Here is a 143,690-nt window from a genome sequence, read left to right as displayed (position 1 = left end):
ATACTACTTTATTTTAATGATCCTATCTCCACTTGCCAAATTCCTACCATCCTTTCAAGGCCAACACAAATGCCACCTTCTCCCTGGAGGCCCTCAAGCTTCCCCAACCACCTGTGACAGCTCATTCCTGCTCTCTCTTGGGGCCTGAGGCCCCTCATTTGGAGCTTTAGTTCTCCACTGTTTGTAATTGGAGCCTGCTTTTTGGCTGCAGGGAGCCATTTCTGTAAACCCATTCTGGAAACAGTGTCATGGGGACCCAGAAGCAGAACAAAGGCTGTCCCTGGATCTGGGACAAGCCGTGGCCTGCTCCAAGGCGCTAGGCTCCTGGTTCGTCTGTCTTGAATCCCTGACTCTCGGGAGGCAGCCAATGAGCTATTTGTGCAAAACTCAGGCCCTGGAATGTATCCCAAGTTCTCTGGCACTAGGCGCCCTAATTGGAGGCATAATAAAAAGCTATCAAGAGTGGTGGGGAAAGCCTTCTAGCTCTTAACACCTCCCCTCCACACACACTGCTTAGTATCCTGCTTTTACAGCTTTTAGGTTCTATTATGATTGGTTTCCCATGTCACTAAATATTATTCAAAGACATAATTTTGATGGCTACATATTATTCCCATCGAACATAATTTATTTAATCATTCCCTTATTGTCTGAAATTTAGATTGTTTCCAGCTTTTACTACTATATTTAATGCTACCTGATAATGGCTCTAAAAGGAATAGTTGGAAATTGGTCCCCAATTTTGAGACTGCAACCAATTTAACAACAACAAACAAACAAACAAACAAAAATCAGCCTTTGTTTTCCACACAGTTTTCCCCACCTTTTAAAAAATTCTGCTTTGGAAATGCAATACTTGTTGACAGCATCTGAGTAATACTTACCTTTATTATTATTATTTGCATCTCTAGGGTGCTTTACAGATTACAGAGCACTTTTTCCTGTATTATCCCATTTAATCAGCAAAACAACAGTATGAAATATTATTATTCCCGTTTACATTTGGGGAAATCGAGGCTCAGAAAGGTTAAGTGACATATACGAGGTAACACAATTATTTAACATCAGAAATAGGACTTGGGCCCAAGTCTCAGGATTCCCCAAATCATATTCTCTACCATGCAAAAGGTACTAGCTTAGGGGCTGTGGGGGACAGGTGGGAGAAGAAGGGCAGGAATGCAATGAACTCTACGAGGCAGATGGTAAGTGCCATTAGTGAGATACAGATAAAGTCCTACCGAGGGGTCTCTCCCACCAGGGGGCATTGCAGAAGGCTTTGGGGCAGAAGCAATGAACAATAAGGCCTTCAAGGATGAGTAGGATCTAGATCTTCAGAATATGAATGGGGGCTTCCCCGAGGCTTAGGTGAGAGAGAGGAGAGGATGGCTGACTGAGGACAGGACTCGCATAGTGGGCAGGAAATGGGGCACCGGGAAGGAGCCAGGAAGGCCTTGGAGATCATCAGGAGGGGAAGCCAGAGAGGTGGAGCAGTTGGCCAAGGGTGGTACTAGGCAAGGAAAGGTCTGGGTTCAGGTTCTAACTCTGGTCTGTGGTCACCCAAGCGAGTGCTCATTTTCATGCAGTAAACGTAATCAATCTCATGGAACTATAAGGGGTCATTTTCTGGTGTAGAATTTGCTAATGGGAACGGGAACAACCACCAGTGACCGAAGGGAGAGTGGGCTGAAGGGGCCAGATCTTTGGTGCAGTGGCTTCGCAAGGTGACAAATGAGGCCCAGAGTAAGTGGAGACAGAGGAACAGAGGGGAGGGGTTGGAGAAAGAACTACTGCAAAGGTCACACTGTCAGGACCTGGCAACTGATCGGATATGGGAGGCAAAGGAGGGGAAGGGTTTCCTCAAGTTGAATTTTCAGCCCCCTTACAGAGAGAATGCGGGAGAAGTTGCTGAGGAGTCAGAGAGTGCAGGCAGACGTCCAAGAAGTTTTGTGACACTGCAGAGCAGCCTATGCATTATGCTTCTGTTTGTGAAATATATATGCAGAGCCATTAATTTTTCTGGAAAAATACACCAGAAAGTGGTATCAATAGTGACCTTCCTGGAGGGAAATAGGTGGTTAGCAGACAGGAGTCTGCTGTCTCTCCCTTTTACACTATTTGGATTATGAGCCATGGGCACCTAATACCTAGTAATAAAATAATTTGAAAAAATTTTTCAAATTGTGTAGTAAATGGAAGGAAAGAAATAGAACAACACCACAAAGGAAGTAAGAGTTTTGTTTTGTTTTCCTTAGGATGGTTTTTTACTAGAATGGGGAGATTTGAGTACCCAGGGAAAGGAAACTAAAAATGTGATGGGGAGAGGTTTTGTAGACCTGAAGAAGGAAAAGGGGAGAGCTCAAGGGCCGAAAATACAAGGTTAGTCTTGACAAGAGGCAAAGGCTTTCTGTGTAGTAGGAGGGTGGAAAGGGTGAGGAGGAAGAAAGGAAAATGGAGGGGGCACTGCTGGTGGATTCCCTTTCGGAAAGAAGGCATTGAGGTGATGAGATTTACATCTCTCAGACTGGCAAAGTGCTCGTGGGTCCAAGCAGAAAGACTTCTCAGACCTTACTGGTGAAAAACGTGAACTGTTAGGGCTTTGGGGGCTGTACACTCATGGCGCGGTTTATGGTGGCTAAAAACAGGAAACAAAGGAAAAGGCATAAACAGAATTATTGAATGAACGGAGATGCCTTCATTCCATGGATTAATATTCATCCATTATAGGAATCCCAGCTGGGGACTTGGGCTTTCCGCAAGATACTAGAAAAGCAGGGTGCAGAGGCACATTATTATATGCCATGTTGGAAAACAAAAGGAAGAACTGTGTGTGTGTGTGTGTGTGTGTGTGTGTGTGTGTGTGTGTGTGTGCGCGCGCGCGCGCGCGCCCCTGCGCGCGCTTTTACACCAGCATAAAGAAAATGACGGAGGTATATATTTTTGCTTGTTAAAATTGGGATGGTAGAAGATGAGGAAGAGGGGAAATTTTTTTTTAATCCTTAATATTCAGAGGCAACTGAACAAATGAAAAACAAAAACAAAAATTATCACCTAGGAACCCAGGCTCGGCGATAAAGATCTGCAGAGATCCATCCCGGGCACACGCCGAGTAGAACAAAGCCAGTGGGGCGCGCGCAGAATGGGCCCTTCCGCGGGTTATTTCCAATTCCTGGGGCGGAGGAACCGAGGCTAGACTAGAATGCGTGCGTCCCGGCCCGGCCTGCGGGCGCGGCGGCTCGCGGGGCTCTTTGTTAAACCGACGCGGCGAGAACGGGGAGGGCGGGCTGCGCCGCGCGGGCTCTCGAGAAGGCGCGGGGCGCCCGGGGCGGCGGCGGGAGCTCGGGCACGGCGGGCAGGCGGGGGTGCGCGGAGACTGGGAGCCGCCCCCCGCCTGTTCCTCGGCTGCCGCCGCCCCGCCCCCCTCCGCTGCCGCGGGTCGCGCCCCTTCTCTGCCCGGCGCTCCCAGCTTCACGCAGACCAAGACCCCCGCACGCTGGGCGCGGGGAGCGCGGGAGCCCGGCACACGCCGAGTGGCGGGTCGTCCTCCCCTCCCTGCTGCAGTCGCAGCCGCGCGGCCGCCCACTCCCCCTGCCTCTCTTCCGAGCAGCCATTTGCTCCACGCAGCCCTTTTCAGGAGCTCAGGGGACTGATAAAAATAAGCGTCAGAAGCTGTAGATTCGAATTAACCCTGTCCCTGATTTCTCTGAAATTGTGGAGAAACCACCTTCTCTAAGGAAGAAGAGTGAGACATTAAAAAGGAAGAAGCAATGCTGTATTATATGTAGACAGTCTAAAAAGAATCTATTTGTACGTGTTCGGGATGAACAAAACTAGTACTGAGGTCTTAGTTGACTGGGACCGCAAGTAAACGCAGCCGCGGGCTCAGGGCTCCGTGGCGGCGGTGGCCGGCTGCCGCATCGCCTCTCTGGGCATTCGCAGCGGTCACTCCGGAGGGCCGGTTCCCACGTTGAGGGGTGGACGGGCTTAGAGCTGCTGACACACCGGAGAAACTGTCCGTATGTGGGTAACAAAGCATCCTAAAAACCCTGCTGTATATGAGAAAGAATGATGAGAACTGGGCGTATTCAAGAAAGTGAGGTCCTGGGTGATTTTAATTCATGTTAAAACACACACACACACACACACACACACACACACACACACACACACACACACACACAAACTGGAGGTTTAGTTTTAAAGGAGCAAGCAGTGTGATATAATAGAAGACTCAGAGGGGCCACGGGGACTGTCTTGACCCAAGTGAAGGGTGACAGTGTATGAAAGTGGTTAAGACGGTGCTGTCAATAGAAACATAATACCAGTAATAGTTAAAATTTTCTAGTAGCCACATTAAAAAAAACAGTAAAAGAATTTTACCTAACCCACTAAATGCAAAGTATTATCTCAACATGTAAGTAATTTAAAATTTAATAGTAAGATATCATGCATTCCTTTTTTTCACATTAAGTGTTAGAAATGAGGCTAGCCACCTTTCAAGTGCTCAGTAGCCACGTGGCTACCATATTGGACAGTGCAGGCTTGGAAGCTGAGACATGGGGTCAAACAGGTCAGGTTCAAGACTCAGATTCCATCCCTTACAAGGTTATGTGACTGGGCAAATTACGTAACCTCTCTTACCTCTGTTTCTTCATGGATAAAACGGAAATAAGAATACCCACGTAATAGGGTTTCGTGACGGTTAATGGCATGTGACTTAGTACATGCTCAAGAAAGGCTGGTGATCATTAGCAGTTGAATTGATGAGATTTCAGCATTACTGCTAGTGAGACCTCATTTATTCCCATCAGGTGGTGTGCCTTCGAGACATTCCAGATCAGAATTAAAAGACGGTAGATAAACTGGGAAAACCTATTTGCAGCATATGGGACAAACAAAATGTCATTATCCTTAGTATATAGGAAGTGGTTGCAAATAAATAAGAAAATGAGGCATCTGGGAAATTTAAAAAAGGAGACAAACATCTGAAGTGATTTTTTAAAAAAAGGGTAAGACCCATTTAAAGTAAATTCAACTCTCAGAAATCAAAGACATAAAATAAGCACAAGAAAAAAAATGTTGAGTAACAAATCAGCAATAACCAGAATTTGGTGGCACCTAATATTGGGAATAGTGTGAGGAGATCACTTTCCTTTTCAAATCAATACTTCCTGAAGTTTTGGTTGTCAGATCTGACCTGACGTTTATCAGGATAAATGATATGGATAAACAAGCTTTTGCTTCAAGGGGAACTAGCCAGGCAGCCCTTTCTACCCACTTTTTTCCTCTTCCAGATGAAGATGAACAGCCAACAAAAACCTCCTGGCAACTTAATTTTTCCTTATCTCACATGCAGTTACTTTGTATTCACTTTGCTAATAGTCCTTTATCACAGATGGTACCATTTGACAGTGGCTTGAAATAGCCCTCAACGTTGTTGCAGATTTGGTCATGGCTAATCAAAATTCTTATTTAAGCCACAATACCCACCCCTGAAATATCCTTAGATTTTTGGCTAACTCTTTCAGAATGTTTGATCTGCCAGCAGAGCCAGCTGTGTAATTTGCAGGACCCGTGACGAAATGAAAATTCAGAGGCCCTATCTCATAAAAGTTTTTCCCTTTCTTCTGCAGTCTCTCTCTTGGCCCGTCATGGTGGCTTTTTATTTGCTGTTAATGTTGTTCTCCCTCGAGCCAGGGGATACCCGTGGACCACAGAGGCCCCTACACTTTGGCCTGATGCTATTTTCCAAAGTCACTGTATGAATAAGCCCTGAAGGAGAGCACTCTGACAGGCCCATCTGCAAAGACAGGAAATGTGTTTTATTTTTTTCCATTTTTTGTTTTTGTTTTTGTTGTTAGCTCCTGGCACACTCTGTTATAACATCAGAAAGTACAGGCTTAGGGAACAGACACCTCAGAGCCCTAATTCCAGCACTAACACACTAAAATACCAAAACCTTCCAACAAAAGGTTTCTAATACAAAGAAACAGGAAGTGATAACCCAGGCAAAGGGGAAAATTAAAGCATTAGAAACCATCAATGAGGAGGATCAGACTGGGGACATTTCAGACAAAAACTTTTCAAAAATGGTCCTTAATATGCTCAAAGAGCATGATATAATCAAATTGTCAAATGCCAAAGATGGGGGATTCTGAAAGCTGTAGAGAGAAGCAACATGTCACCCTACAAGGGAACCTCAGTAATGTTAAGTGCTGATTTTCATTGCAAACCAGGAAGATAGTGGGAAGACATTAAAATGCTGAATGCAAAACAAACAAACAGAAAAACACCAAAAAACACCCCACAAAAAAACAAAACAACAACAAAAAAGAAAAACAAACAAAAAACTGCCAACCAAGAATTCTGTATCCAGCAAAACCGTCTTTCAAAAATGAGGGAGGAGTTAAGACATTCCTACATAAACGAAAGCTGAGGGAGTTGGTCACCACTAGACCAGCCCTACAAGAGATGCTGAAAGGATTCTGCAGGTTGAAAGGAAAGGATGCTAGACAATTGACTGAAACTACATGAAGAAACAAAGATCGCTGGTAAAGATAAAGACCTGGGTAAATATAAATGCCAGTACTATTGTATTTTTTATTTGTAACTCCACATTTTACTTCCTACAGAATCTAAAAGGCAAATGCATAAAATGTAATGATAAATCAATGATTTTGGACTAGTAACGTAAAAACATGTAATTTGTAACAAGAACTTCATAAAGGTGGGGACAGGAGTGTAGGAACCTAGTTTATGGTATATGATTGAAGTTAAGATGGTATCAAAGCAAATGAGATTGTTACAGATTTAGGTTGTTAAATTTAAGCCCACTGCAATCACATAGAAAATAACAGAGAATATGCAGACTCAGAGGCAGAAAGTAGAGTACTGGTTACCAGGGGTGGGGAGCAGGGGTAATGAAGAATTAATGCAAAATGATTGAGGGTTTCTGTTTGGGGTGAAGGGAAAATCCTAAACTTGATAACTGCACTTAAGGTGATTACGTAAGTGAATATCTTTGTTTATAGGAAATGTACATGGAAGTATTATGTGTTCAGGGAGCATAATGTGTGCAACCTGCTCTCAAACGTTCAGAAAATAGATGATAGATAGATAGGTGGGTGGTTAGATGGATATCTAGGTAGGTAAAATGATATGGCAAAGGTAACAATGTTAAAATTGGTAGATCTGGCTATCTGAGGGATGGTGGGGGTATGTTAGAGTTCTTCTGTATGGGGTTTGTATTATTTTTGCAACTGTCCCATAAATTTGAACTCATTTCAAAATAAAAAGTAAAAAAAAAAAAAAAAATTTCCAGGGGTAATTTTGCAGTCAAAAGCCATTCTGGCCAAAGTGGCAGGTCTCTTCCTATTGTGGAGACAGAAGCTTTGGTCTGTGTGGACAGGATTTCAGTGAGTCTTGATAAAACATTCCAGTCATGTAACTAACTCCCCATGTCCTGCTTCCAATCCTGCCAGGCAATTTTCTGACTAAAATAAAGCTTCCCATGTAAATTTGATCATTGGGAGAAAAAGTGTAGGCTGGAGGATGTGACGGTGCCTGTAAATTCACCGGATGGGAAGTTCATTTTCTTCATGAAGTAAATACAAATCTCAGTCCACAAATTTTGGTGCTCAAGAAACATAACTAGATTTTTTTTTTAAACTAACTTCAATATCCCTGTTAAGCCCCCAAGGTGAGAGAAAAACACCTTGGTTAAGGTAATTCAAATATTATTCCTTCACATAGATCAATGTCTAATAGTTCAGTTAATGAGTCAGCCCCCAAAGTTCTGATCCACTCTTGGCATGTTAATAAATCAAGTCTTGAGCCAGACAAGGCCAAGGGCCCATCAGATTAAGCTCTGAGATGGGCTGACACCATGAGGAATCTCTCTGGGTGTCTGGCCAGCTTGACCTTGGTGACCCCATTCTGTCTTCCTCTGTGCACTTCTAGAAAGTTCCTAGACTCTTCAGAGGCCTAAATGGGGGAGAGGATGTGGTTAGTAGGGGGACCAAAGGTAGGGTCTCACTTTGTGCCCCTCCCTTCCTTCAAGTTCTGTTTCATTACATCATAAAAGTCCTCTCTCACCACTCCCAGGCCCCTGAATTGGAGGAATAACCCACAAGCCTTTGATAGGTCCAAAAAAAGGACACATGTATAAAGAAGTGTAGCAGATGCCCTCAGTTAAAGTTCAGGACCAACCTCCCCACTCCAGGTTCTACAAATGGATGTTCCCTGCTTCTACTGCTCCCTGGCAATAACAACATTAAAGAAATCAACACAGTTCCCTCACTTTAGCAAGACAAAGGATGAGAAATTATCCTTTCCTGATTCAGAAGAAAGGCCCCAGCTCCCAGAAGCTGGAAACTACATGAGCCAAAATTGGAAGGCTGGAGCAGGGGGAGAAGGCCTCCAGGGCTGGCCTCACTGGGGGTCCTCTCCAAAAACAGCCTCCCCAGCATCTTCTGCACTGACCTCTTCCCCGGGAGCGTTCTTGATGATGGGTGGTTTAGCATCCTTTGCCCTACCCATCGTTAAGCTGAACCATTCCATGGTGTCTGTTTTAAGCAGCTTAGGAAACTGAAACAATTCCATAAAATTTATTTTTCTTGCCTTCATTTTGGCAAAACTACTAATGATGTGCTGTAAGTGTAAAATACACATGGATATTTAAGATGCAACACACAAAAAAGGATGTAAAATATCTCATTAATAATTTTGTATTTATTACATATTGAAATGTTAATATTTTAGATATAGTGGATTAAATAAAAATACATTATTAAACTTAATTTTACCTCTTTCTTTTTTTCACCTTTTATTCTAGTAACATATTTACAGCTCAGGACTTCCCATTTTAACCAGTTTCAAATGTACAGTTCAGTGGTATTAATTACATTCACAGTATTGTGCTACAACATCAATTGCCCAAACTTTTTCATCACTTCAAACAGACGCTCTGCACCCATTAAGCAATAACTCCTCATTCCCCTCACCTCCCATCCCTGGTAACCTGTAATATACTTTCTGTCTCTATGAATTTGCTTTTTTGAGGAATTTCAGATAAGTGAGATTCACCTTCTTTCTTTTACTTTTTTTTAATGTGGTCACTACAAAAAAAATTAGAATTATATTTTTAGCTTGTATTATATTTCTGTCAGTCATCACTGATCTAAGGATTAAAAATTAAAAGGTAATTGTATTTGAAGTGTATAAAATTTGAATAACTTATTAAAATGTAAAGTAAATATAAAATATCAAAAAAGTAAAGTTATTTTTCATGGTTTCAAAAATTATTTTTCTGCAAAAAAATTTTCAAGTATATATTAACATTAAAAGGCAAAAGATAAATTATATTAATGAATATCAGAATTTAAATTAAAATTATTTAAATACATACAAAATTTTATTTAGTTTTTGGAAAATTTAATTTAAATATAGTGACATTTTTATAAAAGCAGAACTATCTGTATTTCTAGCATTCAATGTTCATCTAATTTACAAACATGTTACAGATATACAAATAAATTTAAAAACAATATGAATTTTTGAATATTGAAAAAGGCCATTTCCTCAGCTGTCATGTGCAATGTTGTCAATATATTCTAATTTATGACCACCTCTGGAACCATGAATTAGAACACAAAGAGAAGCAAGAAAATTGATATTCTGCACTACTGGAAACCATATTTCATTTGCAAAAACCTTCATTTTGCATTTCTGCTGTGGTTGGCTGAAAATACCCTGCCCCCAAAGATGTCCACATCCTATCTTTGGATCCTGTAAATATGTTACCATATATGGCAAAAACGACTTGCAAATGTGATTAAGTGAAGGATTTTGAGATGGGGAGATTATTCTGGATTATCCAGCCTGACGTAATCACAAGGGTCCTTATAAAAGGGAGGCAGGAGGGAGGGGGGAGAGAGAGAGAGAGAGACAGACGTTAGAAGATGCTGTACTACTGACTTTGAAGACAGAGGATGGGGCCATGAACCAAAGAATGCAAGTGCTTCCAGAAGCTAAAAAACTCAAGGAAACTTCCCAAGAGCTTCCAGAAGGTATGCAGAGCAGCTGACACCTTGAATTTAGGATTTCTGACCTCCAGAACTGTAAAAAGATAAATGTTCATTGTTACAGCAGCAATGGGCCTGAACATGGTTATCACAAGATTGGACACTTAGGATTAGAGCGGGGCTGGGTTGGCACGGAGCTCCAGGTCCTCAGTGACAAAGATGTCCATGTATTCTGTGAATAATTTATTATTTTATGTGTTTTTATATGTGATATGGGGACCCTCTAAAATAAAGGTCCCAGAATGGAGGCCTCTCTTGCTTAGGTCTAAGTCCTGAAAGTAACAATTGGGTAGGCAGGGCAAAACAAAACAGGAAAGAATGAATGAGTTGCTTTTTTTTTCCTTTACACTGATATAACTAATTTCAAATATAGAAGCAAAGACAATTGAGAGAAACCTCTTTATTATTATTAATATAAAATCACAGGATTGTCTTGTGGTAAGGCATATAAACTGATGGCCAAATTATACTCCATGGAATAATTCTATTGGTATTCTTTTAAAGCCAAGTCCAGACAAGGGAAGAATACTCACTATTCTTAAACATAGTTCTGGAAATTCTAGGCATTGCAGTAAGACAAGAAAAAGAAGAGCTGTAGTTATTTGAAAGAAGACAAAAGTATCAGTATTTTCAGACAATATGGTACTTTACATAAAATCACAAGAAAATTCAACAAAAACCACTAGCACTAATAGGCAAATTCATAATTATGTATAGCATAATTACAAAATAAATATAGACAAAATGATAGATTTTCTTTAAGCCAATAATACATAATTAGAAACTACACTGGGAAAAAACCCTCATAGTAACAGCCTTGAGGAACATGCAGAGCCAATGTGAAGAAAACCACCAAACTTTACCTCTAGATCTAAAAGAATAACTGGAGAAACTATTCTTATTTGCATAGAAGAGCTAAATACTCTAAAGGTGTCAATTTTCCCCTGTGGTAAGATGAAAAAAAAAAAAAAAGTTCTCTGAAAAGATATCCATGTCCTAATCCCTAGAACATGGAAACGTTATCTTGTTTGGAAACAGGAGCTTTGCAGATATGATGAATTTCTGGATTTTGAAATGAAGAGATTATGTTGGATTATCTGGGTGGGCCACAAATGCCATCCTTTACAGCCTCCAAATGCCCTAATCCCTAACAGAGAGGCAGAGTGAGATCTGACACACCCAGAAGAGGAGGTGGCCGTGTAACCCTGGCGATTGGAATGAAGCAGTCACAAGCTAAGGAATGCAAGCAGAATAAATATTGGTGTAAGTCACCAAATTTATGGTACTTTGTTACAGCTGCCATAGGAAACCTAGCACATCCCCAAAGGTATCTATAAATTATGCATGAGTCCATTTTTCCATGGTAATTCCCTTTTTCTGGAATTGGGCAAAATTATTCTAAAGTTCTGAAATTTTATAAACAATACGATTGGCCAACACAGTTTTGAAAAAAAGAATTGTAATGAGGAAGAGCTCACACCATTAGATATTTAAATGCATTTTAATGAAATTGTGAGTACTACACATGAATACATAAGCCAGTCAACAAAGAATAAAGTCTAAATGTTATCTATATATATATAAGAGGTTAGAATATGAATAACATGGCTTTTCAAATTGGTGAGGAAAGGATGGTTTATTCAAAAAAGGATGCTGGGCAAGTTTTTAACTAACCATTAAAAAAAAATAAAGTTAGGTTCCTTACCTCATACCATATATAAAAATTAATTTCAGATCAATTAAATATTTACATGTAAAAATGTCTATCCAGAGAGAATTGTTAAATAAATTACCATATATCCCATAAGGTGAAATACTATGTAGTAATTTAAAACAATGAGAAAAATATTTTATGACACGGAGAGATAACCACCATGCACTAATAAGGAAGAAGACAGGTTACAAAATAGCATGTACAATGCCATCCATTTAGAATTTTATGTTATAAGCGTATTTCCAGAATTACTGGAAAGATATAGACCAAAAGTTAGCAGTAATTATTTGGGGATGGTAAGAATATAGGCAATTTAGATTTTCTTCTTTTTTGCTTATTTGATACATTTTTTTATAATAAACATGTATTGGTTTTGAAAAACAGTAAAATTTGCCTACATTTATTTAAGAATGCTCTATTTCAATAGGAGAATCAAAGTATCTTCTTTTTCAAAAATAAATTCTAATACTCCCATTTGCAAGGTATATTAGTTTTCCAGGGCTGCTATGACAAATGCCACACAATGGGCTGGCTTAAAAAATGGGAATTTACTGTCTCCTGGTTTTGGAGGCTAGGAGTCCAACATCAAGGGCTTGACAGGCCCTGCTTTCTCCTGGTGTCTGTAGCGTTCTGGTGCTGACCTGCCGCAGTCCTTGGGGTTCCTTGGCTGGCATCCCTGCCTCATCCCATGACTTCTCCTTCTGGCTTCTGCTTCTGCTCAGTCATCTGGGTTTCTGCCTAGATTTCCTCTCCTTATAAGGATGTCAGCCATATGCTAAGGCCCACCCTGATTCAATTTGGCCTCATCTAAATAGGATATTCAAAGATCTTATTCACAAACAAGTCCACACCTTAACTGATGAGAACATCCTCAAAGGTTCTATTTACAAATGGGTTCACCCCCACAGGCACGCAGACTAAGACTGAACTTGTCTTTTGTGGGGGACACGATTCAATCCCCAACCCAAGGATTATTATTTTCACTGAGTACTGACTATCTTTCAAGCTGTTTGTATATTATGTTATTTCAACTACACAACTATGTTATGGGACAGGTAATACAATATAAAATAATCTCTATTTTATAGATGAGACAATTATGGCTCAAAGTTATTCATCCAGTAAATATCAGAACTGGGAAGTGAAGGGCATAAAGTCCATGCCTTTATTTGTAATACCAAAAGCCTGAAAACAACCTAAATGTCCACCTACGGGGACTCGTTAAATCACAGTACATCCATATAATGATCCTCTACAGCCACAGAAATAAAAACCAGGGTGCTCTCTATATACCAATTTGGAAATGTTTCCAAGATACAGTGTTATGTGAAAACAAAAACAAAAACTAAAGTTTAGAATGTGTGTCTAGCAGGGCAGTATTTATGTTAAAATGGAGTAAAAAAAAGAGTATATATTTGTTTTAGCTTATATATGCATAAAATCAACTTTAGAAGGATAAACAAAAACCTCATAACAACGGTTATTTATTTGGGACGGTGGAACTGGGTAGATAGGGGACTGTAACAGGAGAGAGACAGTTTTATATTAGTATATACCTTTTTATATATTTTTAGTTTTTGAAACATGTAAGTGAATTAGCCATTTAAAAAAGGAAATACATGTAAACATCTTTTTAAAAGGTGAAAACAAACAAACGACAACAACGTCAAAGCACAACTCCTGTCCTTTCCACGGTACCATATGCCTTAGACACTCCTGGAGGGCAAGTCTGGGATGTGCGGGGCCAGAGCCTCCGGACCCCTCCCGCAGCTCTCTGGTTGGCGTCACCCACAGAAGGTGGAAGACTGCCTTGCCGGTAAGCAGCGCCAGGGCAAGAACACCCTCTTTCCTTATCCCTGGCTTAGAAAAGCAGAGAAACAAAACCAATAGGCAAATCCATTCATCAGCATTTCTAAAGTCAGTTGTTAACCAATCCTCTTCCTGCCCTTTACTCTCCTTCTTTTTTTCCTTTGTCCAGAAAAACCTGGAAGGCCCTGCAACTACTTTGCAAAACGCTTTGCTAGCTCTGGCTCCCTTGTTGTTTTCTTTTTCTCCTTTGGCCTGTGTCATCCTCTCAGGCAAGAATCAAAATCAGCCTTCCTGCCAGCTCGCCTGCTGGGTTCATCTCAGCTTCTTGAAAAAAAAAAAAGAAAAGAAAAAAAGTCTATATTTTCATAGAATCTATAAACCTCAAGTTAGAAGTCATTTTTTCCAACTCCTCACTTAAAACAGAATATCCCAGTTGTAAAATTTAGCAGAGTAAATCTATTTAAAAACACATCCCCTTGGTTTCACTTTGTCCATCCAATCAACTTGGAGTGACAGCGCGCATAAAAAATCTGCTCTTGCTAAGAATCCCATGGGGCAGATTTATTTGCTTGTAGATTCCAGTAGTGCAGCTCGCCCCAGTAAATTTCCATTCAGTGATTCAGTGACTGTTTATTGTCACCTAATAGGTATCCATCACTGTCTGAGGCTCTATGCTGAAGACAGAAACAAATATGAGAGCCAGCTTCTGCCCTCAAATCTCTAACAACCTTTTTACGATATCTTGAGCTCATAAATGTATCTGCACTAATTTGCTTAGCTTTTTAAATCCATTTGCAAGGTATCAATTATATTGCTGAGTGGCAGACATTTCCATGGTTAGCTGTGTGCCAAAAATATGATTTATGGAAATAGCTTTCTCCCCCACCTCTCCCTTTTTTAAGGTTTTGGGGAAATAGTTTTTGTATTGCAGATCACAGCCAAAATTCAAATTCTAGGTAACATAATCTATATAAGATTCACTAACCTTTCAGGCTGTTAGTTTAGTCATAACAGTGTCCTAGCTTTCAGCTTTCATTAGCTAGGATTCCTTGGCTAATGTGCAGGGAATTTGAGATGTGTGCCAGGTGTGTTCAATGAAAGGTTTTGCTCAAATCAAATGTGAGTCTAAAAGCAAGTCATTTTCAGAGATGCTGAACTTGGCAGGGATTCAGGTGTCTGGGACCATACCGTATACCTCCCCAGAGGACACTCTGCCAGAACACTTCCATTGAGCTTTGCTATATTTGTTGGGAACATAGAGCAGAAAGCCCCGTGGTGACAGCAAGCCCACTCCCTATTACACATGTACAGCATCACCAGGCATGAGACTAAGAGATTCATTATTTACTGGATTATTCTCAAAGGAAAACCCCAACCAGGCAGACCATAATGAGCCCCACAGGCTGTAAGAAGCAGCAAGAAGCTACTGCATAGTTGCAGCTTCCACACATCCACACAAAACACAAGATCAGAAAGAAGGAGCAATATATTACTCAGGTTTCCTGTCAGGACATCCTGGATTGAAACACAGTCTGTCACTGAAAAATATAAGATAACCGACAGATGGAAAACTGCCGGATCATGTCCCTGGGAATCTTAGAAATCTGTCGGCTTGGAAAATAGAACTGGAAAGCAGGTATGAAAATCTCCCAATCCCATGAATGACGAGTAGTTTTTCCTCCTGGTAAAGAGGAACATGGGAAGGTGGGGAACACAAGCTGATTCAAGGAATCTGGCCTGGGGAAGCCTCTGCACATAGAATCTGAGCATGCAAACAACCTTGGACCAAATATGTATGTCATAAGGATATGACTAACTCAGGGTGCAATCCCTACTGCATAAAATGGCAGGTCCAATTTTACTTGTAACTCTGAAGACTGCCTGTGAGTTCCCTAAAACCCATGGGCCCTTCAAATCTCCTCCTGTGTCCTTGGACATTGAACAGCATAAGCTCAATAGGGAACCACAGCTTGGAGGAGAATCCATTAAATGCAGGGCTTGGCCAGGGCCTGGGCTGCCTGGGCTTGTCATGGAAAGCTCAGGATCAAACAGAGTACTCATCCATTAATTAATTTATTCACTCATTCAGTGAACATTTATTACGCACCTCTAAGATGTCAAGCACTGTGCCAGGTGCCGGGAATGCAAAGATGAAGAAGACTCAGTTCCCTGTCTTTAAGAAGTTTACAGTAGAATGGAGGGAGTCCAGGGAACCAACTGTTACAACACGGCGTGGAAGGCTCTGTGATGGACATCTGCACAGCATGCTATTGCTATTATTGTTGTATATCCTGCCTTGTTTCAAATATGGTGGCACCTAGAAAGTTCGGAAACAGTAACCAGAGACTATGATGATTAAGTTGAACACCTCAGCAAAGGTACTTGGGCCACATGTGCAGAGGTATAGAGGAGAGAGAGAAGGTATGGCCCGGGCTGGGAACTGCACGTGTTTCAGCTGGATGGGGTATAAAGGGTGAGAGTGTGGATGGAGGATAAAGGGTGGGTGGGAGAGATGAGGATGGATGGAGAAATTAGCAGAAACCTAGCCCTTGTTGTCATGCTAGGACAGGAGCTGGGTTTTATGTTTGTTCTGTCCCCCATGGGACCCGGATGGTGAGGGATACATCTAGTTGCTGACAAACATCTGAAAACAATGAGAAGCCACTGGAGGGTTGTGAGTAGGGGAGTAACAAGACCAGACTTGCTTAATAGATAGGGCATGCTAGGGGAAGACTTGAAGAGGATGAGAGTGGATTCAGGAAGACCAGGTAGGCACCTTGCAGGGATCCAGGTGAGAGACAAAGATGGGCTGAATAGTGCTAGTGGCAGTGGAGGGAAGCGGGTGGATGTAGGATCAGCACCTTATAGAGGAAAGAGGGGACTACCATTTTCAGGTCAAAGATATAGATACTTTTATGATTTTGCATGGGCACTGCCAAACCAAATTCAAAAAGTATTGGCCAACCTGCAGATTCTTCAAAACTACACCTGTGTTCTCCTTTCTTATAGACTCTTTTTTCACAGGTTATAGAGGTGCTGTATCCCCATTGTCCATTACTGTGTGTCTGTAGGTGGTGCCACTTCTCAGGTCCCCAGAGAACTTCTCTTATGGGTGCTTGTTCCCTTTGTCTCTTCTGTGCAGAGGAAGCAAAAAGGGGAAACACTGTTCATAAAAGAATGGCACTTAGCTACCTTTAAAGTGGCCAACCTCCTTCCATACCTGGGTGATAGGTGAAGGGGCTCCATCCTTCTCTCTTTCCAGAATGTTTAAGCCTGAAGGACTGAAAGAGATTAATTCAAGTCCTTATTGTGCAGAAGAGGAAGCCAGAAGAGGTGGAGGGACTTGCCCAGGGACAGAACTGGAGAGCAACAGAACCAGCATGAATTCTCCAGCACCCTTTCTATGAAGAGGCACCTTTAATTTCCCCAGTCTTATAATGACCACACGGATAACATGCAAGTGGACAGATGATGCCAGGAATGTAGATTACTGTGCCAAGTTCAGCTACCAGCCCTACTCCTTTTTTTTTGAAATCTTCCCCCTTAACTTGCAGTATCTCCAGCCTCAAGCCTACATCTGAAGACAAGGAACCTCCTGAGGAAACACGTGGTCTCCACAGATTCCAGAGCCACCCGTCTCAAGGCCTGACTTCCTCCTCACCCCATCCCACACCCCCCATCCCTGAGGCAGGAAGTGGAGCTGCGAATATGCTTCTTTACCTCTTTCCTCCCTGCTTAGCTCTATCGCATTTCACCAAGTCTGCACTGTTATTTTCTTAGAACTATGTTTATACTTAGGGGTCTGAGGTAAAATCCTCTGTCATTGCACCTGGCTTTTTCTGGCTTTCAGGGGAAATGCTCTATTCAGAAATCATTGGTTATTTTCCCTCAAGCAAGGGAACACCAACAAATTTTACCTCCTGAGATACAACCTGGCCAGCTCCCTTGACTCACAGAAAATGATCAAAGACCGTGTGTCCCTTTTACTTTAACTTGCACATAATTTATTTAAAATGGGAAAGAGGTGCGGCGGACAACACAGCATTTCCTTTCCTCCTTATCCCTTGCTTGTCACAATCTGATACACTATATAGTTTGACCTCTGTCCATTCGTTCATTCATTCATTCACTCTATCCATGTTAGAATGTAACTTTTTTGAGGGCATAGAGTTTTGTTCGTTTTGCTCATTACTGTATCCCCAGGACTAACTCAGTGCCTGGCAAATAAGAGACACAAAAAAAGTAGAATAAACATACTGTTGAATGAATACTTGATTTTTCCTTCCTTTTCTCTGGAGCCTACCACTTCCCTCTTTTGCAACAATGTTTTTCCTTTGGCTTAACAGCTAAGAGATCAGATGACCGCACCAGCACTAGAAGTGCACTTTACTGAAGTGGCAGTGGGTGTTTCTTCTCTGCCTCCTACATTTCACTTACTGAAATCTCATCCATTTTGCAGGTCCTACCCATCTCCTCTCTAACATCATCACTTAACGTCTCCAAGTCCACAGTAATTTCACCCTCATCTGAATCAACACCACTTAACACCTGTATCACTCATCTAGAATGTAGCATTTTCTGTCTTGTGCTGCTTGTATAATTCTCCCGAATATGACTGCAGTAGGAGGGTCAACAATTAGACAAGGGGGTAATTACTTCCTGTCCCACTCTTTCCCCTTCACCCCTTACTCCATAAGCCCCCACGAGGCCGGACTTAACTTGCTGAATTTATCAAGGATTTGGAGCTGAACCTTATGTTTTCAAATTGGTCCACTGTGAGGGGACCCCTCTCTCAAATACCTATTAACCAAGTTCACATAGAGGCCAAGAGACAAATAAACCAAATGCCAATTTACAGGTTTACATAGAGGAATAGTGGACACTCCAGGTGAGCTAGAATGCTTGAATTGGCCCGACTGGCCTACCTTTTTTTTCCCCTGGGTGAATGCAGACTCAAAACAAAAGTAACCAACCTAAAGTCAGCCTTTAGGCAGGCTGCCTCTCCTTTAAGGCAGCCTGAGTCCCTCTTCTCTACTACAGGAGCAGTCTGACCAAGGAAATCATGGAGCTCAATTCCCCTCAGTCAAGATCTGCTCTCCTTTAGGCGATGCCAGGTAGGTCCTGCCAGGGCTTACTTCTATACTTCCAAGGATGGCCAAACTCTTGCTGTTCAGTTCTCCAAACTGGTTAATGGTACAATTGGTTAGATTTAGGCTAAATTACAGTTCCTCCTTTCTGAGATTGTACTTAGACCCCTATGATCAGAGTTTGGGTTGTCCTCAAACGTTTAGGCAACACTATTTACAGACCATCTCTAGGGGCATTTTCACAGATGGCTAATCATCTATTACATTGGTCTGAAGGCAAATTTATTTCCCATCACTTGGGTACATGGGCAGTTTTGACAAAACTGAAGACACTCCTCCAATTAAACTATAAGCACTAGAGGGCACATGCCTGTAGGTTTCAATAAAAATGTCTGCTGACTCAGGACAGGATGGTCTATTTTGGCAGCAAAGGATGGGGGTCAGGGGAGACTCATTCTCCATTTAAAGTGTCCCTGGGTCAACTAAGTTCATCCACTCTCTAAAGCTGAAACACAGAAACTATCTGACTTGTTCAAGACCAAGGACTACCTGCAAAGCCCTGGGTTTTGAAGCACTACTTGAAATCCCTGGGCCCTTTATCCTGGGGATTTCTCTATCCTAAACTCTAGCTAAGTCAAGATTAAAAAAAAAAAAGAAAGAAAAAAAAATGCAAACAGAGAGGGGACTTCTGCCTTTGTTGCCTTTCTCGTCTCTTGCAGTTCCACATACAACTCAGCAGTGGGTAAGGGCTGCCATTCTTGTGGCCTAATACAGAGAACACAGCCACCACTGAGAATCATTGAATCTGAATTACACAGGCACCACATTTCTGCCTTTTGCACTGCTGGCTGGCAAATGAGCAATGGTTTGTAGAAGCAGCAGGTGCAAGGAGAGTGGCTCCTGCCAGATGGTGCTAAAAAAGGCACTCTGATACAGAAGGACTCCCTCCATTAACCTATCCACGGCCAAGGCAAGGGGGTGTGGGCTCATTTGCCCCTCCTCTGCCTTTTGGGCCTTCTCCTGTCTCAAATGCTGCCCTGGATCTGTCACCTAATCTGGTTTTGTCTTGATTCGAATGGCAGGGATGGCCATGGGAGTGGGGATATGGAAGGGAAGGTCATGGGGTAATACGTCTTCACTCTGAGCATCTCATACCCTGGAGAAGGCCTAACCAGAAGGCCTCTTTCTTGTTAGAGAGCCCTGAAACAGAATCTTAGTATGGTCTTCAACATCACTGGTTCCACTACTTCCCTGCTGAGTCAGTTTCCTCATTCATAAAAAAAATGGTAATTCTACCAGGCTTACAGGGATATTGTGGGGATCAAATGAGAGAGAACCTGGATGAACAGCCTTATTACAGTCCCTAGGACATGCTAAATAAGCATTTCAGTATAGTTTCATTCCTCCCAGGAGTCTTGCACTTGGTCCAGTCCTCTAAACCAGTTTCATATAATCTGCTAGAGGCTGGCTTATTCCCAGGGTTGGGGCCATCCCAGGAAAGATGAGTGGGCCATAGCTATGCCATATGAGATGAAGGAGTCAGGAACGGGGCAGCAAGAGGAGAAAGTGAGCTGAAGGGTGCTCCCAAAGTAGTGCCTTGGTTCTTGCTCAGAGAAATTTCCCCAAAGTATTTCCCCAAAGTTGTGCCTTGGTTCTTGCTCAGAGAAATTTCCAGTAACCAGCCCTCCCCTAAATCCCTACCAGGCCCCAGATTCAACAGGTCATAGATGAGCCGTTCAGGATGCCACCTTTTATGTCAAAGCCACTTGGCAGGTTGAGGAGCTCATAGTAGAAAAGGGAAGCTCTATTAAAAACCAGTATAGGAAACCATACAAAAGCCTTTTTTACCCCCTTTCTTTTTTATTTTTTTTTTTACGGACTCCCCAGGGCTTAATACCCTTACAAAATGGCTCTGAAGACCAGGTGGGAAAAAGGGGAAAAGTAAATTAGATATTTTGACTGGAAGCCCTTACCATTGCTGAGGACTTTCTACTAACGAGTCTGTGACGTGTGTGGTATTAGCTGTATCTTACAAGGACGAAAACCAAAAGATCCTGAATTTCTTGCTCAAAGCAAAAAGCAAGCTGCAGGCCAGAGTTCAAACCCAGATCTCTTTCTAGAGCCCACGTTCTTTCTCTTGCACCACCTGCGCTAACAGCCTGAGTGAGGGTTATCTAATGCTAGGGAGGCGAGGGAGACGTGGGGGACATGGTGGGGAGACGACAACGTGAACCGCGAGCCAAGGCAAGGAGCGGGCTGGCTCTATGGGCGCAGCTGCTCCGTCCCTGCAGGACCGCGCCGGCGGGAACTGGGAGTGCGGCCCGGCCCCATCCCACGTGTCCCGAGCCCACTCCGCTGCCCCAGGAACCGCGGGCTGGAATCCAGGCCTAGGGCCGTCCGCAGGCCAAGGGTGCGGCCACTGCGGGAGCCAAGGAGTTTGTACTCAGCCCAGGGGCGGCAGAGAATATAAAGGCGCCCGGGACGGTCAGGGCCCGCCTAGGGGCGGCCCGGTAGGCTAAGGACCCTCGGGAGATCCGCGCCAGGCCGCCGCCGCCCCTCCCCGCCGAGCCTGCGCGCCCGCCTCGTCAGCAACTTTCTCGCAGCACCGCCCAGCTGGCGGGCCTCCGCTCTGCCCCACACTGGGTCACGAGGCCGGGACCGGAGCGTCCGGGGCGGGCGCGGCCTTGAGCCCTGAGGGAGCCTGCCCTCGGCCACACTCGCCCCTCCCCACCCCTCACGCTGCGCGGGACGCAGCGCGCGCCACGTCCCCGGCCCCAGCCCCGCCCCGGCCAGCCACGCGGGGAACCCTGGTGACGTCATCACCCTCCAGCCCTCGTATTCCCGCGCTCTCCAGAAAAAACGCGAAGATGGTGACGTGTCTGGCAGGCCAGTGCGGCTGCGCGGGAGGCGTCGGCAACTGAACGTCCTGCGGCGCCGCCTGGTGGAATAATACTCAGAAGCGGGTGCGGGCGTGTGGAGAGCGTGGTTGACGTCATCTTCCGGAGGCAGCTGCCTCGTGATCTGCAGCCGCCCCGTGGTTCTCCACCGCTGTTCTCTTTTTGTTTTCTCCTCTCTGCAGATACTGCAGAAGCTGGGTTTTTATGCCCCTTATTTTAGGCTATACACTTTGCCTTTTTGCTAACTTACCAAAGTAATGTTTATAATAGAAAAGTTGAAGGGAAATGATAGGAGGAAAATAAATACTAGCCGCACCCCCCAGTCATCTTTAATCTTTCATCATAGTCCAGACTTTATTCTTTTGCATTAAACAAAATTGTGATCTTGATGTATAAGTGTTATTAAATATAAAGATACCTAAGAATGGACGGAAGTCACCATTCGAGCCTCAAGGCTAAAGTAGAGAACGAGGTAGAAGAGGAAGAGAGAAGCTCTAACAATAGGAGGAAGGGTAATAGCTGATATTTAACGAGACTTTAACACACAGTATCTAATTTAATACTCGCTTCATCCAGATGAGGGAAATTTGTCCAAGGTCCTACCGTTAGTAAACCAGCGTAGTTGGGGTTTCGAACCCAGGGCTTAAGGTCTTAAATTTAAGATAGAGGCAATGGTGAGGAGAGCGAAAAAGTGGTGCTAGGGGACAAAGGAGAAAAATTGCAGGAAATTTATAGGAATACAGAACCGACTTTCTGCTTCTGTAACTTGGGCTGAACTATTTCCAAGGAACAATGCGAGTATCTTCATGAGCTGGCGCAACTTTGCGGGAGATGGGCACAAAGCAGCTCACACTAACAAATAGCCTTTAAACTCCAGGCGTACCTTAGCTATGTGCTGAGGCAACTAGTGACTGAGCGCCGCTTATCTCCAGCACTGTCCTCCCCATAGGTGGCAAGGAAAGAGAGTAGAGAGATCACAGTTATGGAGTGGCTACTCAGTACCAGGACAGGCATTAGACCTCACTGCTCAAAATTCAGTCTTCAGTCCAGCATCATCCCTGCAGTCCAGAACTTTCTGCATCACCTGGGAGCTGACTGGAAATGCAGAATCTTGAACCCTACCCTACAACTTCTGAAGCAGAATATACATTCTAACTATATTCGGGAGTGATTCCTATGCACATTCAAGTTTGAGAAGCACTATTGTAGAACACATCATCCTGCTCCCTTGGTGAACCACGTGGGATGGTGGAAAGATGTGAGGGGAGCTTGCAGAGCTGGATGGTGGGAGGACAGCAGACAGGGAACAAGGTCGGCAAGGAGGTTTAAAAGGAGAATCAAATTAGGAGTGTCAGAAACAGATGCAGAGGAAGAAAATCAGGAAATCAGAATCTGGGAGATGAAAAAAGAAGGAGAAAAGGGTTGAGGGAATAAGCAGATTCATCTTGGGAAAATTCACAAATAAACACAAATAAACTCAGGCTATTTATCCCCTTTTTTGTCCTGGGACTTACGCTTCAGAGGGCCCAGTTTATTTAAAGGGCTTGTGGGAAGGCAGCCTCTGCCCATTCCCTTGTCTTAAGCAGAGTGGAGTGCGATTTCTCCTTGATTTTTCTAGTGGAGGGCATTTCCTGGGATCTTTGTGACATGGGAGAACCAGGGATAGGAGCTGGCTGAGGTACCAACTGAGCAGTGCCTCTTGGATGACAGGAAGAGGTTGCCCAGCATAGGTGGCCAGGGCTGGGGTGTGAGGCATGTTTATGCGTATGCACGTGTGAGCTGTAGGGAAGGCCAGGGCACTGGCAGAATGGACATGACAGGCATTAGTGAAAGATGAGGAGAACCCCTATCATTGGGCATTGCTGGGCCCAGAAGGCCACAGGGCTGATGACATCTGGTACCTCCAGAGAGCAGGTGGTAGGCATGCAGACCTTTGCTCAGGTGTGTGGTTCTTGTTGTCAGATTTCCTGGAGGTCCCTAAGTAGCCTAGCACTTCTCTAAACTGAGCAAGCTCTTCAAATGACAGCAGTACTTGTAGGGGCAGGGACAGGGTAGTGTTCTGCTTGGAGGAGTAGCAAGTTGTTGTTCACTTGGAGCCATGGTGTTAGGGGCCTAGCCATCTTGCCTAAAGGGGATGGTTAAGAAAGCATTCTTCTCAGACCTGTTGATGCACTTAGCCTGAGGATGATCAGTCTCTGCAGAAGACCGAAGGCTGTGTGGACATGGAGGGTTTTGAGCTGTGTCCTCCAGGGTATAAATGGTGGCTCAGCAGGAGAGGCAGCAGCTGACCCATCCTTGGAGATGGGAGATTCTCTTCATTAACAGGGAGGGGGTGCAATGGATAGTGCAGATGGGAGTGTGTCTGGGTGGGGAGGCAGGGCAGCGCAGGGTTGGAGGAATGGTGGGAGGGAGTTCTGGTGGGACCCTCTAGAAGGGTGTGGAGTGGGTCTGAAATGAGGTCAGTGCTGATGGTGTTCCAGAGATGTCTGGGTCCTGGTGGTGGGTGCAGTGGTCTATTGGTCCTCCTAGGCCCATGCTTGACCTGAGTAGATAAGATGTCAAGTTAAAAAAAAAGGGGTCAGTGCAACCCCATTCCAGATTTTGATGGAATGTGATGGTGTGCTGGGGTGGCCCTGGGCGAAGACCTTAGCGCTTGAGTGGGGGCCTCTTTGGGTCCTCATTTGCTGCCCCAGCCATGTATTTCATGGCCCTTCTGGATCACAGTCAGCTACTGCTACATCCAGGCATTTGCCTGCCACCTACAGCAGTTACTCTTGGTCCAGAAGCTATGCTTGTCGACCTCAGAGGTCCCACGTTGAAGGATTTCTCAGAATGGGGCAATGCCTGTCTTCCGTCAAGTGTTTTTGCTTTTCAGGTAGGCCCTCTGCCTCGCCTGGCTCGTTTCTCCTCTTCTCCACGCTTTTCCAAACATGTCCTTTCTGTTAAATCCCAGTAAAAGTTCTACTTTCTCCTTAGACGTTCCTGGAATCTCTTCACTGATTTCCCCCATTGTCTGAAGCACTTAGGAGCTAGTCACAAAAGTTAAACCCTCAGTCATACAGGGGGGACATCAATGAGTTTGCCTACCCATCCCACTCTTTTAGGGGCACAGCTCCCGTTCTACGGAAATGCTCCTCCCCCCATTTGGGACAAACAAAGCCCTTCTAGGAAATTTTGCCCTTTGGATCAGAGAGAGAGAGAGTAGAGCAGTCAGTTCTCCAGTGTGGAAGTCATACTTTCAGGAGCTTCTGGAGCCAGAGTTCCTACCAGGAGGAGGAGCCACTCTGTGCTGAGAGTTACTGAAGCCACAGAGAGCAGCACAGATGGGTTAGATGGGCCCTGGCTCCAGGGTGCTGAGGCCCAGTTGCACCCCCAGCTCTGCCCCAATCTTCAGCCCTACTTTAGAGTCCATGAACCAGTTATTCATTCCCATTTTTGCCTAAGCTGGTTTGAGTTTGTTCCATGTGCAAAGAAAACCAAGATTCTTCTTCATATTGATTTTTCTTGTCTTCCCAAGGACATCTAATTATAATGAATTTATGTCAAAGCAGCATGATAAAGTGGACAGAACATGCAGTTTAGAGTTGAACTAAACACTATTTTTAATGCTGTTTCCAGCAACACATGTAACCTGAGAAAGGCTGTTTCTTTAACTTTATAAAAGAAGGGGTAATGCCTAAACACAAAAAGAATAATGAGACCTGAGAAAAATGATTGAGAATGAAAATGAAAGTGCCTGGCACATAGTAGAAGTGTAGAAAATATTCTTTTCTTTCATTTTACTTTGAAGACAGGTTTCCACTTCTGTGCTAGGAATTGAATTTTGCCAGCTGTTAAGCTCTTCTGGAGAATACAGAAGGCAATAAAATATCAAGCGAATAAACAATTATATAAGCATTAGTTTGAAAGGTCAATATTCCCTCTACACCTGGACCTCTTTTTCCCATTTCATTATCATCTAAACCCCCCAGAAGGCTGTAATTTTATAAACAGGCCGACACGAGGTATACCTTGGGAAAACTAGTGACACTATGCTTTATTTGAGAGCAGAATAAAGGGCACAGCTGCAGTTCTGCTAGGATTGTCCATAACACTCTGCCCTAACCAGGCTATTACCAACTTTCCAACACTGCTGGTGTCAGGCTGAGTGCCCTAACTTCTTAGAAAGAGAATTAGAGAATGGGTGAAACAAATGCTTAAGCTGAGCCCATAAAAGAGGAAAAGAGAACTGGTTTCCTTTTTATTCCTTCTACAACTTTAGCAGAAATATTGCCCAAGTTATAATGAAGACTATACACAGTGGCACCAAAAAGGCTATTTACTAGAGCTTTTCTTCAACAGAACCCACTTGAATGCTTTGAGAAAGTCCATCTTCACTACGGAACAGGGCCATCTAAGTGTCTAACTAGTATTTAAAGTTGTCAAGGGGTGGGGATGTGCAAATTTAGCAATAAAAGACACTTCTGTTCTGCCTCAGGGGAAAGTGATGGTGGTCAGTGGGTGCCAGTTCCAAGGGGCTGGTCTGGGGGCGACCGCTGATCTTGGAACCCCGCCACATGCCCATTCCGATGGTGTCCATACTCAAACTTGATCCGCAGCTCGCCAATCTTGGATTGGGGAAGGATATCTGGGATCCACTCGATGATGAAAGGTGTTGGCTCCTTTTGATCTGGGGAAGTGTTGCCTAAAAAGAAAAAAAGGAACATTGATTAGTACAATTCCACCCGATTCTCTTGGGTATTCTTAACAGTAAGAAGTTACTTCCTGCTCTGGAGCAGAGCCTCTTCTGTCCTGACAGTCAGAAGGCTGGGTAGGTTTAGAAATTCAATGGTTATTGCGATCTCAGATTTCTTGACCACTATGAAGTGAAAACATATATATCTAATAATAGAGCTTACTGATGTTTCAGGCTAGGGTGACAGATGGCAAATTCAAAGCAAAAAAACTCAGATACAATTATTTATACCTGCCAGTCAAAAAATGAAGGCTCTCAGGAGATAAAAGTAAAAACCAAAAATGTAAAAACATGTGAGTATAAGAAAACAAGAAAGGATACAGGAGAAAGAACCTATCTAATGATGTATATACCTTTTCCTCTCAGTACCTTTCTTCTGACTTCACAAGCTAATATTTTATTTTTTACTTCATTGTCTTATTCTCTCTCGACTCCAAGCAGTCACCCTTTCTATACCCCATTCCTCCATTTTTTGGTCATTTCCTTCTAACATTTACCAAGATATCACTTATATGAGAAGAAACAAATAAACAAAGCCCCCATCTACCACAGACTAATGACCTTGTGGGTGGGTGTTTTTGGTCTGTTTGGTTCCTTCTGACTGTAAAATATTAATATTAGGTATTACCTGACTCTTGTTTTTATCACAGACATCTTACCATAGCTCCCAGTTCAAATGCTAGCTGGCTGAGAGCCTTCCCATGGAGCTGCTTCAACTTTTCACATAAATATCAATGAAGACATAGAAAAAGCAGAGAACTCACAACAATGAAAAAACTAAGACTATTGCCAGCATCTGGGAATAAATATAAAGCAGATGGAGATGGATGGTGAGAATCCTCCTCAGGCCTCTGCCCACAGCATAGTCCAGCTTTTCTTCGTACAGGGAGGCAGCATGGGAAAAGGTAGGAAGATGTTTTGTGCCTCCCACGGTTTATGCCCAGACTAGAATTTGTACAAACTAGAAAATAAACAGTCCCACTTGGTACTCTTCAAAAAGCCTGGCACCACCCCCTGAAACACACACACATACACAATGTACCTGCATTCTTGATGACTGCAAAAGAGATCTGAGGGACAGTAGGTGCATGATTAAAGCTGACTCACAGTGGCAGAATGTATTATGGAAGGTGCAGTCTGCACAAGTAAAGCAATGCAGGTAGGGGAAAGAGGGAGGAAAAACCCTAGAAAACCACATGTTGACAATTTTAGTTATGAGTGTTTTCCACACATTACATTGGTTCAAATTAGCAAAGAAAGAGGTGGAGATGCAGGGAGATGAACTCTGACAGAAAAGAGAAACACCCGGAACGGGGCTGGGAATTGGGCACTCGTCCTCCATCTGTAGATCTGAGGAGGGGATCTGGCCATCAGCCAAAGTGGGTCCCAGGCAATCTGTCTGTTGCCAAAACTTGACCCTGGACCAGCCTTCCTCTGTTTAGGAATAAATAAGGAAAAGAAAAAGAAGTAAAAACAAAACACCCTGCATTACAAAAAAAAGGGGGGGGGGGTGTTTTGAAATAGAACAGTTAGAAGAATCAAGGGAAGAGAAAGCAATTACTACTGTATGCCAAAGAAAACTCCAGCAAACTGTTTGGCATCCTCGAGAGGACAAAATAAGACCCAATCTTTGGGAAAATAGGGCCAAAAGAATTATAAGGAGAGCCCAGATTGAGAGGAAAAGACAGCTGGATGAGATTAAAAGGGACACTAGCAAGAAAAGGTCAAGTTTCAAGGAAACCACAAAGAAACAGTAGAATTCAAATGTCCATGGTTTTAAGACATATTACAAATCCATAATAATAAAAAAAGTGTGATACTGGCATATGTCTAGACAGATTAAAGGAGTAAAACAGAAAGACCAGAAACAGACACAAATAGAACAGGAATGAAGCATATGGTAAACGTGGCATTTCCAAATTAGTAAAAGAAATACAAAGAAGTGTTTCTTAAAATAAATGGTGTTCATTGATCAGATAACCATCTGGAAGAAAATAAAATGTGGAAACTTACCTTCTTTTATTACATCAAACTAAATTCCAGAAGGTCAAACATGAAAAACTCAGGTTAAATAATGCTTTTGAAAAATGTAGAATTAAATACTAGCAGAGTTAAAAATAAGATGTATGGTAATATCTTCAAAAACAATGAAGAAAATAAAGCACATAAAACATAGATGTCAATTTAGCAAAAATACCAGACATAAACAAAAAGAAAGCACTAAAAATATAAAGCATAGAACAAGAAAGAAGACTATATCAATTATAACAAGCATAAAAAGGATAAATCATTAAAATTGAAGAAAAATCAAAATGAAAACTATAATGTTGATAAGAGATACAACTAAAGCAAAGTGCCACCAAAAAAAGTTAAAAGTAAAATGATGGCAAACATATCAGAAAAATAAAAAAATAAAATAATAAAAACGCTGGTAATTGCAATATTGGATAAAGAAGAATTTGGGACAAAAGTCATCTTTAATGTGATAATGTATATAATTTACAATGACAATATATTTGTCGATAACTCTAATGCAACAACATTGCATTAAAATACTTAAAGGCTTTTAGAAATACAAAAAGATATTTACAGAAACATAATTGCCATAGGAAATTGAATCATGACCCTCCGGTCTTTGGCAAGTCAGAGAGATAATAAATAAAGATAAAGAGAATTTAAACAATAAAACTAGTAAGGTTGACTTAAAATCTATATAAAACTTTGTATCAGGTGAATAACATCTTTTCTGGCATAAATTTATGATCATCTATTAATTACAAAAAAAATAGATAATGAAAAGGCACATCTTTTGACCACAATATCGTAAAACTAGAAATTGATAACTTAAGAATATAAAGATCAAAAGTCGCAATCAGCTGGAAATTTTAAATACAAAATATTGGGGACAAAGAGAAACTAAACTATAATTATAGCCTATTTAGGTAATCCAACAATAAGAACCTTAAATGTTCTTATTATCAAGCATGAATTTTAAAAAATTAACTGAGCATTTCATTTTTTTTAGCATTTCATTTTAAAAGCTATAAAAATAAAATAAACCCAGGAAAATATTAGGAAATTTTTAATGTGTTAGGAGAAATCATTACAGATAAAACCAGAAAAGATTAGAAAACAGAAATTCAGAACACCTGATAAATAAATGTAAGAGCCAGATCTTTGAAAAAGAACATAAAACAGGCAAAATTCTGGTACAGTGTAAACCTACAGATTTAGAACAGAGTTTAAAAGTTATGTGATTATCATCTATACCAAACATTATAAGAATGTACAAAATTTAAATTTTGGATGTAACAGAGTTTTGAAGAAAATGTGAATTATCAAAATTGACTCAAGAAAAGATAGGCACCATGAATACAAGTGTAAATCAGAGAATAAACTGAACAAGCCTCTAGAGAACTGCCTGCAAGAAAGGATTAGGTCCAGAGAATAAATGCTTTCAAACATTCAAGATATTTCGTAAGCTATTTAATTTGAACAAAAGCTTCCAAAAGGTGGAAAGTTTCCAAAATAATTTTCTATATGACTCATACCAAACCAAACAAGGTAACTTCCGTAAAGTAACTGTCATCAGTTCTCACTTATGAACATATGTTCAAAAATCCTAAATAAAATGTGAGCAAATAGAATATACGTAGGTAGTAAAAGGAAAAAAAAGCCAAGTAGAATTTATTCCAGAAGTGCAAGATTATTTTATTATGAGAAATCTATTAATAAAATACATTTTACTAATAGGTCAAAAGATAAACCTCCAAAGATAGCAAAAAGGCATTTCATAAAATTCAATATTAGTTCCTAATAAAACTACTTAATAATCTAAGGATATGATAGATCCTTGTAATATTTAAAAAAGAATTATCTGAAATCAGTAACCGATAGCACAGTATTTAATAGGGAATCAGAGCAGATTTTCCCAGAAAAATATTCTATGAAATGCTAATGGTATTTCCCTGAAAGTATTCACTGGTCAAATAAGTTTTGGAAACTTTAGTCAACAAGTATTTTTATTCAGGGTCTTTTTAATATGCAAATTTATAGAATGAATTTCTATGAGGGAGATATTTTCTGAGATCTGAATATATCTTACAACCAGTGCAGCTTTCATAGGCAAAGTTTCTTTTCCCACCAAAAAAATCTATTATATCAACTGAGCACCTTATAATCAAGGGTCTTAGGATAAAAAATATATATAATGATATGTAGCATTTCTCAGACTTAATTGACCATAGAATGCTTTTTTATTCTAATTAACTTCCTTAATTATTTATGACTTATTACTAGTTCTCTTCAAGACAGAGTTGGAAAATGCTACACTGGAGGAGCTTTTCCTAGGGGCTGAAAAGATAAGCATGTCTGCTAGCTTTGCTATTATTCACTGTTGCTTTGAAATCCTAGCTACTTTTATAAGAAAAAACAAGGAGATAGAAATATTTGATAGGAAACAAAATCATTTTGCAGGGGATATAACTGATTTTCCTGAAACTGGAGGAAAACAATGAATTGCTATTATCACTACTAGGAGTTCATTAAGGGGGCCGGTTTGATAATAAGTATATCCAAATCAAGAGCTTTCCATACACTAATAATAAGTTGGAAACATAATAAACATCCTGTTCACAACAGCAGCAAAATATGTAATACACCTAAGAATATATTCATAAGATATATGCAGGACCTATATGAAGAAAGTTCCAAAACTCTAGTGAGGTATTTGAAAGACTGAATAAATGGAAAGACATTGTCATATCCATGGATAGGAAAATGAATATTCTAAGTCTCTTCACATTAATCTGTAAATTTAAGAAATATACAGTCAATCACAACAGCTTTGGGTTTTTTTTTTAAGAAGTTAACAAAATAATTATAAATTATAAACTTCTCCTGAAAGAATAAAAGTTAAAGAAATGAAGGGGGCCTGCCAGATAGATTACAAAACTAAAATAATTAAAATTTTGGCTGGCATTCACTCATTCACTCATTCATTCACTCAACAAGTCTTCACTATTATGGACCAATTATTATTATTACATTATTTCACAAATGCCCCAATTAAAAATAGTCGGAGAAAAAACAGTTCAAAGACAATACAAAAAGTTCACCATCACTAATACTGAGGGAGAAGCAAATTAAAACAGTGTGATACCATTTTTTGCCTATCAAATCAATAAAGATTTAAAAAAAAGAAGCATTCAAACACGACTGGCAGGAGTAACATACACAAATTAGTACAATCTTTCTGGAGTGCAATTTGGCAAAAACATTCACAAGTTTTAAAAAAATGTATAGATCTTTTGATCCTCCAATCCACTTTTAGGAATTTATCCCAAAGGATATCTTAAATAGGAAAACATCCTAAGTAAGTTAGGAAATAATTAAGAAAATAAAACGTTTCTCTAAAAGGAAGTTAATTACAGCACTGTTTATAGTAGCAAGAAATTTGAATCAACTTAAGCAGGGGACTGATTAGAGTGTAGGACATAAATGAATGTTCTGCAGTTGTTAAAAATAACTTTGCAGATAGACCCAGAAAGCTGTTCATGACATACTACTTTTCAAATGAAAAAAGCAGTTAAGATAGGATCCCATGCTTTGAAAACTCGTTTCATGCACAGAAAAATCCAAAACGGTAACGTCCATGGGGTGGGGGGTGGGTTATAGGTGGTTTTGATTTCTCTCCTTTATGCGTTTTGATTTCTCTATAAAGAACTAGCATTATTTCTGTAACTTTATTTCAAAAACACTGGCTCATATTAAGCAAAACACCTCATTCCATGACTGCCTTTACAAAATAAATGAACATGTCTTCTTTGTTGAAGGTCAAGATCCAAAGCCTAGGACAGTGTAATGCACATAGCTGACCCTCAAAGGAAAATGCACTACTGAAAACACCAATTGACTCACCAACTTTGAGAAAAGTTTTTAGTTCCAAGGGCCGCAGCACTGGTTGCTTCTCTATACGACCATAGGTCTCTGCTATGCTCTCTACTTCCACTTTAGGACACTTAAATAGCTCATAAGTCCCATCTCGGTTCTGGATAAAGCTCCGGGTGATTTCCAAGGGCATCTGGACGCCAAGAAAATACCAAAAAAGGGGAAAAAGGAAAAACTTTCAAAGTGGGCAAATACTTGGATGATAATGGATCTTTTACTTATTCTTTCTTTCTTAAGCATACTCTAATTAAAACTTCCCCTTGTATTTTCAAGTCCATTCTGTCAACAAATCTGCCTCTCTTCCGCACATCGTCTATAGCTTGCCTTCTGTCTCTATAAGCTTAACTTGAGCCCCAGGCAAACCTTATGCCAAGGGAACTCTAGAATCTTCATGGTCACGTGACTGCTAATGGCAAAGACCTGCTCTCAAACCACTTTTACTCCTTCCCTTACTACTCTGCTAGCAGCAATCTTCTCCCAAACACTTTGTTGACAGCACCTAGAGCTCACCTCACATCCATGTGCAGCGTGTGGTCCTTGGGACTGCACCAGACAGACCTTGAACTGAATTCTGTCTTTGCCGCTGAACAGCAGGACGACCCTGGGCAAGTCACCTATCTTCTCAGGGCCTGTTTACTCATCTATTAATGCTGTTACTATGCGCCAAGCATGGTTATAAGATTAAATGAGTCGATATATGTAAATAACACTAGATAGGCAGAAGCAGCTCAGTGATCATTAGCTCTTTGCCCTCACTTGCCTTTGCTCTGGGTTGCTTTGGGGCCTCCCTGACCACCACCTGTCCCAGGCCAGAAGCTGCTGCTGTGACATTTCTGTGTTTTAGGAAGTTCCTCCAGTGTCTTTAGTGCTCACACAGGCCTTTTCTAGAGCTCACATGTTAAGTTCTGTAGCTTAACCAAACAAGATAGCCTTTATGAACATCACAATGCCTCGCAATTAAGCTAGTCTTAGTGCTGGATCACATTATGATGAATTTTCTACAACATAACAGAAAAATCCATCTAGAATTTTCAGGATCTTCTTGAAAGAAAAATGTTTTAAAATGTCTAAGATTTCCCTTGTGAAAGAGAACATGAACTAATTAAAGGGTTAATTTCTCTAGCAAGAACTAAATTGCAGTATGGGAGGAGGGTTTGACTATACTGGACCCACTGATTTTAAAAACAGTAGTAAACCATCTGAAATTATTTATATACTTTCTAGCTGCCTGCCATTCAAATCTTGGGCTTGTCATGGTGACTAAGTGATCATCATTTAATATACAAGAAAAATCCTTCCTGTTTTCTGATACCAAAGGCAGAGGAAACAGTGTACTCCAATTTAAGATACTTTTCAAGCCATAAAGATTTCCCATTAAAATCAGAGTCAGAATTATAAAGCAATGGATATTTCTAAATAATCTCTTATCATGAAGAAAAGGGTCTCTCTTTGGCTTCTATAATTCAAGGTCCAACTGCAAACATACTTCCTACACTCGCTTCCTTTCTTCCCCTCTCCGCCCTCCCACCATTGTGGAAATAAACTCTTACCTCTGGGGTATCTAAGATTTGTTTAACTTGCAGGATATTAGTGATATGCCAGGTATACTTGGAAAAGGTTCCCAGTGGCAAGGCATCTTTCCGAACAAAAGCTTCAATGTAAAAAAGGGATAAAATTAGACTACCAAAAAATAACATTCTCTTTCACTGTATTCGTTCCCCAGTTTCTAGAGAGTTCAATGCAGTGCTATTCTTTCTTTATAAAATCTCAGCACATTAAAAAAGAAATTCTAGGGGCAAATATGTAATATGGCTTTGGCTGAAAAGCAGCAAATCAAATGCTGTGGATTTGTGCCAGATAAAGTTCTTTGATGCTGCTTTGAGATGCCGTTTATTTTTGCTATCTTAGAAACCTGTTTCTTTGTGGGGTAAAGCCACGCACATATGTCCCATTATAAAACAGCCTCTTATAATGTTAGATACGTCAGAGGTCAAATCAGAGTCTCAAAATAATTACATGGAGTTTAAACCTGCCAATCCACTGCTCTGCCCGCAGGATTATAAAGAGGTTTCACAAAAGAGCCTGTGAAAATAGCCAAGGGATGGATTGAAATCAATGTATTTTAGGCCGAGAGTTTAAACTGGAAGACTCAACACTGCCTTGAAGTCAGATAAGCTGGGGAAACAAAGGTTTTTATGGCCCTAAAAATAGTGATTCATAGCAGGCACTACTTGAAAACAGATATAAATCTTAAGAAATCAGTATTATATCATCAAATAACAATATATTGAGGAAAGAGTATTGATTTCCAGTTGCAGTTTCTCTTGGGATTTCTGTCACTGAGCAATCCTTTTCTGCTCCTTTTCTCTCCTTCTCAACTACCTAATAATAAATATCTTGCGATACTTAGTAGAAAGATACTCTAGAAAACCAAGAAATAAGCAGCAGAATAATGTAATTATAAAGTGTCTAAGAATGATACTTAAAAATAAAATCTTCCTTTATCAAAATTTGGGAGTATGGAAAAGACTTACTTTTTGAATACATCTATAACATTCTTCAAGAAGCTGGCCTAGCCCTAACAATGATTAGAAATTGCCACGCTTTTGTGGAAATTGGTTCATTGCTAGAAAATATCAAACTTGGTGGGTACCTTCACTGCACTTCATTTACCAAGCTTGTACTTTCCGGATCTTTGCATGAACATCTTTTTTTAAAAAACATTTTTAAAATTGTGAAATATAACATATATACAGAAAAGTGATAAATTTCAAAATATAGATTAACAGGTAGTTATACAGCAAATTTCAAAGTATAGTATGGGTTACAGTTCCACAATTTCAAGTATTTCCTTCTGGCTGTTCTAATACACTAGAAACTAAAAAGAAGTACCTGTATAATGATTCAGTAGTCATAATCATTTGTTAAATCCTAATTTCTCTGTTACAGCTCCTCCCTCTCATTTGATCATTTTCTCAGTCTTCAGGGATATTTGAGCATTGACCATTCTAACTTCTTCATGCTGCAAAGAGGTGCTGATATTATGGGGTAGGGGAATGTAACTGGTTGATATTCTGGGAGAGACTGGTACCTCTAAGTTTTTGGGCTTATCTGGCATAGGAACAATCTGGAGGTTTTAAGTTTCTGGAAAATAAACTTAATAAGTAAAACTTTTATAGAGTCCTAAACAGAAACCTGAGCTTTCTTTAGGGTTTTCAGGAATACTGTTGGTTGGGGCTTGACATATAGTGCCAATTTGTAATATCTGGCTAAAGCTTCCAAGAGTAACCTCCAGAGTGAACTCCCGACTTTATCTGAAATCTCTTAGCCACTGAAACCTTATTTTGTTACGTTTTCCCCCTGTTGGGTCAAGAAAGAATTGCCAATCCCACGATGCCAAGGCCAGACCCATCCCTGGGAGTCATGTCCCCTGTTGCCAGGGAGACTTACAATCCTGGGAGTCATGTCCCATGTAGTGGGGAGCTTTGCATGAGCTCTTACCTGGAATAAGTATGGGGTCTTGAAAGAATGCAGTCGTTATTTCAAGAGATATATTTATCTGAGGCTTCATGCTCCAAGCATGTGACCAGAGGTCTTAACCCTGGAAATTCCACATGGGGTTTTTCCAAATATAATTCACCCAAGACCAGGACATCTATTACTATTGCAGAGCAAGTTCCCATACCTGTGGTGGAGTTGGGGAGCCGTTTCTTTGCACTTCCTATAGATATTCTCTGTTGCAGGGCATCAAAAAAGGCCTGAGGAATGTGGAACACCAAGGGCTCAGGTTTGCCTACAGGAAATAAGAAGAAACTCTTTCGTTGAAACTCAGTAGGCTTTCTATTGTGCAGACAGAGGGGGAGGAAATGAAATTGAGTGACAACTAAAAAGTATTGTTACCAATGAGACATCTTTATGCGAACGCAAAAAGCAGGCTCTGATTGGCCCTTGTGAGCCAAGCGCTGTCACCAGCCCTACTGTTATTCCTTTGCAATTATAAAAAATAACAGCAGACCCTTGCTATCTACCAAGGATAACTTTACAAATCCCTAATTTAGTAAACATTACCATAGCACAGACTTGTCCCTTTAAAGGGTATGTGAAATGAGATGAGAATGAGGAAGCTGCTCAGTTTCAGGTGGCCAGGACCAAGAATGCCAAGGGACTGCGAAAGTTGGGACAGGATTTATAACAATCAGAATCAGGCTTCATCTCTGAAGATGACCTCAAAGCAGATAAAATGTTTGAAAATAACTTAACAAACCTCTTAGACTTGCAAGATGCTAGGTCAACAGTAAGCCAACAGGCCATGTAGGCAGGGGAGGGGTCTAATGACCTCAGTTTTCCTTAAACAACCCTGCCTAAGGGGCTAAGCCCCTGCAGAAGGAAAACATCCAGAAGACTTAGGTAAGTATTTAACTTCTATTTGCCAGGATACAACTTTTTAAAGAACATCCCTTGACGGAATACACTAAAAGACAGAGGTCAGAAGCCCTTTTGAAACTAAAGGTCAAACCAAAAAATAAAAATGAAAGGTTTTGTAGAATTCCATGGAAAAACTTGGCATTCTTTCTATTGACTGCAGACTGTCACCAACAAAGGTGAAACCACACAAAGGAATTTAAAAATCTTTCATCCAGCAATTCAACTATGAGCTATAAACAAGGATCATTACTGCTCTAAAAGAAGTGCTAATTAACCAGAACTTGATGCTAGAGCTTAGGTTTAAGAATTAATCTTAAAATGCCCTCCTAAAAAACACAGACTTGCAGTCCAGGAGAGAGATGATGGTGACTCGGACAGAGGTGGTGATGGGGATGATGAAAGAAGGTTAACTTGGGTGGGAGGCGATACGGGGATGGGGCGGAGGACCAGTGCAGGAGTATAAACTACATTGTCAATATTCTATTTTCTGTACTGGGATGGGGTTCTCAAGTATTGGACATATTCTTTCAAACAATAAAGAAATAAAATTTTAAAAGGAAAAAAAATCCCACCATATTCTCTCTTTATAACCCAACTTAGCTTATTTTATTGGTTTTCTAAAAAGTGATTTTGAGGTCTTACTTATTCTGAACTATATATAAATATCTAAGCATGTATTTCAAGGCCCTCCCTTCTTGTCCCTCTCCTCACCATAAAGCCATAAATGTTCTAATCTTTCAGAACTTAACTCCTCCCATGGAGTGTCTGCTGTCAGATTACTATTCAGTTTGGGGTACTTGCTTTTTTAAAAATGATATCCATAAACTGGAAGATATTCAGCAAAGAACATCAAGATCATATGAAGTATGTAAAGATGTCACGAGCAGTGTTTGAAGCACCTGGAATGTGGAGCTTGGGAAACAGAAGACCTGTCAGGTGGGTGTGTGCATGCAGTGTCACGGACTGTGACATGCAAACAGGAACAGACCTATTCCACGGGGTTTCAGAGCAGAGAACTAGAACCAACAAGAAATGTTATAGGAAAACATTTCCACTTAGCCTGAAGAAGACCTTCCCCCTAGCTATTACTGCCCAACAATGCTATGTGCTGCCTCAAAAAGCAGTGAGCTCCCAACTATAGAGGCAATGGCAATGAAATGCAACATGTGATCCTGGACTGGATCTAATAATGGAAAAGAAAAAGGCCCAAAAAATATTATTGGGGCACATGAAAAAAGTGGAATACAGACTGAAAGCTTTACATCAGAGATAAAGGTCTTGAACTTGATAATGGTACTTAAGGTGGTTACATAAGTGACTATCTTTTTTCTTAGGAGAGGTACATGGAAGTATTAAGAGTTCAAGGAGCATGATGTATACACTTATACTCAAATGTTTAGAAAACTGATAGATAAATAGATCAATGGACAGAAAGACAGAATGATATGGCAAATGAAAAAATGTTAAATTTGGTGGATCTGGGTATCTGAAGAGAGGTTATTTTGGAGCTCTCTGTATGGGTTTTGTATTATTTTTTGCACCTGTTCTTTAAGTCTGAAATTATTTCAAAATAGAGTTTTTTTTTTGTTTGTTTTTGTTTTTTTTTTAAAGCAGTAACTCTTTAAAACTGGACAAAACTTAGAAAGCCAACCATCAAGGATGCTTTTAAGATGATAGGCGAAGACTGGCTGATGGCCCACTTCTGAAATCTCTGAGGTTCCATGATGCTATAACAAACCACACTTGAAATCCAGCTTGTGTTTTCCAGTCTTCCTCGGCATGGCTGTGTGATTTTATGTAACTAACCTAGTCTCGCATGTTTATATTTTCTCTAAACTTTTCTGCCCCTGGCTTCACTTTTATGTTTGAGGGTAAGAATGGTCTTCTAAGGCTTTGGTATCTCCCTCACGAAACACACCAAGATCAGGGCTACCTTTACTTATTATTTGTTGCGTATTCTTTCTTCCATCTCTAAATTCACTTTGCTGGGCCTGTGTTTTAATTATGTGAGTATTCCTTTCTTTGACTTACTCTATTCACTTTCACAGATTTCCACTTTCTTGTAGCCCTGTGCACTCTGGACTGAAGTCCAATTACTTTTCCTTTCAGAACAGAGTAGAACTACAGCACAATTACTTTAGTTTCTCATATGTTTGGCAATAGCCCAGTTGAGCGACCAATACCTACCATCAAATTGATAGTGCATGGTTTGGTGGATGCGTTCTGTGACACTGGCCAGCCAGTCTTGGAAGGATAAGGTCACTTGTGCCTCATCTAACAGCTGTCCGCAGGCTAGGAAAAGAAAAGAAAGGAAAAAAACTCTTCAGTAACTTTTATCTTTTCTGACAGAATAAACAGTTAATTGAATTTGAAAAAGTCGAGTTTGGACAGAGAAAAAAGAACAAGAAGCTAAAATTCAAAGGAATTAGATAAAGAAATGGAAGATTCTGGGAATTTTTTTTTAAAGAATCCATTTAAAACAAAAGAAATGATAAGCCCTGAGAGAAAACAGATTTAAGATTATTAACCACAGGAAGTTAGCAGCCTTTCAGCACTAAACTATAGAGTTAGGAATGGCCCTGTACAATGGCTGTTTTAGAGATCTATGAATTGGTCCCAGTGCTGATGAATATGTTTATATATGCCCCGAACCCTAACAAAAATGAAGCTATTTGATATATATTAAGGCTGCACACAAATAGATAAGACAGTGATGCATTCACTCTGATACCTTTAAACTCAAAATTTAAAACCTTGTTTTCAAAAATGTAAAAGGGGAAAATGTTCAGAAGTAGATCTGGGTGATGAATGCAAAACTATATGATGGTACTGTGAACACTTGATTGTACACCATAGATGATTGTATGGTATGTGACTATATCTCAGTAAAACTGAATTTAATTAAAAAATTGCAAAAGGAATGAAAATTCACTTTTAAATAAGAGTGAAAGAATAAAATCTTGTAGTCCTGCAGTATATAACTGGAAAATACAGTAAAAAGTGGATTAATTTAACGAGACCAGAGTTTATAGCTGGAGTCAGAGGCTGTGGGACCCAGGACTCCCACCAACCCTGAGTGACCAGGGGCAAGTCTCATCTTTGTCTTCTCTGAAATGACGATGTGATTCTGGATGAAATAAAAATTCAAGAGCCTTCCAGAGTCTTACCATTCTATTCTATTTCTCCTCCTAAAATGTCTTCACATGTCTGAAGTATAGCTCCTTTACAGAAGGATAATGGTGCCATAACTATTATTCATTTTAAATTAAAATTGATCATAGGTAAATGAATATAGTAATAATTTGGATATAAAACTGTTTTCTTTTGTCATTGTACTGAAGGAAGTGATGAAAATTAGTTAAAAATCTTCTACCTGAAACTGTTGATCTGTTTACTTGCTGACCTTCCAAAAGCATTTATTCCTGGAATGTATAAGTGCTTAATTAATTAGTTAATTAAAATTCAGTCTTGTTGATATATTTGAGCGTGGTTAAGAGGGGAAATTTTAGGTTGTATATGTTACTAGAATAAAAAATAAAAAAAAAAAAAAACAGGACTGTACAACACAAACAGTGAACTTGAATGTAAACTATGGACTCATTCAATTATAATAACAGTCTTTCATCAATACAAAGGCACCAAACTAATGTAAGCTGTCAAAATTGGGGGGGGGTTCTATATGGGAACTCTGTATGTTCTGCATGATTTTTCTGGAAGCCTACAACTTCTCTAATAAAAAAATTATATTAAAAAAAAGATTCAATCTTGTATTATCTTGCCTTCAAAATCAGAGTATGCAAGCAGGGATGATGCTCATTTTTTACTCACTCAGTCATGTTACACGGCTGGCCAGATTATACTGAGTGTTCAATAAATACTGCTAAAATTGAACTGAACTATTTTTATACAATGTATAAGAAGGAGAGTTAAAATGTTGGTCCCCGAATATATAAGCTTAATTATTCTGACTAGAAAGGTGATATATAAATACGTAAGTTCAAATTAAGCATTCTGTCTCATAACTTCAGAACTACAGCCATGCTGCTATTTTTAGATACTTTTCAAACTTCACTGACTTTGGAGAATAAACTATATTTGTCTTTCCCAACAAATATTTATCTTTGCATGACTGTAAAACATTTTTTTCTCTTCGACTTTGAATTCCCATGCCAACTGCACGTGGCTCATAAGCAATAAGAGGAAAAACAGCCTGCAAAGTACTGGCTGCCAAAACATATCAGTAATTTTTGTTGCATTTCTTATTTAAAACATGTAATTTAGTTTTGAGCAGGGATTGAGACCAGTGGGGTGGGAAAGCCCCAGCCTCAGTGCCTTGTAGAGTCTACCTCAGCACCGTTGGGGGAACAACCTGCTGCATTTCTTTTGATTTTACTGCTTTTGGCTTCTTTAGGTGAATTTCCACCTCTGTAATCCATGCTGGGGAAGGAATACTTACCCTGCCTTTTTAATGAAGAAGCCACCACAGGCTTTTTCAGGCCACTTTTCCTTGGGTTACTGCCCACTGCATCCTGAGGCAAGAGTGAACTGATCGTCTGTGCACCTACACCACAAATTGTTACAGTGTTTAATAACATGGCTGCATGATACAAACTGTTTGGAAATTAAGTTCTGAAGAGCCTAAACCATATAAATGGACTTTGCTAATTTCTGGATTAGAGTCCCAGTTTCTAGAAGGAATTAGCTTTAACCTTTATAAATAAAATTTTGAGTTTCTTATGCTATTTATAGGAAATTGGGGGGGAAAAAAACAGAAGTGAAAGGAAGAAAAAAAAATTCACCCATGCCTCCTATCTCTTGGATAACCATTCTTCGTTTTCTTCCATTTTCTTTTCTGTGAATAGTTAGTTTTGCTGGTTTTGTGATGTTAAGCAGCTACAATTATAATAGGTTTGCCAGAGTTAGCACAATTTTTTTTTTAATTTCAAATAAAAAATGAATAATTTAAGTATATTACAAATATTGCATAGGTTACTAAAAATCATTCATTGTTTATCTTAAATTCAGATTTAATGGAGCATTCTATATTGTATTTGCCCACCTCAGTGATTTAAATCTTTTCCCAAATCTTTCATAATTAATTTTAATGGCTGTCTCACATTTTTCAAGTGGCTTTACTATGGTTCATTTAACTATACCCTGGTGGCTGGCCCTTAGTTGTTTCTAATTTTTCAATACTATCAACAACCATAAAACTGAACATCTCTGGACAAGACGCTTTTCTTGTTCCAAGGATTATTTCCTTTAAAAACTCATTTAGAAATCGCAAGAACTATTGCTGTTTTTCTTATTTTTTTCTTTCAAAATTTCAAGCTTTCCTTGGAAAGATCAAGTAAATATTTAATGACAATCTATGTTCTGTATTGCTGCCAGAATTAAAACACAGAATCTCTGAAACACAGAAATATCTGCGTCACTTTGTTTCTCAAAAATCTTTCTTCAACTTCCCAGGACCAGAACTCCTATGCATGACCACCTGACAGCCTCCAGCAATACTTCTTATAGGTAAGAACTGTTTTAAAGTTCTTAACAGATACTGCAAACTCCTTTTACAAATGGTTATAGCAATTTATACCACATGGCAATGCTGGAGAGCCCCGATTTTACCTTTGCCTATGGTATCATCATTTGAAAAATATTTGCTAATTTGGTAGCAAAAAGTATCTTGCTTTAATCTTGCATTTCTAAAATGTCTCTCCATTCACTAGTAAGTTTGAGCATTTTTCCCGATATGTGTGGAACACACATTTAGAGTCTAGGTCTTTTGACACCTACTAGGGAGCCTCAGTATTTTTATATAGATTTACAGGAGTTCTAAATGCAGTCATCAGTCCATACTCTAAATTTGTGTGGGATCAAGTATGGTCATGAGTTTTTTTTGTTTTTTTGTTTTTGTTAAACTCTATATTGATACAAATGTTGTGATACTGTTCCAAGGCAGATTAAAGGGTAGAACTAGTCTGAATGTTCAAGGGCTGAAAAGATGTATACAATAATAAAAGTGAAGTTTGGTTGGATCTTATTTTTGGCCCAGAGAACCAATTCTTAACTTAACTTGGCCAAGAATCATCAAAGGAGGGAAAACCTCCTTTCAAGGAAAAAAAAAACTATAAAAACAAAACAAAAAAAGAACTATTTCTCGTAATCGCTGCGATACCCATGAAACATAGTAAAACAACGTTTAAAGACAATAACGGCAAAAACAAAAACAAAAAACACAAACAGCTTCTCACCAGATATTTCATCCTTTTTCCTCTTCTTTGGCTTCGAGGCAGTAGACTCACAAGCTGATACTGTCGATTCTGAATGGCAACCTAACTGGGGCACAATAATCTCTTTAAGACCTAAAAAATTACAGATGTCTGAATTACTAAAACCATCCAAAAGTAAGTATAGGCCCCTACTTAGAGAGAAATTGATTCATAAAAATTCAAATCCCCAAAACAAATTATGGAGTGATTGCATGTTTTAAAACAAGTTCCTTTAAAGAACTCTCCAAAACACATTTTTTGTTTGTTTGTTTTGTTTTTGTGGATAGAGCATTAACTTAATAGAAAGCTCTACAGATAAATGTAAAATTAAAACATTGGGAGCTGCAGCCAACTAAAGATCATTAAGAAATGAAAACAGAAAACATCTCCAAGGTCAGCAACAACAAAAGAATTGATGTACAACCCTTTAAAGATCCTCTTTTGAGTTATCTACATCTTCAAAAGTAAAAGGCAAGCAAGAAAGAGATTTTAAAAATTTGTTCATTTTTATTAACATAGGGCATCTGGGGAAGAGTAAAAAATCTGTGCAAAACTAACTTTGATAGATTCATTGTCTCAATGAAAATGCCCAAGGTTCTTGACCATTAATTTCAACCCACCAATCAACTTTTATGCAAGAATGTTGACAGGGGATTAAAAAAGCAAGAATGCTTTTCATTTGAATTATCTAAGCAACTGCTTTTGAAGGTTGTTAATCCCCAAATGCCATCAGTGGATCTCTTTCACTGTCATTTTAGAAAAGCTGAGTAACTGTGTCAACCATACCACCTACCGCTGGAATCAAAATTTAGGAAGTCTGAGAATTCTTGAGCCAATGTCTCATCACTGGCAAAGGCACAGATGCATGCAAAGAAATGAATGCATCTCTGGGTTGCCTCGTCCTTGGAGGCATTTGACTTGTGCGATTTCAGAGTCTGGCAGGAGCAGAAGAAGCGGCGCTCAGGCAAACTTTTGGCACTGATTTTCCGCACAAAGGAGGCATGCAAATACCCCAAACTATGCTTCTGGCTTGCCTTGCATTTTACCACCAAAATGTTTTTAGTAATCCTCTGCACCAGGGGACCTGTGGGTTCCGTGGCCAACTGCCAGATGGTCTGTTTGGTTTCTGGGGAGACCTGCATTGCATTCAGGACCGAGCTCTTCAGGGTCAGGGGGGTGGCCTCTGCCTGGCAGTTCACTGCCAGCTTGATGTGCTGGCACTGGTTTTCCACCACACCCTGGGTGGCAGCTTTGAGGCAAGAGGGGACATAGCATCGTCCAGAGCTCAGCTGAGTGATGATTGTCCCGTCCACCGTCTGGATTGTTGTCTCCGACACACCCAGCTCCACAAAGCATCGGTAATCTGGGCCCCGGTCTCTTTGCCGCACTGAGTAGACCTGCAGATCGGAGCCTGTGATTATTTTGACAGCTTCCACACTAGGCTGCTTCCGTGCACCATAGCGGAATATGGTTCCACATGTCTTGTTCTTACAGCTCAGTCCCCGTGTGCCATTGTATGTGCCGCATCGCGGACATTTTCTGATTCCCCGCAGTGTGGCCTTCCCCAAGTCCGATAAGAAAGCTGGAACTTTAGTCCTCAGAGAGTTTGCTTCCATTTTTCACAGGTCCTAGAAAAGGCAATAAGCCCATTAGCATGAATACACATTCATACAAAAAAGTTAAAATCGCTTAGGATACTTAGCACAGAAACATAATGTAAAGAAACTCTCTGCCATTTACAGATTGTACCCCTAAATAAATAACCGTCAGATAAAATAAGAGTGGAGGGAATTTTGCCTTTCCTATTTGTATCTTAAAAAAAATCTTAATGTAACTAAGCATTTCTCCAGGATCTACCCTGATCCTTACAACCATCTAGCTTAGTTACCCTAATCTTTACGTGCACAGACACTTAACTCTAGGAAGGACTAGAGAAGGGAAGAGGAACTCTTTCCCTTCCACTGTTCCCCACAAAACCCAGTCAAGTCCTACCTGTACCAGCTGCCAGAACATCTGGAAAACAGTGCAACCTGAATTCATAAGACCTAAAAGGTGTTTCATTAATTTGTGACCATCAGAGAGGACAGGTGAAGACATAATCTTTTGCAGAGTGAATGATACTGCTTAATCCCAAGTCTTCTGCAGTGTGAACTCTATGGTGTAACAATGCAGACATTCTGCTTCCTCCTTCCTGACCAGCCAATGGCAAAGCTACTGCCCAATATTCCACAGTCAGAAAAGATTCCCACTGCCCCAAGGGGGATCTTAATAGCCTATAAGTAAAACAAGAAAAAGTATTAAAGTTATAACAAGACGGGGTGATTCTTTACTCTTAGAAATCAGAGGGAAGAAGAATCTAAGTCTTTCACAAATATTTGAGAAGAAGTGGGTCTTGGCAGGAGTTGTTAAAGAAATGGTTACTTGCTTTGTACTTCCAAAAGCAAGAAGGAAAAATGGAGCTAATGTTACACAGAAGATTATCAAGAACACATAGAGCCATAGTATATAATTAGTCAAACACTCATGCTTTCATATTCATCATTTCATTTAGGTCTAAACAACAACTGCTCTACAGATGAAAATAAAGAAGCTGAGTAACTGGCCTGAGTTCACCCAGCAAAATCAGCAATAGTTTCCATTAACCTACACTTCTCTGCAAAGAAGAGTATGAATCTCTGTCTGTGATGACTTCCCCCAGTACTGTATTATGAAAATTTTCAAACATATAGAAAAATGGAAAGAATTCTGTACAGTGAACACCCATATACTCACCATTTAGATTCTATAATTAACATTTTACTATATTTGTTTGATTACATTTCTATCCATCCCTCTCTCCATCAATCCATCTTCTATTTTGACTTGTTTCTAAGTAAATTGCAGGCACCAGTTAAGCAAGTGTATTAGTACCAAACATTCAATATTTGTAATGCTTTTATATATTTTTTCGAAGTAATCTGTTTGTGATCTTGAAATAGGCTGTTAGCATTTCTTTTCTCCCCTGGCCCCAAGGAATGGTCTTGATAAAGTATTTTCCTCCACATTTTCTGTAATCTGCTGATAAACAAATTGGAAAGTAGAGATAAAATTAGTCTAAAAATGTCTACCTTTTCATTGATGCTATGAACTAATCCCCAGGTGTAATACTTGCTGAGTACCACTGAGTGAATGAAGGTTAGTGAAATACGAGCTATAGGGGGGTTTCTCTGCCTTGGCACAATGGACACTTTGGATGGGATAATTCCTTATTGTGGGGGACTGTTCTGTGTATTTGAGGATGTTTAGCAGCACGTCTGGCCTCTACCCACTAGATGCCAGTAGCAACATACACCTGTCCAGTAATGACAACCCAAACTTTCTCAAAACATTGCCTAATGTCCTCTGGGCAGTAGGGGTAAAATCTCCCCAGTTGAGAATCCCTGATCTAGAGACATTAGCCTGTTTACCCTGCATTTCCTCCCCAGCTCAATGCACATCTTTGATAGCTATTCTCATTCAGACAAACATGAGTTCTTAAGAGAGAATGTTGTTCCAAAGTCAAAGATGGAGGGTTTAGTTTGCCCAATTATCTCTGTGACCAAGTCCTTAGCCACTGAACTTATTTTTTTTTTTATTTGCAAAATGGAAATAACTGTTTTACCAAAATTTATAGATATATATATGAAAGGGTTTAGCAAATAAACTTTTAAAATTATGTTGATGATTTTTATAAGAAAATTATTTCATGTAATACCGTTTTCCTAAATGAAAATCAAAATCTTCAAATTGCTTACTGTTATATCAAATGTAAACAAAATCTTTTCAACTTAGAGGAAATGTATGCAAACACCAGCTTCTGACAACAAAAATATGGACGTTGAAGCCCTAGAGTTTATCTCATTTATATGAGGTAATCATGGAAGCAAAAGAATATTGAAAATTATTTATACCCATTTATTTAGCTGAGAACACTAGTTTGAAGAGGGACTGTTAAATTTAATTTCAAATAATTTCTCTACAACAATCCATTGTCTGACATTTGGGGCATGTAGAAGAAAATCTTGTATTGTCTCGTAAGTCTTTTTTATTTTGTTAGGCTTTGCCCACTAAGAGTTCAACGTACTTTGGGAGAATCCTGGAGTCCTGGATGACCTGAGGAACTCATTAAAATCAAGCAGTGTTTTCTGAAAATACTCTTAAATCCATACAAATGTTGCTTGGGTTGTGGAGCTCGGATTTCTCCTACTGGCACTACGACATCTGAAGAATATTGGTTGTGAAAGTTTCACACCAATACTGTTTCGTTCCTTCTTCATTAGCTGCTGTGCTTCCTTTTCCATTTTCTTCATTTGTTGTTCTGCTGATCTCTTCTCTCTGTCAATTTTTTGCTGCCTGGGAACTTCTGCTTGCCAGGCTACAACTTGTTCTTCCCATGCCTTGGTACTTTCTTGCCAGGTATCTAAGTCACCTAATTCAGGAGAGTGATGAATCAAGGCTTATCTCGTATAGCTGCTAATCTACTAGAGAAACCTGTGCTACATCTGAGATGCCAAAATTTATTTATTGGTTCTCTACTCTTAATAACAATTTTCTGAATCTTCCTTAGAGTTGGCATCATGCTCTTAAAATAGTCAGGTTCCAGTTGTTCCAAAGCACTCCCACTCCTTCCTTCCATCTTTCCTTGCGGATGCATCTTCATCCTAAATCCACTCTTCAGTGTCTGTCTGCTTAAGAACTGATGAATAATCAATTGTAGTTGGCAAAGTTATTTGGTCTCCACTTAATTTCCATTCTCTCCTAGATCTGCGTATTAATCTCTTTAGGAATAAAAATACTGTTGCTAGGCAGGTTCAAACTTTAAATAACCAGAAATGAGTGACAGCCCTGTTGGGAATAAAAACCCACTGTACAGATGAGAAAAACGACATAGGTATTTTCAGGTTATACAATCTGATGCCATCCTCATGGCTTTAGGAAAAACGCTCTAGTGGCTGGAGGCAGATGCCTGGTGGGCTGGGGTTTGAATTTTGGAAAAATCTGCCTTGGGAGGTATGAGGCCTGTAGAATGAGAGCAGGAAGAAAGGGCAAATTTCCCTGTGTCAGGCAGATTTGGGGACTGAGTTCTCTGGGCAAGTGCCCAGCAGATCCATCTCCCCAAGTATAAGCAAGATACGGCAAAGGCCGCGTATCCGGGCCGTTTCCCAGTTGCGATTCCCTCCTATGATGGATGACTTAACTTTTTTGATTATGCCCTGTAGAGGGCAATTTGTTAGTATCCTTCAAAATTACAAATGCATATTTCTTTTTTTAAAAAGAGACTTTTAACTTTGGAATAATTTTAGATTTACAGAAAAGCTACAAAGATAGTACAGAGAGCTCCCATATACCCTTCTCCAAGCATCTCTTAATGTTAACATCTTATATAACCATGGTATGGCTGTCAAAACTAAGGTTTTAACATTGGCTTAACACTATTACCTATACTACACACTTCATTTGGATTTCAATGGTTTTTTAGCTAATGTCTTTTTTTTCCTCCAGTGAAATGCTTGTCCATTCACTGTATGACAAAAAAAGTGAAATAATACAAGCCCCGTACAGAAAACTCCAGCATAACTCTACCCCCACCAGATACCCAGATCCACCAATTTTAACATTTTGCCACCTTTGCCATATTATTCTTTCTTTCTTTTCCTCCCTTCCTCCCTTCCTATCTATCTATCCATACATCTGTCTATCTTCTGAACATTTGAAAGCAGGTTGCACACATTATATTCCATGAACGTCTATGTACATTTCCTAAGAATACTGATATTCACTTCTATAATCATTGTACGTGCAGTTATCGAGTTCAAGAAATTTAACATTAATATAAAGCTCACAGTCTATAATATAATTTTTTCCTATGTCCCAATAGTGTCCCTTTGAGCCTTTTCTCCTCCATTCTGAGATCCTGTATTGCACTTAATTGTCATTGTATCTTTAGTTGCTCTTTTTATAAATTGTGGGGGCATATATGCGACATAAGCTTTCCCATCTCAACCAGTCCCAAGCATACTATTCAGCAGGATTAATCACTTTCACAATGTTGCAGTACCCTCATCACCACCATTACTAAAACTCTATGTCCTCAAACAGACACCTGACATCCATTATGCATTAACTATCTATTCCCCGTTATCCCACCACCCTGCAACCTATACTCTAGTTTCTGTCTCTGTAAGTTCGCATAGTCTCTGATTTTCTTTGTAGTTGACATGGGACTTAAATTTAACATCCTATAACAATCTCATTTCCTTTGATACAAATAGTATATACAAACTATGTTCCTATACCCCTCCATCCCCTCACCTTTATGAAGTTCTTGTCACAAATTACATGTTTATACATTATGAGTCCAAAATCATTGCTTTCTCATTACATTTTATGTATTTGCATTTTAGATCCTGTAAGAAGTTAAAAAGTAGAGTTATAAATCAAAAACAAAATAGTATTGGCATTTATATTTATCCATGTCATTACCCTCATACAGCTCTGATCTATTGTCTATAGTCTTTTCCTTCAACCTGCAGAACTTTCTAACATCTCTGGTAGGGCCAGTCTAGTGGTGACAAAGTCCCTCAGCTTTTGTTTATCTGAGAATGTCTTAATTTCTCCCTCTTTTTTTTTTTAAATGAGCTCTCCTTTCTCCTGGGTTACATGCTTTATTTTAAAATAAATCTTTAATTTTAGAACAGTTGCAAATTGCAAAGATAGTAAAGAGGGTTTCCATATACCATACCCAGTCTCCCCTATCATTAACATCATATATTAGTATGGTACATTTGTTAGAGTTAAGGACCCTTAATTTCCTTAGTTTTTTCCAAATGTTTTTTTTCTGCTTCCAGGACACTGCATTACATTTAGTCATCACATCTTCTTAGGCGGCTCTTGGCTGTGTTATTTTCTCACTGTCCTTGTTTTTGATGACTTTGACAGTTTTGAGGAGTCCTGGTCAGGTTTTTTGGAGAATGTCCCTCCACTGGGTTTGTCTGATAACTGGGGTTATGGGTTTTGGGGAGGAGGACCACAAAGATGAAGTGCCATTTTCATCCCATCAGATCAAAGGCACCTACTATCAACATGACTTATTGCTGCTGATGTGGACTTTGATCACCTGGCAGGTTTCATTATTAAAAGTTGTTTTTCTAGGTACTATCTTGACCCAAGGAGTGATTCTAAAGGGATGACAGGAGGCATCTCCAGTGGGGGCAGTCCTGACTCACAGGGTACACCAGCAAGGTCACCCCAGTTCTGCTTCAAAAAGGCCAGCCCAGTCTTCGAGCACCATTTTTGCAAGTCTCCATCAAAGTAGAAACCAGGGCTCCATGAAGCCCTTGAGCTCCTAGCTTTAGTTCCCCTGAACTCTGAGCAGGGAATGGGAAATTTCCAGGGGTTGGTGACAGCTCCTGGAGAATAACCTAACTAGTGGAAACCAGATTCTCCTTTCCCAGGCAGTGGAAAGGGAGGTCTTTAGAGCACTAGCATTTACATTAATAAATATTTAAAGAAAAGAACAAACTTCATTTTCTGTAGCTGATAAAGACCCAAAGAGATATTTGGTCCTCGTTACTTTGCAGCAATCCTCTAATGCATCCTATCTGACGCCCTATCACAGACCTTGTAGCTGCAATTTCAAAACTCTTAGTTTTCATCCGTCCCCAACCATAGCCTGAGTAATTGATCCCTTTAATCTCAAGTAACTGCTTTCTATCTTATTGGGAGATCAAAGCCAGGCACCCTAAACTTCCCTGCTGCACCCTGGCATCTTCGCCTCACTTTGCCCCCTTTCTCCCATCATGGAAGGGGCAGTGATTTGTTCTCACTGGAACAGACACAAACTCTGGATATGGGTTTGCCTTCTCTGCACACAATGCTTCTGCCAAAACTACCATCTGTGGACTTATGGAATGCCTTACCCACCGTCATGGTATTCCACATAGCATTGCTTCTGACCAAGGAACCCATCTCACAGTGAATGAAGTGAGGTAATGGCCACATGCTCATGGAATTCTCTGGTCTTACCATGTTCCCCATCATCCAGAGGCAGCCGGGTTGACAGAATGGTGGAATGGCCCATTGAAGACTCAATTACAGCACCAACTAGGTGGTAATACCTTGCAGGGCTGGGGCAATGTTCTCCAGGAGGCTGTGTATGCTCGGAATCAGCATCCACTCTATGGGGCTGTTTCTCCCATAGCCAGGATTCACAGGTCCAGGAATCAAGACACAACAAAAATTCCACTGAACTGGAAGTTAAGACTGCCATCTGGCCACTTGAGCTTCTTATGCCTCTCAAGCAACAGGCAAGGAGGGTGATTACTGTACTGGCTGGGGTGATTGATTCTATCAAAGGGAAATAGCACTGCAACTACACAATGGAGGTAAAGAAGAGTTTTCCTGGAATACAGTGCCTTCACTCACGATCCAGGAGTATTCTGCCAAGGGGATGGTGGAGCTAAAGAACAAGCCATAAGTCAGAGCTGCAGGTCCTGAACTTTCAGAGCCCCAAAATGAATGGAAAAGGGAAAGAAAAGAAACAAAGAAGAAAAAGACAAAAACTCAGAGAATTATACCAAACCCAAGGCCAAGCAGCCAAGAAGAGAAGAGAACAAGTTGAACAGCTGCTCAGAGACCCTTGCTGTGATAAGAATTCTAATGTCCCTGCTGAGGTTGAGGAGGATGATGTGTGGTCACTTGGGGACCAGGACTTTACTCCAAAGCCCAGAAAAAGGAAAGAAAAGAAAAAGCTAAAAAAGCAGAGAGAGGCAGCAGTGGACACTGCACTAGAGGAAACATCAGTGAAAAAGAAGAAAGCTTTCAAGTAAATGATCTCTAGCCAGGGCCTTCCAGATGTCGGACGCTGCCAGGGTAAAAAACCTTTGGCCTGAAGTCAGAGCACAGTTTAACCCAAGATAGTTTGTTCACATCTTTTAATGTGCCCATGGATTGCTGAGTCTCACCCTCTCACATTTTTCCAAAATCATATTCCCAGAAGAACTTTTTTTAATGTCCCAAATCATGGCTGTCCTAAACAAATAAATTCCTTTTTAGGCTCTTAAAAAGAAAAACAAAAAAGATAAAAAAAAAAAAAAAGGATCACAGACCTAAATGTAAGAGCTAAAACTATAAACTTTTTAGAAGAAAACAGAGAAGTAAATCTTTGGGACCTTGGGTTAAGCAATGATTTATTAAACATGACACCACAAGTACAAGTGACAAAAGAAAAAAGATACATTGGACTTCATCAAAATTAAAAACTTGTGCTTCACAGGACACCATCAGGAAAGTGAAACAGAATGCCAGAAAATACTTGCAAATCATATATCTGATAGAGGACTTGTATCCACGATATATAAAGAACCCTAACAGCTCAATAAAAAAAGATAAATAACCCAATTTTAAAAATAGGCAAAGAATTTAAATAGATATTTCTCCAAAGAAGATATTCAAATAGTTGATAAACACATGAAACAAATGCTCCACATCATTATCTGATGTGAAATGCCACTTCCCACCCACTATGACTAAAAGAGACAAACAATTAAAAATGTTGGTTAAGATGGGGAGAAATCTGTACCCTCATACATTGTTGGTGGCACTGTAAAATGGTACAGTCACTTAGTAAAACAGTTTAGCAATTCCTCAAAATGTTAAACAGAGTTACCATATGACTCTCAAGAGAATATTACCCAAGAGAATTGAAAACACATGTCCACACAAAAAATTGTACACAAAAATTCATAGTAACAAAAAGTAGAAATAACCCAAATATCTATCAGTTGATGAATGGATAAACAAAATGTGATGTATATTCCATCTTACGGATGTTCATAATAGTCCGAAAGTGGAAACAACCCAAATGTCTATCAACTGATGAATGGAAAAACAAAATGTACACAATGGAATATTATTCAGCAATAAAAGGAATGAAGTATTGATACAAGCTACAACATGGATGAACCTTGAAATATTATTCTAAGTGAAAGAAGCCAGACAGAAAGGGCCATATATTGCATGACTCCATTTACATGAAATGTCCAGAATAGGTGATATGTAGAGACAGTAAGTAGATTAGTAGTTGCCAGGGGGTGGGGGGAGGATGAGGGGGGAGCGACTACTAATGGGTATAAGCTTTCCTTTTGGGTTGAACAACTTTGTGGACATACTAAAAACCACTTAAATTGTACATTTTAAAAGGGAGAATTTTATGATATGTGAATTATATCTCAATAAAGCTGTTATTTTTTTAAAAGAGCAAAAATATTTGAAATGCAACTGCAAAGGGTCAATTTCCTAAAATAAGAGTTTTAACAAATCAATAGGAAAAGAAACAAATCCATTAGAAAAATGGACAAAGGACATGAAAAAGAAAAAAGAAAAACAATTTTAAAGGTGTGAAAAGTTAACTCAACCTTACAATAATATAAACAAGAGGCAAATTAAAACAAGGCAATACTTTGGCAAAGTAACAAAAAAAGATGAATGCAATCACTGTGTTCATGAGGATGTGGTGAAATAGGCATTCTTCATTGTTGATAGGAGTGTAAACGGCAACATCCTCTCTAAAGGGATGTAAACAATAAATGTACAATACTTAGACTTTGCAATTCCACATCTAAGATTTTATGTTATATTCTCACATGTGCACAAACAAGTATACACTGGGATACCCAAGGCAAAGTTGTCTGTAACTGCATAAGAACAGAATCCTAAGAACTCAGAGCACTGGATAAATTATGGCATAACCACACAATAAACTACTACATAGCCATTAAAAAGAATCAGACAGATCTATTAGGAACAAGTACTAAGACATATTATGGAGTGAAAAAAGGCGTAGTACTTCTTGTAATATGCTACTCTTGGTTTAGAAAAGAAAAAAGAAGGCAGGGGAGATAAATATTCCTAGACTATTTCTATTTCTATCCTTACTCAGAAGTGACTTGGGACTTGGGAAATCGGGAATAGGAGGGAAGACTTCATTTCACTGTATTTGGTAGTATTTTAATTTTAAGTATGTACCAGTATCACTTATAATTCTATACCGAGTGCACATACAAACACGTAATTCAATTTGTAAAGAACCTGTATTTGAAACCTGCCTATGAAAAAGTCCTCTCTAGAACGACAGTCGTTTTTCCTTTTCCGGAAGGTTTGCCGCTTCAGCAAGGGGGTCTAAAGGGACTGGCGCTGTAAGAGTTAACCCAGGAAAGCTGGTGGAAGTGGTGGGTTTTCATCCAAGTGTTGTTGTAAAGCTATATAGTTCGGTAGTTTGTTTCATACTTATGAATCATAGTTTGTTTCATACTTATGAATCATAGTAAGTGAAGAGAACAAATAATCACCACGATTAGTAATAAAATAAAACTTGCTAACGGTTACTAAGTACACTCTGTGCTAAGTCCTTTCCATGCATTCTCTCATTTATTTCTCAACACAATCCTGTGGTGAGATACTAGTTTACCCATCTTATAAATGAGGAAACTGTGGCTAGGAGGTAGCGACAACGGAAGACATGCGGCCAGCAGGCATCTAACATGAGTTTGGAATCTGCTGGATTCCAACGTCTCAAACCACAAGTCAGAGACAGAGGCAGGAAGAGAAGCCAGGACTCCAGACTCCTATAGTCCACAGTGCTTCCATTAACCCTGAGCTGCCTCAGAACAGCGGGAAAAGGCTGCTCAGAACCAGCACCTACGGTCCGACCAATGGCCTCCAGCATGCGAAACTCCCGCCAGGCTTCCGGAACCTGCTTCCCGGCATCCTCCTCGCGCAACCACTCACTTCCGGTTCTAAATAGGCCTTTGGAGGAACGTCACCCTACTGCCACCCTGCTCCGTGGACACGTTCTCCACCGGGATCCCCACCTCTACACCTCTGTCCCACCGCCGCAACCCGCACTTTCTCAACACGGCCCCCTTACCTCCCCTGCGCCCCCACGCGGGCTTCAGGGCCCCAAGCTGGTGACCGCCCTCACCTCCTCTCTCTTCGCCTGCCACGGCCTTTTACAAACGCGGCCAAACTGTCCGCTGTAACGACAGTCGTTATTGGTCAGAGCTGCTCACGCGCGGCAAGTACCCGCCCCCTTTAGCCAGTGTTGTCTGATGGGAGTTGTAGTTTCCTCCTTCCGGCTGCTGCGGAGAATTGCTGGGGAAGCCGGTGGCAGAGCTTGGCGTTTCCTTGGGGGTGGGGTGCTTCTAGCTCACCCTGCTAGTACGCAGGGCAGCGACACAGCTCTGGGATCGGTCATGACTGCTTCAGGCGCGAAAGAGTCCTATTTCTGAGTAGAATTGCGTGGGTAATTGATGCAAAAATCGCCCCAGGTTTTCTGCACTTATTGGTAGATGTCGCCTGCGATTTAGTTTTGTCAAGAGAAATCTTACTCACCAAAGTATTCTACCCCTCGTATTTGTGACAGTTATCTTTCTTCCCTAACTACGTTTTCCATTTTAATGAGCTGAAACCTGCCTGCTTCCTGCGTGTCCTAACTCTGGCTTGAAATCACAAGAATGCTCCTTGTTCACGATTGAAGATAGCTCCTGAGTGCAATGTTCAGGAGGAAGTCTGTGTGTATTAGAAAAACCCCGGAACGAGATTTCCTGCACCTTTGGTCCTAGACCTGCTGCTTACTGGTGGTGGCGCTCTGAGAAGGTTGCTTTACCATCAAGAACCTCAGTCTTCTCAACTATTTAATAAGTTAAATGGTCCTTTCTAGGACTAAGGTTTGTAATGTGTCTCATCCAGGGGAAAGGAGAGAAGGGCACAGTTTTTCATAAGGATTTTAAATTTTATCTGAATATTTCATATATGTATATATATATATTCAGATGATCCTTGGAATGTCCTGGATCGTTGGATGGTCACCTTCTAACAATACTGTAGAATTTCAATGCCTGGTTTGTGTTTATGATCTTGTTGGTGCCAAGTGATTATCTAAAGCAGTGGTTCTCAACTGGGGGTGATTTGTCGCCAGGGGATATTTGTCTGGAAAATTTTGGGTTTTCACAAAAGATATTGTGAACTGTGGAAGGGTGGGGGTTGTGTTGCTACTGGCATCTACTAGGCAGAGGCCACGGAGGCTGTTGGAGAGCCCAGGATGCATGGAACAACCCCTGACAGCAAAGAATTATCTGGCCCAAAATGTCAATAAGTGCCAAGGTTGAGAGATTCCCTTGTAATGAGTGTTTAACTTTTATCAACAGGATTGTCCTAATTACCCAAATGTTTTCCAAGAGATCCCTGAGTTTTCAGTTGAGATACGTTTTATATTCCCATCACAGATAATTGAAGGCTTTGTACTAAGTGCTCTGTCTCGTTTAAGCTTCATAACGACTTATAAGGAAGGCATCATTAGCCCCATTTTTATGATGAAGCAACTGAGACTCAAGAGGTGAAATGACTTACCCAAAGCCAGGTAAGTGAAGTAAGTAGCAGAGCTGGGATTCAAAGCCAGGTCTTTTATAATGTATTCATAAAATGTTTCAATGTCTGGTAGAACTTAATTGTTCTTTTTTAAAAGTGTCATGGTTATTTTTTATTGTATTAACATATATCACCCCAAAATTTCCATTTTAAACATTTTTAAGTGTACAATTCAGATGTGTTAATTGCATTTACAATGTTGTACTACCATCACCTCCATTTATTATCAGATGTTTTTATGATGTCAAACAGGTCCTGGTTATTTTTACTTGTTGATTATTTTTCATTTGATCTTTAGGATCATCATGTCTAGTTTCTCCCCAAAATCATGTCACTGTTTTTACTACTCTCATGTTAAATTATTAGATCATGAGGAGAACTGATATCTCTATAGTGTTAAGTCTTCTATTCAAGAACAGGTTATACCTCTCCTTTTAGTTCCTCAGAAGCATATTAAATTTATATAGATTTTACACATTTCTTGTTATCTAATTTGTTAGTGTACAGTTGTTCATAGTATCTTCTTGTAGTCCTTTTTGTGTGGGGTCGGTAGTAATGTCCCCCTTTTCATTTCTGATTTTAGTTATTTGTACCCTCTTTTTTTGTGTGTATATCAGTCTAGCTAAAGGTTTGTCAATTTTATTGACCTTTTCAAAGAGTCAGCTTTTGCCTTTATTGTTTTTATTCTCTCTTCCCTTTACCTCTGCTTTAATCTTTGTTCCTTCCTTCCTTCTGCTTGCTTTGGGTTTAGTTTGCTCTTCTTTTTCTAGATCCTCCAGTTGTGAGGTTAGGTCTCTGATTTGAGATCTTTCTTCTTTTTAATGTAAGCATTTAGAGCTATAAATTTCCCTCTCAGCACTGCTTTTACTACATCCCGTAAATTTTGGTATAGGTGTGTGGGAGCCCTGGGTCCCAAAGTGTCTTGAAGACTGCACACAACAGTTTGCTTGACCTAGGAAGGTTAAGGTTTGACCTATTCTTGTAATATCAGGTGCTAAATGTAATCTATACCTGAAACTACCTCCTCCCTGAGACTCCCTGAGATACTGTTATCTCTATAATCCTCCCCTCCTCCCTGTTAATTACAATCAACCCCTCCCTACTGTTAGGTCGGAGTCGTTCAAGAATCCACACAACGCAGCGAGTCAAAGTTTAAGTATAAAGTTTAAGATTTATTGGAGGAAGAAAGCAGGTGGGAGCCAGCGAAAAGAAAGAAAATGGCTCCAGCTCTCTTTCTGAGAGCGGCATTTTTTAAAGAAAAAAAACCACATGGGGAGGGAAGGGTGTCCTATGCTTTGAGTGGGTGAGGGCTTATCAAATTCTGAGCTGATTGGTTGCTAGGGTTCTAATACATTACTCTTCTTTGATGTGCAGCCTTATTATCTATGAGGAGGAAGCAGGCCGTTCATCCTGTCTTGCTCCATCCGCCCTCTAGGGGCCGAGGAGGCCGCTATTACTGGAATCTTTAAAACAACCCTTAGTTTATGGCGCACCTGGTTTTTATGAGATAAGCTGTGGAGCCCCTGGGTCAGAAACTCCTTCTATATGTTAAATTCTTTCCTGGGATCTGACACCTACATTGCAAGACCCTCGCTCCCTGCCTTATGTTCTCATATCCATTGGAATGTCGAGCCCTTATAACCAGCTTATTCAGCCCCCCAAAGTGTGGACTATTTCCACGTTGTGCTCTGAACTCGCTGTGATTCAGAGCAGCTCCTGAATCCATTCAGAGAAGCTCCTGATTTCAGGGCAACGTGACTCGACTTCCCCACCCTATGGGTAAGCCCCATAATAAGAGCTCATGTCTCAGAATGTGTCCAGTGCTTTCTTTAGTCCTTCGGCTACAAAAGCTCTTGGGCCATGACAAGTGTGAGAATTAGATTAAGTTTAGCTTTCACACAGGGTGGGGGCAGCTCAGGGGAATGGCAGAGGGTTAAAAAGCCAAGCTGTAATCGATGGCCAGTCCTCCTGTTTATCTGCCCACTGAACTTGCAAGATGGAGACTCAGGGGAGGAGTTTCCTAAAATAGTCTCATAATTTGTTACCAAACTAGCTCAGACTGACACTGCAGTTAAAGAACAAAGGAAAGAAGCCACTAAGCATAGAAGTGGTGTCAGTACCTTATGTGGGCATAACAGTTATAGCCAGGAGTGGAGACTTGTTTCAAATGTTTCTTGTTTCGAATATTTCAAATTTGAGCGGGTTGCATGTTTCAAATTTGCACAGGCTAGTTAGGCTTGTCAAATAGAATGTAACCTCTGAAATATCCAGCCACTGGAGAAACGGGAGGGACTTGTGAGTTAGGCGTAGGGAATAAATAGTGCTCGGTCTATTGTTTGGTACACCCCCCCCCCCATTTTGGTTGTGCTCCCGTTCTTGCAAGATCATGAATAAATTCTTTTCTTTTCCACAATCGGGTGGCCGTTTATTCCTTTTTAGGAATAGTGCTTGTTTCTCACAAGGTTTTTTTCATTTTCATTCACCTCAAGATATTTCCTAATTTCTCTTGTGATTTCTTCTTTGACCCACTTGTTTAGAGTATGTTATTTAATTTCTACATACTGTGAATTTTCCACTTCTCCCTCTGTTATTCATTCCGAATTTCATTTGATTATGGTTGGAGAAGATACATTTTATGATTTCAATATTTTTTAATTTATTGAGACTTGTTTTGTGACCTACCGTTTGATCTATCCTGGAGAATGATCTGTGTGCATTAGAGAAGAATGTGTATTCTGCTGCTGTTGGGTGGTGTGTTCTATATATATGTTAGGTCAAGTTGGTTTAGAGTATCATTCAAATCTTCTGTTTGCTTGTTGATCTTCTGCCTCAGTTTTCTACCCATTATTGAAAGTTGTGTATTAAAGTCTCCTACTATTAATGAAAAACCATCTATGTCTTCCTTCAAATCTGTCATTATTTGCTTCATATATTTTGGGGCTCTGCTGTTAGGTGCATTTATAATTGTTATGTCTTCTTGTTAAACTGAATCCTGTGTCAGTATATAATGACCTTTTTTGTCCCTCTGATTTACTTTTTGTATTAAAAGGAGGTACATGTTGAATGTTTTTTGTTGTTATTTCTAAATGTTGAATGGTGGGATTGTTTTTGTGTTAATTTACTTTGTGATTTGTTAATAGTTTATGGTATTTATATGTATATATAGATTTAAATTTTGTTGCTTCCTTAAACCCATCTCTTTTTTCTCTCTCCTTCCTTCTCTCCATAGCCAAATGCCAGGAAGGTGACACTAGCTAGCTGTCCTCACCTCCCACTCACTCCTCAACTCACTGCGGTCTATGTTCTGCCCCCACTACTTCACTGAAAATACTCACCAATGACTTCCTTATTGCTAAATCCAGTAGACCTTCTTTTTCATGACTTCTTGTATTTTTCCCCTCTGCAGCATTTGACACTCTTGACTACTACTATTTCATTACTTTTCCTCCTTGATTTCTGTGACATCATTGAACCCTTGGTATTTCTCCCAGGCAGTTCTTTCTCATTCCCTGTTGCAAGCTTCTCTTTCTCTCCCTTTTTGAACACTGGGACCTATGAGTTGTGTCCTCAGACCTCTTCTCACTGTAGCATCTCCCTGGGTGATCTCCATTCCATGGGTTGAACTATCACCTAAATGATGATGACTTCCTTTCTTATATCCAGCCCAGATATTTTTAGAATTCCAAATCATTACCTAGTTGTATTTCTAGCTGAATATCATACATGCCCCAGCCCCAGATATGGAAAACGGAACTCATTAGCTCTCATTTCCTGCTCTCTAACTAGCTTCTTTCCCTCACAAACATGATCCTTTTCCTTTTTTCATGCCAGTAACTAGCCCCATCATCCATCTAATTACTCAAGCCAGGAACTTGAGAGACAACTTGATTAAACACAAATTGGATCAATGGCTCCCTAAGGCCCGTAAGATTAAAAAAAAAAAAAATTACTATGTATGGCATAGGGAACTGGCCCGATCTGGTCCTCGTGTACCTTTAGTTTCAGCCCTTATCCACTTACACTAGTACTGGAGCTGGTAGTACTGTCAGCAGATGGTGGAAAGCCATTTGGCCAAAACCACATGGTTAAATTTCATTCATTCATTACTTAATTGATGAATTCAGAAAACCATTTATAGAGCACTGTTACTTACCATGTATTAGATATACACAGAATTGAAGAAGAGTCACCAGCTTTTGTTTTAGTGAGGGACACAGGCTTTAAAGAAATAATCACACAATATATCATTACAAATTGTGACAAATACTACAAAGGAAAAGTATAAGGTGGTTTGAGAGGGAAATGATTTCGATTGTGGGGTAAAGAAAGGAAGGCCTCTAAGAGAAAGTGACATTTAAGTGGAGACCTGAAATGTGTTCGGGTGGCAAGACCTTGCCAGGGTCTCAGTCCCTAGTCCACCCTTCACCTGGTTTTGTGGAATACTTCTTTTGCCAGCTGGCTCAGTGTTAGGCTTTGTCAGTAGAGGGCGCTGGGGAAACACTGTAAACTGTAAACTGCACAAAGGCACTTCTCTTAATGGGTCCTGATCTTTTTTCAGACATTGTGGGAACTAGTGGATCCATCTTCAGGAGATCTGGTGGCACTTACCTTAGAGGCCCTCAGGAGCTGCCCCAGCCGCACCCTCAGGGCCCACTCTCCCCACCTGTAGCTGCTTCCATGGCAGCTCTGGCTGCACCCTCCTGCGGTTGTCTCCAGGACTGACAGATAAAATGTAGGACAACCAGTTAAATTTGAATTTCAGATATAGGTATGAGTCCCATGCAGTTTTGGGGATTTGCTAAATCCGGCAATTGTCTCCCCAGCTGGTGGCCCACCTCTGCAGATCACCTCCAGCCCACCCACACTCTGGCAATGGTAGGTGGCTTCTATGAACCAGCTCTGGCCCACACCCTCCGGCCAATCTCTTCATCAGGATGCACATCCCTGTGGTAACTGAGCTCTTGATACCAATCAAAAACGGTGGGTTCTCTGTCTGATGCACTCAAATGACTAATTCCTGAGACACCAGGGTTTCAAAGAGAGAAAGTGTTTATTGCTAGGCGTGAAGTAGGAGATCAGATGGCCTATCAGCTTAAAAATCTGTCTCCCTGAACTGCAGTAATTCCGATAGTTTTATGGTATCAAAAGGTGGGCAGGTTTTAAGCTAATGAGCACAAGGGCTTGAGATGACAAGGTTAGAGATGATTTGATTATTGAGCATGCACAGATTGATTTCATGCTTAGTCACAGAACATATGTAAGAAAATGGTGGCCTTAGCATCATGATGGGCATGATTTTTAGTATTATAATGAGATATAGGTCACTTAATAGGTTAAAATTTAAGTTACGGTGCATGTCAGGCAAGCCCATTTTGGTTAGATCTAGCTTTGTTTATCAAGATAGCTTTGGAATTGAGGTAGATTAGTTCTGGCCTGACTCAATGGCCTTCATTAATAAACATTAAGGGCTATGTTTAATGATAAGACTCTAAAGTTGAAAAATTGGATAAAAGGAGTACAAATGAGGGTCAGTCACAAGGTTTTTACAATCACAAGGGCACAAGATAAAGGCCATACAATCATTATCAGAAATCAAGGCAGCTGGATTACATTCAGAGATTTCAGGTATCCCCCCCCCCCCCCCCCCGCCCCTTCTCTAAAAATATTTCAGAAAGTAAAAAGGATTATCTATATAATGATTGAATAACCATAATCATCCCCTAAATCCTAACTTCTCAGTTACACTCTCCTAAGCCCTTTGTTCCTTCATTGTCCATTTTGTCAATAAGCAGTACTGCTTTATTTTTCTTTTTTTGTACTTGCTACTTCTAGACACCTTTTGAGTCTTTATTTTCCCCTCTTAGTCATTAACTACCTTTTACTATTTAACAACTGTTTACATTAAAATTTCCCTTTTAAAATTATTACTGTGATCTCCATCTCTTGACTGACCCTAAGTGATATGGTTTCTTTTTCAAGAAACTGAAAGATCCGTGTGGAGTTTAAGGGTCCATGGGGGCAAATGGCTTGCTGTGAAGGTGAGTAAGTAAAAAGTTGCCCTATGGAAGGAGTTGCAGCTATGTTAATGATTTTAGGTTTCATTCTAAATGCAATTGGAAGCAAACAAGTAGGGGAGTGTCATGATCAGATATACTCTTAAAAAAATTCCTTTGGGCTTCTGATACTGGCAGAAAGAAGCACGGTAGCAGCATGGTTCTGGATCTTTCCTTTTCTGGAAATCATAGAGTAAAAAGGAAAGCCACACAAACCTACACAAGCAACATCTTCAGTGAAACTTGGGAGGTGAGGAAAATTCACAAATTCCACATTAAAGTGGAAGTGTGGTTGAAAGCTGAGATCAACAGAATGGGTGGGGAGGTCAATACCACGCAGTAGGGAAAGAAGAGGAAGTGAGGAGGGCACTGGTGGTAGAAGATCTCACAAATCACCAGCAAATATTCACTCCCTGGAAAGACCCCCCCACCCCACCCCCCACACACACTCCCTGAGTGGGACCTTCCAGGAAGGCTGAGCTGGGCAGAGTGTGAGTGCCAGCTGGGAGAGGTGGATTCCAGAGGCAACATATCTGAGAAAGCAAGTTAGGGAATCATCCCGAAAGGCAGGAGCCAGGTCCCTTAATGTAGCAGATGAAGGAACCGTGGAGCTTGGAGCTGGCCTAGAACCCCTTCTGTTCTGAACAAGGGCCCAGCCTGAGAGAGGAGGCTTGGCTGCACGGAGGTGCCCTATCTTGTAAAGACAACTCATCACCGTAGCACAGAGCTGAGAAACCTGAACAGTCCCTTCCCCTTCCTCCTGCTAGTACTTGGCCCAGGAAAATCCAACTGTTTTAATATGAGTACATAAAAAGGAATATGCATCATGACACTTGTACAAATAAATATACTCTAAAGAAATACAGGAGTTCAGGGAAGAGATGTCCCTGAGGTGAAAGAGGAACTGGTAGAATTTAGGAAAGAGAAAAATACAAAAGCATTTCAGAAACAAAGACTAAAAAGGAGGACAAGTCTGGTAACCACAAGCAGCACATTAAGTTAGAGAGATTAAAAAGAAGTAAAGCTTCTGGAGTAATGCAAGCAAATGTTCTAAAAATGATCACAGTGATGATACTGTGAACCATTGATTGTATACTTTGGATGGATTGTAAGGTGTGTGAGTATACCTCAATGAAATTACGTTAAAAAAAAAAAAAAGTAAAGCAAACAGAAGAGATTAAGAGCCGATAGAAGATAGAGAAGTCGGGGAGGGTACCTGGGAGCCATCCCTGAAGCCGCTGCTCCCCGCCCCAGCCCTGCTGCCAACCCTGCCCGGCCGGCACCAGCACTTCCAGGAGCCCGAGGTTGGCTGCTATCATGTTCCTGTTTGGCATCAACATTGTCTCTGGGTGCTGGGAGCCCTGTTCCTGACCACTGGCCTCGACGGCTAGGATGGAAAGACGTTCTCTCCACCACCTCGGCGCTGACAGACCTGGGAGGCCTTGACCCTGCATGGATCTTCGTGGTGGTTGGAGGCTTCATGTCGGGGCTGGGCTTTGCCTGCTGCATCGGGGCACTCCGGGAGAACCCCTTCCTGCTCAAGGTTTTTTCCGTGTTCCTCGGCCTCCTCTTCTTCCTGGAGCTGGCTACTGGGATCCTCACTTTCACTTTCAAGGACTGGAGCTCAACCTCTTCATCCACAACAATGTCAAGGCCCACCGGGACATGGACCCCCAGAACCTCATTGACTCTGCTCAGGAACAGGGGTCTTGCTGTGAAGCCGGAGGCCCCAGCGATGGGGACCTCAGTGTTACTTCAACTGCACTGTCTTGAACCCAGGCAGGGGGCACTTTGGGGTGCCATCTCCTGCTGCCTCTGGGACCCCGTGGAAGATGTTCTCAACATCCTGCTCAACAGGGTTCCGTCTACACTAAGAGCAGCGTGGGCCAGCTTGAGAAGTAGCTGCAGGACAACCTGCTTGTCGTGGTTGGGGCCTTCGTGGGCATAGCCCACCTCCAGATTTTTGGCATCTGCTTGGCCCAGAACCGCATAACATTCAGGCAGTGAAGGCCAACTGGATCAAAAATCATGATAGCTACAAACTTCTCAAAAAAACAAAACTTTGAGACCCACTGGCTTCCGCCCACCTTCTTGGTTTTGTTAGCTGTGTGCCCCTGCAGAACTCTGGCTGGGGCCCCTGGCCCAAACCCAGCCTGTTGATGTGTTTTGTTTGGCCTGGGTAATTTATACATTTGAGCCAACTTTTAAAAATTGGTCAGTTTCATATACAAGTCCAGATTCTCAGTGTCTCTTGAAGAATGACAACCTGGCCCTGCTGGCTCTTCAGTGGCAACATTCCCCGGGACACTGAGACTCTGCCCGGCCCTTGCAGGCATCCCCACCCTTGAGAGTCATTCTCTGCCAAAACCATGAGGCTGACTGTGGACTAGGCCAGAGGGAGGCCACAGGATGCAAATAGGGAGGTGGGACTTTGCCCTGGAGAGGGTGCAGCTTGGGAGGAGCCCATGCCTGCTTGGGGCTGAGATGGGTGCCAAAGCACCCAGGAGAGAGGCTCAGGGGTGGGATGGATGTCGTGTAGGACTGGGGGCAGTTGGAATCGAGTTCAAAATCATCCCGGGACCTGCAGAGCTGCCTCGATCCACCAGAGGGTGCTCCAAACACAGCGCTCCCTGGGTACCTCCTCTTCCTCCTGCAACCTCAGCCCGGTCAAGCCTGGCGCTCCCACCCTGCTTATTAGCTTCAGGGCTCAGGGAATTTGAAACCTCAAGGCACAAACTGGCTCAGACAAGCAAAGTCTATCTGCTGCTCTCAGCTCTGCTTCTTACCACTTGCATGAAGGGGTGTGTGAGTTGTCTGCCCCAACCCCACTATAGATTGCCCTTTTATGGAGGAATGGAGGGTGATGGGCTAGTTCAGAGGTCTCAAACTCAGGGCCTGCAGGGCCAGTTGTTACACAGATGCAGAAAGTAGTTCTGAGGCCTTTGTCATGCAATTGTGACTTTCCACTGTTAACAGAGAATGGACACAGGGAGACATTGCTGAGTGATAAAATACATTTGCACAATCAAATTGATAACTGCAACTGGCTTTTGGAGACAATAGGGTGGTGGGGACTATGGCAAACAAGCAGAGATCCCCATCTAAAGATGGCAGCTGCCGCTCAGTTGTAGTTAATTACTGTAACGGGGAAATGTGGACCTAATGCCAGAAAACTGGACAAACCAGAAATTCAGATTTTTATGTAAAATTATCCTGATTTTTAAATGTTGGCAACAAATTAAAAACAAACTGCAAGCCAAAGAAAACGTGTGGGAGCAAGTGTTGGCCCCTCTATCACTGTGGATCCTCTGGGACAGTCACTCACCAGGGCCTGCTGGGCTGCCCTTAGGCTGACAGTGGCCGGTTGAGTGGTGTGTGGGCACATGCCCAGTATCACAGCTCCCTGGAACTGGCTGGGAGGTATCCTGGGATCTGATGCTGGCAGTAGGTGGTTTCTATGCTACAATAAATACAGCTCACAAGTCTAGCACTTTCTAATTAAAAACAAACAAACAAAAACAAACAAAAAAGATGATGATGGGAAGAGAAGATCCAATACACTACAAATGGAATTGCCAAAGAAAACCAAAGTGGAACAGTACAAACATTTATGAATATAATTCATGAAAACTTTTCTGAAATAAAACTTGAACCTACATATTTAAAGGGCTACCATATACCTGGGAAGTCTGATTCAGAACAATCAAGAGATATTCTATTAAAATGAATGGACTTTCAGTATAAAAAGTTCTTTGGCAAGCCAGACAAAACGATCAAATTGGTTACAGATCACTCTGAAGAATGGAATGCAAGAAATTCAATTACAACAGAAGTATAAACATTTGAAGGCATTCAGATGGGCAGGGTTATAGTTGCTGCCGGATCCTGGAAATTATTTTAAAATCATCATTGAATGCCACAAACTATTAGATGTGGGAATTCATGTGCAAACAGAACACAGTAAAACCTAATCTCATTAAGTTTACAGTCTTCTGAAGGAATACAGATAAGCTAAAATGGTATTCCACAAAAACAGATTTTTGCTGAATTACAAATATCCCACACTTTTGTAAGCTGCATCTGTTTAACTAGCCACTTTAATAAATATCCTGAAGATGAGAGATGGACTATCTTTTCCCAAACCAAGCAAAAGGCAAGATGTTCTTTTGTTTAAAAATATTCAGGAGCCAGAATGCAGGAATTGGTAATGATACATAATCTCACAACAGTACCTTTCCCTTTCCAAATCCTGAAACCAAATTCTAGAGGAGCCTGATGAACTGATAGACATGGAAGAGTCCAAAACACTACCCACCTATCTGATTTAGGTTTGCAACGTAAGTGAAGACTGCCTCAAACAGCAAAGCATTGAACCTACCTGTATTCACAAACCACTTTTAAAAGACCATTCACTCACTCTATGGAATTGATAATGGTGCAAAGCCCCTATTTCTTAACCCTTGTGTTATTCGTAATGCAACAAATCAAGTGAGAAATCACTCTTTGGGCAATTTTCAAAGGCATCTTGAGATTTAGGAGGGTTTAAGACCACTCCATGGTTTTTGAGAAACCTACTTAAAGATGTTTACTATTTTTTCTAGTAAGTTTCCTGCAAGCATAGTAATTAAAGTTGGTGGTCACTGTTTCTTTCAAAATAAAGTCCATTTCTTGCACTGCCATCATCAGTACTAGAAGCTTTATCTGTTATGCCAAGTTTATATGCCATTTAAAGTTATATTTGCCTTTTTTCATCTCTTGATTCCTTACTAAGTTGTCTCATGTGAAAAACACAATTCAGACGGGAACTAAGTATGAGACAGAATCCACAAAATCAGGCCTTTTGCTTTAAGTCCTGCCTGCAATATTCAAAAGTACTATTTTCCCTTTGATAACTTTATTAAAAAGATGATGACTCACTTAAAAACAAATCCACATAATTCTTACACCTAGAAAAGCTTTGCTCTTGAGTTCCCTTGAGAATATATTTATAGTTAATTAACATTTTGAGTATTTTCTGTGTCAGGCAGTGTTTTAGGTATGCTATCTCAATCTTCTACTCCTCTAGGGGATAGTACTGTTTCCATTTTACAAATAAGGAAATTAAGGCAGACTATTTTTAAATTCTGGTTTATCTCCGAATTTCTAACATGCATCGTTCATCCAATTTTAGGTATCACCTATCAACTTTCTATTATGGTAGATGAGGATTTTAGCTCAGACTTTTTGTCAACAGAATTCATCTCAATTTTTTTATTGAGCCCAATTTCAGCACTTTTATTATTATTACATTATATCTTAATACATGTACTTGGCTCAGGAGGGAACATTTCCTTTCTTGTGAAATTTGCTTTTCCTGATAGTCTGCCCTTTTTCATTTGTCTGATTTTCTTCTCACATCCTCTGCAGCTCTGTAGTATGTCCCACTATACAACCGTCTACTGTCCAACTTGTCAGATAATTTCTGTCTATTCCGTTGACCGTCAGTCTGCACTGTCTGCTTCACAACTGTCATTCTGGGACCTTCCTTTACCTTTCACCTGGGTCAGACCCCATTTCTAGATTACATTATACATTTCTCGATTTACTCTTGCTTGGTAACACATGTCCAGTAACTGAGAAACAATAAATGGGGAGAAAATATTTTGAGAACTTGCATGTCTAAAAATGCCTTTATTCTACTTTCACCCATGACATTATAATTGGATATATAATTCATTCAAACTTTTGATCCCTAGCTTCTAATGTTGTTGTTGAGAATCTTAGCTTCTCTAAAAGTTCTATTTGGGAACTTTTAGAATATCCTCTTTATGTCTGGTGTCCTAAAATTTCATAGCGGTATGCCTTGGTATGGATCTTTTTTATTGTGTCACAATAAAACAACCTTTTGTCAAAAAATCATAAAACACATCACTTCACCAGGGAAATTTTCTTGTATTGTTTTTCAAATACATTCCATTCCCAACCCCTATTTTCTCAGCTTTCTTCCTGGAACTCCTATTACTAGGATATTAAAACTCCTGAATTTTTATTTCTTTTAAACTTCTTGTTCTGATGTTTATTAGGATCTTGTTCTAATTTCTTGAATACAGTATCTTTTTTTATCTGAGGATATTATAGTTCTTAGAAGTTTTCTGCTTCCTGCATGCTGTTTTTTGTTTAGATTTACCCTTCATGATCAAAATTTTCTCAAATTTCTGGTGATCTTTGCTGCCTCTATTTAAAAGTGAAGCACTAAAGCACCTGTTTGGAAGATGTGTGTACATGGGCAGGGCAAAATGACTGCTGCACTTCACTGTAAGGAGATGAGTGACTAGTTGGGTTTTTTGGTGGGGACCCTCAAAGGTCAGTATCTGTCTTTTCTCTTGGGAGTGGTTTAGTTTTTCCAGAGAAGAATCCTCTAACATCCCTACCTGGTGGGTTAGAATCCTGGCCGTTGGTATTCAAGAGCTGAGCAAAGATAGAGTTAGGGACCTCATTTATCCAGTACGCAAAATTCTGCTTACTTTCTGTTTTCTTCCAGCCTAGTTGAATAGTGACTCTGAGTCAGAAGTCTCTCTGCTTTTTCCCTTTTTAGATGAATTACTGTTAAAATAACTTTAGTTTCCAACTTTAGATATGGTTGTTCTAGTGTAATTACTGGTTGATCTTGGAAAAAATTCTCATCTCTGAAGCCAGTGTTATAGACAACTGCTTGTATAGAGCAGAAGTTTCTAATAATAATGCCATTCAAGATGTTACTGTTAATACCTGTTGGTTTCCTTTGCCTAATCTCTCAGTGTATATCCAGATGGATTAAGGTGTTCGAAATTCAAATGAGACACATCCACATACATTTTATTAAGGCTCTTAAATTAAACTCACTGTTTTGGAGGTATGTTCTTAAAGTTCTAAACACAACAGTCAAAATGCAGTGATTGAAATAAAATGCAATAACCACCTACACATGATACTGTTTTTAGAAATCATTTCTCTCTTACTAAGAGGGTTTGCTTTTGTAATTTGCCTATACAGTTGTTTTTCCAACTCAACTGTAACCTCAAGAGCTCCCTACAGCATTTGTAACTCCCTTTGTAAATGCAATCTTGCCCTTATCAACTGCATTTTCAAATGGAATAGAATGCTCACATAGAAAAGAAAGATGAGCAAGAACAGGGACAAAACAGAACAAGAATAAAACTAGAATGTGAATCTCATTTTCAATATCAACAGGGAAAATGAGATCCTGGTCTCATAATTAGATGGGCAAAATGCCCTTCTCTGTGGTATTAAGCAGTAATCCAATGCAAACCATGATTTCAGGAATAAGACTTAAAAAAAAAAATCTAACAAATATCTAAGTGAATACAACAATATGGCTAGACCAAAAAAGAAAAAAAAAAAAATCTCTCACACACAATAATGACTGCGAGAAGATCCCACAGGCTATAGAAAACATAAAGGAACTTTAATATCCAAAAGTCAGGGTAAAGAATACTAGATTAATGACCATTTAAGTGAATCACTTCAGGTTCTTTACAGTACCAGATGTATTTCAAAGTAAAATCTGAATGCATATTGCACAGAATGAAACCGTTTTTAAAACTTTAATTTTTCACCTGATATTAATACTAGTATGACTTTTAGATTGAAATATCTTTAAATGATTTAACACCAAGGGTAAAATTTAAATAGAAGTTAGCAATGTTCCTGAAATGTGAATCTGTTCAGTAGTAACCTTTTCATTATGAGTAATGCTACCACTTTCTTCTCAAAAAGCAATGTACATTTAAAAATTTGTGCAATATGAAAATAAATTGGCTAATAAAGTGTTACTACTTGAGATAATCAAAATAAAAGAAAAATTATACTTTTGCTTATGTTAAATTATTTATGCCCAAATAATTGACCCTGCAGTCCATAAGAGGTTCAGGAAATAAAATATTTTTGAATAAGAGAAAAATAACGAGGCTCCTAAAATAGAAACATAAGCCAGAAGAAATCTAAAAATAACTTCCTGATATTTAATATTTTTAGAGTGCTTCATTTAAGATGCTTTTGGTTGCATGCCCTGATCTGTAGAAGTTAATGAGGAAATAATATTTCCAGATATTTAAAAAATTTACTCATCTTCCATAAAGCAACTTTTAATGTACCAACACTTAAAAATACACAGTGACTTAATGAAACATCAGTACAACTGCATAGAACTGAGCTCCAGAATTATTCACTTATGAGCTCTGGTTTAGAAGTGTATTGACTTAGAGACCAGCTTAGAGTCATCTGCTCCTACCTGGTAGCTACAGACCAGGAAACGACGATTTTGCAGGCCTTTTCTGTTCCTAAATAAAACAGTGGGAGTTCTCTGAAGTCTTAAAAACAACCAACCATCCAAATATGTATACTGGAGTCCCTTTCCCCTTTGTGAGTAGAGGAAGGAGGTTTGTGACCTTCACTGAAAACAAAACAAAATATGCCTCATCTCTTCTAAGACTCGGAAATGCACTAGAAATTTAAAAACTAGAACATGCCATCAAAGATTTAACCTCTTAATGCTTGGAGCCACCCCAAAATAATAAAATTGGAAACTCCAGGAAAACAGGTACCAAAAGAATCAAAATAATGATTGCACTGAGGATTCTCCTCTTTGAAGGCTGTTTAAGGAGGTAGGGTTTTAAGTTTTTGTTTTGGCCTCTGAACATTTAAAAAATGCTTTGTCTGGCTGGTCCTTCAGGCTAATTTTGGGGTTTGCAATGAACCCCAAGCCTGACACAGGATATTCTACAGTTTCACAGCTATCATTTGTACATAGTAAAATTAAGTTGATTTTCTCTTTTTGAGTAAATCTAACTACAAAATGGAAAATTATTTTATCCCTTTACATACAACTTTGTTTCTCAAAATTCTTGAAAAACAAGAGCAGATGACTTTGTATTCAAAGACTATCAAAGTGTGTATTTGATATTCACATGCAAACAACTTAAAATCCTATAAATCTCATGTCAGCTCTGCATGATACTTGTAAGAAGGAAATGACAAAGTTTGCTAACTGTGCAAAATATTAAATTGCTAAAACATTTTACATAATGAAATAATACATGTAAATGTAGAAGCTGACACATGGAAATTAACATGAGTTCATAAGAATGTATCACATTTCAGAGATTTTCTTTATAACAAGTTTGTTTTTATATTTCCTGGTACACAGCAAAATTTATCACAGAAGATAAAAATCCTTTTAAACAGATCCAACGGAATTCTTGAGGCACCTTCTCTTATAAAACACAAAATGAATGCAATTATCAATCCATCTGAGAAAAGTTTTCAATTTAAGTGAACATCATTTTTGCCTTTAAGTATATTTTACAGAACTTTAATAAGGCAAGACAAATTTGTGAAAAAAATGTAGATACAAAAATGATGTAAACTAATAATTTATATTTAAAAATCCCAAAGGGATAACGGTGAAGATGGGACAGCTCGAACAATGTCTACTTTTTTAAAACCTAAAACAGAATGGTGCACAAGCTGAAGATTACAAAGACTCCTAGACTTGGCACAGTTTTGGTTTTTCTTTTTTTTTTTTTACATCTTTATATTACATGTTTTAAATCATATCAGGAATGCAAACTAGAACTGAACACTACTTTAGTGGAGAAAAGTTCAACATTGTGCAATTTTCTGCCTCTTAATGTTTAAAAAGTGGCAGCAATCCCTGCATTTGTATTTGAAACAAGGATCTGAGAAACTTTATCAAAAAAGGTAATGAAGGCAAAAATTGGCAGACATCCAGCATCTTGTTTCTTTTTAAAACAATGTGGATGATAAGTAATTTCATGATTAAAAAATGAATCTTTTAAATAAATACATTGTATCTGACATTTGCACTGACTGATTTGATAAATCTTTAAGTAAACAACGGCTTTACTACATTCCCTGTAGCCTCAAGCCACTGGCTTTAGATTCTGGAGTCCTTTCTCACTGGGTTTCATACCCTGCCACACGATACCCTGCAGGCTGGCTCGGCAACATGCTGCCGTTCTGCCCTTGAGGCGGCTGCACGCCGTAATTTGGACCCATCCACGGTGCAGAAGACTGCGTCTGGCTGGTAGAGAATGTGAAAGAAGCAGAGGTCAGGGGAAATCCACTGATTAAACAAAATGTAATGCCAAGTACAAATAACAAATACATGGGAAATGAGAAAGAAACTTTTTCTTAACTCCAAATAAAAGAATAACTGTTATGCTAGGAAAAGCAAAGACAAAAGTTTTTTCACTTAAGAGCAAGCATCCCATTTAATTTGGACAGTTTAATTTTGTTAGAAATTGCAGCTAAGAAAATATCCTTAATATACAAATTAAAAACATTTATCCCCTGTGAACTCAGAAAAACCCATCTTCCATCTCAGAAAGGAAATTGTCCATTTGGGTTGGACATATGTTGAACAAGCCACTATCAGAAAAAACTTGATCATTTGGTATAATAAGGACTAGCATTTATATTACTTGAAGAAATTTTAAAACAATTGTTAGCACATGTGAGTTGATACATTTTTCCAACATTACAGCACTTTTTTAACTGCAATGTGTTTTTATTTCCAATTTGTTCTTCAGAAATTTAAGTAAAACTGTGTAATTCAGAGTATATAAGGAAGGCTGCCATATAACAATATGCAAATAAACACTCTGCATAGAAAAAAGGATACTAAATAAAACAACTGCTTATCAAAGTAACTATATCCAAGAATGGCTTACTAAATGATCATCTGTCATGTAAATAAGCTTAACTGTTAAGCTCTTATTTCTTACTAACAAGTAAGTCAATTCATTATTAAGCATTACCAAATTTTTTTGATGTTGGTCACATTTTAAGGCAACATAGTTCCAGGCAAATTTTTAAAGAGAATCACTTAAAACTATAAATTTAAAACCATTCTACACTAAGTCCTACAAAGGCTAAAACTATGCTTTCAACAGGGGGCCACATTAACTAATAATTAAAATTTCTTCCTAATTCTTGACATTTTCTAAAGCTAATAAAAAGAAAAGAGTAAATCTGCTTACTTAAATCCCTGCTGGTTCCATGCTTGGCCATACATTCCATATGCAGGAACTTGCCAACCATTAGGCATATACTGGCCAATTTGTTGTGTATTTCCATACCACTGGCCCCACTGGCCATAGGCTTGTGGATATCCAATTTGATTCTGCTTTTAAATAAAATTGTAATAGGTAAGTTAGTATTAGTGAATCTATTTGTACAGATATAGTCCTAATTAATGTACCATAAATACTTGCCACAACACACAGGGGCATCATTACAATTAAAGTGACAAGAAAACAAGAGCTTAGTAAGAGATTACTAAAAAAGTAAGGTTTTACTGCTACAGTTCTACATGATACTTGGATCAGCAGACCCTTTGTAAGGCAGCAAATAATGCCCTAGTATTAAATATCAAGCTCAGTATAATGTTTAGTGTTTTGTAAACGATCCAAACAACTGGTTCCTTTAGATAGGGAAGATATAAAGATGATTCCTATATGGTTTGCTTTAAGATTTTCTTACTGCTTTCTCTGTGCTCCATTTACAACTTCCTCATAGAAATCTTTGTGGGATTAAGTTTGAACCACTAAAGCTGCCTGGAAAAAAACAGAAGCAGCAAAATCTGGAAGAAAATGCCAAGGTCCTAAATATATTTATAGCTACATTTTTGTTTCAGTTGAGTCAAGCATGCCTGTGAGTTCTCCAAACAGTATGTGAATAAATCTACCAAGTATTAAAAAAAGATTTAATACCCTGTTAGGTTTGTCGGAGCATTTTAAAATCCACTGTGTGAGCATGATTCAATTGAGGCGGTCACATTCATCATGTCACCACTGCAATCCATGAAACACCACTCTGGAACTATAATACATGTAGGAAGAGCCCTTATATACTATTGTTTCAACTAGAAACTTATTAACAAGGATTATCAACAAATTTCATTTATATCTTTAGCCCAGCAATTACTTTCCAAAGTCAAGAACCCTCTCACCTGTTGCACGGGATTTATCATATCAAGAGTTTCTTTGCCCCAATAGCATTTCACAACATGCCCTTCAATGGTAGTACCATTAACTGAAACAATTGCATGTGCTGCACTTTCATGGGAACTGAACCTATTGAAAACAATATTAAGAATCACCAATACAAATTCTTTTAAATATTTATGAATAAAATCTATTTTTAAAAATCAAGCTGAGCCCAAGGTAAAACAGGTAGTTCACATAAAAGAATCAACCAAATGGTGTATTTTCTTGGCAATTTTTTCCCCCAAAGACCTTGTAGTTATGGAGAAATGTGTTTTAATAAAGGATGTGTTTTGTTGGCCTGTGTTCAAATGGGGGAACTATAAAACATAGCAGCTATATGCTAAATGCTATGCTGGAGAAATGTCTATATCTTTATAACCAAGGTAAATTTTAAAGAAAACCACTAAGTTAAACATTCAAAACTATTTGGGGGAAAAGTTTTTAAAAACCACCCCTACCGAACAAATGAATATCCTTTATCTGGAAAGACTCGAATTTCCATAATTTGTCCAAATGGTGAAAAAGTCTGACGCATTAGTTGTTCTGTGAGGCAAAAAGAAAAACAAACAAAAATACATTGTTATAAAAACATCCTCCAAATATTAAGCTTCTGGTTTTAAAAATTAACCTTCAGATGTCACACAGTAAAGGTAAAGCCTTCTTACCTGTTAGCCCAGAAGTAACACCTCCACAGTATACAGTACAGTTGCTTGGACTAGACTGATTTACAACCTCATCATATGATAACTGTTTGGTGTTTGCTGGGGAGGGAAAAAGAATTTTATGTCTCTAATTCATTTAATAAAATGTTCAGAAAGAGAAAAGCAGCATTAACTACACTACTGTAATGTTAATATTTAACTTGACCAAATTGCTTACATAATACATATTTACATTAGAATTTAGAATTAAACCACCCCCAAGAATATATAAAAAATTACCCAGTATTCTCTATTTTTAATAGGAGACTTGACATTAGAGATAATATCATTTGATAAAATTACAAAAATGAAAACTAAGTACATTTTTGGAACAGTAGTCTTGATTTGCTTCTCATCTATTTCTGCATTAAGTCTCCGGGAACAGCTCTAACATTTAAAATCTAGTGTATTTTTCTCCAAAACTCCACATTTCCTTTTCTTCTCCAATACACCTACACTCATATGTACTCTTTGGAGCTGGAGGCTTTCGGGTTGCCCAGTTAGTTCTGATTTGTCTTCCACCAAGCCACTGGCCACCCATCTGTTGAATGGCGTTTTCAGCATCCTGTTCCGCACAACATTAGAAAACAACAAAGAAGCCACTATTAGTTGATGTTAAACAACTTTCCGCAGTAGAGAAAATTCATGGTTGTTTGTCACAAATGTTCTCTGAATGAAAATGCTATAAGAAAAACACAATATATGATAGCTTTCCTAAAATACAATGGTGCTTTTTAATTCTTATCTTTCTTTGATTTGGATATCAGGCTTTGGGAATGTTAATCATGTGAAAAAGTCCTGAGACCCAAAGCCACTAACATAGCTATCATACAGTTCATGCAACATCTCAAATTATTATGGATGAAAAGCTCACTTTACACAATCCAACAAGTTTGTTAGTGTAGTATTTGGTCTCTCTGATTCGTCCATCACACAAGTACTGAACAACTACTACATAATAGGCACCAGGTTAAGTACTAGGGATACATTAGCGTGGAAGGCAGACATGGTCTCTCTGTCACCATGGACCTTATATTTTTTGGTAGACAAAGTACAATCGTGGTAGGTGCCATGATAGAAACAAAAGGCTGAGACAGAAAATGGACATGGAGCTCTACTTTAGGCAGCATGAATAGGGAGAGTTCTCCCTAAAATGACATTTAAGCAGCTGAAGTTGAGAGGGACAGGAGCTAGCCAGGCCAAAAGAATAGGGAAGAAAGCCCAGATAAGAGGGAAAAGTATTGCAAAGGTGCTAAGGCTGGAAAGAGTTTGGTATGCATCTGAAAGAAGCATGTGAAAGAAGACTAGTTTCAGTGGACTCTAGTGAGTAAAAGGAAGGGTACAACACAAATACTAGAGACAAATAATTAAGGGCTGAAAAGAGCTACAAGGTGTTTTGGGTAATAAGAACTGTTTAAAATGGTGAGTACTGTACAACTAAGAGATGGTCATGTGAAATATGGATGGATTATCATGGACATAACATATGCTATGTGAACTTAGGAACCCCCCCTCCTTTGTAAGTCAAGCCCTCGCTCTTGAGGCTTGCTCAGGTGACACTTACTTATGGTTGTAAAGGGGAGGCTATGTCAACCTATAAGTATGCCTAAGAATCACTTCCAGAGAACCTGTTTTGTTGCCCAAATGTGGATTTTCTCTCTTTAAGCCTAACTCCGCAAGTAAATTAATCACCCTCGCCCCAACATGGGACAGGAACCCCCAGGTGTGAGTCTCCCTGGAGACATGGGACATGGATTCCGGGAATGAGCCTGAACCTGGCATTGAGGGGTTGAGAATCCCTTTTTGACCAAAAGAGGTGTGCTGGTTTGGATGTATTATGTCCCCCCAAACGCCATTATCTTTGATGCAATCTTGTGGGGGCAGATATATTAATGTTGATTAGGTTGGAACCTATTGGTTCAGTGTTTCCATGGAGATGTGACTCAATCAACTGTGGGCGAGACCTTTCATTGGATTATTTCTATGGAGGTATTGCCCCACCCATTTAGGGTGGGTCTTTATTGGATCACTGGAGTACTTTAAAAAGAACCACACAGGCCCAGATGCAGAGCAGCTGTGAATGACATTTTATAGAGCAACTGAGAGTGACATTTTGGAAGAGCTGCAGCTAAGAGAGGACAAAACGCCCCAAGAGCAACATTTGGAGAATGCCATTTTGAAATGCAACCTGGGAGCAAGTGGATGCCAGCCATGTGCCTTCCCAGCTAACAGAGGTTTTCCGGACGCCAGTAGCCTTTCTCCAGTGAAGGTACCTGTTGTTGATGCCTTACCTTGGACACTTTATGGCTGTAAGACTGTGATTTTGTAACCAAATAAACCCCCTTTATAAAAGCCAACTCATTTCTGGTATTTTGCATTCCAGCAGCATTAGCAAACCAGAACAAGGGGGAAAAGAAAGGAAACAAAATAAAGTTTCAGTGGCTAAGAGAATTCAAATAGAGTCAAGAGGCTGGAGGTTACTCTTATGCAGGCTTCACCGAGATATGCCAAATGACCACAGTATGATAAGCCCAAGTCAACAGTAGTCCCAAAACCTAAAGAATACCCAAATCCCTATCTGAGACTATAAAAGTTTCACTCACCAAGTTTATTCTTCAGAAACTTAAATCTTTCAGAGAGCTCCTATGCCAGCTAAGTCCCCAAATCCAGAGGCAATAGCCTCTTCAAGAACATCAACTAGATGTGTCCCCTTTTCACATAAAGTCGACACCCCTTTTCAACATGAACAAGTTGGGGTAGTCACTGCTTAGACATTCCCAAAGTTCAGGAAAGCGATTAAACTAGAGGAAGGGGTAGCAAAAAACAAGATGGACTTTTTAACAAAAGATTACGAATAGTGAATCCCTATATTAAATTTTCTTTTTCATAATTGCTAGGGTATTAGAATAGCTAGAAGGAAGGAATTGAAATGGTGGAACTGTAACCCATAGCATCCTTTGAAATTTATTCTATAGCTACTTGTTAAATTGTAATTTGAAAGTTATCACCTTTTTGTATATATATTTCAGAATAAGGAAATAAACTATGGTGCTGTAACTCATAACATTTTTATAAATTTCCTATATAAATACTTATTAAATCATCCTTTGAAAGATACTACCTTTTTGCATATATGTTATATTTTACAATAAGGAAATAACTGCAACTGCGGAATTGTAACCCATAACATCTTTGAAATTTGCTAACTACTTGTTTAATTGCACTTGGAACGTTATCACTTCTACATATATGTTATATTCTACAATAAAAAATATGATTTAAATACCAAAAAAAAAAACCCAACAAAAAAATGAAGGGTACAGGAGAATGAAATTGTAAGAGACTGTCATGATTTAGGGAGATAGGCAGTGAAAGGAAAAAGATGCTTTATGAGACTATTACAACATTCTAGGCAAAAATTATTGGTTGCCAATAGCAGCAGATGTAATCTGCTGGTAGAGTCAACAGAACTGGGGGGTTGAGGGTAGTAAGATAAAGGGGAGGAATCAAAGATAACTGTCAGTCCTGCTTAGATAGCTGGGAGGACGGTGTTGGCATTTACAAAAATGGGAAGAAAGATGGGGAGAGTGGAAGGGAACAGGTTTGAGGAAGAAACAGAGTTCCATTTAAGAAACATTAACTTTGAGATGTCTGTGAGACATCTAAGTGAAGATCATTTGTTATAAGTGTGGAATACAGAGAAAGACTGGACTGGAGATATAAAACTCAAGGGTCATGAAGAAAGACTAGATAAAAGAAGGTGGCCTGGGACAGGGCCCTGAAATCAGCAAAACTGGAAAAGAAGATAAAGGAAAAATTGCTAGCTAAGGTCACTAAGGAGTAGCAGTCAGCAAAAAGGAAGAAACCCACAAAAGTATACTGTTATGAAACGAAGGAATCAGGTCAATAAGATAAGAGATCGCTGATGACCTTGAAAGAGTTGTGTTGGTAGAAAGCGAAAGCAAAAACCAGCTTAGAGGGGGTTGGAAAATAAATGGGGGAGTACCTTTAGTTTGCATGTGTCAAATGAGCAACCACTAAAGGAACTCAGGCGAGTTCAAAGCCTTTCTTCAGAAACATAAAAAGGAAATGCATATTCCTAAAAAGAAACATTGTTTACTAATCACTCTCAAAAGAGGAAAAAACTTTATTGGGAGGCGGAGGAGACTTGGGTGGCGAAGTGGTTATGAATGGGAGATGAAGAAGTGGAAGCATATTCAAACAACTCTTTTGAGACGTTTGATTCTAAATTAAAGAGAATAGGGATATAGCTCAGGAAGGGTTGTGGGGTCAAATGTAAAGAGATACTAGAACATGTTTTTTGGCTGAGGGGAATGATCCAGTGAAGAGGGATAGACTGATGACACAGGACAGCAAGAATAAGCACAGCACATATTATATGATTCCAGTTATAGGAAATGTTCACAACAGGCAAATCTACAGAGACAGATTAGTGGTTGCTTAGGGCTGGGTGAAGGGTGGGTGGAGGGAAAAGGGGAGTGACTGCTATTGGGTTTGGGTTTTCTCTTTGGGGTGATGGCAATGTTCTAAAATTGTGGTGCTGGTTGTAGAACTATGTGAAATACAAAAAACCACTGACTAGTACACTTTAAATGATTGAATTTCATGGTATGTGAATTATATCTCCATAAAGCTGTTACTAAAATAACAACAACAAATAAGCACAGGATCAAAGTCCTTGAAAAGGCAAGAGAGGTGGGATCCTAATCATATGTGATTTGGCCTTTCACAGTAAGGATTTTTCCTCCACAATAATGGGAGGAAAAAGGGGAAGAAGAATGCATTTTATGCAGGGTTTGGTGGTTGAAAGATGAAGGACTTCCTGCATAATAGTTTCTGTTTTTTTCAATGAGGCATGAGATAAGGTTGTCAGCTCCGGGTGATGACAGAGGAAGGAGAGAGGGAAATGTGAAGAGATAAAAGAGGGTATGAACTAGTTTTCTCACAAAGAATGGGATATCTAACTTCCTAGAGAAACACAGATTTGCAAGGAAAGTACCAAATACTCATGTAAAGTGGGTGATCATGAAATCAGAAATGAAGCCAGCTGACTCAGCTGTATGATTTTTCTGGAGTAGGCAGAAAATCTGAGTTTGACCAGTACTAGGTTTTGTTTAGCATGTACGGCAGAGGGAAAGAGGCAAGGGACATGGGGTAACTGCAACCAAGGCCAAGGCACTGCATGACACCAGAGTACCAATCACATATTAAAAAAAATTTATAGAAGTTGAAATGTAGACTTCGGAAGATTAAATTAGTAACTCAAAGTCATACCTATCATATGATGGTTTTGAATATTCAAATCCATTTTTGGCTGACTCCAGAAGCCACATGCAGAGATCCTTGTTATCTGACTCTAGTTCAAACCTAAACATGCACTCAATAGTGTCTATATTACATAATTTCAAATGGGAAGAATGAGCTCCTAGCCCACCTAAAAGCCCCAACTATTTCTCCAAATAGCATTAAAACTTAACTCAAAATCTGATCAGTCCTCCAAGGAACTCACACTAACTGTGGCTATCTATCCACTGCACAAGGTATTTTTTTCTACTTTTCCAAAATATCCTAGTTGAGTAACACAATAAAGCTTTTAGAAACAACTATGCTCTCAATAGTTTTTATTTTCTTTTTTCACAGAAAAAACAAAACAAAACTTGTGAGTGGTAGATGGGACACCCAGATAGCCAAGCTTATAACTTTTTACCTCTCAATATGCTTACTTTTTTCCCACTTTTCTTCTAATCTGTGGGTTTTCACTGACCTCTTAGGTTCTCCCTGATCTCTTATGTTTCCCCAACTTTTTTGCAGTGCATTCTATATTCTCCAGCCTGGACTTGCGAGTCATATAAACATTTTTAGAGCAGATTTTTTTATTTGAATAAATTTTAAGCAAAAATGGCTGCAAGCTGCTATAACAAATAAAATAAATGAGGACACCTAGCCATTAGTTCCAATGTAAGCAGACAAAAGAACTAGAAAAAAAAAAAAACAAGTTTTGACACTAGTTGGCAAAAAGCTGCACAGAGATAGATTTTTTTTTTTTAATTCCTAGAAGGAACCTCTACATCATAGCATATTACAATAATTTATGTTCATAAATTTAACCTGGAGTCACTGAGAAACAAACAATGTAATAGTTATTTCATATATTCCATTTACTAAAGTAAGAAAATCTTTCTAAAAAACATTTCCTACTACCAAAAACTTTTAATGGCTCATTCTAAGGCTAATATAAAAAGAACAGTATTTCTGCACTTCACATTGGCAACTACTAGTCAGAAAGGTAATACAATAAAATCCAAGGTTAATGCAACCTTGGTATACCCTCCAAGATAAGTGCATACAAATTCTACCATAGATCCCCATATTTTTAGAGGTATATCTTCGTACTCAACTATTTTGGACCTTCAGTTATCACACTAAAAAAGTTAAATTTTTTAATTGTTTGAATTGGTAATACACTTTCAGGGTTCAAATACATCAACTATTACAACATAGTGAGAAGTGTCTCTCCCCATCCCCATCTGCCTAGTTTTCATCACCTATCCCCAAACAGGAAACCCCCGTCACCAGTTTCTTGTTTATCCCTCCAGGGGAAAATGAAAACAATACATGCATGTCAGGCAAATTTATGTTCCCTTCCTTTTTACACAATTTAGCCTTTTCATTTAACAATGTATCGTGGAGATCTTTATTTACATAATCACTACTTACAGTGCTTCCTCATTCTTTTTCTTTACAATGGCATAACACTACATTGTATGGAAGACTCTCCAAAGATTTTATCCAGTTGTCATTTTATATATGAGCCTTTCCTTTTTTATACTCCCTACACTCACATCTCCACTGGACAAACTGCACTATTCCTTTTCTCTGCAAAATCCAGAAATTTCAAGCCCATGTAAACGGGTGTTCAGGAAATAATTGTTGAATGAAAGAAAAAATGATGAGAAATTTTCAAATATATTAGTATATAATTTTTTTTAAAAACTCCACACTGATCAGAGCATTTTGTTAATTTTTTTAATAATTCAATTTTATTGAGATATATTCACATACCATGCAGTCATACAAAGCGTAAAATCAATTGTTCACAGTACCACCATATAGCTGTGCGTCCATCATCAAAATTAATTTTTGAACATTTTGATTACCACACACACAAAAGTAATAAGAATAAAAATTAAAGTGAAAAAGAACAATTAAAGTAAAAAAGAACACTGGGTGCCTTTTTTTTTGTCCCCGTTTTTCTACTTATCCATCCATACACTGGACAAAGGGGAGTGTGATCCATATGGCTTTCCCAATCACACTGCCACCCCTCATAAGCTACATTGTTATACAATTGTCTTCAAGATTCAAGGGTTCTGGGTTGTAGTTTGATAGTTTCAGGTGTTTACTGCTAGCTATTCCAATTCATTAGAACCTAAAAAGGGTTATCTATATTGTGCATTAAGAGTGCCCACCAGAGTGACTTCTTGGCTCCTTTTGGAGTCTCTCAGCCACTGAGACTTATTTCATTTCATTTCACATCCCCCTTTTGGTCAAGAAGAGGTTAGTTAATTTTTAATATGTGGTAATATAAAACAGGGAGATAATGAATTAAATTCAGAAATGAGATTTTCCAGTATCTACCTTTTGCTGATAATTTTAACATCTCTACTTTCTATATTCTGAAAACATTTTATCAGTACTTTGCTTACATGAGGTGCTAGATGAACGCTGATTAAATGACCAAAGAGGAGAAAGAATGTGCTAGTGGAGGTTCTAGTTATCAGCAAAAGGACAAATGGCAGATGGAAAAAATAATAATAATTAAAGCAAACTAAATATTTTTACTCTTCACTCTTAAAGCACTGTATACACACCACTTCTTATTGAGCTCACCCATTTGTTGAAAAAGGAGACAAAGCCATATCCCTTAGACTTTCCTGTTGCCATGTCTTTTACCACTCGGGCATCTCTGAAATCAGAAGCAATCAGAAACTTAGATTTGCAAACTGTCCTTTGGATATAAAGAGATAATTTTATATACAACTCATTTTCATGTTTCACCTTCATTAAAGTGAACCATTAATGCAAAGTCACCATTTAGTCTATAAAATTTATCATGTATTAGCAAATGGGGCTTAATTTTCTAAACATGCAAATCAATAACTTAACTAGATATGTATATATTGTACAGAAATTGCTTCCCACTTCAAAATGCTTTTTAAACTTTTAAACACTGAGCATGGTGAAAGCAGCTATTCATACAATTTACTCAACCACTTATAGAGTTCACAGACACATCAGATGAATGGCTTTCTTTAACCATGCAAGTTATAACTTGCTATTTGACACCACATTTTACCTAATCATTAAAAAATTAAAATAGAAAACTGGAAACTAAAAGAATGTAAAAGGTGTATATCCCTTAAATTAATTAAATTATTTCATTTTCTCAAATTAATTCATACCCCCCCTTTGGACTATGGGTAAAATGATAATTTTGAGAACGTCACATTTTCAGAAATGTTAAATCATTGAAGAAAAATACTAGACACACAACTTTAGTTTTAAACTATACAAGAAAAGATTTTATATTGAATTTTATAATAGCAATCATATAAGATTGATTGGAAACTATGAGATATAAAGGCAAAATTAAAAAAAATCAGAAAGTAAAAAAGCACGCCAACATTTATCCACTGTGAACCGTAGCTTGTAGTTAGCCAGGGCAATTCTGTCCATTCTTCAGAGACACTCTGCAAAATAACCAGAGCCCTATTATTTGAGATTGAGTAAAAACCCAGCCATGATAGCTAAAACTCCATACCTCAAAAAAATTGGACTCAAATTGTGCTTCACAGGCAATCTGCTTTTAAGTTAGCCAGGTATGTCACAATGCTTGTTCTCTCAGGACACATGAACAAAACAGGCACTTTCACAACAAAAACCCAAGTCAGAAAGCCATGCAATGTAATTTTATATTAAAGTATACATAATCATACTTTAGATCAATTTAGAAGTGATTCATTAAGTGTTTAGGGTCAAAATGACAAAGAGGGGATGGTGAAAGGAAAATAAATGAAAGTCACTTCTCAATATGTAAAAAAAATACTTATTAAATTATCTGTATGGTACACATGCATTTAATTTGGTAGCTGATTCACTTCTATTCCAAAATTTTCTAGACTTCCCTAAACTCAAGGAACAGGAAGAAATTAAACAGTATGGATCATGAAAAGAAGGAACCATTATATTTTTATACTAAATAGGCCACCTTCCATAAACCAAGCACTGTTGTAGGCACTCTACAGAGAGTATCTAACTGTCACAGAACACTTCAAGATAGTTACCAACTTTTTATCTTCAGCAACAACAACAACAACAACAAATCAGGAAAATAAGCTATCAACCACCAAACGGTTTTTTAAATTTAAGAAAGCAAACTCTTGTGAATAGCCTAAATTAACTCAGAAATTATACATTACCCCAACTGAAAATTATAAAATGTAAAGGCCTTCCAAGATAAAACAACCATTAATAAGCATGGATGACCATAAGAAAATCTGCAAACTAATCCCAAACTAAAAGCTCTTCCAGAAAAGCTACTTCTAACAAAAGGAAGGCATTTAATAAGAACTTACTTAATCTGTTAATGTTAGAAAGGTTTTGTCTTCTCCAAGTTAAGTTTTAGGAAATGTTAGCCTTGAAATACATTCAACTCTTGCACATTTTTCTGAAAAGATAATCTAAGGAAAAAAAGCCAAAGATCTAGATCAGATTTCTTAATCCTCTTATGGTCTTGTGACTACTCTGAGAATGGGATGAAACATAAAAAGACTCTCCATACCAAAATGAAAGTAAAAACAAAATTTTGTTTACAGAAATTATAGGATCCTCGAGAGGACAAAGGTTAGGACTCCAGATATTTGAAAACAAACTAAACATTATCAAAATTTACAACAGATTAAAAGGAACAATCAAGAAATTAAAACCTTCCTTATTTTCCTATTTAGCTCTCACAGTCAAAGAAAAATGTCACCTAACGGAACAATCTATTCATACCTAATTTTGTGAATGCCTTTAAGTTGACCCCTTATACACAGCCATTCCCTGGCCACTATACTTTGTAATATAAGCCTCTTACCAAGGAACTAAAAATCTTCATACAAAAACCCCAGAAATTCATCACCAATACTATTATCTACTTTCCAGTCTCCTCACCTTGTCACCAAACCACATCTACCATTTCCCTTTTACGAACACAGCAGGAACAACAAAAAAGCAACTAGAAACCCAACAATAACTTCTAATAGAGTACTATAATCAACTTGTTGTTCCTACACTAATATGGCATGCTTTTCAAAATATGCAAGTTCTATGATGAATGCTACCTTGAGTGAGCTATTTACAAAGGGCCTAAAATGTATGATTAATAACAAACGCAAGCAAGACAGTGCTTCACAAAATACTAAGACACACTACTACTGTTAATTGGAAAAAAAAAGGCCAGAGACTGAGAAAATGACATTTAATAACTGCTTTTCAGATTGAATCATTAAGGTTTCTTTTTGTTAAAACATATTAATACAAAAATGCATGGTATCATATAAGTGCCCAGAGATCTAAATTCCTTAGTCACAAAAGTTTAATAACGATTATCACCAAGCTAGCAAAACACCTATATTAAGAAACTACAATATGTACAATGGCAAATTTGTTTCTTTAAAACTAACGCTAATTGGAAAAGGATTTAAAAATAAATGAAGACCACAGATTTATTCATCAATGGGAAAATAATAAACAATGAAATACATTATATCCAAGTGTTAAAATTAATGTCCAAAATTCACAATAAAATCATTTTCAAATTACTTCTATATAGGATTGCTTCTAATTGAGAGCATTTCAAATTTATCTTCTGTTACTTACGATATTCTTCCAAATGGAGCAAAAGCAGCTTTTATATCTTCAGTTGTAATTTCTGGACTGAGATCACCAACAAAGACATGGAAATGATCTTGTAAGGGGAAGGAAGGGGAAGTGAAAAGAAAAATAGAACTTTAGAATTTTAAAAATACTAAACTCAACTCAATATACATTCTTAAAATAATTTATGGATTATAGTAAAATATAAGTAAAACACTATCCTATAGCTATACAAAACCTATCAATTTAAAAAAAATAAGGAATCAAGGTGACAATACAGGAAATATTCTCCTAAAAGACTGATATATCTAACCTGAAACTGACAGTTATATTTCTACTGCAAGCCAATTAAACTATCTAAGAAAATAAACTAATAATACATAACAAGTTTAAGTTTGGGAAACAATTTAATGACTTAGTTACCATTCTAATAGTAATTATTTACTTTTATTTAGCTTACCACTATATTAAGGCTTAACAAACTAAAATAAAATAGTGGTATTATGAGTTATGTAGACTAGATTGGCCTCAGTTAAGATATTTACTGAAGCTAGCTATATGATACACTTGGTTAAACCATATTTTGTGAAGAACAATCAAAGAAATACCTTGCATTGCAACAGTTTGATGTTAAAGTATTTGACAGTTTTCTCAAAAGCCAACAGTTTTGGTTGCCCAGACATTACACCATTCAGTTTATGTGAATCCATGTGCAAGTGAACTAAGACTGAAGGCAACAGAATGAAAACAGTAATCCCTTCACTTTATATCAGAGCCATTAAAAAAGCATTGGAGAGAAATAACGATCCCATATCTGAAGTTTTTTAAAAAAAAGACAATTCTCAAAAAAATAAAAAAACACAAAAAACAAAACAAAAAAACAAAACACTTAAAAATGCAAAATATTTGGACCAACATTTTAAAATGGACATATATAAATTTTGATAAAGTATATTTGGAAAGAAAAGTTACCCCTATTTGGCAGGCCTTAAGCAACATATTGGGTTGCCATTTGGGAAACTGTTTCAGGAGCAACTCAAGCATTCTGAAGATCTGGGTATGAAGCACAGATTGTGACCTCAAGGAAGCAGGGTATCTTGCCCTTTAGTTGGTGAAAGTATTTCTAAGGCATCAGCTGCCACCAAGGGGGTCAGAGAGCTTGAAATAGCACCAAAGTAGTGGACAAGCCACACTCTGTCAACACTGGGAAGAAGGGGGAAAAATATTGCCAGAGAGACAAACAGAAATACGATCCCCACCCACCTCCCTCCCCCCAATATCAAACAAAAAAAAAACTTCAGGTGGTTAGTGAATACCCTTTCAAGAGATTTCATTTTATGTTTAAGAAGATACAATTACCTTGTGAACGCTGTGTGCTGACAACGGTACTACCTGATGACAAAGATTAGATTTGTTCTTAAATTTATTAACACAAACACATTAAATCATATCTTAGGATAACGATCAAAACATTACTGCAAACATGTATGATGTTTATATGCTTTATAATAAAACTACTGTGTACAATAAAAACAAATGTTCAAAGAGTATAAAATATACTTACTGCTTGTATCTTTCTTTTGACTGCTGGGGGTTGTTGCCCAATTCACTTTGACTTCCTAAAAAAAAAAAAAATTGTCTACATTTATACTCCATAAAAATAAAGTTCAAAATCAGATATTACTAGATTTGCATTTATGCAAACACAAGGGAAGTCACATGTTTGCAACAAAACACTTTCAAGATGCCAGTTCTGGTCAAAGTTTCCATACTTGTCTTCTAACCTACATTTACACGAATAATACTGACAAATCCTAATCTTATGTAGTTTTCTGTTAACATTCAATTAACCTTTCTTACCTAAAGTATCAGTATTTCTTTTTCTCTTTTATTTTTCCCCAGTAGCATCCAATGTTCCTAGGTGTTTCAAACAAGTTTACGCAAAGCACCATGGAGAATCCTAACAACAACACAGGCCTATGCCCTCTAAAAGCTTTATCCTACCTTTTTATTAATGTAAACAATTGAACTTTCGCTGTGAAGTGAATTTAATGCTTCTAAAAAGGAAACAAAAATTGTATATAACTTAAGAATCTCCAAGTCACCTTTTAAATTATGACAGCTTACCTTACCCATTATCTTCCGCCCATTCATAGCAGCTAGTGCTGCAGCTGCATGACGATGCTCATAAAATTCCACAAAACAATATGGATCATTTCCAGCTGTCTGGTGAAGAAACACAAAAGCCAATTTTAAGCTTTATATTTCCAAAACTTTAAAATTATGGAAAATTTTTTTGCCAAGTTTTATATAATATCAGTTATCAGGCCATGGAGAATAAAGGGTCTGTTCCACAAGTAAATTTTTAGGTAAAGAAGTAAACACTTAAAAATGAACTATTTTTATAGAAATCTATTTTCTTCAACAGGTTATACTATACTATAATATACAATTTAAACTTTTATTAATGACAGTGTCCTAACTGTAGATGGATAAATATATATCTATTATTTTCCCCCATTATCATTAAAATAATCATTTCTTTTAGCTAGAGGTTAAGTTTGACTAGATGCCTATGTTGTCAAGTCTTGCTATTGGCTTTTTATGCTTTTTCTGTCCCTCTCCTAACATATATTATCTCTTACTGCTATAAGTATATATACCTCCTTGCTTCTAACCTGCTGAATGGCAGAAAACTGTAACAACATTCTTAAACCTGTTTCTAAAATATAGGTGAGTAGGCTCTGAAACTGAAGAGGTTCTCTGTTAAGTAAAGTTTTGGAATGGGTTTTAAAACGAATGTGGATTTTCTGGCATCAATTTTTTTGCCTTTTAAAAATTCTCTCCTCTTTTCTGCTGATATTCCAAGTAGTTGAGGTTATATGGTAAGTGAAGTCTGGGTGTTTTATTATAAATTAAAGAAGCAGAAAAAATACCCAATATTTTAAACCTATCAGTGTTAAATACCAATTGACCTTACAGTTCATTTTAAAAAATTATTTCCATAATCTCCTAAACAGAATTATTAAAATACAAAACTAATTCAACACACCAGAAAGCTATTAGAAGCTAAAGGAATATACCGTTTTGTTTCATGCACAATTGTTTTAACAAGTCACTGGCAAAGATTTTTAAGAATTTTAGAGCAAGGAGGCAACAACAAAATTCATGATATTGGACTATTATTTAAAAAACACAAGAATATTGAAATGTTTTAAAAATCGTTTAATTCAAACTGCTACACTTAATGGGAATTCTATTACAAAGATCAATGTTGACTGGCATTAGAATGTGGTTAGAAAAAGTAGGTTGCATTTAAGAATAAAGCAAACAAATGAAAAAGAATGTTCATTTTACTTTTACATTTACTTTTTTTTTGTTTAATGCAATTTTATTGAGATATATTCCCATCCCATACAATAATCCAAAGTGTACAGTTGTTCACAGTATCATCATATAGTTGTGCATTCATCAACACAATTTTTGAACATTTTCATTACTCAAAAAAATAAATATAAAAATGATAAAAATAAAGGGAAAAAAAGAACACCCAAAATATCCCATACCCCTCCATCCCACCAATTATTGATTTACTTTTTGCCCCCATTTTTCTAGTCATCTGTCCATACAATGGGTAAAGGGAGTGTGGACCACAAGCTTTCCACAATCACACAGTCACACCATATAAGCTATATAGATATGTGATCATCTTCAAGAATCATAGATACTGGAATGCAGTACAACAGTCTCAGGTATTTCCTTCTAGCTATTCTAATACACTAAAAACTAAAAATCCACATCTATATAATGCATAAGAATAACCTCCAGAATGACCTGTTGACTCCATTTGAAATCTCTCAGCCACTGAAACTTTATTTTGTTTCATTTATCTTCCCTCTTTGGTACAAGAAGGCTTTCTCAATCCCACGATGCTGGGTCCCGGTTTAACCCTGGGAGTCATGTCCTATGTTTCCAGGGAGATTTACACCCCTGGGAGTCATGTCCCATGTAGTGGGGAGGGAAGTGAGTATACCTGCAGAGTTGGCTTAGAGAGAGAAAGGCCACATCTGAGCAACAAAAGAGCTTCTCTGGGAGGATTCTTAGGCACAATTGTAGGTAGGCATAGCCTCTCTTTTGCAGTAAGAAGCTTCAAAAGGGCAAGCCCCAAGATTGAGGGATCAGCCTTCTAAATTGGTAGTCCCCAATGCTGATGAGAATATCAGTAATTTCTCAGGTGGGGAAATTTAATATTTCCAAATTTTCCCCCAATACCTCAATGGTTTTTCACAATTATATATTTTTCTGTGCCCAAATTACTTTGGGATGTATCGGGGCTTCATATTGACCTGTACAAACCAACCATATCTCACTCCCTATTCAAAGTTCCATGTAATTATGGTGTTTGAATAAACTGACCATACAAGTTAATTCATATAGTATGCTACAGAAAATATAGATTTTGCACCAAATAAATATCTCTTACATCTCTCTCTTCACATATTTTCCAGCACTTGTATCCCTCTGTTTATTTTTAAACAGTTTTATTCTTATATTCACATTTACTTCTTATATTCACATTTTCTTTTACATTTATCCAGAAAAAAAAAACTTGTAATTTATTAAATCAAAAAAGTCTAAGCATACACATTATCAGCTTTTATACTCCAAGGGAATATAAAACTCATAAATGTGAACATCATTCCAAGAGAACAAACGGACTGTAACTTAGACTTGAATTTTTAAAAAAGTTAATTTAAGCCTTTTAATGTGACCAAAAACCAAAATTTATAAAACAACCACCTAACTAACCTAGCTAACACAGCCAGTCTTTTCTGTGGATCAGGCAGCCATGTTAAACAATTTGCCTTGTGATCCTTCTCAGGGAAATATGTAGAGTGAACAAATGGGGATGGAGAACAGCAGTACACAAAACAAAGTAGAGGATTTATATTCAAATAGATCAGTCTAAACTTACATCCTTGCTTTGCCTCATTTTCTCAAATATAAAATGGGAATAACATCTGCTTTACAATGTTTCCATTGAGGATTTGTGATAATGCATGTAAAAATAACTAATAGGCAGCAAGCATTCCATAAATGCTATTACTGGGATAAGGAAGGAAAGCCACGTCAAGGAAAGACTGGTTTAAAATGCTACATCTTTTCCTGTCTTCCCCTTTTATCTTTTTCCATGGGGTAGAGATAACTTTTCTCCTTTATCCAAAGGCATACAGATATTAAATGTGATAAGAAAATCCTAAGAAGAGTGTACAGAATAAAAATTGTTGAACTATCATATTATATGTAGATATTTCTACATGATTAGGAAAAGATTTAACACTTTAGGACAAAACAAAGCCAACTAGCTAAACAATTAATTTTTAAAATATTAAGTAAAAAAAGTTAAATTGGAATACGAAAGGAATGAAAGTAGTAGATATACAAACATACATACAGAATTTTCTTTTTTGGAGAAAAGAAAACCTAAAGTGTACAAAAGATAAAAGAACTTCACTATCTTTCTCAATAAAAAATTTAAAATTTGTCTCTTTATACATAGTATGATTTGGGGTTAACACCAATTAGAAGAATGAATTCAATGTGTTTTTTTTTCCCTATACATTAAGACCCAAGAGAAATTGCCTAAGTGCAAGCAAGACATGAAAAATAAAGTTAAAAACACTTTCACTGCATCAAATGTGTATTATTTTTACCTCATTTTCCAACTTAATTGTATTAACTGAATTTCTAGGTTAGCCAATCAATTTACATCATATATAAAATAAACCATTTGAGACCTCGATGTACCTTAAAAAAAGGGCCTACATATTCTCATCTGCTCTAAAAATGATTTAATTCTATTCCTTTATGTAGTAAAACAAATTAAACTCAGTGGCCAAAACTGATTCATTACAAATTCACTAAAATCCCTATGAATTTAGACTGCACAACTAACTTTACTTTCCAGAGTTCCTGGAAGTAGTAGCTTTAAGTAATGTATATTTAAAAAAAAAAAAAAAAAAAGAAAGAAAAGAAAGAAAGGAAAAGAAAGAAAGTTTAAGTAAAATATCCTTACATCCATAATCATTTTGCAGTTTTTACAAGGTCCAATCTGGCTAAAGAGCTGGAGAATAAGAGCTTCAGTCACGTCTCTTGAAAGGTTACCGACATATCTGAAACACAAAGAAAAATAATTTACCATTTTAAATTTGCTTCTTTTGCATCAATAGTTTCTAAAGTTGTTTACTGAAAAATAAATTTTGGGGCTAAGCAAATTTTTGGCTTAAAATATGCTAGCTGGGAGTGGCTTATAAAAGTTTGCAAAAACTTCAAAAGCTCTTCCAAAACAGATATAACAGATGGACTTGCAAATATTTACACTGCTAACAGAGGGGAAGCTTAGAATTCTGCATGTGTTTTTAAATCAATTCGTCAAATTTAAACTTGTTGCTTACTAAATTTCAAGGCTTACCTTAGCAAGGTAAAGAATCATTATTAAATATTTAAAATGTTCTATGCAATCAATCCTGGGAAGTGCTGCAATTATTTCTGCTTACAGTATCACTGAGAACATTAATTTCCCCCCAATTGTTAATATATTATTTCCCTAACACTGTCCAATTTAGGTATAATGTGGTTTATACAATAAACTTATTTTTGAAAAGTCACTAGTAAATCACTCATCAGATGTTGTAGATGCTCGTGAAGGGATGGGAAATATATTACTGAACAACAGTGATCATCAGTGTAAAAGGGGTGAAAGGGAGTAAAAAAATTCCAGGAGAGACTTCTAATAAATATGTGAGTAGGTGATTAACAGCTTAATTAGCATACATAGCATATTAAAAAGATTGGACAATTGGAATAATATTTATTTCAAGACTTCATAAATAAGTTTTTAATGTGATATTTCAAAAGGAGTTCACTCCTACACATGTTACATAGTTAGAGATCTGTCACTTCTGAAATCAAAGAATGCAGTTTCCCCAAATTTGTAAAGGTTCTCATTCTTCAGCCAGAGGCCTTTCACTTCTGTCCTTCACTCTAACAATTCAACAAATATAAATGGAGTGCCTACCACAAAGCCATTGAAATAGATGAGATGGCAAAGGGAGAAGTGTTGAGTCTTAAGGAACAACAAACAACATTTAAAGATCAGATATGATGATAATCAAAAAAAGGAGAAAGCAAAATAACAGCAGCATCTACTCAACATCAATTTTCTAGTATTGGAGGTTATTATTACATTGGGTCTTTACTCTGAAAATCAATAATTAAAGGGAAAGAATCAAGTATTTATCCTGCTTTTTGGGTAAATACTTCAGCACAGTGCAATTCAATAGCTCCGGGGGATAAGGGAAGACTCTTCAATGAAGAATGCTAGTTAAATAAATGTGTAAGGACAGTTATTACATTAAGATTATGTGAGCCCCAATGAAATAATTGATTCAGGTAAGGATTATTAAATGGATGCTAAAGTTATTAGGTGAAAGGTTGGTGTGACAGTTCCATGGTAGCAAAGTTATCACATAATTACTTATTAATTGCAAAGGGAAACCCTACTTTAAAAAATGGAGAGCTTTGGCTGTTACTACTTTGATCCAGTGTTCAAACTTTAAATCATTTTTTTTTATTAAATTCAGTTTTATTGAAATACATTCACACACCATACAATCATCCATGGTATACAATCCACTGTCCACAGTATGATAACATAGTTATGCATTCATCACCACAATTTCTCTGAACATTTTCCTTACATCAGAAAGAACCAGAACAAGAATAAAAAGTAAAAGTGAAAAAAGAACACCCAAATCATCCCCCCATCCCATCCCATTTGTCCTTTAGTTTTTATGCCCATTTTTCTACTCATCCATACACTAGATAAAGGGGGTATGATCCACAAGGTCTTCACCATCACACCGCCACCCCTTGTAATCTACATTATTATATAATTGTCTTCAGGAGTCCAGACTGCTGGGTTGGTAAATCATTTTATAGAGGGACAATGAGACATTACATGAGCAATATGAAGTATACAGTATCACCAAGAAAGTACTCAAATAAAAAAGACTTGAATCTAACTAAGCCTAAATTTAAATGTAACTCAAGTTTACCAGCTATTGGGTTTATAATATAAAAATCACACAAATCCAGACATCAAACACATTAGAAGACCACTTGCTTGATCTCTTCAAAAATTACCCTGAAAAAAAGTTAAAAAAAAAAAAAAGTCTGTTCTTGTTAAAAAGACAATGGCATTTCATGCATGATTGTTCTGTAAACCCACTGCTTCACTAATTAAAACAACAAATAAAAAAACACTGGCCTGGGAATCAAATACAATGTAAGATCCTTGACTGAATTCTGGATGGGGGGAAAAATAGTTATAAAAACATTTGAGACAAATGGATAAATCTTAATATGGACTAGAAATTAGATATTATAGAATTATGGTTAATTTTATCAGTAGTGATATGATACTGCATTTATATATGAGAATGTCCTTTTTTGGAGATACATGCTTAAGTATTTAGGGGTAAAGTATTAGGATTTCTGTAGTTTAGGTTGAAATGATTCAGGAAAAAAAACACAACTCAAACAAACATGGCAAGATGCTAGCAACTGTTAACACAGTGGTGGGTATATTCATGTTCAATTAATTATTCCTTTGAAAATGTTCATTAAAAAATAGTTAAACATTAGATAGAAGAGAAGGGAAAAAAAAGACGGCAAAATGAAACAGAGTTAAAATGTCCATTTGATTTAGCAACAGGGAGATGCATTCATGATCCGAACCAGAACAATCTGGGCAATATGCTAGGGTGGAAAGTAAGAAGTGTATGGCAAGAGGAATAGATGCTTTAGCGAGTCTGCTCAAGCTAATCATCAATCTTTGGTTAGTAAAACCGTACAACCTATTCCACTATAAATTCTTGAGGCAAAGTAAGGATTATTGTGTATTGTACCAGATACGATGTTACTGACCACAGGACATGCTTACTGAGCTGTTTCTCTAGAACTTTGATTAGGTTTTAAGGATACTTTTGTCTCTGAGTTAAGGTACTTGGCTTGCCTAATTAGTAACTTCAAACATTTATTGAGCATTACATGGGACCAGGTACCAAGGAAAGCAACCTGCCCTAGTTGGTTGGCTAATAAAAAACAATTCATAAATACAAGATAGTTATCATGGTAACTTGGGTTCAAGACTAGTATGGATGAGTAAGCACATTGTCTTTGATTCTCATCTGCCCTGATAGATTGTGATTTAGGGATATGATCTAGGTCTTAAAAGGGTATGCTATGGAGTAGCAGATGGAATATTACAAGTAGAGTATTACAACAGGAGAAAAGGGAAAGGCATAGGGACAGCAATAGAATTTCTCACACAATCGCATGGGGACAGCAATCAAATTTCTCACACTATCAGAAACCACTTTGCAAATGTGATAACTTAAAAAAAAAATCTATGCACCTCGAAGAATCATGTTAATAAACCAGATACAAAAGGGCAAAACTGTATGCTCTCACTATTTGATAAAGAGTATGCAAATTCATAGAGTCAGAATACAGGGTACCAGGGGCTGGGTGGGTGTGGGGAATGGGGAGTTAATGCTTAATTGGTATGGTTTCTATACCTGGGGTGAGGGAAAAGTTTTGGTAATGGATGGTGGTGATGGTGGCACAACATAGTGAATGTAACTGATAACAGTGACTTGTGTACTTGAAAGTGGATAAAATGGTAAAATTTAGGTTGTATCTTACCAGAATAAATTAAAAACAAAACAAACTCATAGAACTGTACAACACAAAAGTGAACCCTAATATAAGCTACAAACTATAGTTAATACTATAATTATAATAATGTTTTTCCATCAGTTCTAATAAAGGTACCGCAGTAATGCCAAATGTTAATCATAGGGAAATACTGTGTGTGTGTGTTTGAGGTGTATATGGGAACTCCGTACTTTGTGCATGATTTTTCTGTAAACTCACTACTGCTCTTAAAAAAAAAGACAAGCATCTATGTGGCTTCCTTAGAGAAAATGATTATTCTAGGGTTGGGGCAGGGAACACACAAAATGAGCCTGGAGCATCTTGTAGTGCCTGAAAGAAAGGAAGTGGGGGGTTGGGGGGAGACAGGGACATGTCAAAAGGACAGAGGAGTCGATCTGAAAGAATGCCTAATGGTCAAAACTATAACAATTTTGGCAAAAAAACTGATAATATTGGATTATAACCCAAATAATAAAATAAATGTCCATACCAATATAATAAATGAATGAATAAATATATGGGGGAGAAGGGACAACTTTTTCTAGCAGGAGAATTCCAATTAATAAACATAGAAGGAATGACAGAAATAGAAAATCACCACTAGACCACTACAGTACTAACTGATGCAGACAAGATCCACTCATGGATGTTAAAATTAGTTGATGAAACTTTAAGGAGAAAGGATATTTGTGTAGCTTCAAGATATCTCTCCTATTTATTAATTATTGGCTTTGACCACTAAATTGGTGGTTTTAACATATGTCAACAAATTCTTTGATACACCTCTCTCTCCAGGAAGTGGAGTTTATTAACTTCCCTCCCCTTGAGTATTGGCTAGCATTAGTGCCTCACTTCTAACCAACAGAGTATGGAAAGGAAGAGGAATCGCTGTACAGTGGAGAAACCTGGCAAACACCACCTTAACCAGGTGACCAAAATGAGTGTCACCAGTAATAACACATTATTGATACCACAAACCTCCCTCTATGTGCTGAGAAGGCTACATCATCTCTGAGGTATCTTTCCCAAAATCTATAATCTCAGTCTAATCATGAGAAAATTTTACCATGTGTTCTGGTTTGCTAATGCTGACCGTTATGCAAAACAACAGAAATGGATTGGCTTTCATAAAAGTGAGTTTATTTGGTTACACAATTACAGTTTTAAGGGTATAAAGTGTCCAAGGGAACACATCAACAATCCGGTACCTTCACTGAAGGATTGCCAATGGGGTCCGGAAAACCTCTGTTAGCTGGGAAGGCACATGGCTGGTGTTTGCTCTGGAGTTCTGGCTTCAAAATGGCTTTCTCCCATGATGTTCCTCTCTAGGTGTCTGCTTGCTCCTGGGTTGCATTCTCCAAAATGTCTCTGTAAGCTGCAGCTCCTCCAAAATGTCACTCTCAGTTGCTCTTGGGGCATTTGTCCTCTTTAGCTTCTCAGGAGCAAAAGTATGCTTTCAAAGGACGCCTCCAAAATGTCTCTGTAAGCTGCAGCTGCTCTCTCAGCTCCTGTATGTTCTTCAAAGTGTCCCTCTTGGCTGTAGCAAGCAGTGAGCTCCTTCCGTCTGAGCTTTTTATATGGCTCCAGTGATTTAATTCAGACCCACCCTGAATGGGTGGGGCAACAGCTCCATGGAAATTATCCAACCAAGGTTTTGTCCACAGTTGACTGAGTCACACCTCCATGGAAACACTCAATCAATAAATTCCAAAATCTAATCAACACTAATATGACTGGCCCCACAAGATTGCAAAGAACATGGCGTTTTGGGGGGACATAATACATTCAAACCAGCACACCATGGTTATGTCAGATGTTAACAGTAAGGGAAGCTGGTTGAAGGTCATGTGAGAACTCTTGGTGCATTCTCTTACAGAAAATGCAGTTCTCTTCTGTGTCCATTGTCACCTGATTCTTGTGCCTATATGAAATTCTCAGAACTGCAAATAAGTCTAAATGTAAATACGGCTCTTCTGAAAATCTAATTCTACTACTTCTTTGTTAAAGCTAGAAAATCTATGACAGTTGGACAGGATTTAGGAAACCTGAATCTGATTACATATTTCTGGCAAACTGTCTCTAAGATTTCCTGGGAGTTGGTGGTATTACCTAGGATCAGACATAAATAATAGAAGCGCTAGGGTCTGTATTGTCTTTACCTTCGTTCACTTAATGTGGTCTGTTGTATACTATAAGCTCCAGGAGTCTCTACCAATTAATGCTACACACAGCTGTTTAGAAAATGCTCTTCAGAGATTACACACACTTCAATACCATTATGGTAAACTATTTCAAGTAACACAAATAACAACATTTTAATAACAAAGCCAAATGATAAAATCTCCTTTTCTTCCTCCTGCAAATAAAATAATCAATATGGACATCAAATCCATTACATTAACCCTAGGCTTTTTATCAGTAAGTCATAGTACTTCCCTGAAATTTTAAAAAACTTAATGATATTATTACTTCCTGAATTTATCTGCTAAATAAATACTATTTGGAACATAAAACTCGGACAAATTTGAAATCTGCAGACCTTTTTATACCCAAGATACTTTCAATGGAAAAATAAATAAAAGTTTCTTACAGTTTGTAGAATGCTTTATACTTTTGTGTGGTGGATTATTATTATTATTATTTGACTGTCAAACATCTAAAACTCCTTCCTACTTTTAGAGAAATCCTTACCCTATGGTACAGCTTGATTTCTTTACAGAAAAGGCCTGATATGGTTTCACAGCCTCCCTTGTAGCTAGAGCATGTGCATTTGATCTAGGCTAGGTCAATCAGAGATACCGGTACTGAACATGGAATCCAAAGACAAGGCTTAGAGAAACAGAGAAAAGAATTCACTTTGGTGGAAAATAACAGCAGTGAGTCCCGTGTCCGGAGCCAGTGGAAGCTGTGGGGTCTGGTCCTCTGTGGATGTGGTAGTGGCATCATTCCTGGGATGGTCTTGTGGCTTGATTAGGACTAGTGGACCTGATAGCTGCCTCTCTTGCCCGAACATTTTCTAAGTTCTGTAACTTTTTTGCAAATTCTGGGAGTGTCCAATATATTTTTAATAACTTCATTTTATGCTTAGTTTTTTTTTTTTTTTCCCCCTCCCCTGCTTGTCTCTAAAAATCCTGACACAAAAATTAGTACCAGAGGAGTTCCAAGCAAGGTTCCCTGGCATGATGTCTACTGAACTACTAAACAAAAATATAAGTTTTCTTAATTTTATACAGTTTTTATTTTTCAAAATGTTTTATTTATTCTTTTGGAACAACATTAAAATATGCTTTTTTAGCTAGTCCATGGACTTCTCTTGTTAACAGCATGGATTTAAGTTATTCCATGTTAGTATTTACTAATCACCTCTGAGATCATGTACCAATCTTGGACAAAACTGAAAAGTAAAGAAGGGAGTAGAAAAGGAATTAACTGTTAAGGTAAAAAGACTTCAATGAACTAAAAAATATCCACCTTGGACAACTGGATAAATATGGATTGTAAATCAGTTAATAATACTGTTTCAATGTAATCACCTTAATGTGAAAATTGTGTTGTGGTTATATAAGAAAATGCCCATGTTCTTAGGAGATATATGGTGAAGTATTTAGGCTGGAAATGTCATGATATCTTCCACCAACTCTCTCAAATGGTTCAGGTTCAGCCAAAAAGGGGGTGGGGGGAGGAAGAGGGAAGAGAAGAGGATGAGGAGAGAGGGAGAAAGAAAAGCCAAATTGGGCAAAATGCTAGCAACTGGTAAACATATATGAAGGGATAGGTAGCTAACTGTTCAATACTATTTTTGTTACTTTTCTATAGGTTTTAGTTTTTCAAAATAAAAAAGCTAAGGGAAAAAAAAAAGACACCCGAGAAGTAAGATTCTATGGAAAAAGTCATCAGTGCTACTAGTGAAAACCTAACAGCTCTGCCAGGGACAGGATTTCAGATGAATTTAACAGATATTTTTGAAGCTGATAACTCAGTTCAAATAGCTATAAAATTGGAATGCAAAACACTTAAAATATTCATTCTTATTAATACAACTCTAGGAAATCTAACCTACAAATAAAATTTATAAAGCAGAATGCTGTACTGGGTTCGTTTCCAGCCACAATCACTGTTTAAGACCATAGACTTTGATAATGAGGACCCCGTGAAAAGGAGTGAAAAGCATGAATAAATGTGTCTTTACCTATAAGGATAAATTCCACAAAAGGAGGTACTTTTATTTTTATTCATACTATATATCTTCTGTCTAGAACACTACCTGTAACACTGTGAGTGCTGAATAAATATTTGTTGAAGAAATAACTGTATTGAACATTTGTAATTTGCTTGGAAATTTTCCCATTTTGCCTGAATTACTGTAGTACAGGGGAAAAAAATGTATGTCTTTTACTAATTATGAAATAATGAATAACCTTACTATTAGTTAACAACTGTCTACTCACTGCCCCTCCCCACCCCCCCCCGGTTTTTTTTTCAAATGTCACTTATCAAAGAGTGGCCTTCCTTTACTATTCTGTATAATTTGACATGCCTCCCATTCTCCTTACCCCGCATTATTGTTCACCACAGTATTTACCACCACCTAATACAATTACTTATTTGTTTACTAGTGTTCACTAGTATAGTGAACTATACTAGCACTCTCGAAAGCTAGCTGTTAAAGGGTCTGTTATATTTACTGTCATATCCCCATCTCCTATAGCAGTGACAGCCATGTGTCATGCTCTCAAATAGTGCTGAATGAATGAAAATGTTTCTAGCAAATTTTTAATTACTAATAGTTATTTGGAAACACCATAAACACTCAATAATTAAACATCTCATTTTAGTCAATCTTGCCTTCAATCTAATCCTTGGTAAGTGAATAAGCAAATTCAGCTCAATCAACACACACACAAGTGATATTTCATACAAATCACAAGGCCAAAAGTGTGTGGAAGGGAGTGCGATGGATAGAAAGAACGGAAGATAAATAAGCTTGGGGAGTCAGAAAGACAAGTCCTAGTCCTGTGATAGCATACAGCAGTTATTTAGATACAGTAGATTGACATTCTTAGAAAATGCAAAAGCCACACAATAACTGCTATCTTAAAAGAGAGTGGGTACTCATAAGCATTTGCGATTAAATCACACAAAGGATGTTAAAGATGCCTTGCTTTGGGGGAAATTAATTTCCATCAATATTTTTCAAGTCTAGTGTGAAGTTTTTAATTCACAAATTCAATGATTTTAAAGTGACCAAGGGCTAAGTCAGACTCACTATACACATTTTAATTTTTTTATTATGGAAACTTTCAAACTTATACGTGAGAAGCACATAGTAGTACACATATATTATCCATCCACTTACTACAAACTGTACCTTGACTATTCCTCAAAATAATCTTGCAGTATAAATTTCCTTTCAGCAAGTTTTCCTCACAATATGTTTCCAAAATATTGCTGACAAAAAACTGATTACTGACAATGTCTAACTTAAAAGGCAATGCTGGACTCACAGATGTGGCAAAGGAGGGTTATTTCCTCTGAGCCATTTAGGTACACTGGTGATACTGAAATTCAGACTATATTTTACCCTCATGAATGAGTAAAATCTTGATTCAGTGCTTGAAATTGTACCAGTTTTTAAAACAAATTTATTTCTCACTTACCATAGGCAAGACATTGTGCTAAAGGCTAAAAGTATAGTAAAAATCCCTGCCTTCTAGGTTTATCAAAACAAACATTTTACTTTTAACATTTTAAAAATAAAAACATTATTACTTTTAATAGTAATAGTCTGGGAAGACTATTCATATTTTAGGAATTAGCACCTATTCACGTTTAATCAAGATTGGCCTGACTGGAAGAATGAGAGTTTTGGTTAAGAAAGACAGAAGCAGGGGAGCAGATAATAGGAAATTTTAGAGTAGAGAATATTTGGGGAAAAAGCTAACTTGGATGGTGTGTTTCAGTGAGGGATACAAGGCAAAAATAGGCATTAAGTACAACAGTGTAAAAGTTAAGAGTTGAGGACAGTATAGTTGCAGGATAAAAAACAAAAAAGGTATATGACCTTTCCTCACCTGCATAAATGTATCTGAGTTCTGATGAAGAGTAAATGGGCCTGTAAAGTACTTAACACAGAGCCTGGCACATAATAAGTATTCAACAGTTACTTGCTAAATAAAACTTCTTTCATTATCTCTTCTGCAGTGGTTGGTCCCCTGCCCTCAAGCTAGTACTATTTAACTACCAGCTTTTGTAGGATGACCTGAGAAAGCTGTCTTCCTTATTTGATATTCCCAAATCAGTGTACTAAGGTTAAGTTCCCAGATATTTCTGGCAGTTTCTGGAATTTAAAAAACTTCAAAATAATAAAAGAAGTTTAAATTTAAATACATTATAAATGATGAGCAGAGCTTAATCCAATATACTGCTGGCTACCATACTTTTACTTTACTGGAAAAGTTTCCACTTAACTCCAAGAGGCTAAGTTTTTTTTAGGGAGTATTCACCTACAAATACAATGTTTCAAAACAAACAAACAAACAAACAACAAAGGACATACACTAATTGCTGCATCCTATTAAGATATTTCAGCATAACTCACAGATTCAGAAGCGTGACAGTAATTCTCAAAGATTGCAAATCTCAATTTAAAAATGAAACCTTTTGAAACCGGAAAACAACGAACTGGTTACACTGTACTTCACAACAACTGTAATATCTAAAAAGTTGCAAAAAGAAACCTAAAAATGTATTTTTAATGCATACATTTCTCAAATTGCCAGGATGCCAGGAATAAAAACAAAAAGCTATGTCATGAACTCATTGGGCTTTTTCTTTTGGAGAAAAGCAACAAAGGCAGGAGCAGCTCATTGGATAACACTTTGAAAAACAAAGGAGAACGCACTGAGAGAAGCTACACGACAAAGAAAATATCCCAGGATGAGATCATTTAACATTAACTCCAAAAATTCCGATTTGACTAAAAATATTAAGGTATTTATCAATTGTTGCTTTATAAAAAACTGCCCGCTCGTTCAGTAACATGTCAATCCCAAGAGTAGCAAACGATTATAAAAATATATTAAATGAATCCACTTCGCCTCAGTTGATATATACCTTCGGGTGAGAGTTCCACTTTTAAAAAACAGTTTCAAAATCCCTGGGTTGTCCGGTTAGGCTTTTTGGTTGGCGGGAGGTGGAAGAGTACTACAGAACCAAAGTCAAAGAGAGGTTATAGAAAAATATTTGGCTTTTTTCCAACTGGCAACTGCGAAAATAAAGTTTACCTCACTGAAAATTAATATAAACAATCTCAAGGGGAAAATCCTACCAAGAAGAAGAAAAAGAGAGTTTCAGGAGGAAATCAAAGGTAAAATTAAGGGGGGCAGGCTGTAAAAATAAGAGGTCAATCAAGAAGAACGGGGGTGGGGGCAGGAAAAAAGGCAAGCACGGAGACAAAAGGAAGGTTCAACGAGTTCTAAGATGTTTGAATGAAAAAGTCGTTTCACCTAGTGCAAGATCACAAGGGGCCCCAGGCGAGGCCAAGGCCATGCTGTGGTCTAGTTTAGGTGAAGGGACTAATTTAACCGATTTAGTCCCCTCTCCCTGACCTCGTACTTTCACAGCACAGGTCTCAGTTCTTAAGTATCCGGACGTGTACTAAGGAAAGAGAACCCAAGATGTCGTGACGTCCAGGAAGAACAATAGCCTGGGGAGCCGCGCCGGCCTGAGGCCTCCTCCCAGATGACCCTCATCCCAAACCCTCATCGCTGCCCCAGACTCACAGAGTCTTGGGCATCTCGTCCTCCATGGTTGCTGCTGTCGCGGTGGCGCCTCCGAGTCCAGCTCCCTACCCTTTACCACCTTCCAAACCGTTTGAGCGGCTATAGTTGCGGAATAGCGGGGTTTCTTCGCTGACCGGAGATTACTCCGCCTCCTTCTTCCGCGGCAATTAACCTAAAGCGCCCGGTCCAGCGCGAACAATGAAGCCCCAATACAAGATGGCGGAGAGCCTGGAGCCTGGAGCAGCCAGCCAAGTGACCCAGACCGCGCAGGCGCAGAAAAACTTCGCACTCTCAACCTCCCGGCCGCGGGGCGGGCTACACCTCAGTCCATAGGTTCACTTGTTGCGCAGCCGCTCTTCCACGCGTCTCGAGTGATATTTCAGACTGCGCAGGCGCAAGAGTCAACTATCAGGAATTTCGTAAACTTTTATCTTCCAGCTCCAAATTCGGATGTTTCAACTGAAGATTATAGTAAAATATACATTTTCAGGTAAATGTTAACTTCTGTTTTTAACTGCGGGTAGATGGTTGCCGAATAGCCAAAAAGAACAGAGGGAAAAATGGCTGCGCCGCCCGGGAATCGAACCCGGGTCGCAAGAATGGGAATCTTGCATGATACCACTACACCAGCGGCGCTGATGGCATACGGGGCCACCAGAATTCGTAACGATTAAATACGGGCAGAAGTTCCCTTTTGAAGATGTAGAGTCATTCCAAGGTAAACGTTTGTTGACGGCTCATGGTGTGCTGTTTTCACTGATATAAGAAATTCCTTCTTTTTTCTCATCTCAATTCAGTTGAATGGATGTTCCTACCTTTTCTATACAGAAAAAAATCGTTATTAAAAAAATAATCGTCTTCATAAAGAATTTGCTTTGATGATGTTAACCAAATGTTTGAGAGTCGAAATATTTCCAGATCTTTTCTGGATTTTTCTTGATATTTATATTTCTTGTGTATCCTCGACGTACACTGAAAAATATTTAAGAAACAGTAATTTAATATCAATTGGTCACAGAAATCTTAAAAGCAAATGAGTCAGAAGACATACCAATTTCAATCCTGTTTCAGGGGACAGAAAAATAAGGGCTCTGAAACTTGCTTCAGTGTACTCCTTATGCATTTCATATTGCATTTTATTGGTTATGTGAAGTATTAGTTTTAAAACACATGAGCATTTACACATCCAAAAATGTGACTTTGAAGTAGTTTTTTAGGTTATGATACATTTTTAGATTTCATTTTTGGAATTGTTTTTAGCATTAGTGAAACATTCTTCTGATTATATACAGAGATATCAGTCGTTAGGCTTTTGAGGATGAATAAGATGCATGTTAATAGCGGATAGCATTTTTTCCTTTTTTTAACAGCTTTATTGAGGTACAATTCACATACAAATAAAATGCACCCATTCAAAGTGTACAGTTTTGTAGTTTTTAGTATTTTCCCAGAATTGGGCAAACATCACCACAATCAATTTTAGAACATTTCTGTCACTCCAAAAAGAAAACCTTTACCAATCAGCAGTCACACCCCTTTTCCCATCCCACCCATCCTCCAACCGACTAATTTTCTGTATAGATTTGCCTATTCTAGGCTTTTTAAAAAAATGGAATCATACGCTATGTGGTTTTGTGTTGACTGGCTTTTTGGACTTAGGGTTGCTGTCAAAGTTCATCTGCATCCTTTTTATTGCTGAATAAAATTCCTTTGGATGGATATAGCACAAATGTTCTTTTAAGTTTTTAAAAAACTTTATTAAATTTTTAAGTTACAAAAGTAATACATGTTCACTGTGAAAGTGAAACAATCGAGATATACAAGGAAAAGATAAATAATTCCTTCATTCTTCCCATCTTGAGGTGACTAATAGTAATAGATTAGTCTGTAAACCTCCACGTCTTACTTTATATGCATACAGATGCATATGTATGTAAGTACGTGGAATCTTTTATTATTTTTTAAAAATGCGATCATGCCATAGATATTACTTTTAACTTGCTTTTCTCACTTAAACTTACATCATAGACTTTCCCCAGTTCAACTGATGTATATCTAATTCATTGTTTGTTAATACCGACAAAGTAGTCCATAGAATGAGTGTACCACAATTTATTTAATGGTAAATTGAATAATTTACTTTCCATGCTATGGATGGACCTTCAGGTTACTCCCTGGTGTTTTGGCCCGTAACAGGTTCATGCAGAGCACGGGCTGGGGGTGCTGCGAGACCGAAAAGCACACCAGGCACGGAAGCAGACATGGGTTTATTGGATATTACAAACAAAAGTTCTCCGACGGCCGCCTTCCGGATGTTTAGTGCTCCACGAGGGATGGGGAAATACAAGAAGTAATATATGATTTCAAAACAAAGAATTCCATACAGTATGAGGACATCGGGTGTCTAGTATAATCATTAAAGCGCTTCAAACCTGACGTTTTACTAAGATTAGTGTTTAAGACTAAGATACAATCAAGGCCGTTTTACATTCGTGGTTATATTCTTCCCCTATCCTTTGTCCTTGGCCAAAGCAGGTTTGTTACTGGCTTTTAGAAGGGGTCCTGCTCCTGGGGCCTGAGATGCCACATCCGGGTTTTTTCAATGTTGCATTAATCATCCTGGTACGTATGAATTGATTCTTTCATTTTTGTGGGATACATGCCCAAACATGGTTTGCTAAATTAAATTGTGTATATATGTGTATATATACATACATATATAATCTTAATTTTGCTTTTTAAACAAGCAAGTTGTAGTCATTCATACTCCACCAGCAATGTTTGAGAGTCACTCCCTGTAACCCCTCCTTGCCCTATTTTCTCCTGCATGAAGATGTTAGCAGTCTTTTTAATTTTTGCCAATATGTTAGATGAAAACTGGTATCTCCTTGTTTTAATTTGCATTTCTCTAAGTACTACTATTGAGGTTGAGCATTTCTCTGTATGTTTTTTGATCATGGGCACGTCTCTGAATTAGCTATTCATGTACTTAGTCTATATTCATATTGAGTTGTTCACCTTTTCTTATCTATTTGTAGTGCTCTTTGTATGTTTGTGATATTATCCACCATACTGTCTGTCATGTTAGTGGTAAATATCTTTCTTTTGCATTTTTTGGTTTTTACTTTTTTAATTCTATTTTCGCCATATGAGTATGTTTAAATTTTATGTAGTCAAATATATTTATCTTTTTGAATATTGCATTTAGATTTCCTGTCTTACCTAAGAGAAAATAAATATCATTTAGAATATTTAGAATAAGAAAAAAATGTGCTGCAAGGTAGTAAGAAGGTATGAGAATGATTTTCTTCAAGACCATCTCAAAGAGGGGAAAAAAAGTATGACTCAGTAGCAGAATTACGGATATGAGTGTTTTCTAAGGAGACTGCCTTTCTGAAGAACACTCCTTTGGATGAATGCTTGTTACATTACTTTGTTATCATACTTCATATATGTGGTAACATTTTTGCTCCAGGATTTTTAAAAAACTTTTTGAGTTTCACTGGCAGTATTATTTTGAAAGAGCAAGGGCAGAGTGAGAAAGCTTTTGATACCCTGCTACTTTGCAAGTCTTCATTGTCTCTTCATCGAGATGTCCTTTCAGAAAATTCTTTCCCTAGGTATCAGTAACAGAAGTGAAAGTTTCCAAATATGACACTTGTGTCAAGGTCATAACATGATCAATTCTAATCAACCAATAAATATTTACTGAGGGCCCACTAAGCTTAATGCACTGAGGTATTATGGGCCTAATGTAGTTGGAAAATGAAAATGAAAGACACGTAATTTTGTTCTTTTGTTGTAATTTCCAGATGTAGTGGAAATGGGGACTTAATCTTCATATTTTTTATATTCTTAAGTACAAGTGTTTATTGCCTGTATGGCTTGCATCTTGCTCTGTTAACAACCCTCTCCCCCACTCTACTCCACTGGCCTTCTTGCTATTCCTAAAACACGCTAGGCATTCTCTTTGCTTGGAAAACTCTTTCTCCAGATGTTGGCATAGCTCACTCGCTCACTTCCTACAAGTTTTTGCTCAAATGCTATTTATTCAATGAGTACTACCCTGAACATCTTATATAAAATTGCAACCCACTGCCCATTCCTCTTACCCCATTCTACCTATTACATTATTTACTTTTTATTTTAATTATCATCCATCTCCCTCCTCTAGATTGTCAGCTTCGTAAGAGGAGTTTTTAAAAAATCTACTCTGTTCACTGATTTTTCTCATGCTCCTAGAACATTGCCTGCCATTTAGAAGGAACTCAATAAATATTTGTCTAATGAGTGAATGAATGCTTTTTGCTACAAATTTTCTATTCCTTTCTTCAAGTTCAATCATTCTTTCTATCCAACTTATTTTCTTTCTATACATACTGTTCTTCATGTTGACATACTAGTTCTTTTTTTGAGGGGGTGTGGTGGGGGAGTATTGTAACTACAGAAATGGGATCATATAATACCCATCACTCAGACAACAGCTAATGATACTGGGATAATAGTTATAGATCCCTCATTCTTTTGTTTGTTTGTTGTTGTTTTTCCTTTAATGCATTTTTATTGAGATATATTCACACACCATGCAATCCATACAAAGTATACGATCAGTGGCTCACAGTATCATCACATAGTTGTGATGATCAATTTTAGAATATTTTCATTACTTCAGGAAGCAAAAAAAAAAAGAAGATCCGAAACATCCTTGTACCCTCAGTCTTTTTAAGACTTGCATTTTGCTTCACTGTATGGGTGCACTACTTCTATCCATGTCTGTTACTACATTTTCAGTCTCTTCACTTTGGACCACCCCAACCCAGCTCTCTCTCATTTTTCCTTTCACCTAGCAACTTTTATCCATTCGCCTCCTACCCAACAGACCTGGGAACATAGTGATCACTCAATAAATATTTGTTGCCCCACAGGCCAGTTTCTGACAGCGAGCACCTCTGTATTCTTTGAGAGGGAGCGAATGAATGGACAAGAGAGGGCCTTAGGGAAAAAATAAGGCGCTCCTTCCGAACAGATGGGGAGGAGGGAGGAGAGCTGGGGTAGCCTTCTCCTGTGCTTTTGATCTCTTCCTGAACGAGGATGGGTTTCGGAAGGGGCGAGGCGGGCTCAGGAGACGAGTGGACTAGGCTGGAGGCATCCAGAGGGAGCGGTGGACCCGGGGAGACAAGTGGGCGAGGGCGAGGGCGTGGGCGTGGGCGGGGCGTGGGCAGGGCAGACGGAGCGCGCAGACGCATGGAGCTCGGGGTTCACTGTGACGTTCCAGGTCGACTGCTGCTCTCGGCGAGAACATGGTTCGCTGCGCTGCGAAGCTCGTCTCCCCCTTTTTGGGGCTGTGGCTGCTGCTCTGCAGCTGCTGGTGCCCTGGGAGCGCCGAGCTGCGGGCCCCGCCGGATAAGATCGGTAGGCGTGCGAGGGGTGGCGCGGAAGGAGGTGCTAGGGCGCGCCCCGCGCCAGGCGACTGGCTGCAGTGTGGTGCATCCAGGCCCCGCAGCCGCGACGCTGGGCCGGGCCGCGGGCGGAGACCCCCGCGCGGGTCGCTCTCTATCGTATTCGCGCCTCAGGGGCCGCTTTAGGTCCCCCCGGGACGAGATAGTGCCCTCCCGGGCCTGTAGATAAGCCAACTTGAGAAAACAGCCGCCAAGCGTTGTAGCAGCTCTTGTCTCGGAGGCGTGGGGCTCCGGGGAAGCCGAGGCGCTGCTTGCCGCCTTCCCATGCTCCACTTTTGGAAGCCAGTCTTCTGGTTCGTCCTGGAGCGGTGCGCCTCTCCGGCTCTGCAGAATGCAGGCGCGGGTAAACACACAGCGCCAGGGCAGTGCAAACAAGCTGACCTGGCCAGTTTCTCTTTATAGACTTGAGTCCCCTTCCTCCATCTCTGCTTTGGTGAGGTTTGCTTGCTGTCAGAGATCCCTGGCTTGCACAGTTCTAACCTTTACACAGGACTACGACAGTTGCCCAGATAACCTGTTCTCTTTCTAGTTTCAGTCTTCTTGTTTTTTTGCTCTCTGATTTTTTTTTTAATCGTTAACTTACCTACATTAACGAGATAGACCAAATCTGGGCAAAAATGGATGTCTCTTAAAGATGCGTGCTGGGTAGGTCCACCTCTTCTTTTCCCATGAGATGGGCACAAAGAAGGGTCTGCAGGCCCGTTGGTGCCCCATAGACAAAGGACTGTGAGAATCTTTGGTCATCTGGCAAAGGAAAGGTCTGATTAATGTCTATTTGTAAGTTGATCTCCCAACACTTGTCTGGGGGCTATGCCCAATTGGATTCATAGGGTGGTAGCTTCCCTTTAACTCTGTCTCCTTCACCTCTCCTCGTCCCACCCAGGCTTCCCTAAATTGTTGGTAATATCCTTAAGTAACCCATTAAGGATTGCTTAAGGGCTTTTTAGAAACAAGTCCTATGCCACATTAAGAGGGAAAGAAACTCTAACATTTTTTCCCTCTTCATAGCGATTGTTGGAGCTGGAATTGGTGGCACTTCAGCAGCCTATTATCTGCGGCAGAAGTTTGGGAAAGATGTGAAGATTGACCTGTTTGAAAAAGGAGAGGTGGGGGGCCGTTTGGCCACCATGACTGTGCAGGGGCAAGAATATGAGGCAGGAGGCTCTATCATCCATCCTTTAAATCTGCACATGAAGCGTTTTGTCAAGGACTTGGGTATGTAATTTTGGCTTTAGAAGCTAAGCAGATCTCTGTGGGACCATCTGTGGATATTTTTATCAGATGGGGAGCTGAAACTTTTCTGTTGCTAATAGTCTTTTACAGAGAAGTTGGTAAAACTGTTTTCCACACCTTCCTGCTAGGACTTCGTGCTGCCACTGTCTTGTAATGGGACACTGGTCATCTGTATCTTCAGTTATCTGGAATTACAGCCATGGGGCCAGGGTGGGGGTAGCTGCTGGTGTCAATTCTTGAACTTCTGGGTTTGTGCTGAAGAATCAAATAATGTTTTGAGCTAGCAGAGACCTTGCTGTGCACACTTTATAGCTGAGGAGATGAGGGCCAGAGGATTAATGTCACCCAGCTCTGGATTCAAACATGCACCCACACCCTGGGCTAAATGACTGCTTCCCTACCAGAGCAGAGCTGGACAGCTTGTGGGGAAAGTCTGGCAGGCCTCTGCAGACCCTTTTTTTTTTCAGAGACTCCATCTTGTTTGTATCGGCCCCTTTCTGGTTATGTGAAATATCCAGTTATGCAAAATAAGAATCACACAAAATTGGGGAACCTCCTTTCTCTCAGCTGCCTTCAGATCCGTTTTGCATGCTTCCTGGGCCTCCATGTCGTCCGTGCAGGCAAACCTATGCCAGGAACAACTCATGCAGTGAAGATACATGTCTGTCTGACATTTTTGTTCCTTCATTGAATTCAGTTAGTACTGTGGCTTTTTCTTTTGACGTTTTAGTCTTTTTGGATTGATAGAGCTACAGGATCATCAGACCCGTGTACAGAATCTGCTCTTGGACAGTGCAGATTATCACACTGTTCTAAAGATAGAGCTCCTCTAATGTGTGTCCTGAGAACTGGGGGTCACTCTGAGTTCACTCACTTCTGAGTGATCCTTGGTAACTTCACCTCAGTCAGCACAGAAACCACCGACTTATCTACGTTGTCTTTGTTTTTGCAGGTCTCTCTACCACCCAGGGCTCTGATGGCCTAATGGGGGTGTATGATGGAGAGAGTCTGGTGTTTGAGGAGAGCCACTGGTTTATAATTAACATGATTAAACTAGTTTGGAACTATGGACTTCAGTTCTTCCGAATGCACATGTGGGTAGAGGATGTATTAGACAAATTCATGAGGTAATTTTTTTCCCTTCCTTTTAACCTAAAAGTTTTACATTTGATGAGTTTCAGGAATTATAGTTTCTTGGAACTGTTCTCTACTTACCTGCAAGACTGTTAGGCAGAATTTTTTGCAGAAAATATGTAGGCCATTTATCCACTTGGAAATTGAAAGGGTAGTTTATTTTTGCTTCTGAAAATACATTTTTCAAATGCTTATTTAGTGTTGCCAGATGCTCTTTAAATGCTTTACAAATATTAATTTCTCTAACCCTCATGACAGCTGTCTCACGTAGGTAACCTTAGTAGCTTCTTTTTTCAGATGAGAAAGGTAAGGAATAGAGAGGTTTTAAGTGTGCAGGTTCTCTGGAGTAGTAAATGGTGAAGCTGGGGTTTGCTCCTAGGCAGTCTTGGCTCCAGAATCCTTACTTCTTATGTCTGCATTCTGCTGGCATTGTGTAGGTGAATGAGATAATGTGTACAATAACTTGTGGAAAGGGTCAAAAAACTTAAACGAGCTTTGCTACTGACGTGATGTTTCTGTGATCCAACAGGCTGAAGGAGAGTTTCAGATCTGTGCCTCAAGAACTTAATGTAAGGTGTTAAATTCAGGCACTGTCCTGGGTAGTCAGATACACGTGCCTCTTTTTCTTCTTTATGTTTCTCTGTATTTTCAAAATTTTCTGTGTATAAATGTGCATTGCTTTGGTAATCAGCAAAAATTAAATAAAACAGCTAGTCTTATTTTGAAAGATAGAACCTGTTTTTTTTTTTTTTTTTTGGCTGTGGGCATGTGCTAATTTTTATTATGCTGTACAATTTTAGGAGCTGGAAAAATTCAGCTTGTAAATGCTAGTTGTCTTTCATTACTATGACTGTTTTCAACATAATAAAATAATTTGTTAAAAAGGTAAAATTATGTGTCATGTGCACAAGTATTAACAGGACAAATATAAGAGTTGAGCAGAATAACCACACCCTGGTTTCTATAACTTATGATAGTTAGGAATTTCTTTCTTTTAATATCATCCTTAGGCCAATTCCGTGAATGCCTTTTCTCTGGCTATGTTAAGTTCAGCTACAGTGCACGTTGTTTTTAAGGATTTATTCTTTCCTTCATTCATATACCAAATATTTATTAAGTGCCTATTAGGTGCCAGGCACTATTCTAGGTCCCATGGAGAGGGGAACATGTCTGTGCTCACAAAGAATATATATTCTAGTGGAAAGACAGGCAATAAACAAATAGCTAAGAAAATTTATGGAATTTGTAGAGAGACAGCCAGTCACTCTTTTTTTTCATCAGTGAGTCCACTCATTTATTTCTGTAGAGGCAACAAAGCTGGAGTGTGCAAGGCAGAGCAGACCTTAATCAACAACATGGAAGACAGGAAAGGTTCCATCTTCACCCACATATTTTGGGATGTTCAACAGTTCCTCACTATGACATATCTTTTGGACAAATGTTTTGTACCCTGAGTGAAATCACACACTTGTCCAATTAATCAACAACAGAAACTCAGAGCCCAATGAGATAGTTAGCCGCTCAGCTGGGTGGTACTTCTAGTCTTCAAAACTGGTATTACAAGGAGCCATGGTTTAGATATTGATCAGAGAGGGGTGAATAGCAAGGGGAGAGGGAGGGCCATTCAAAGATAAACCTGTGAGAATCTGATTAAGTCTGCGTGTGCAAGAGCACATGTCACAACTGGCACCCAGACAGCAGGCCACCTGTTTTGTTCCTGTCACCATTGCCAGCTTCCGACATCAAGAACACAGAGACATCTCCATCAAACTTTCATACACAGAATTTAATTATCTATATCCATAAGTAATTCAAAAGGTTGTATTACAGCTGTTAAAGACTCAGGTTTATTTATTTATATATTTTACATTCGTGAAGTACAGTCACTTTTTTTAAAAACAGCTTTATTGAAATAAAATTCACATGGCATGAAATTCACCCTTTTAAAGTCTACAATTCATTGTTTTTTTTGTTTCTTTTTTTAATCTTCATTTTATTGAGATATATTCACATACCACGCAGTCATACAAAACAAATCGTACTTTCGATTGTTTACAGTACCATTACATAGTGGTACATTCATCACCCAAATCAATCCCTGACACCTTCATTAGCACACACACAAAAATAACAAGAATAATAATTAGAGTGAAAAAGAACAATTGAAGTAAAAAAGAACACTGGGTACCTTTGTCTGTTTGTTTCCTTCCCCTATTTTTCTACTCATCCATCCATAAACTAGACAAAGTGGAGTGTGGTCCTTATGGCTTTCCCAATCCCATTGTCACCCCTCATAAGCTACATTTTTATACAACTGTCTTCGAGATTCATGGGTTCTGGGTTGTAGTTTGATAGTTTCAGGTATCCACCACCAGCTACCCCAATTCTTTAGAACCTAAAAAGGGTTGTCTAAAGTGTGCATAAGAGTGCCCACCAGAGTGACCTCTCGGCTCCTTTTGGATTCTCTCTGCCACTGAAGCTTATTTCATTTCCTTTCACATCCCCCTTTTGGTCAAGAAGATGTTCTCTGTCCCACGATGCCGGGTCTACATTCCTCCCCGGGAGTCACACTCCACGTTGCCAGGGAGATTCACTCCCCTGGGTGTCTGATCCCACGTAGGGGGGAGGGCAGTGATTTCACCTTTCAAGTTGGCTTAGCTAGAGAGACAGGGCCACATCTGAGCAACAAAGAGGCATTCGGGAGGAGGCTCTTAGGCACAACCATAGGGAGGCCTAGCCTCTCCTTTGCAGCAACCGTCTTCCCAAGGGTAAAACCTGTGGTAGAGGGCTCAACCCATCAAACCACCAGTCCCCTATGTCTGTGGTCATGTTAGCAACCATGGAGGTGGGGTAGGCGAATACCCCTGCATTCTCCACAGGCTCCTCAAGGGGGCACTGCATCTTTTTTTTTCCTTGTTTTTTTTTTTTTTAACTTACCCTTCTTTTTTAAATCAACTGCATGAAAAAAAAGTTAAAAAGAAAACAAACATACAATAAAAGAACATTTTAAAGAGACCATAACAAGGGAGTAAGAAAAAGACAACTAACCTAAGATAACTGCTTAACTTCCAACATGTTCCTACTTTACCCCAAGAAAGTTACCTAATATAGCAACATTTCTGTGAACTTCCTCCTACTATATCCATCAGAAATTAACAGACCATAGTCATTCCTGGGCATCCCCAGAACGTTAAATAGCTTATCTGTTCTTCTTGGATTATTGTTCCCCCTTCCTTAATTGCTCTCTATTGCTAGTTCCCCTACATTCTACATTATAAGCCATTTGTTTTATATTTTTCAAAGTTCACATTAGTGGTAGTATATAATATTTCTCTTTTTGTGCCTGGCTTATTTCGCTTAGCATTATGTCTTCAAGGTTCATCCATGTTGTCATATGTTTGACGAGATCGTTCCTTCTTACTGCCGCGTAGTATTCCATCGTGTGTATATACCACATTTTATTTATCCACTCATCTGTTGAAGGACATTTGGGTTGTTTCCATCTCTTGGCATTTGTGAATAATGCTGCTATGAACATTGGCGTGCAGATATCTGTTCGTGTCACTGCTTTCCGATCTTCCGGGTATATACCGAGAAGTGCAATCGCTGGGTCGAATGGTAGCTCTATATCTAGTTTTCTAAGGAACTGCCAGACTGACTTCCAGAGTGGCTGAACCATTATACAGTCCCACCAACAGTGAATAAGAGTTCCAATTTCTCCACATCCCCTCCAGCATTTGTAGTTTCCTGTTTGTTTAATGGCAGCCATTCTAACCGGTGTTAGATGGTATCTCATTGTGGTCTTAATTTGCATCTCTCTAATAGCTAGTGAAGCTGAACATTTTTTCATGTGTTTCTTGGCCATTTGTATTTCCTCTTCAGAGAACTGTCTTTTCATATCTTTTGCCCATTTTATAATTGGGCCGACTGTACTATTGTCATTGAGTTGTAGGATTTCTTTATATATGCAAGATATCAGTCTTTTGTCAGATACATGGTTTCCAAAAATTTTTTCCCATTGAGTTGGCTGCCTCTTTACCTTTTTGAGAAATTCCTTTGAGGTGCAGAAACTTCTAAGCTTGAGGAGTTCCCATTTATCTATTTTCTCTTTTGTTGCTTGTGCTTTGGGTGTAAAGTCTAGGAAGTGGCCGCCTAATACAAGGTCTTGAAGATGTTTTCCTACATTATCTTCTAGGAGTTTTATGGTACTTTCTTTTAGATTGAGATCTTTGGTCCATTTTGAGTTAATTTTTGTGTAGGGGGTGAGGTAGGGGTCCTCTTTCATTCTTTTGGATATGGATATCCAACTCTCCCAGCCCCATTTGTTGAAAAGACCATTATGACTCAGTTCAGTGACTTTGGGGGCCTTATCAAAGATCAGTCGGCCATAGATCTGAGGGTCTATCTCCGAATTCTCAATTCGATTCCATTGATCTATATGTCTATCTTTGTGCCAGTGCCATGCTGTTTTGGTAACTGTGGCTTTATAATAAGCTTCAAAGTCAGGGAGTGTAAGTCCTCCCACTTCGTTTTTCTTTTTTAGAGTGTCTTTAGCAATTCGAGGCATCTTCCCTTTCCAAATAAATTTGATAACTAGCTTTTCCAAGTCTGCAAAGTAGGTTGTTGGAATTTTGATTGGGATTGCATTGAATCTGTAGATGAGTTTGGGTAGAATTGACATCTTAATGACATTTAGTCTTCCTATCCATGAACATGGAATATTTTTCCATCTTTTAAGGTCCCCTTCTATTTCTTTTAGTAGAGTTATGTAGTTTTCTTTGTATAGGTCTTTTACATCTTTGGTTAAGTTTATTCCTAGGTACTTGATTTTTTTAGTTGCTATTGAAAATGGTATCTTTTTCTTGAGTGTCTCTTCAGTTTGTTCATTTCTAGCATATAGAAACATTACTGACGTATGTGCATTAACCTTGTATCCCGCTACTTTGCTAAATTTGTTTATTAGCTCTAGTAGCTGTATCGTTGATTTCTCAGGGTTTTCTAGATATAAGATCATATCATCTGCAAACAATGACAGTTTTACTTCTTCTTTTCCAATTTGTATGCCTTTTATTTCTTTGTCTTGCCGGATTGCCCTGGCTAGCACTTCCAGCACAATGTTGAATAACAGTGGTGACAGCGGGCATCCTTGTCTTGTTCCTGATCTTGGAGGGAAGGCTTTCAGTCTCTCTCCATTGAGTACTATGCTGGCTGTGGGTTTTTCATATATGCTCTTTATCATGTTGAGGAAGTTTCCTTCAATTCCTACCTTTTGAAGTGTTTTTATCAAAAAGGGATGTTGGATTTTGTCAAATGCTTTTTCAGCATCTATTGAGATGATCAATTGATTTTTCCCTTTTGACTTGTTAATGTGTTGTAATACATTGATTGATTTTCTTATGTTGAACCATCCTTGCATGCCTGGAATAAACCCCACTTGGTCATGGTGTATGATTTTTTTAATGTGTCTTTGGATTCGATTTGCAAGTATTTTGTTGAGGATTTTTGCATCTATATTCATTAGGGAGATTGGCCGGTAGTTTTCCTTTTTTGTAACATCTTTGCCTGCTTTTGGTATTAGATTGATGTTAGCTTCATAAAATGAGTTAGGTAGTGTTCCATTTTCTTCAATGTTTTGAAAGAGTTTGAGTAAGATTGGTGTCAGTTCTTTCTGGAAAGTTTGGTAGAATTCCCCTGTGAAGCCATCTGGCCCTGGGCATTTATTTGTGGGAAGATTTTTGATGACTGATTGGATCTCTTTGCTTGTGATGGGTTGGTTGAGGTCTTCTATTTCTTCTCTGGTCAGTCTAGGTTGTTCATATGTTTCCAGGAAATTGTCCATTTCCTCTACATTCTCCAGTTTGTTGCCATACAGTTGTTCATAGTATCCTCTTATAATTTTTTTAATTTCTTCAGGATCTGCAGTTATGTCACCTTTTTCATTCATTATTTTGTTTATATGGGTCTTCTCTCTTTTTGATTTTGTCAGTCTAGCTAGGGGCTTGTCAATCTTGTTGATCTTCTCAAAGAACCAACTTTTGGTGATATTTATCCTCTCTATTGTTTTTTTGTTCTCTATGTCATTTATTTCTGCTTTAATCCTTGTTATTTCTTTTCTTGTACTTGGTTTAGGATTGGTTTGCTGTTCATTTTCTAGCTTCTTCAGTTGATCCATTAGTTCTTTGATTTTGGCTCTTTCTTCCTTTTTAATATATGCGTTTAGTGCTATAAATTTCCCCCTTAGCACTGCTTTTGCTGCATCCCATAGGTTTTGGTATGTTGTGTTCTCATTTTCATTCGTCTCTATATGTTTAGCAATTTCTCTTGCTATTTCTTCTTTAACCCATTGATTGTTTAGGAGTGTGTTGTTTAACCTCCAGGTATTTGTGAATTTTCTAAGTCTCTGATGGTTATTGACTTCTAATTGTATTCCATTGTGGTCAGAGAATGTGCTTTGAATAATTTCAATCTTTTTAAATTTATTGAGGCTTGTTTTATGTCCCAGCATATGATCTATTCTGGAGAAAGTTCCATGAGCACTAGAAAAGTATGTGTATCCTGGTGATTTGGGATGTAATGTCCTGTATATGTCTGTTAAATCTAATTCATTTATCAGATTGTTTAGGTTTTCAATTTCCTTATTGGTCTTCTGTCTGGTTGATCTATCTATAGGAGAGAGTGATGTGTTGAAGTCTCCCACAATTATTGTGGAAACATCAATTGCTTCCTTTAGTTTTGCCAGTGTTTCTCTCATGTATTTTGTGGCACCTTGGTTGGGTGCATAGACATTTACGATTGTTATTTCTTCTTGCTGAATTGCCCCTTTTATTAGTACGTAGTGGCCTTCTTTGTCTCTCAAAACATCCCTGCATTTGAAGTCTATTTTATCTGAGATTAATATTGCTACACCTGCTTTCTTTTGGCTGTAGCTTGCATGAAATATTGTTTTCCATCCTTTCACTTTCAGTTTCTTTGTGTCCCTGTGTCTAAGATGAGTCTCTTGTATGCAACATATTGATGGTTCATTTTTTTTTGATGCATTCTGCGAATCTATATCTTTTAATTGGGGAGTTTAATCCATTTACATTCAACGTTATAACCGTGAAGGCATTTCTTGAATCAGCCATCTTATCCTTTGGTTTATGTTTGTCATATTTTTCCCCTCTGTCTATTAATATCCTTTATTGTACCCATACCGAATCTCTTTAGTACTGAACCTTTCTGCAAGTCTCTCTGTCCTTTCTTTGTTTCTCTGTCTGTAGGGCTCCTTGAGTATCTCCAGTAGGGCAGGTCTCTTGTTAGCAAATTCTCTCAGCATTTGTTTGTCTGTGAAAAATTTAAGCTCTCCCTCGAATTTGAAGGAGAGCTTTGCTGGATAAAGTATTCTTGGCTGGAAATTTTTCTCACTCAGAATTTTAAATATATCGTGCCACTGCCTTCTCGCCTCCATGGTGGCTGCTGAGTAGTCACTACTTAGTCTTATGCTGTTTCCTTTGTATGTGGTGAATTGCTTTTCTCTTGCTGCTTTCAGAACTTGCTCCTTCTCTTCTGTGTTTGACAGTGTGATCAGTATATGTCTCGGAGTGGGTTTATTTGGATTTATTCTATTTGGAGTTCGCTGAGCATTTATGATTTGTGTATTTATGTTGTTTAGAAGATTTGGGAAGTTTTCCCCAACAATTTCTTTGAATAGTCTTCCTAGACCTTTACCCTTTTCTTCCCCTTCTGGGACACCAATGAGTCTTATATTTGGACGTTTCATATTATCTATCATATCCCTGAGGTCCATTTCGATTTTTTCAATTTTTTTCCCCATTCTTTCTTTTATGCTTTCATTTTCCATTCTGTCATCTTCGAGGTCACTGATTCGTTGTTCAACTTCCTCTAGTCTTGTACTATGAGTGTCCAGAATCTTTTTAATTTGGTCAACAGTTTCTTTAATTTCCATAAGATCATCCATTTTTTTATTTAGTCTTGCAATGTCTTCTTTATGCTCTTCTAGGGTCTTCTTGATTTCCTTTATCTCCCGTACTATGGTCTCATTGTTCATCTTTAGTTCTTTGAGTAGCTGCTCTAGGTGCTGTGTCTCTTCTGGTCTTTTGATTTGGGTGCTTGGGCTTGGGTTATCCATATTGTCTGGTTTTTTCATATGCTTTATAATTTTCTGTTGTTTTTGGCCTCGTGGCATTTGCTGAACTTGATAGGGTTCTTTTAGGATTTGTAGACCAATTGAAGTCCTTATCTCTAATTTATCAGATCTACAGCTTCGTGGAGTACACTTTCTCTAACTAACCAGCAGGTGGCGTCCACGAACCACCTGTTCTCCACAAGCCAGTTCTCCCCTGCTTAGCCTTTTTGGTGAGTGGGGGAGTGAGTCTTGTGGGGTCCAATTGGTGTACCAAGCTTGCGTGTGTAGTTGGTGTTGCCTGCCCTGTGTATGGGGCGTGTTTCTGGGCAGTCAGGGAGGGGGGGTGGCTCTAACAATCAAATCTCCCTGGTGATCCTAGAGTTTTAAAGCTGCTGCAATAGTCTAATCCTTCAGTTCAGTCCTGCCACAGTTTGTCTCTGCCACTGACCCACAAGTCCTTGGTATTGGCGTATGGCTCCTGAGACTTGCAAGTGGGCCCCTCTTCCAGGCCATGCACCCCAGGCTGTGTAGGGAGGCTCCCAGTCTGCTGGAATGATGGCTGAATGGGGCTTTGTTAATTCACACTGCTCTACCTTCCCAACTCAATCAGCTGAGGTTGCAGGGAAGGCTAATGTCCACGCCCAGTTTTGTGGTGTGTGCCTGTTATTTGAAGCACTTCCGTCACACTGGGTTGTCTGGGGCAGTTCTGGGCTATGGGGCTGGCGATGGGCAGGAGTGTTTCCTGTCCACCAGGATGATGGCTGTGAGCGGACACTCCCCTTTTCTTGGGAAGTTGTGGTGTTTAGTGAATTTTCTCAGCCACTGGATTATTGCGTTTTGTCTCAGAGCTCTCCTAGTTCTGCTCTTGACTTGACCTGCCCAAATAGCGAGTCTTTGAAGCTTTCTGTATTGGGCTTCTTAGAGTAATTGTTTTAGAAAAAGAAAAAAGGATTAAAAAAAAAAAAACAAAAAAAAAAACGGGCCCTCCTCAGAGATCTAATGGGTTATTGAAATGCTAATAGACAAAGCAACCAGGGCCATTAAGGAAAGGTCCACAGGGCAGAGAGATCAGCTTTTCTTCGGGATTTGCATATGCGCCTCAGGGCCCTTCCCCTTTCTATGTTCACCAGAACTCCAAAAATCCTCCGCTTTTATTTTGGAGTTTTTCGTGTTGTTTTTTTTCTATGCCTGTCTCCTCTCTGCTGGGCTGGCTGCTCTCAGATTCTCTTGTGTCTGGTCTCAGTCTATCTATGGTTGGAGTTTGAATCAGTAGAATGAGTTTCCGATAAGGGCAGCCACTGCAGTTCTCCCTTCTCCTTCCCGGAGCTGACAGCCCCTCCTCCCCCGGGACTGAGCCTGGCAGGGAGGGGCGTGGGTCCCCTGGCCGCAAAAACTTACAGATTTCGCTGATCTCAGCAGTTCCACGTTTTCATGAGTGTTGTATGAAGTATGCCCAAAGTCAGATTGCTCTGTGGTGTCCAGTCCACGCAGTTCCTGGCTTTCTACCTACTTTCCTGGAGGAGTAACTAAAACATACAGCTCACCAGTCTGCCCATATATTGCCTTTAATTGTCATTGTCTCTTTAGTTGCTCTTTTTTTAAAAAAAATTATGAGAGCATATATTCAACATAAACTGTATCATTTCAACCACTCTCAAGCATACCGTTCAATGGGATTAATCACATTCACTATGTTATGGTACCCTCATCACCTTGCATTACTAAAACTTTCCCATCTCCCCCAATAGAAATACTATACCCATTTTGCATTAACTCTCCATTCCTGTTGCCTCCTGCCCCTGGCAACCTATACTCTAATTTCTGCCTCTGTGAGCTTGCAGATTCTCCATGGTGCTTAAATTTAACATCCTAAATCTGTTGCATCCTAAATAAATTGCGTTGATACTAGCTTATCTTAAGTAATATACATGAACTATGTTCCTCTACCCCTCCATCCCCCAACCTTTTTGCAGTTCTTGTCACAAATTACATGTTTATGTATTATGAGTCCAGAACCACTGATTTCTCATTACAGTTTATGCATTTGCCTTTTAGATCTTATAGGAAGAAAAGAGGAATTACAAACCAGAAATACAATAGTACTGGCCTTTATATTTACCCTAGTCATTACCCTTACTGTTGATCTTTATTTCTTCACCTGGCTTCGATCTATTATCTATTATCCTTTCTTTTCAATCTTCAGAGCTCTCTTTAGCATCTCTTATAGAGCTGGTGTAGTGGTGATGAAGTCTCTCAGCTTTTGTTTATATGGAAATATCTTAATCTCTCCCTCATTTTTGAAAGACAGTTTTGCTGGATACAAAATTCTTGGTAGGAAATTTTTTGCTTTCAGCACTTTAAGTATGTCATTCCACTGCCTTCTTGCCTCTGTGGTTTCCCATAGGAAATCAGCACTCAACTTTATTGGGGCTCCCTTGTTCATTACATGTTGCTTCCCTCTGACGGCTTTCAGAATTTTCTCTTTATCTTTGGTTTTGGCAGTTTGATTATAAAATGCTGCGTGCGGCATGGGTCTATTTGGTTATCCTGTTTGGAGTTTGTTGAGCATCTTTAATGTATATATTCATGTCTTTTGATTATATATTCATCCACTTGATGGTGTCTCACAGGTTCCTCAGGCTTTGTTCACTTTTCTTCATTCTTTTTTCTTTGTGTTCCTCAGACCAGATGATTTCATTTGTCTTATCTTTAAGTTCACTGATTATTCTACCAGCTCCAGTCTGCTGTAGGGAATTTTTAATTTCTGTTACTGTGGACTTCAGTTCTCTTTGGTTCCTCTTCATAATTTCCATCTCTCTATTGATATGCTCTTAGTGTTCATCTGTCACTTTCCTGATTTCCTTTGTTTTTTGTCCATGTTTTCCTTTAGTTCTTTGAGCATATTTAGGACCACTTTTTAAGAGTCCTTGTCTGGAATTTCCCAGATCTAATCCTCCTCGTTGATGGTTTCTAATGCTTTAATCTGCTCTTTTGCCTGGGCCATCATTTCCAGTTTCTTTGTATGTTTGTAATCTTTTGATGAAACTTGGACATTTTGATATTTTAATATGTTTTTGCTGGAATTTAGACTCTGAGGCATCTGTTCCTTAGGTTTGTATCCACTAACAGAGCTTTCCTTGAATGCCAGGAGCTAACAACAAAAAAAGGACAAAAATAAAACACCTTACCCAGTCTTTGCATATTGACCTGTGTTGAGTGTTCTCCTTCAGAGCATGGCCATTCCATGATGAGAGAATAGCTTCAGGCCAAAGCGTAGGGGTATCCCTGGTCCTTTCTGTGCAAATGTCTTGGGCATGTGTGTTTGGCCCTAGAGATTACCCCCTTTACATGGTTCCAAATGTCCCCTCTTCCCTAGGAAAGTTTCCTCACAGTCCTGGGCACTGTGCGTTATGTCCTACAGCCACCCATCCCTTGCCCCAGACAGCCACTTGACTGCTCTCTTACAGTAGTAGAGCTCTGTGAGCCACTTTCTCCATGCAGGGGAAGTTCTGGGACAGTGAGTTCTTAGGCCATCTCTGGACAGATTGGGCCAGGTATACTTACTGCCAGTATGTGCATGAGGGTTATGCTGCTTTCTCTGGAACTGGGCTGGGGATCCTTATTTGGAGTGTGGCCGGCTCCACGCTGAGCCTGTGATGGATGGGGGATGGGGGCAGGGTGGGGTCAGGGGCAGCCAGTGCACCATGAGATCCTACTGCTTTTAAGTGATCTTTTTCTTTATTTGGAGCATGCCCTGTTACTCTAATTGTTTATTGGAACTTTGACAAATGTTTGGGTCAGTTCTTGCTGGTTGTTCAAGCTTCTGTGGGGGGACTAAACCCTGAAGTTTCTCACTCCACCATTTGATCCTTTGCCCAGTTTTTAATTGTGGTTTTGTCTTTTCATTATTGACTTTTGTATTTTAGACACAAATTCCTTATCAGATGGTTGTTTTGCAAGTATTTTCTCCCATTTTGTGGATTATCTTGTCACTTTGATGGTATCCTTTGATGCATAAAAGTTCTTAATACTGACAGAGTCTGATTTATCTGATTTTTTTTTTCTTTTGTGGCTCATGCTTTTACTGTCATATCTAGGAATTTTTTGCCAAATCCAAGGTCATGAAGATTTGCCCCTATGTTTTCCCCTAAGAGTTTTGCTCTTACATTTAGGTCTTTGATACAGTTTGAGTTACTTTTTGTATATGATGTAAGGTAAGGGTCCACTTTCATTCTTTTGCATGTGGATATCCAGTTGGCCCACACTATTTCTTGAAGAGACCGTTCTTTCCTCATTAATGTTCTTGGCACCGTTGTTGGAAATCAGTTGACCATAGATGGGTTTATTTCTGTACTTTCAGTTCTATTCCATTGATCTGTATGTCTGTACTTGTGCCAGTTCAAAGAAGTCGGCTTGGATTCTGGTAGGGATTGCATTGAATCTCTAGATCATTTTTAGCAGTATCGCCATCTTAATGTTAAGTCTTCCGATCCATGATGCTGTGTTGCTTTGTTTTGGAAACTGAGTGAAATGCATGATTCATTGACTTCTCTGCACTTACCTTGACTCAGTGACAGTTAAAATACAAGTTTCACCTAGAAAGTGGCGAAACTGCTGTGTTGCTTAGTTTTGGAAACTGAATGATATACCAGTTCTGCAGCTTTCTAGGTGAAGTTAAAACACCACAAGGCCTGTTCTGATTGAGATTTTGCCATTTTTCTCAAATAAACACTCCTTGCCTTGTTGCAAGTCTTTGGTTAATTTCCAGGTAAAAGTTGTCAAAGGTTGATGTTGACAATTTTTGCCAGTGTTCTTGTTATTTTTGTGGAGGGACAGATTTTCAGGAGTCCTTACTCTGCCATTCTTGAAGTGCTTCACCTCCCTTACTTTTCTGACTGTCTCCCCTCTTGCTCTCCTGGATCTTTCTTCCTCAGCTGCTCTGGCCTCACCATTCTTTGAACACGCCAGGCATGTTTCTGTCCTGTGGTCCATGCACTGCTCTAACCTCCACATGAGATGTCTTTCCCCCAGCTATCTGCATGGCTTGTGTCCCCACTTCCTTCAGGATTTTGCTCAGATGTCCGCTTTGTAAGGTGAGCCTTCCCTGTCCATCTGCTTATTTTTTTGACCATCTTATGTAGAATTGCAACCCTGCCAATCCCAGGTAGTCTCAATCTTCTTTATCGGATTAATTTTTCTCCTTAGTACTTACTGCCCTCTAGCCTCTTACATAATCTACTTGCACTTATGTATTTTTTATTACCTGTTTCTCTCCACTAGAACATAAGCTGCCTAAGGGCAGGGATTTTTAAGATCTGTTGTCTCCTTATCTCCAGCACCTAGAACAGTGACTGGCACGAAGTAGGTGCTCCATAAATTTATTTTTGAATGAATAAATCAGTGAATAAATAGAGTACCTTGGCATCCTAATTATATCTAGTTTATTTCTGACTAGTTGAAAAAGAAAAAGACTGTAATAGCAATCTGAAGAGCGAAAGCTACTAGTTACTCCCATCTGAACTTCTTAGTAGTATTTATTCTAATGCAACTAGTACTGTAAAATAATTATAATGCTCAGTGACTATATGGTGTGTATTGTTTCGTCTCACACTTTAGGAAGGCTTTATTTAAGAGGTTTGCTTGAGTGGGATTGAGGGCAAGGTGAGAGGTGGTAGGGAATAAGTTTTTTATAGTATCGTATATAAATTATTTAATTGGCTAATATTTTGCCATGCTTGATATTAACCTTCATTTTATGGTCACTCTTCATTTTATGAGAGCTCCAATCTTTTATTTTTCTAAGGAACTTGGTATTATCATTTTATTTTTCCTAATCTAATGGCTGGAAGCCAAATGACATGGTTGGAAGGAGTTTATTTTCTTAGTTTTGGCACTGCTGTGTAATCAAGTTTTCCATAAAATGTCTTTCAGCATTTTGTATACTATACTATTAGTCTGTAGGTAATATTTATTTGTATACAACATTGTCCCTTGCTCTCTATAGAATAATAGTTTATTTTGAGATAACAAATGATGTAATCTCTCCTCCCATGATCGTGGATAGCACGGTAGCTCTACCGTTTTATGTCCTTCATTCCTTCCTTTGTTTTATCAACTTATCAGAGCCTGGGCCTTATCACCTGTCCCTAACTGTAAGCTCTTTGAGGGAAAGGATCCATGTCCTTTTCATCTTTGTACCAGCTGCAACCTATGTATTGAATTACTGCATGAAGTAATTTACATGAATATGATTTTAAATCCATAAAGTGCTAGAGAAGAGTCAGGTAATATTTGATAAAAAATAAATTATACAGTATTATCTAAGTGCTGAATGAATGGCATGGGTGTTAAGTTTCATGGGACTTTTGAATATGAGGACATCGCTGTGGACTGGGAAGTTGGGCACGACTTGGAAGAGTGGTGGGATTCAAGCTCTCAGGAAGGAAGTGCAGATGATCTGTGGTTAGGTTAGGGAAGGGCATCCCAGTGGAGGGAAGAGCTTGTATAATGGTGGGGAGACAATATGCAAAGCATTTAGAGACCAGTGACTGGATCGGGGGTGCTCAACTAGAGGATTTGAGTGTGAGTGTGGTGGAGGGCAGAGGGGTGAGGGGTCAAGTTGGGCTTGAGCCTTCTACTTGACACATGATTTTTAGACATGTCCTTTTACTGTTTTCCTTTGTTTCTTTATCTGTTACTACAACAGAGGAGTTAGACTTGATGAGTTTGGTGCTAAAATTCCATGATTCTTTCTGTAAGTATCAGGTTAAATGATCTGGACTTTATTTTGTAAGCTATAGTGAGTGAGTAGTTTTTTTGAATAAGTGAATGACAAGATACAAAAGACATTTTAGGGTTTCAGGGAGATTCATATATGTTTCAAAGGAAAAGAAACTACAAGCAGGTAGATTACTTATTTGTGTTAGTGGCTTGAATATAAATCCTGGCCAAGATCAAAGAACTGAGAATGGAGTAACAAGAGAGCTGTTAGGAAGATTGACAGGGTTTCCTGCTGATTACCTTGAGTGAGGGAAGCAGAAAGGAGACATGAAAAATGTTTAAGTTTTGAACCTAAATAAATTGTGACATGCAGGATGTAAGGTGTGGCCAGTTATTTTTGATTGGGTTGGGGGTTGGTGGAGAGGACTGGGCTTGGGAGAAAGACAAAATTTGGTTGCAGACATGTCTAAGTGCTACTAAAGGATACAACGATGAATGAGAACAAGACATACCCACCGCTTTAAAAATGCTTCCAGTGATCATATTAATGTAGAAAAGGAAGAGTGTATACAAAGGATGATACACTTCCAGAAGAAGGAAAGGAAGGGCCAAAAGCTCCTGGTAGACCTGGGGAAGACTTTACCCAAGAAGGTAACTGAGCTGTGCCTCCCTTGATGGGTAGAAACTCATCAGAAGGACACCCGGAAATCAGTTTGATTCATACGTCTCTGTTTCCCTTTTCCACCTGCCCCCTTCCCTCCGTCTTGTTTGGTATTTAATGGACATGTCTCTTCTTTTCAAAAGGATCTACCGCTACCAATCTCATGACTATGCCTTCACTAGTGTAGAAAAGATGCTGCATGCTCTAGGAGGGAACGATTTCCTTGGAATGCTCAACCTAACCCTTCTTGAAACCCTGCAGAAAGCAGGCTTCTCTGAGAAATTCCTCAATGAAATGGTTGTTCCTGTCATGAGGGTCAATTACGGCCAAAGCTTGGACACCAATGGCTTTGTGGGTAAGCCAGGGCTTGGAACGGTAAGGGACATTAGTTCACAAAGGGATTTCCTTGGCTATGGTGGTTCCTGACTTTAGGTCATGAGTTGGAGAAAGCTACCTTTTTCTGTGAAACCTCAGAAACTGTTGGCAAAGTTATGTTATGCATAGATAATGCATTTTTACGGAAAGGTCCTTAGCTTGCATTACTTCAGTGGTCTGAACTGGGGGAGGTTTTGCCCCCAGGGGACATTTGGAACAAAACTCCTGGAGCAAACTCACCTAATGGGGAAGGGGGAGTGGGTAGAGGGCTTATAAAGTCAGAATTGAAACACGTTTTGGTTGTCATACTGTAGCGGTGGAGTGGGGTGGGTGCTATTGGCAAATGTCTATAGTGCAGAGGTTGAGAAACCCTGCCTTAGATTCTCAAGGAGAAAGTTAACCTTCAGAAACTTAAGAGCCCTGAATGTAGAGGTTAATATTTAGATATTGTTTGGCTGCCCCCAAACACACAGCTAATGGAAATTTAAGTGAAACTTATTCAGAATCAAATTATCTCTGCGTGAAGATCATTCTTGTTAGGACTGGTAGCATATGATACAGCGAACATGAAAACTATGTAGTAAAAAATCATCAGTCACTGTCTTTTTTGAGTCTTGGTAATACCTTTTGCTGTACCAGAGTGGGTTTGTATTCCTTTGGGACTCGAAGCAATTTTGTTCCAATATTGGATGCAGGGCAGGCTTCATAGGTGTGCACCTGTGCAGTCACACAGGGCCCTATGCTTAGAAGGTCCCCACCCTTGGTTTGATGCTCTGCTACCAGCATCTTAAAATTCTTAATTTTTGAACAAGGGGCCTGCATTTTCGTTTTGTACTGGGCCCCTTAAAATATATAGCCGATCCTGATTAAAATGCTACATAGGCCAACTTGGGTTTGGCCAGATATCCAGGAGCAGAAAACTCACCTAATTGGGAAGGGAGAGGAGGCTCTTACAAAGTCAGAATTAAAACACAATTTTTCTTTCCATTGATAGGGGCAGTGTCACTGGCTGGTGCTGAATCTGGCCTTTGGGCAATAGAAGGTGGTAATAAACTTGCTTGCTCAGGGCTCCTTCAGGCATCCAAAAGCAACCTTATATCTGGCTCAGTAATGTACATAGAGGAGAAAATAAGGACCAAGCAGACAGGTGAGCTTGAACTTCTATTATTCCTAATATCCCCTAAAGAACATGCTTGCTTAGGGAGAATAACCTTTCTTCTGTCATCTCTAACTCAGTTCCTAATGATGGAACTTTAAATTGCATTTTGTGCTGTGTAGAAATATCCCAAATTTGCTGAAGTATGGTAGCATGACTCTTTGGATTTAAAAAATAATTTTATCCTCAAAAGTAAAAACTCCATATTCTGTACTTCCTGACAAGGTATTATTTTCATTCTGAGTAGGAAACTTGCCTCAGTGTAATAAAAATGCAAGCAAAAAATTAAAAGGGATAATACTCATTTAATTCCTTAGAATTACAGAGAAACATTCAAAAGATATAAAATTATTTTTAGGAGATACAAAATACAGTATGTTAGAAACACTAAAGAAATGTATGCTTCCTTCTTTCCTCCAGGAGGCCCCACAAAGATGTATGAAGTGGTCTACCAAGCTGGATCTGAGACCTATTCAGACTTCTATGACATTGTCTTGGTGGCCACTCCAATGAATCGAAAAATGTCCAACATAACCTTTCTCAACTTTGATCCTCCAATCGACGAATTCCATCAACACTACCAACATATAGTGACAACTTTGGTTAAGGGGCAGTTGAATTCCTCAATCTTTAGCAATAGAGCCATAGATAACTTTGGTCTTACTTCAGTCTTAACCACTGATCATCCAGGTATGTTCTTTAACAGCATTGCGATTGTGTCCCCTGTAAGAGAACAGGCTAATCCTGAACCATCAACAGATGGGACACATGTTTGGAAGATCTTTTCCCAAGAAACTCTTACTAAGGAACAAATTTTAAAGCTCTTTTTGTCCTATGATTATGCTGTGACGAAGCCATGGCTTGCATATCCTTACTATAAGCCTCCAGAGAAATGCCCCTCCATCATACTCCACGACCGACTGTATTACCTCAATGGCATCGAGTTTGCAGCAAGTGCCATGGAAATGAGTGCCATTGCAGCCCACAACGCCGCGCTTCTTGCCTATCACCGCTGGAATGGGCACACGGATATGATAGACCAAGAGGACTTATATGAGAAACTTAAAACTGAACTATGAAATAACACCATCACATTTCCCTTTCTATTTCAATGGAGTATCAATGGGAAAAAACAAAACAAAACAAAAAACACAACAAAACCTGAGCAGAGATGACTTTGAATCTGATATTTTGCCATTATCATTGTTTAACAAAAGTAATACCTGTGGGTCATGAGAAAATACAAGGTTCTAATTATGATGGTATAACAATTGCACTTTTGCCATCTACAACATTTCTTAACTTTTCTTGCAATCTCCATTATCAGTGTTCCCCAAACTAAGGTGATCATAAGAAATCACCTACAGTTTGCTAAACATATGGATTCTCAAGCTGCTGTCTTGGAAATTCTGATTCAGGTCTGAGTGTAGGGCCCTGGATTTTGAAGACCTTACAGTATTTTAAACTGAGCACTTGAGGAAGTATGAGTGGCTGGATATCCCTCTTTGTTGGACATTAGGACATTTGAGCTTCACAGCCTGACATGGTCTTCAGTTAGATCAAAACTATGGGAGCTGGTATCTTATGTCTGATTAAATGTGCCCATGCCTAAAGTGTTGACTTTCAGAGTGTTATATTTTGATTGCTTCTGTCAACTTTTATTAGGGGTGAAATTCAGAAGTCTTACTAGTACAACTTTAAGATGTCATTCAGAAATCTCACGTACAATGAAAAGCAAATATGGGTTATTTAAGAAATCGGCATTCTTTAATCAAATCCTCCTTTGAGGAGCTTTTAAAAATACTGTTAGTCCCCCATCACCAGAGAATCCGATTAAATGGATTGGGGATGGGGCCTTGGCATTGTAGTGTCTTGGAGTTCCTGAGGTGATTCTAACACATAGCCATAAAGTACTATTCATGAACTCAGTGAATATGTTATGGGCAGCAATCTCACTACCCTTCTCTACTTTACAAAGAATGAACCACAATACACTGCAATGTTTTTCTCTGGAATCCTGTTTGTACTCTTGTATTCAAAAATTTTTTCCCACTTAATTACATTAAAAACAAATGATATCATTACTTCCTGTGTTTTACTTCTGTTGTACTATACTTGTTACTATTCTAAGTTTTGAAAATTGCAGTTAATATTTCAGAAACAGCCACCCACTCAATCTACCATGTTTCACATTCAATAAGATTCTTCCATTTTAATGCAGAAAAACATCTGAAATCAGCCTCAACTTACAAGCATCAGGAAAAGTTTATTATAAACAATCAGAATAAAAGTTAATACTCTATTTTTATATTCAGAGCACTTGAGAAAACATTTTTGACAATTACAAAAGTTTAACAAAACATTTTAATATGAAGAATTGTACACGACCCAATTATTACATCACAGTAAAAAAAGGCCTTTTGGGGAGAGGACATGTGGAAGCAACTGATTTCTCTACTGAACACAGCCATTCTTTATACTCGTTCCAAGGCTTCTAACATGATGATACTATTTCCTCGTATTACCTAAGAAAGAGATAAGTAAATTTGAAAACAATTCATTTAAGACACAGGAATGGACATTACAGATTTTTTCACCAAATCATTAATGTTTGTGAGGCTTTTTCTCAAACCATAAGGACATCACACAATTCAAGTTTAGTCTTTTAAACATGATATGAAGCTCCCATGCCCTTTTTAGGATACACATCTTCTAGGTTGAAGGCTAACTAATTACCTTTTGAAATTGCATATCATGTCTCCATTGACTCAATTTATCTTCTAAAAAGTACAAGAATTACAAGTTCATGGGAAATATAGGTATGGAATAATGTATGTTAGTCTAAGAGTGCAAGACTAAGCAATAAACAGGATGGAAGTTGCTCAAAGTGGGCTTTATGAAGACGGTATTTAGTGGGGTCTTGAAAGCTGAGAAGAATTCTGACAGGAAGATAGGAAATTATAGACAGAAAGTATAAGGGGATAAGGAAAGTCTAATTTGAACGTAGTTAAAGGTACAAGAAAGGAAGTAGGAAAAAAAGATAGCTGCCATCCAACTTCAGAAGGCTTCAAATGCCAATCTTAGTGTTTGAAGGGCACCATAAAACCAATAACAAAATAGTTTCACACTTGGGGGAATGGGTCTTATATATGCTGTTGTCAGCATATATGAGTTTGAATGGGAGAGCTTAGGAGGAGGTTATAAAGAAAAGGTCCTAGGAGCACAGTGCTTGATACACATATTCCATAAATGAAGACAAGCAAGAATATTTATGAGGGTATAGGTCAAATGGTTGGTAACTTAAATTGACAGTGGGTAAAAAAATAAGTGAAACTGGAAGGCTATGGAACTGTGAAAATAAGGGGTCTTTGATGGACTGTAGTTCACAATGAAACCACAGATCAGGTCAAGCAGGAGCTGGATAAATGAAAAGATAGAAGAGGGAATGACAGGTATGGAGGTGTTCTGAGTAACGTTATTGATTTATACACACAGTATTAACCCAGTGCCTAAAATAGCAGCAGGCACAGAGATGGCTTAGTAAGTACATATTAATTAGACAAACAAACTCACATATGATTATGCATTGGACAGGCTGGAAAAGGAACATGACAGGTGGGAGAGTGCCTGTCTTAGGTCTGGCAGACAGTAATAGCAAGTATGGTGAGAAAGTGGCAAGAATTAAAAAGCAGTTTTAAAAGAGAACAAGGTCCTGAAATTGACAATGGAGACTGAAGGAGCTTACGGACTCTTACTCTTATAAATTAGGAATGGAAACCTGGAAAGCAACATGATTACCTAGTTACCAGGGTTTTCCTGGCTTCTTAGGACAGATGAGGAACATCATATCTCACTGATCAAAGTATTAAAACCAACTAGCTTTCTTTCCTAGGTCCCTCCTGAATTTGTCCATGCCTGACACTTTCCCTGGGAGTGGCGTGGTGGTGGTGGTGGTAGAGAGAAGTTATTTCAGATAATTACAACTTTCAGTTCTGAAGGTGTTTTCTTTTTAGCATTATTAAAAAAACAAAACTTCGCCATTTTCGAAAGAAATTTTTAAAAAAGGCACTACACACTTCTTTGCCTTCTCACATAACAGAAAATAAGGCTAGTTGGCCAACACCTATGCCTCTCTCGCTATTGTGTTCGAGGCCCAATTCTCCAAATCGAACTGGAAGCATCAGGTCCAGAATTCCATATTGTTCTTTTTTGTTGTACTTAAATGTCTAATAACAATATTATTAACTGTCACAACCTAAAAAGGAGCTGTAGAAGCACAACCTTAGCAAGAACTCCTGAAACATGTAGCATCATAAAATACGGATTTTTTTACCGTATTTTTTAGGAGTACCCTTGGGTGGAGTGGAATGTTAAAGAAATAAGTCAGAGGTGATGCCACTAACAACTCAGGGGAGGTCTCAGAAGTTAAGAGCATAGTTGAGACTTATCGCTAGGTAACTATCCAGCAGACAGATCCCTGAAACAAATCAGCCCCCATCAGGACACACATATTCTTAGTACTATCCCTAATATAATTGTATTAAGTAATTTCAATGGACAAGGAAATAACGAACCAGTATAAAGGTCTCCTTTGTCAAACTGAAAAAAAAACAAAAAACAAAAAACAAAAAACCAAACACAACTATAATGAAACTATAACATGTTACCCTTCTTTCAACTTCAGAAAAATCAAAAGTATATTCCCATTCCTGCATTTTCTTTAGAATTTCTTTTTATTAAAGGAAACTGATATATATTTTTTTAAAGTGCTAGAGGTGGTACAGCAGACTGCCTAACACAGTAAGTAGGTGCTTGTTATTTGACTGACTTGGCCAGGCACTGCTTTAAACCAGTTTCTATGTAAAGAAAATTTAAGCCCAGCAAAGTTTAGGGGAAAAATTGCCTGAAGGATCTATGAACTTCTCTAATAACTCAAATGAGAAGCATCTTACAATTCTCTAAAAAAGTTATCTTCTCAAATTAGAATTGATATTTAAGTGCCAAGTCCTTTTTGAATCCTTTTACCAAACAAATGCTTTTGAGATATAAACTAAAAATCAAATTCACTCTGTTAGAATGAAGATATCCTAACACACAAAAAGAAGGGCTAGAGGGAAACCTTGGGGTATTTATAAATGGTTCTTATAAGAACCTGGCAGCTAATGATTTTCCAGTAGTTTTATTCATTCTCAACAGAAGTTTACAGGAGAATGTACTCAGAGGCAGATGTTCTAACTACATGAAACTTAAAGGTAAGTCTGAAATCTTTTAGCAATAACAACAACAACAACAAAACCCCTTTAAGAGTTACAGTTTCAACCGACCTGAGGTGGAGCCTAAGCATGGTTTTCTTTTTTCTAAAACCCCTCAAGTAAGTGTTCTAAATAAGTGATTAATCTTAGCTTCACATTAGAATCACCTGGGGAACTTTCAGAACAATAACAACCAAAATACCCCACAAAACCAATCTTATGCTGCATCCTGGACTAGTTGATTCCAAAACACAACTAAAATCAAGACTGACTACTCTAATGAAGGACTAAGGGCCTCTACTACAGAATAAAGTTCAAAAATTTTCAACATACGAAGCCCAAGAACCTTAGAGAGTTCTATATAGTTGAGATCATACCTACAGGTACTCAGGATATTATTGCAGCTGAATAACAGCCATGTATTAAAGTTAAAGGGAGATGCAAAGTCTCATCTTGCCTTTTCTGGGGGTTAGTAACTCCAGGTTAAGCCAAGAATTTGACAGAAGGGAAGTTAATGCATATTCCAAAAGAAAAATGAAATCTCTAAGAGGAATCTATTAGCTTTACTTACCACCATTCCAATATTGTTCTGTTGCCCACTAGTTGCCATCTCTACACATTCATCGATCACAAGATTCATGAAGGGATCAAATCCCCGCAATATTCCTTGGACATGTCTGCCACCATTTAATTTCACTATAAAAAGGAAGTTTACCAAAACTGATCATTAACCATCCAATCATTAAAAAACTGGGTGGGATAAAGCACAGGTATTTTAGATGCATTAAAAAACTTAGTATCATTACTATATGCCAAGAACTGGGCAAAGCATTTTATATTATTAGCACATTTACACTTAAAAGAATCCTATGAAGTGGTATTATCCTTACTTTATGTGAGGGAACTGAGGCAGAGAACTTTCAAGTAATTGGCTCAAGGTTATACAACTACTGTGTGGTAGAGCTGAGATTCAAACTGAAGGCTGCCTGCCTCTAAAGTCCATGGTCTTAACCCCTATCTTCTTCAAGTATTGCACAGGTTAAATTTTTAGTGAAGCTGAACAAATTGTTTTTTTCCTATATATTTCCAAGAAACAGGATAAATGCTCCTTGTCTAAGTCATCCTTAGCTTGTTTAAAGGAAAAAAGATTGATAAATTTGCAAATATCACAACATAGGAAAATCTTGTTCATTTTGTCAAAGTGAGGGAGGGCTTATATGGAATAATGAAAAGTCTGAAACGGTATTAAATTAAATATCAGAAACTAGGTAAATCAATTTTCTAGTTAGGATTTTGAAAACCTGCCTAAGTAATGGCTGTAAATTAGAGGTTCTGTGTGCTTTATCTTTAAAAAGCAATTAAAAAAAAAAAAACTTACACGATAACTTCTTGTCCATAAATCTGAAAAAAGTAAAAGGCAAAAATTATATAACTGATTTAAAACAATTAAGCATAAATAAGCACAGAAACAGATACAGTTAATATAATTTAAACAATAGGAATAAGGAAACTTAAATAGTAAAAACCTTGCATTGCTGTAAAGGGTGAGGGAGCAATGGGCACCTAAACTAGACATTATGCAAAAGCAATGGAATTTGGCAAAATATTAAACAAAAATGGAATGCATTTAAAATTTATTAATCTACATTAAATTGAGTATTTATATTGAAGTGGATGAGAGAACGTTCGTGATCAATGCTGACCTAATTTTCAAAGGGTGCATTTTACAGCCATAACAGAAAAACAAAGATTTAATTATATTTTGGTTATTCCAAAACTAAACCATAAGTGTAAAGACACCAGAAGGTGGCCAAATCATATCTAATTCAACAGGTACTTTACCATTTTAGAGATGGGAAACTGAGGCTTAGGGAAGTTAATTGTCCAAAGTTATACAGCAGTTGAGAGTGAGAACAGATGGTTTAGTTTCACTTAAAAGTAATGGGGTACTCAAATATTGGTATATTGGTGGGTGTAAGAATGGATGATCCCCTTGGTGCCGGATTTTAGATGAAGGGGCTTGAATGCTGGGTTAAAGAGTCTGGACTTTACTTCAGACAGTGAGAAGTTATAAAGCAGAGACAATCATTAGCAAGATTAAAGACGTGGGGGGGGGGGACCTTGGCATCACTGACATTTGAAGCCAGATAATTTTTTGTTGTGGGTCTGTCCTAAGCATAGCAGGATGTTTAGCAGCATCCCTGGCCTCTGCCCTCTAGATGTGACAGCACCAGACACCATGCTCTCCCCATTCCCCGATAGGAACCAATGAGTTACGCTAAACTGGTCGGCTATCAAGGTGTGGAAGATGGTATTGATGAGCAAGTAAAAGAGAAAAAAATTTTAAAGATATCTTGGAGCCAGATCTGAATGAATTCACAACTCATTACATCTAAGGATGAAAAGAGGAAGGTATCAATACTAATTTCATACTCCGAAATTCTCAAATATCTGTTAAGAACCATAAAGGAAATCTGATTACATGTAGAGAATGATCCTTCTGTTAAAAAACAATTCACTTCACCAGTCTCTAATGAATCCAGGAATACTCACAAGACTTTAGCAGCTCACCAATAAAAGAATAAATTTTAGATAAGAATTTTCGTGACAATTTCTATTTTTCTTAATGTTGGGTTTATGACTTAAGTCTTTAAAACATTCAACTAAAATATAAATGAATGGAGACTGCAAATGAAACTCGCTTTGATATGAACGCACATTTAAGAGTAAAATCACTAAACATCAACTCTTCCTTAAGTCTGACTTCTTTAAGGGACTGGAAATATGTTAAATTCACTCAAGAAGCGTTTGAGGAGATTAAGGCTTTAAATTGGGTCCTGTCTAAAGTAGGGATATCCTACGTAGAATTCTGTTTGATTTTACTGAGTGCAGAAACAATACAATACAATTAGCTTTTTTCTGATTAGAAAAATGAATGATGATCGGAGCAAGACAACACGTGATATTCAAGTTTAACTTAAGTAAAAGAAGGTGAGAAAAAGAAATGGAATTTCTAAATGCTCAGAGAAACAGCTACAAACCCTCTAGGATTAAAGTGGCTTTTAACTCCTCCTTCCCTATCAAACCACTTCCATTCCAGCCACCCTTAAGTTCCTTATAGAATTATTCCTCCGGTCTCCTTATCCAGAACAACTATTCAAGATGTTCAACAAAGGATGGCATTCGCGGTCCTCAGTAACGAGGGAGAGTGGGAAAGCGAGGAAAGACGTGGCGCCGAGAGCTAGGGAAAGAGAGAGAGAATTCGACAGAACAGAGGCGCCTTCGCCTTATGCCGTCCGCGCCAAAAAGCGACGTCCGCACCGGCCTGAGGCCGCCAAGCGCGGGATCCCGGAGGCCTCGGACAGGACTAAGAGATGAGGTGATGGGCTGCCATGCCCACTAGGCCTACGCACACCGGGGGCGCACGGAGGAGAAATGAAGGGGGAAGTCTATGGGACTTGGGGCACGCAAGGAGGCCGCCACCTCGATGCGACCCTTACATATACTTACTTTTTCAACTCTGGCGGATGAGCCTTGCTCATAGCGTCTGCACCGCGGCGTCAGCGATGTCTTGAATCAGAATTCGCGGCCTCCCTCTCGCTCCCACGAACGCCCAACGTTTTGCGTCTGACGTCAGCGATACCCTTACCCAATTCATTGTCGGCAGAGCTCACATTTCACCTCGCGATACTTAGCGGAAGCCAGAGCTCGTTTGTCAGGCCAGAGTTTCCGGTTGCGCCATCAGCGATTGGCTAGGACGGGAGGGTGGGGCTTCGAGGCGCCTTCCTCAATTCCGTTTCCTTTTCTGTTGATGTAATGGTTTTGTTTCGGTGTCTGAACTAAGCGGCCAATACCTTATGCTTGTGGAGCGCATTGTTTTTCTTCACAAATGCGAGTGAAAATAAGTCCTGGAGGAGTGCGCCACTATATCCTTGCCATTTCCCCCCATAGCATCGTATCATGTCGGACCTAGGGTTCCAGTAACATCAGTCCACTCGGCACCGGAAGAGAGTAGGGTAAGAGGCTTCAGTCTAAGTGAATCTAGCGCCCCGAAGTGCGTTCCCGACTGGCTCCAATTCTTGTAATACTGTCTCTATTTTCTAGTCATTGGTAGGACCCTATTTAATGTACCATTGCCTACACATAAAACGTGAGGTGCAGCATCCGAAAGATCTCTAATATGAGGTATTGATTTTCTATGTCAAGTGCACAAGTATGAAAAGTGTTCCCCGACTTGTTCCCGGTTGTGAAGTTACCCCAAAATAAGAGAATCCACATTTACGAATCAAATAGAGATTACAGAAGACGTAGGCCAAAATAAAAAAGGGTTCTTTTCTGCTTTAAATACCTTGGTGATTCTACCTAAGGAGTGGGCCATCTCCAAAATTCAATTCATTCCTAATATTCAAGGATGGCCCTATTTAAATAACAATCATATGAAGACTTAGTTAAACTCATAGTCTGTACCCTTTTGGTACTCAAAATTCTGGAGGTTGAGTTTTTCCTAGAGAGATTGGAGCTGTGTATTTTTCCGAGCTCGTCCTTTTTACAATTATGGAGTTCGATTCATTGTGCCCTAACCCTCCCTGGAGATTTTTCCCATTTACAATGAGCCAGTCCTGCATCCGAATCATAACACATAGGAACACCATTCTTCTGGACATCTTAAAAAACAAGGAGAAGCAACCTGAGAAGTTATATATTCACTGCCCAGATGTGAGGAAAGAAACACAATAGTGGGGGAAAAAATTAAACCTTGTTTATTTTTTAAACCAAACCACTAGGAAAATACATCACAGTCTCGCAACAGCAAACAGACAGGCTATACTATCACTTCAAGTAATAAGCTGGTAGACAAGATACTTGTCAAAATGATAAGGTGTCAGTGCTGAGGCAGGGACATGGCATGTTGCAGAGGCCCCAGGCTCAATGTGGTATTTGGTAATGGGAGCTGCCCCTCCTTTGCAGTAAGGGAATCACAGCTTACCCAAGCCCCTGAGTTGCTTACTTTTTCTCCCTTACTGTTACCAGAGGATTGTCTCAAGACAATTTATTATTTTAGGGGGCTAAGCAGGGTTTAGGCTTTTACTTCATTCTGTTCCATGAAAAACCAGGTCTTTCCAAATCCAGTAATTACAACTCTTAAGCAGCCAACAGTTCCTCTTTCACTATTCATTCCCAGATATGAGTATATATCCCTATTAAAACTCCCTTTCCCTTCAAAGGAACAGCATCACTGCAAAACTATCCTTTTGCTTTCTGTAGACAGCTTCAGGGGTCATCATGACAGTCAGAGAGAAGCTCTGCTTCCTACACCTGGTGTCACACCACTTCTCATGTTTTTGCATGGACTCCAGGCTAAAAGATGTAATGTGTGAGAATTTCAAGAAAAAAAAAACAACTACATCTTGATGGCCAGATAAGGTTATCCACAAGGAGCCTTTTGAAGTACCCTTTTCTCACAACTCCACATCTTAACCAATTTCAGGCCTTTACTGTATATAAAACAAAATCAAGTAAATCAAAGACCCAGAAACCTTTTTTTCCCTGTCTAAATTAGTGACCTCAAGGATTTTGTTTTATAACTTATGGAATATGCTGTGATGATACTTCTGGTAAACAGGAGGCTGGCAACAAAAAAATACCCCTCCTCAAACAGACAAGTTAGAGGAAACTGCCAGCCTGTTAGTACCTGTGTACTAGGAAGAATCTGGTATGTTGGAGGGCTCTGGCTTGGTACGGCAAGGAGCATCCTAATGCCAGGACAAGCACTTGCCACATGAAACTTAGGCTTTAAAAAACACTCCTGTGCTATCTCTGATACAAATGTTAGCACCAGTTTTTTTCCATTTCACTTTATATGGATTGAAGTATATAAAGGAACCAGTGTTCAGAGGCGGGTGACATATTCCTTAACCTTGCTGCCATCCTTAATTACTTCATTCACAAACTTCACTTAAAAGACCAAAATTCCCAGTCCTCTTGTGTAAGGATTCCTGCCCTCATCCCCAATGGCATTGGCAAAGACTCTCATTTCCCCATGGATGACAGAGACTCCTTCATCTTCTTGGTCATGGATGGGATGAGGTGCATGTGGTCATCCACACACTTGGTCACACAGCTCTCCAGCTGCCGCTTCACCTGAAGCTCCTTACTCCCTGCATCCATCGAGTCTTTGGCTTTGTCATTGCAATGCATGGTGCACCGGGCCAGGCGATCCTGCAGCAAGAAGGAAGAGGATGGAGAAGGCTGAAAAGCTGGTGTCCACTTACTGAGTGCTCACCACATGCCAGGCCCCATGCTACAAGCTCGACATACATTATTTTGATCAATTGAAAGGATGCTATAGTGCAACTAACCAAAACTACCCTGAGTAAAAACAGAGGGTAGGAACAAGAAGACCTAGACAAAGCAGCATTAGAAAGCAGGTGAATGATGGAAAAAATTCTACAGCACTCTTCCCAGAAGTGAGAGATTACTATGGCTTATGGGTCCTCAACTACAGAAACACCTACAAACATGACTCTTTAACATCTGTCCTTGCTACAGAAAAACACTCAATTCTATTCAACAAATATTTATTGGTTACCTACTACGCACTAGGTACTCTTCTAATGTTGGGGAATATAGCAATGAGTAAAATAGAAAAAAAATCCTGCCCTCCTAGAACTTGCATTCCAAAATAAACTTACAAACAAATTGGAGATGTTGAGGAAGCAACTGGATGCATAAATCTGGAGATGAGGAGTGAAGTTTGTCTGGTCTAGAGATATGAATGTAGGAGTTGTCAGCATACAGATGATATTTAGAGTTCAGAGACTAGAGGAGACTGGAGAAGTAGATAGAAAAGGGCAAAGGTCTAAGGACAGCCCTGGGCACTCCAATGCTAAGAGTGTGTAGAGAGCAGGAGCCAGCAAAGGAGGCCAAGAAAAAGTAGTCAGGCAGGGAGGAGGCAAACCAGGAGAGTGTCAAAGACTTTATGTAGAAAATTAGCTGTCAAAATGAACATGAAGATACCCTGTGGCCTTAGTAAGTTATTCCTTTAAAATGGGAGTAATTTTAAAGAATTTTGTACAGCAGAATGTAAAAATGTATCACACAAGATATATATATATATTTTTCCATGTGAACCTTAGGATATGAAAGACTTGTCCAGAGGGAGTCCTGCTTCCCCCAAGTTCCAGAAAAATATACTGAGAGGAAGGAAGTAAAATGGATACCCTTTGCTCCAGAGAGGGAAAAACAGAACCTATTTTAGTAACCTCAGAGGGGCCTGTGAGCCAGGCATCCGTGTCAGCAAAGTGATACTTCATATAAATGACTGCTCTCTAGTGACATAAGAGCTGCCCTCTGGGTGCAGCAAGCAGGAGCAGTCCTGGGTCAACATGTAAGTTCACAAAATGGTGGTTGGGTCAGTATGGGCTTGCTCTCATCTGCACCTTTTCAGACCGTGAAGTTTCCTGAAGAATCTGCTGTTGTTTTAAAATGAGCTAATATATTTTGTAAAGCTTTATACTATATGGTATAAAGACTGGGTTTGTTGTTTTTGACAAAAAAAAAAAAAGGCATAAGGCTTGTTTGGTCATGAATACAATTCCCCTTCATATCCTTGTTTTTAATGGGAAAATATGATTCAACTTACAGCACTCAACCTCCATGACTCTTTCCACAATTTCAAACCCTATGAGGACTTTGGTCAAGCCATTATGTCTGCCACAAACATTAAAAGAACCAAGATACTAAAGGCAAAAGCTCTGAACAAATGCTTGTCATCTTCTGCAGTCTTCCATTTGCAATACTCCTCACCTGGAATTTCTCCAACTCGCTGGTCACCAGGGCCTGGGCCTGAGCCAGAGGCGCATGGCAGCGCTCAATGCACTGATGCACCTGCTGCATGGATGCCTGGCTGTCCTCACAACAGCTGGCGCTGCACCGGAACATGATGCCCTGGGGAGGGAGGACAGAGTGGGGTTAGGCAGGAAAGCCTCTGGGGGAAACAGATGACCATAGGAAAGCAACAGGGGTCAGGAGGCCATGTGACATTTGCAACTCCCTCTCTACATTTTGTATATTCACCTTCCCTTAGTAGGAAGATATCAGGACCTTCAAACCACAAACGAAGAAACTATCCCGAGTGCCCAGCAGAGCATTTCACCTGCCGGCTGCTCAGTGGTACTTGTTACCACTTGCGCTGGGTGGTCTGGGAAGGTGGGGGTGGGTCAGAAGAAGCCACGCGCCTAAACCACAGGGTTCGGAGGTCAGCAATCTAGTAATCTACATACCACCAGGAAGCAACCGACTCATTGATCGGATCCTTCTCAATGACTCAAGGGGCGCCGGGCACTACAAGGGAAACCCACAATCCAGATAAGGAGGTAGGACAAATACCCACAAAACGTTTAGGGGGTTAAAGTAGAAAAGCATATACCAACGCTATGAGGTGGGGAGTTTGATGCAACAGAAAGGGCCTTGACCTGGCCCTCAGGGAGGCCGGGCACTTTCGCTTTTCTGGTCTCTCACCTTGGCGGTGCCCTTTCTGGGCCTCGGGCTGCTCACCTGCAGAAGGGGTGGCACGGAAGAGGCGGTTGTGGGAGGAAAAACGCCTCATACCACAGGCTTCCTAACTCCGGCCCGTGGAGGCCCCCTACCCAGAGATGAACTACATGGAAAATGGCTGTGCGCGTGGCGAAGGCGCACGGATTTCATCCCATCAGCCCGCGCTCCAGAAGTTCTCTCTTAGGTGGAGGTGTGTTTCCCAGGGTGCCGCGGCGATCCTAGGGACACCCTGACCCAGGTCTGCCCAGGTCTGCCGGGAAGGGGGCGGCGGCGCGTCCATCGCGCAGCGATTGCGAGAAGGGACCCGGAACCCGGGACCACTGGGGAAGGGCTTTCCCGTCCTAGCCCTCACGCGCGCCCGCCCGCTACCTGCATCTTCCGGATGTTCTCTCTCTCCAGACTCTTCACCATGGAGTCCACCGCCTCCTGCACGCGGAGCTGCTGCAGCTCCGCCATGGCGACCCTGCGCAGCGCCCCGCCGTGCCGGCGTCCACATGGACTCAGGCGCACGGGTCCGCCTCCTCGCCGCCGCTCGCCGGGGCTCCTGGGCCGCGCCGCCCGCCCTGCTGCGGCCCACGCCGCCGCCTGGCGTTCGAGAGGAGCAACTGCACGCCCGGCGGCCGCGCTCCCGCCTACCTCGCTCCCTGGTCCCAGCCGCTCCCAGCCCGCGGGAGCTGCCCCGGGCGCTGCTTAACCTCTGCTCCATAGGGCAATGGCCTGTCGCGAGCACTGCTTTCCTTCCTTTCTGTAGTCTTCTTTCTTAAGAAGAATATTTGATATAATTTACATACAGAGAAACGCCCATATCTTAGGTGTACGGGTTGATGAGTTGTAACAAACTTTGCCCTTTCCCAACCAATCCCTGCACTTACTCCCCTACCCCCCCAAACCCCTGGCCCCAGGCAACCACCGATCTGTTTTCTGTCACTACAGATCACATTTTCCTTTTCTAGAATTTCATATATATATAATTACAGTATGTATTCTTTTTTTATGTGGCTTCTTTCACTTGGTGTAATGCTTTTGAGATTAAGCCTTGTTGGGTTTTTGTCCTATCACCTTCTGATGGATGTTTGGGTCTTTTCCAGTTAGTAGCTATTAAGCATAAAACGGTCCTTATCAATTCCTCGAGCAAATCTATTGTAGGAATATGTTTTCATTTCTCTTGGGTAAATATTTAGAAGTGGAATTGTTGGTTTATAGAGTAGATAGATGTATGTTTACGCATTTATTTCTGATTAAAAAAATTAGCCTCAGAGGGCTACAGATATTCAATCAATAATGAATTATTTATATGCCAGCAACAGCA

General features: G+C 39.1%; 5 protein-coding genes, 1 non-coding gene and 2 pseudogenes across 28 annotated transcripts; 2 read left to right on the top strand and 6 right to left on the bottom strand.

The window, feature by feature from the left end:
* Positions 1-25,798: 25,798 nt before the first annotated feature.
* On the bottom strand, positions 25,799-54,999 carry C17H2orf42 (chromosome 17 C2orf42 homolog). 6 transcript variants are annotated; one of them, XM_037807403.1, is made up of 11 exons: positions 49,295-49,353; positions 45,737-46,018; positions 44,957-45,237; positions 43,758-44,592; positions 42,947-43,057; positions 41,152-41,256; positions 38,883-38,987; positions 35,956-36,063; positions 33,821-33,921; positions 32,241-32,403; positions 25,799-26,270 (listed from the first exon to the last, which is right to left on the bottom strand). In XM_037807403.1, the coding sequence occupies exons 4-11, from the start codon at positions 44,578-44,580 to the stop codon at positions 26,080-26,082; spliced, it is 1,707 nt and encodes a 568-aa protein (XP_037663331.1). In that variant the 5' UTR covers positions 44,581-44,592; positions 44,957-45,237; positions 45,737-46,018; positions 49,295-49,353; the 3' UTR covers positions 25,799-26,079. The 6 variants fall into 6 exon arrangements, with proteins under 6 accessions (XP_037663331.1, XP_037663332.1, XP_037663335.1 ...); XM_037807404.1 differs by having other exon boundaries at positions 45,737-46,021; positions 49,295-49,336; XM_037807407.1 differs by lacking the exon at positions 44,957-45,237.
* LOC119512056 lies at positions 47,140-54,707 on the bottom strand (annotated as a pseudogene).
* Positions 55,000-62,429: 7,430 nt separating the features above from the next.
* On the top strand, positions 62,430-64,526 carry LOC119512055 (annotated as a pseudogene).
* A 5,357-nt stretch (positions 64,527-69,883) lies between these two features.
* TIA1 (TIA1 cytotoxic granule associated RNA binding protein) lies at positions 69,884-103,987 on the bottom strand. 16 transcript variants are annotated; one of them, XM_037806735.1, is made up of 13 exons: positions 103,711-103,971; positions 92,226-92,322; positions 88,277-88,375; positions 87,714-87,768; positions 87,509-87,541; positions 86,153-86,240; positions 83,120-83,195; positions 75,665-75,773; positions 75,173-75,268; positions 74,966-75,050; positions 74,471-74,594; positions 73,500-73,645; positions 69,884-72,541 (listed from the first exon to the last, which is right to left on the bottom strand). In XM_037806735.1, exons 1-13 carry the CDS (start codon positions 103,734-103,736, stop codon positions 72,415-72,417), a joined length of 1,161 nt encoding a protein of 386 aa, XP_037662663.1. In that variant the 5' UTR covers positions 103,737-103,971; the 3' UTR covers positions 69,884-72,414. The 16 variants fall into 16 exon arrangements, 10 of the variants coding, with proteins under 10 accessions (XP_037662663.1, XP_037662664.1, XP_037662665.1 ...); XM_037806736.1 differs by having other exon boundaries at positions 73,500-73,642; XR_005212331.1 differs by lacking the exon at positions 69,884-72,541 and adding an exon at positions 74,232-74,340 and having other exon boundaries at positions 73,505-73,642; positions 103,711-103,974.
* Positions 103,988-104,275: 288 nt separating this feature from the next.
* Positions 104,276-104,346, bottom strand: TRNAG-CCC. Its single transcript has one exon. It is a non-coding gene; the product is annotated as a tRNA-Gly (tRNA).
* A 4,620-nt stretch (positions 104,347-108,966) lies between these two features.
* On the top strand, positions 108,967-130,657 carry PCYOX1 (prenylcysteine oxidase 1). Of its 2 annotated transcripts, XM_037806972.1 has the most exons (6): positions 108,967-109,122; positions 110,178-110,384; positions 111,355-111,529; positions 127,186-127,397; positions 128,412-128,564; positions 128,994-130,657. In XM_037806972.1, exons 1-6 carry the CDS (start codon positions 109,011-109,013, stop codon positions 129,650-129,652), a joined length of 1,518 nt encoding a protein of 505 aa, XP_037662900.1. In that variant the 5' UTR covers positions 108,967-109,010; the 3' UTR covers positions 129,653-130,657. The 2 variants fall into 2 exon arrangements, with proteins under 2 accessions (XP_037662900.1, XP_037662901.1); XM_037806973.1 differs by lacking the exon at positions 110,178-110,384.
* SNRPG (small nuclear ribonucleoprotein polypeptide G) lies at positions 129,746-137,503 on the bottom strand. Its single transcript, XM_037806974.1, has 4 exons — positions 137,336-137,503; positions 135,204-135,226; positions 134,397-134,521; positions 129,746-131,098 (listed from the first exon to the last, which is right to left on the bottom strand). Exons 1-4 carry the CDS (start codon positions 137,365-137,367, stop codon positions 131,048-131,050), a joined length of 231 nt encoding a protein of 76 aa, XP_037662902.1. The 5' UTR covers positions 137,368-137,503; the 3' UTR covers positions 129,746-131,047.
* A 1,065-nt stretch (positions 137,504-138,568) lies between these two features.
* FAM136A (family with sequence similarity 136 member A) lies at positions 138,569-142,917 on the bottom strand. 2 transcript variants are annotated; one of them, XM_037806945.1, is made up of 3 exons: positions 142,751-142,917; positions 141,632-141,772; positions 138,569-140,044 (listed from the first exon to the last, which is right to left on the bottom strand). In XM_037806945.1, exons 1-3 carry the CDS (start codon positions 142,835-142,837, stop codon positions 139,856-139,858), a joined length of 417 nt encoding a protein of 138 aa, XP_037662873.1. In that variant the 5' UTR covers positions 142,838-142,917; the 3' UTR covers positions 138,569-139,855. The 2 variants fall into 2 exon arrangements, with proteins under 2 accessions (XP_037662873.1, XP_037662874.1); XM_037806946.1 differs by lacking the exon at positions 142,751-142,917 and adding an exon at positions 142,346-142,651.
* Positions 142,918-143,690: the final 773 nt, after the last annotated feature.

This window comes from Choloepus didactylus, chromosome 17 (assembly GCF_015220235.1).
Source record: "Choloepus didactylus isolate mChoDid1 chromosome 17, mChoDid1.pri, whole genome shotgun sequence".
Classification (NCBI taxonomy): domain Eukaryota; kingdom Metazoa; phylum Chordata; class Mammalia; order Pilosa; family Megalonychidae; genus Choloepus; species Choloepus didactylus.
The sequence above is the reverse complement of the archived record's forward strand: the minus strand, read 5'-3'. Positions and strand labels throughout refer to the sequence as shown.

What these genes read in the sequence shown, in the direction of transcription:
- FAM136A (XM_037806945.1), bottom strand. Translation starts at nt 142,837, where the DNA reads ATGGCGGAGCTGCAGCAGCTCCGCGTGCAGGAGGCGGTGGACTCCATG. An exon ending in AGAACATCCGGAAGATGCAG is followed by an intron (nt 141,773 to 142,750) that starts GTAGCGGGCGGG and finishes CTCCCTCCCCAG; the next exon opens with GGCATCATGTTCCGGTGCAG. An exon ending in GCGAGTTGGAGAAATTCCAG is followed by an intron (nt 140,045 to 141,631) that starts GTGAGGAGTATT and finishes TTCTTGCTGCAG; the next exon opens with GATCGCCTGGCCCGGTGCAC.
- C17H2orf42 (XM_037807406.1), bottom strand. Translation starts at nt 44,580, where the DNA reads ATGGAAGCAAACTCTCTGAGGACTAAAGTTCCAGCTTTCTTATCGGAC. An exon ending in GCTCCCCAACTCCACCACAG is followed by an intron (nt 33,922 to 35,955) that starts GTATGGGAACTT and finishes TTTACATTGAAG; the next exon opens with CTTTTGTTCGGAAAGATGCC. An exon ending in AAAAACTTTTCTCAAAGTTG is followed by an intron (nt 26,271 to 32,240) that starts GTGAGTCAATTG and finishes TTTTCTTTTTAG; the next exon opens with GCAACACTTCCCCAGATCAA.
- TIA1 (XM_037806735.1), bottom strand. Translation starts at nt 103,736, where the DNA reads ATGGAGGACGAGATGCCCAAGACTCT. An exon ending in AAAGGATATTCATTTGTTCG is followed by an intron (nt 74,595 to 74,965) that starts GTAGGGGTGGTT and finishes TGTTTTCAATAG; the next exon opens with GTTCAGTTCCCATGAAAGTG. An exon ending in TGGAACCAGCAGGGATTTAA is followed by an intron (nt 72,542 to 73,499) that starts GTAAGCAGATTT and finishes ATTCTCTACCAG; the next exon opens with CCAGACGCAGTCTTCTGCAC.
- PCYOX1 (XM_037806972.1), top strand. Translation starts at nt 109,011, where the DNA reads ATGGTTCGCTGCGCTGCGAAGCTCGTCTCCCCCTTTTTGGGGCTGTGG. An exon ending in GGCCCCGCCGGATAAGATCG is followed by an intron (nt 109,123 to 110,177) that starts GTAGGCGTGCGA and finishes CCCTCTTCATAG; the next exon opens with CGATTGTTGGAGCTGGAATT. An exon ending in GCGTTTTGTCAAGGACTTGG is followed by an intron (nt 110,385 to 111,354) that starts GTATGTAATTTT and finishes TTGTTTTTGCAG; the next exon opens with GTCTCTCTACCACCCAGGGC.
- SNRPG (XM_037806974.1), bottom strand. Translation starts at nt 137,367, where the DNA reads ATGAGCAAGGCTCATCCGCCAGAGTTGAAAAA. An exon ending in TATGGACAAGAAGTTATCGT is followed by an intron (nt 134,522 to 135,203) that starts GTAAGTTTTTTT and finishes TCCTTTTTATAG; the next exon opens with TGAAATTAAATGGTGGCAGA. An exon ending in AGAACAATATTGGAATGGTG is followed by an intron (nt 131,099 to 134,396) that starts GTAAGTAAAGCT and finishes TCTCTTTCTTAG; the next exon opens with GTAATACGAGGAAATAGTAT.